Here is a 137,956-nt window from a genome sequence, read left to right as displayed (position 1 = left end):
AGTCTGCCTCTGGCTGGGTTCAACTCCTGAAATTCACCACTGACCTGGAAGTGATTCGCTAAAGGACCCTGATGTGCAGATCCACACGGGAAGACAGAGAAGGAGGGAAGGAAGCAAGGGTGAAATTCTGCATGCAGTTTTGCAGGGCTGCCCTTAAGGGACAACGCAGCGCCCAGGCCAGGGGGCCAAAGGCTTCGTCTCCGGTGTGGGCAAGAGGCAGGTGTGCAGGCTGCAAACCATACACTCCTAGCGTGTAAGCCCATTACGCTCACTTATGTAATGTATAACATTAAGCCCAGATAAGTAGATAATGCTCTATCTATACATGACCGATGAAAGGTTGCAAATTCCGGTTTTAGTTATTTACTTATTTGCCACCGGTCTTACTCTGTGGCCACTCGTGGCAGCTTTCACAATAAACAAGATCCCAGGTTTTGCAGAAATAGCAGCACAGGCAGTCCTCGACTTATGACGACAGCTGAGCCCAAAACTCCCATGGCTAAGTGAGACAGGCGTTCAGTGAGTTTTGCCCCAGATTTAAGAGTTTTCTTGCCACCGTTAAGGGAGTCCCTGCAGTCGTTAAGCTGGTCACGCGGTTGTTAAGTGAATCCGGCTTCCCCCTTGACTTTGCTTGTTGGAAGGTCGCAAAAGGGGATCACGTGACCCTCCGGGACACCTGCAGTCGTCGTAAATACGAGCCCATTGCCAAACGCCTGAATTTTGATCATGTGGCCATGGGGATGCCACAACGGTCGCAAGTGTGAAAAATGGTCATAAGTCAGTTTCTTCAGTGCTGTTGTAACAAACTGTTGTGAGTCTTTTTTTTATTGAAAAGTTTTACAATACGTTTTTTAAAAACATACTCCCTCCCTCCCTGTTGTGACTCTTGAGCAGGGGGTTGGACTAGAAGACCTCCAAGTTCCCTTCCAGCTCTTTCCTTTTTTCTCATTGAATTGAAGTCGAGGACTACCTGTTCCATGGTGCTTTCCTTGGCCCTCCTTCAAGCTGTGGGAATCCTGGCCCCTGTGCTGGGTTTTGCCCTTCTCCAGCTGGGGGCCTTCCATGGATGCACCTCTGGGCAAGGGGGCCTGGCAGCCTCCCTTCCCTCTTTCGGACTCCCAGTGCTTATCAGTTAAGGGGGGAGGACCGCCCACCCCTGGCTGCTGTCCGGAGGAGCCGGCCTGTCTCTTGGGAAAGCTTGCGAGGACACCCCCCCCCCCGCTTCTTCCCCGTTCGGCAGGGCCACTTCGGGGTCTCCCCAAACTCTTCAGATTGAACCTTGTGTCCTCTCCGCCCCCCTGGCCTCTCTGCAAGGCCTCTCCCTGCCAGCCTCTCCGGGCTACCAGGGAAGACCTGGCCTCTTCTGCCGGAGGCCCCCCCCCACGAGGGATGCCATAGGTAAGGAAGGGCGCCCCAGATCCCACCTTCCGCTTCCACCAGCAGAGATGCCAGCAGCGGCCCCGACCTTGTGGGCGTCAGGGACCAGTTGCATGGAGGGCGGTTTTGCTGTGGCCCGGTGTGTGTGTCTGTGTGTGTGTGTGTGTGTGGTGTCTCGCATATGCATGGAGGCGGCTTTGCTGGCTGGCAGGGAGCGGTCCTGGCCTGTGGCCTGGGGGGGGTGGTTGGGGACCCCTGGCACAGAAGATATTCCCTGCTTAGAAGCACAGCTAGACCTCAACAGGACATCTCGGGACTGTTCTAAATTCCACCTGCGCTGAAATAAAAGGGACTAATAACCAGTTTTCACCCAAAGCTGCTTTTTTCCCCCAAGGCAACTGGACTTCCTTGTTTTTCTTTGAAGACGTTTCACTTCTCATCCAAGAAGCTTCTTTAGCTCTGGCTGGACGAACGTGAATCCCCACCACCCAGTCAGAGCCGAAGAAGCTTCTTGGATGAGAAGCGAAACGTCTTCAAAGAAAAACAGCAAATAAAAAAAGGCCTTTGGGACAGCTGTGACCTGGCGACTGAGACTCTCCAGAGACAACCAGTTTTCACCCTTTCGACCACTGCAGCCTCCCCAGGGTCATGTGATGAACATTAGGAAACTTGGAAACTGACTCGTATTTATGACGGTCGCGACATCCCGGGATCACGTGATCCCTTTTTGCAGCCTTCTGACAAGCAAAGTCAATGGGGGGGCGGGGGACAGATTCACTTCACAGCTGTGTTACTAACTGAACAACTGCAGCAATTCACTTAAACAGCTGTGGCACGGAAGGCGTAAAATGGGGCAAAACTCAATGAACAACTGTCTCGCTTAGCAATGGAAATTTTGGGCTAAGCTGGGATTGTAAGTCGAGGACCTGCTGTGTACTTCTTGTGCAAAGAAGACAAATTCAGAATTTAGCTCTCCCATCGTTGCCAAGTCAGAAGGCTACGTGAGCGGGTGGAACCTCGTGGAAACAAGGCAAAAACAGGAAAAAAAATAAAGATTCTGCCCAAACGCCATGCTTTTATTTCTATTCAGGCGGGCTGCTATGTACATTAGTAAAATAAAAATATAAAAATAAATGGCCTGGTGGAGGCCTAATTGGGAAAGGTCAGTCGACGTGCCAGAACCAAGGGGAGGGGGAGGGGCTTAGCCAGATGTGCCAACTCTTGTACAATATCCTTAATTTTGCTCAGGATCAGCCCACACGGATTACAGAGGCTTCCCTGGGAAAGGAGGTGCCAGATGTTCAGGCTGGCTTTAGAAAAGAAGGACAGGCGGCATTAATTGCCGATGCTGCTGGGTGATGGAGGGGCCCAAAAACCCCTCCCCCTAAGGTCCGCAGGGTCTTCCCGGATCAGGGGTTCCCAACCAGCGGGCCCTGCCCTGCTGGCCGCTGGGCCACAGCACAGGCTGGCCAATGCACGCACGTGTGTGCGCACCCCCCCACACACACACTCATGCTAGCACCAAGGCCGTGGGGCGCAAAAACAGGATGCCGCACTGCAGGGCATGAAAATGGGATGCTGCTGCCGGGCGCGGAAACAGGGCACTGTGCCGCACAAAAACAGGGCAGGGCTAGCGAGTATCACACAAGCGCTAGCCCTGCCCCATTTGTGTCAGGCGTGTCCTCGTGGCCCCGTGCCTGCACACACCCACATGTAAAATGCCTCCCCCGCCCTCCCCCTCCCCCTCCGGTCCGCCAGTCGAGAAAGGTGGGTAACCTCCGTCCTAGATGACCCATGAGCCTTCGGTTGCGCTGACCATGTAGAGCCGGGGAAGGTCTTGGAAAGGGGGGTCCTGCCTTCCCACAAAATAGGGGAAACTGACTGGCTCCAGGTCAGTAAAGGTGCCCAGGCAGTCCTCGCCTTATGACCACAATTGAGCCCCAACATTCCTGCTGCTTATTGAGAAAGTTATGTGAGCTCTGCCCCACTTTACGACCTTCCTTGCCACAGTTGTTCGGTGAGTCCAGTTTGCCCACTGACTGGTCAGGTCGCCAGTGGTGGACACGTGATCCCGGGACACAGCAACCGTCATAAGTACATGCCAGTTGACAAGCATCCGGATTTTGATCACGTGACCACGAGGATGCTGCAAGGGCCGCAAGACCCTTTTTTTCAGCACTAATGTAACTTTGAAGGGTCAGAGCAGGGCCGGGGGAGGAGGGCACCCAGGCCGCCATTCTCCCGCCCACCTTTGGCTCCTGAGGGTCGCAACGGAACCGTCTTGCCAGCCTGACGGGGACGCTGCTCTTCTGGGACACCACAGTCGGTGGTTCAGAGGCCAGGCCCAGGACCCCCCTGGTGGTGAAGCAGACCCCAAAGATAACGCCCTCCATGAGATCCAAAGTTGCCAAGGGGCTCCAGAGAGCTGGCGGGAGACCAGCCCTCATGGCCATCCCTTTCCCAGCTTCCACAGGATGGAAGGAGCCGAGCCCGGAAGAAACTGGATCCTGCCTCCTCCAGAGGCCTTTCTCAGGGCAGCCGAGCCCTCTCTGCAGTGGCCGGAAGGCCGACTGCAACGGGCAGGTTTTCTCATCGCTGGCAAAGGCCCCCTTCCGTGACCACCAGCTGGGGGGGGAGGGCTCCCAGCCACCATTAAGGGGGAAGCAACGGCCAGATCGAATCAGCTTTGGCCCAACTTCGGGTGATCCTCATGAAGCCAGGCAGGGTCAGATCAAATGAAGAGCTGGACGAGAGACCACCAGGAAGGTTTGGGGCTAGACGGCTAGTGACCCCACCGCAGTCTGAGCTGGAGGCGGCTCGGCTCAACTGGGCCTTTATTTGCCAGTCCTTGAAGGAGGGTCCCCTCCCGAGTTTTGTCAGGCAAAGGTGCCGGCTCTGCCACTGGATCCACTTCTCTGCGCTTCCTTTTGGCATTTTGAGCGGGAGGTGGCGGCTCCCGGCACACACAGCCGCCCTCCGGTGATTGCCGGGGTCCTCGATCGGCAGCTGATACTGGGGGACACATCCTGTGTAGCAACAGTTGTTCTTTGGGGAAGCAAGTAGCACGGGGGGGGGGGGTGTTACCGGTCAGCATGAAAACCAGGGCTTCAGCACGTGCACCCCACTGCTTGCCCTGCACATCCCATCCTCCCGAGTTGGGGAACGTCATTTAATTCATATCTTGCCTTTACTATTTTTTATTAAAAACTCAAGATGGTTTTGCACGGAGACGTTGCCCTGCAAAGCGTGAGGCTCTCCAGGCACTCAAGTAGCTCTTTTACCCAGGGTGGGTGGGTGGCAGGGAAGGTCATGACCCTTTGCCCTGCTCCTCTCCCAGTGCTTCATGAGGACTGGCCCCAATTCCCCCTTCTTGACTGGCCACGTTTCCACAACCCACTCACAGCCTTCATTTTTCCTTCTCTGTGGTTTAGCCCATTGTGTGAATGCAGCCTCTCAGATGAATTTAGGATTCACCGCAGCAGGCAGGGGAGGGTGCTGGGCGAAGAGGTTTGGCCTCCCCCTCCCGCTCAGCCCACCCACTCTCCAAAGCCCTCCCGGCCACCCTCCCTTCCCAGCCTGGCACCCGTCCCTTCCGCCCTCTCGGCTCCATCCATCCGGAGGGGCACGGGGGACCCAGGCTGTGGTCTGGCCGGGGCAAGGCCTGCACGGGCCCTGCTGCCCGTCTCCTCTGGGATGTGACCTTGCCCCCAGCGAGGAGGGCCGGCCTCTGGCTTGATCAGATAATGGCTGGTAATCCCCACTTGCCCTCTGCTAATGCTGGGACGCAGCTGGAATGGCTGAGCCAGGCAGAGGCCGCAGCTGGCGGTTCCCAGCTCCAGACTGCGGGCAGAGTGAGGGTCTGAGGCCTTTGCCACCTGCCCAGCCCCGCCTCCCCCGGACTGGCTGAAGGTGCCCTTCGGGCGAGGTGACGCTACCCTGTTGAACGCCATCGGGATAACGCCAAAGCTCCTCGTTAAATTCCCAGATTAGCAGTTCTAATCCGACGCAAACTCTGCCAAGTGAACAGGCGGCGTCTGCACCGCCAGAAAGAGGGGCCTGGAGTGGGTGGGGGGTGAGAAGCCCCCCCACAATCAATCATACAAACCAGCAACCACACGTCCACCCCCGGTGGGCCCTTTTTATTCAGCAGTGCATCCACCAGACGGTCCTCAGGCGAGGCTGCCGACTCGAGTCTGGGGCTGGGCGTCCCTCTTCCAGGGGGTCTCTGGGAAGCGGGGCCCCACCTGGCCTGCCAGGTGACCTGCGGGGCAGGCGAGTACGAGCAGCGGCTGAAGCCAGCCGGTTGCAGGAGGTACAATCCGGAGGGAAGGCCAGTCCTCGAGCCGACTGGCTGCCCCCAAGGGTCAAGAAAGTGCGGGCCTCTTCGGGGAGCAACAACGTCCGGTCACTCTGCAAGGGTGATGATGTCGTAGTGGATGCCCGGCTGCAGCTGCTCCGGCCCGGACTCCGTGCCGAAGGGAGTGTGGGCCACGGCCACGTCCGCGACGGCTGCAGAGAGGGGAGGCAGGGAGGGGGGAGTGAGCAGGAGGACGGGGAGGGGTCCCAATCCTGCCTCAATGTCGGAGAGCCGAAAACTCGACTGGCAGCTGGAAGGGAGAAAGCGGAGAGGGCAGGACCAGGACCAGCCTGACGGATGGAGAGGGACTTCTCCTAGGGGCTGAGGTGAAAATGTGGGGGCAGATCTAGGGCAGGCCCAGGGGCTTCCGTGCTCCCCCCGCCAGGCTGTGGATTGACAGGGCAGCCTGGACACCGACGCGCCCAGAAAGGCCCGGCTGCGGCACCTGTGCAGAAGAGGCAACCGGCGTTCTTCCCTTTGCCCAAGCCGGCTGCAGGTCGACCCAGGTTGACAGGCAGAAGCTCCTGCTCTGGGGGGGCCTCCTTGCTGCTCCCGGACCCCCCGATAACTGTCACTGCCGGGTGTGTCGCCGCCGCCTCCAGCTGGGCTTGTGTGACAAGCTGCTGCCCAGGGGACACTGGGACATACTGGATCTGTGGAGCGAAGGCATCCGTAAGACCTCCCCCGCTACAGACCCCCCCAAAAGAGAGCCCATTAACCAGCTCAGCCTCGCCCCCTCCCCCAGCATCCCCGTCCCAGGGCTGCCCCTCGTACCTGGGGCTCCTGCACAAACGGGCCGTCCTCCTCGTACTGGATGTGGGTGATCTGGCCATCCTGCACCTGAAACAGCAGCCGGGCTGTGAGAAATTGGGGGGGGGGCACGGACCCCCGTGTTTGTGGGAGGGGGTAGGCGGCAGCGAAGGCCTCACCTGGATGTGGTGGCCCTCGGGTAGCACCACGTACTCGTGGGGCAGGAGCTGCTGGACGCCCTCCTGGGTAATGATGTACTGCACCTTGGGAAGGGAGGCGGGGGAGGGATTATGGGGGGCCGTCGGTTGGCAGACCCCAAGATCCCCCCCAGGGGCGACCGGCAGCGGGCTCACCTGGTTCTCAGTGGTCACCAGGTGCTGCACCATCTGCCCGTCTGCCGTGGCCATGATCTCCTGGATGTAGGTGGCTTCCTCCTGCAGCAAAATGCCAGCCATTGCACCCTGCCCAGCCTCACCATGGCAGGGAGGGGCCATCGTGCCAGGCAGCGGGCAAAAGACAAACCGGGGGGGGGGGGGGGGAGGGGACGGCGAATGCCGATTCCCCCAACATGCCCCAGGCTGGAGGCTCCCACGCAGGTAGGAAGCGGCGCAAAGACCAGCAGAACTGAGGCCTCCTCATTTGTTTCCCCTCAATCTGAGCATGGGTTGTGTGAATGCAGCGAACGCGTTTTGTCAACCCAGCCAAACTGCCCCTCCGTCCTCTCCTCTGCCCGCTTTTCCCGGCTGTAAGGTCTCCCCTCGGGGGGAAGGGAATTCCCTGAACTGCCTGCTGACCTTGGGCTGCCCCCCCCCACCCCGGTAAAATGGGCGACCCCGAGCTCCCCGCAGCCTGGCCGGCTCCTCACCTCGTTGGGGCCGTCCTCCTCCTGGGTCACGATCATGTGTTCCTGCTCCAGGGCCTGTGGGAGCCTCTCCGGCCCGCACTGCAGGGCCGCTGTGGAACGGAGAAGAGGAGTGGGGCTGCCAGCCGGCCTCTGATCAGCCCCCCCAAGGCTGAAGGCCAGTCGGGCTGGGGGAGGGAGGGAAGCCAAGCTGGAGAGGCTCCTTTTCAAGGATTTGGGGGGGGGGGAAGCCCCATCCCTCCCTCCCTCCCCCCCGCTTACTCTGCAGCGTGGCCAGGGTCTCCTCGTGGCTGTTCAGGATGATGGTCTGGGAGGGGGCCGGGAGGGGCTCGGGGGCCGGCCTTCCCTCGGAGCTGTGCAGCCTCTGCATGTGGAACTTGAGGTGGCCTTTCCGGTTGAACCTGGAGGAGGCGGGGGAGGAGAGCCGCCCTCACTCGGCTGCGAAGACCGGGCGTCCCCTCCCCCCCGCAAAGGAGGGCCCCTCCCCCGCTCACCTCTGGCCGCAGATGTGGCAGGCGAAGGGCTTCTCGTTGGTGTGCGTCAGCGTGTGTCTGCGCAGGTCCTTCTTGTTCTTGGAGGCGAAGCTGCAGTGCTGGCACTTGTGGGGCCGGAGGCTGGCGTGCTGCTCCAGGTGGCTCTGGGGAGGGGGCGGGGAGGGGGGGTGAGAGGGGCTACGGCTGCCCCCGCCCGAGGGGAGGCCCCTGGTCCCAGTGGCCAGCCCTCCCCGCTCCCGGCACCTACCCGGACCTCCGGCCAGGCCGCGGCCGTGAAGGGGCAGTCGGGGCACTTGAAGCCGCTGGGCCCCACGTGGGCCCTCTTGTGGCTCTCCATCTCCGCCCGGCCCGCAAAGGAGGCGCTGCAGATCTTGCAGGAGAACTTCTTGGCCGGGGGGGCCTTGCCCGGGGGGCCTTTCTTGCCCGGGGGGGCCTTGCGCGAGGACTGCTCCGCCAGCACCAGAGGGATCGCGCCGGCCTCCGCCTCCCGCTGCTCCGGGGCCTGCCAGGCCAGACAGCGCACCGCCGGCCACTGGACGGCCGGCAAGGGCTCCCCGCTGACCTGCCGTGGGGAGAGCCATCACGGTCACGGAGGAGCCCGACCAACGCTCGGCTGGGAGCCGCTCCGAGCTCTTCCCTGGGTGGGGGCTGCAGAGGCTTCCGGGGGACGGAGGGGGGGGTCCTTGCTCACCTCCCCAGGAGGCGCTGGGGGCTCCTGCTGCCCCTCTAGGAGTGCAGAGCGCTTCGGGGAGTCCTGGGTCACCGTCTGCCCGGTTTCGCCAGGGGTCTCCTCCTTGCTGCCGAGAGAGAGGGAGGGAGGGAGGATGGGAAATGGGCACAAGAGGGAGGGGGAGGGGGAGGAGCTGAAGGAACTCAGGGAGGCCGTCTCTAACCTCCCCCCCCCCGAGAAAGGCTCACCCGTACAGCGTGCCGGCACCCTCTGCACTGGGGGCGACCAGAGTGTACTGGGAGGCGTCGCAGAAGGGGAGGGCCACGTGCTGGACCTGGGAGGCAGCCGGGCAGGGCTGGAGGGGGGGCTCCCTCTGCTCCGTCCCCTGGGCAGTCAGGAGGCCGGCCTGCAGCTCCTCCGCCTGGCCCTGGGACTCCGAGGGCGGCTTCACCGTCTTCACCACGGCCACCTGCGGGAGCAGCCCAGCCAGGTCAGACTCGAGGCTTCGCCCCTTCCGCCCCCCACCCAGGAGACGGGAAAACCCCCCCCCCACCTCCAGGGCACTGACCGGCAGCTGCCGCTGGCCGCTCATGTTCAGCAGGAGGTCCAAGGCGGTTTGCGTGGCCACCTCTGCGGAGCTCTCCACCTCTGGGGGGGGAGGGGGAGAAGCGGTCAAAGTTAGGCCCTGAACTGCCAGCCCCTCCGAGCTGCTCTCTCAAGTTGAGGATCTCAACGCAGGGAATCACAGGCGCCAGCGGACGCCCCCCGCCCGGCTCTCCCCTCCAGGCCTCCCCAAAAAGAAGGGGGGAGGGTCTCCTTGGCCTCAGAACACAGCCTGCCCCCCCAAGGGGCTTTTCCCTCTCCCAGACTTCTGGGCAGATCAGAGAGTGGGGGAACACCCCCCAGTCCGTACGGCAAGATTTGGTTCCTTCCAACCACTCTCATTATAACTCTGACTGGGGGCTCTGCCTTACTGCCCTCCCCGGGCGGGTACCTGGCTCGAAGAGAAGGATGGCGCTCTGCAAGGGCTCCTGGGAAGGGTCGGGGGGTCCCTGCCCCGGGGGGGAAGCCACCTGAGGGGAAGAGCCGGCTGGTCAGCACGGCGGCCGCAGCAGCAGGAGACCCCCCCCCAGGGCGGGCGCCGGCCACTCACGGGCGGGGCGGGCGGGGGGCCCCCCGTGGGCGGCTGGGCCTGGCCGTGCTGCTGCTTCAGCTCCTCGATCTGCTGCAGGGTGAAGAAGGGGCGCCGCCGGCAGGGCCCCTCCTCTGGGTGCTGCTGCTCCCACTCCTCAAAGCTCTCCGGGTGGCGGCTCTGGACGTGGAGGCGCAGGTTCTTCTTGTGCTTGGTGGAGAAGTGGCAGAGCTGGCAGCCGAAGGGCTTCCCGCCTGCGGAGGAGGAGGAGGGGGGGGCCGTGAGAAGCCGGGCGGCCCCCCTGCCCTCCGCTCCTCCACACCCCCGGCCCCAAGCCCCCTCCCGGCCGAAGCCTCCACAGGGGACGGCCAAAGCGAAGCCCCATGGGGGGCTCCCCGAGACGCGGCTGTGCCCGCTCCTGCGGCACAGAGGGCCCAGAGGCAGCCGAGGGTGCCTCCCTCCGCTCTGGGCTACGAGACGGCGGCTGAACTCCTCACATAGCAGCCCCCCCCCCTTCAGAGCCCTGTGATTGTCTGGGGCACTGTCGCCAGCCCGCCCCCCAGAAAGGTCAAGAGCTCCTGCCCTGCTGGCATTTCGGAGAGCCTTGAAGAGCCGCCTCTTTGCATGGACAACGACCGAGGTCCCCTCGGCCCTTTCAGTGCCCCCCCCTCGACGGACTCTGGTCTGGGGCAACCTTTGCCCTCTGCCCCCTCCTTTGCTCTGAGGCCTTTTGTCCACTATACACTGCCAAGCTGCCGGCAGTCAGAGGGCACACAAACGTATTCTACTTATTGTTATTGGTGCAGCCGAAGCCGCAACAGGCCAGGAAACCAGGTGGGCGTACCCAGGAAGGAGTTTTGGGGGGGCTAGTAAAAAGCTGTGGTCTGAAGGGCCCCCAGTTGGGATACTGGGGGGGGCAGCCCCGCACAAAGCCTCTAGCGGACCCCAAGGCAGCCCAGGTCTCCTCCCGCTGCGCCCCGCCCCCGCCGGCACCTGTGTGCTTGACGGCCACGTGGGAGAGCAGGAAGTCCTCGCGGACGGTGGCGTAGGGGCAGAGGCTGCACCGGAAGGGGCGGTCGTTGATGTGGAGCAGCTGGTGGTTGAGCAGCAGCTTCTTGTCCTCGCACACGTGGTCGCAGAACTCGCACTTGAACCTGCCCGGAGGGGAGCCCGGTGACCAGCGGCCCGGAAGAGCCCGGGGGAGCCGCCCCGAAGGCCCCGCCCGCGACGCTCACCTGTGGTTGGCCACCGCCTGGATGTGGGTCAGCAGGTGCATCTTGAACGTGTAGCGCTTCTTGAAGGACTTTCCGCACTGCGAGAGGGCAGAGGGGTCGGCCGGGGTCACCCACAGGGCCGGGCTTTGTGCCTCCCCCCCCCCGGCAGCCCCATACCCACCTTGTCGCACATGTGGGGCTTTTCGGAGCTGTGCGTCTTCATGTGCTGGGTGAGCCGCTTCTGCATGGGGTAGACTCGGCCACAGACCGGGCAGGGGAAGGAGCTCCGCTTGGGAGCCTGGAGGCGAGAGAGCCCGCTGGGTCAGCCGCTGGGAGGGGGCCGAGGGGGAGGGGCTCTGCAGGAGACCGTCAGCTGCTCCAGGGCTGGCCAGGCGGGACCCCAAAGCCCGGAAACGAGGCCGTTTCCAGAACAGAGCCAAGCTAGTGGCCCCTCCCAGTCAGAGCAGCGTTCAGGAGGCAGGCATCGGGGGGGGGCTGGGGGGGGCGAGGCTCAGGACAGCCTCCTCGCTTACCGGATCAGCTCGCTTTTTCCTATAGGAAAGCAAAGGGGGAAGGGGCTTGGTCAGGAAAGCGGAGCAGGGAAGGAAGGCCCCGCCCAGTTCTGAGGCCACGAGGGGGTCCGGAGAGCCCCCGCCCAGCACTCACTTGTCTCGGTTGTGCACAGCAGAGTGTCGGATGACGTCCTTCTTGTACACACTGGTGTAATCGCACTCCTCGCACTTGTAGGGCTTCCGACCCACGTGGTTGAACATGTGCTCCTGCAGGAGGCCGAGGAGGAGAGGGTTGCGGCTCCCGGAAACGGCCGCTTCCCTGCCGGGAGGGGGCCACCGGGAGGAGGCTCACCTTCAGCGAGGACCAGCGCCGGGAGTGGTAGCTGCACTGCAGGCAGCGGAAGAGCTGGGGGTCCCCGGCTTCGTGGGAGTTCACGTGGAAGCGCAGGTCCTCGTGGGTCAGGAAGCGGGAGCCGCAAATCCGGCACAGGTACGGCCGCATCAACGGCTTGGCGGACTTATAGCAGTACCTGTGGGGAGGCGCGGGGGGTGTCACCTGCAGGGGGCCCAGCCAGAGGCCTCCTTCCGTAGCCACCCCGCCTATCGCCTTCGCCCCATGTACTTGCGGTATTTCTTGCCCAGGAACCGATGGGAGGGCCGGCCTCGTCGGCGGGGAAGCGCTTCAGGCTCGCTGTGGGAGGACGGGTCCCTGTTCTCCGAATCCGACTGGCTCACCGCCACTTCCGCGAGGCGACTGGCACCAGGGGGGGCGGAGCTGGCCACCTCGGAGCTCTGCGGGTCCCCCTGCAGGTCCCATGGCGAGGGGGCGGCTGGCTCCACTTCACCACCTGCCGAGGGGAGAATTCAGCCGTGGGAGTGTGTGGAGAGTCAGGTGTCCCAAGCAGCAGCAGCCGCCAATGACAAGAGAGAAGGCGAAGGGCTGCCGGCAACACCCGGGAAATGCCCACCGGATCCTGTCCTGAACAGGGGGGAGCGGCCGTTCCCCCGGGGGGGGGGATCTCTGCTCGGGCCCCTCCGGGAACAGATGATCAAGAGGACGGCCTGAATTTGAATTTTGAATTTTATTGAATTTATATACCGCCCTTTCCCGTAGGACAGGGTATATAAAACATCGATACAAAAATTAAGAACAATTTAAAAAGATTAAATTAAATCCCTAAAAAATATAAAACCCCAATTAAAACTCAGCCTGGGCCAGAAAGCTCGAAGAGCCAGGTCTTCAGGTCTCAGTGAAATGGTTCCAGAGGGCAGGCGCCCCCACAGAGAAGGCCCTCCCCCTGGGTGTTATCCGCCGGCATTCTTTTACTGGCGGCACCCTGAGAAGACCCTCCCTGTGGGAGCACACTGGACGAAGGGAGCTTGATGCCGGCAGCAGGTGTTCCCTCAGATATCCCGGACCCTCGCCATTTAGGGCTTTATAGGTCATCACCAGCACCTTGAATCTCACCCGGAGGGCAACCGGAAGCCAATGCAGCTCGCGGAGTAGAGGTGTTACATGGGAGTAACGGGAAACCCCCATCACAACTCGCGCGGCTGCATTCTGCACCAGCTGAAGCCTCTGAGTGGTCCTCAAGGGCAGCCCCATGTAGAGCGCATTGCAGTAGTCTAACCGGGAGGTCACGAGCGCATGAGTGACTGTGCGTAGGGCATCTCGGTCCAGATAGGGCCGCAACTGGTGCACCAGGCAAACCTGGGCAAAAGCCCCCCTGGTCACAGCTCCAATATGACCTTCCAGAGAGAGCTGTGAAACCAGGAGGACACCCAAGTTGCGAGCCCTATCAACGGGGGGGGGGGGGTAACACCTCACCCCCCATCGTTAAAGATGGAATAGTCTGGTTAACCCGAGATGCCGGTATGCACAGCCACTCAGTCTTGGCAGGATTGAGACGAAGCCTGTTTCTCCCCATCCAGACCCGGACCGCCTCCAGGCAACGGGACATCACGGCGAGGGCATCGCTGGGTTGGTTCGGGGTGGAGAAAAAAAGCTGGGTATCATCAGCGTACTGATGATACCCCACCCCGAAACCACGAATGATCTTGCCCAGTGGCTTCATATAGATGTTGAACAGGAGGGGAGAGAGAACCGACCCCTGAGGGACTCCACAAACTAGAGGCCTCGGGGTGGATCTCTGCCCTCCCGTCAACACCGACTGTGAGCAGCCCAAGAGGTAGGAGGAGAACCACCGTAAAACAGTGCCCCCCACTCCGAACCCCCTGAGATGCCGCAGTAGGATACCATGGTCGATGATATCAAAAGCCGCTGAGAGATCTATTAGGACTAGGACAGAGGAACAACCCACGTCCCGAGCCCGCCAGAGATCATTCACCAGTGCGACCAATGCCGTCTCTGTGCTGTGCCCGGGCCTGAAACCCGATTGGTACGGGTCCAGATAATCAGCTTCCTCCAGGAACAGAGGGAGCTGATGCGCCACCACACTCTCAACAACCTTCGCCAGAAAGCGAAGGTTGGAGACCGGACGATAGTTGTTTAAAACAGCCAGGTCCAAGGCAGGCTTCTTGAGGAGGGGCCTCACCACCGCCTCCTTCAAGGCAGCGGGGAAGATACCCTCCTTCAAGGAAGCAGTTATCACTGCCTGGAACCAGCCTCGTGTCTCCTCCCAGGCCGCAAAAACCAGCCAGGAGAGGCACGGGTCGAATAAACAGGTGGTGGAGCTCAGCCTCCCCATGATCCTGTCCACATCATCAGGGGCTGCCTGGGGTCAAGAAGGGTCTCCTGAGCTAGCCTGGTGGGTAACATCGAACGACGCGCCAGAAGCGAAGAGAAAGCCGGAGCCGGGAGACCTCCAAGCTCAAGAATTAACTGGCAAAGCCTCCCTACTGGCTAAAGCAATCGGGACAGCAGGAAACGCGCCCACAGATGCACAAAAGACGGGATATGGGCCGAATCCCGCACGGAGGCCCATTTGCAAGCAGCAGAATGTCTTACTTCCGCTGGGAGAATCCCTGGAAACCCGCCAGGCTTTTCTCCCCAAGTGGTGCTGCCTGCAGGAGCCGCTGTCCGGACTCTCAACCGCCCTTCAGCACGGAGGGCAGCCCTGCCCAACGGAGGGAGGCAAGACAGGAGCCCAAAAAGTCCGCTGTGGTCTCCGCTGCCCAGGCCGGAAGCCCCAGGGCATCTCTGCCCCTCGCAAGGACCCTCCCGCCCGCCGGCCCTTCCTCCTCCTCCCCCCCGCGGCCCCTTACCCTCCGTCCGAGGGGCCCCTTCCAGACGAGGGAACTTGCGGGGCCTCCCGGGGCGCCGGCGCAGTCCCTGCTTGGGGCACGGGGGCAGCGGGTGGCCGATCTTGGGCAGGCGCCCGCGGGGCTCGTCCTCCGCTGGGTTGTAGTCGCTGTCACCTGCAGAGGGACACGGGTGAGCACTGGTGTGGCGGCAGCAGCCGCACAAGGCAGGGGAGGGGGCCCCATTGCGTCCGGCCCCCCATTCTCACCTTCGGGATCATCGATAGCGCCGGCATCCACAATGTCCTCCTCCTCCTCCTCCTCCTGTTGATGCTGCTCCCCTTCCTGCTTCTCAGGCACTGCAGCCCCCTTGCGAGGGCGGCCCCTCTTCGGGGCAGGGTCGCCACCTGCTGCAGCCGGAGGAGGAGCCCCTCAGCCGCCAAGGTTAAGGGGCAGCAGACCCCTCCCCCCTGCCTCCCCCCATGTGACAGCAGACCCCTCCCCTCTCCCCCCAGTGCTGAGGGGCAGCAGAGCCCTCCCCCCTGATAAGGGGCAGCAGAGCCCTCCCCCCTGCCTCCCCCCATGTGACAGCAGAGCCCTCCCCTCTCCCCCCATAGCGCCGAGGGGCAGCAGAGCCCTCCCCCCTGATAAGGGGCAGCAGAGCCCTCCCCCCTGCCTCCCCCCATGTGACAGCAGAGCCCTCCCCTCTCCCCCCATAGCGCCGAGGGGCAGCAGAGCCCTCCCCCCTGATAAGGGGCAGCAGACCCCTCCCCCCTGCCTCCCCCCATGTGACAGCAGACCCCTCCCCTCTCCCCCCAGTGCTGAGGGGCAGCAGAGCCCTCCCCCCTGATAAGGGGCAGCAGAGCCCTCCCCCCTGCCTCCCCCCATGTGACAGCAGAGCCCTCCCCTCTCCCCCCAGTGCTGAGGGGCAGCAGAGCCCTCCCCCCTGATAAGGGGCAGCAGAGCCCTCCCCCCTGCCTCCCCCCATGTGACAGCAGAGCCCTCCCCTCCCCGGGCCCACCTGGCTGCAGGTGCCTGCGCTGGACGTGGCGCAGGAGCGTCTGCCGGGCGGCGCTGCGGAAGGGGCACCGCCTGCACTGGAAGCGCCGCACCACCACCTCCTCCACCAGCTCCTCGGCCCTCCACCGCCGCCGCCGGGAGCCTGCGGGAGCCGCGCGTCACTCGCCCGCCCGCCGGAGACCCCCCCGCGCCGCCCCCCGCCCCGCCCGGCCCCGGAGGGGGGGTTGGGGGGAGGGGGCTCACCCGGGGGGGGCTCCTGGGGGGGCGGCCAGCCCGGCGGACCCTCATCCTCGGCCTGGCGGGCTCCCTCCTCCGCCTCCTCCGCCTCCTCCTGCGGGGCCGGGCCTGTCCGGGGGGGGGAGGGGAGGGGGCGGGGTCAGCCGGGGGGCTCCGCGCGGGAGGGGGAGGGGTCTGGGACCCCCGCGCGCAGCCGCCCTCCCTCCCTCCCTCCCTCCGCGGGGCCTGTCCGAGCCGGGCTGCCCCTGGCGCTGCCTGCGCCCCGCTCGCCCGCCGCCATCTTGCCGGGCGCTCCTCGCTCCGCCGCCGGCTGGGAGCCGACGCGGGCACCCGCCGCCCCGTCGCCGCCCCCGCCTCACCGCCGGCCGGTCCGTCGCAGGGCTCCGGGGGCTCCGTCCGCTCCGTCGGCGGCCGCTCTTTCCGTTCCGGCACCCGCGAAGACGCCATGGCCGCTTCTCTCGGCCGGCGGAGGGATTCGGCGCTCGGACCTCCCCGTCGCCGCCGACATCGCTGCCGCCGGAACTACTTCTGTGGGGAACGCGAGAGTGACGCGCTTCTACGCTCGGGTCTACTTTTCGTCGGCTTCCGCGGAAGCGCCAATGGCCTTTGCCGAGCGTGCGTGCGTGCGTGCGTGCGTGCGTGCGTGAGGGGCGCGGCCGCCGCGGAGGAGAAGGGGGCGGAGCCGGCGTCGCTCCCGGAGTTGCGAGTCTGGCCGGGCGGGTGCCGTAAGCCGTGGTTTGTGCCTAACCGTGGTTTAAGGACTGGGGCAAGTTTGCCGCCCGGAGGGAGGGCGAAGCAGACTAAGCCGGCGCAGGGCTCCAAAGCAGGAGAGCCTGTCGCGCCGTCTCGGTCGGGGTGTTTCGCAAACCGCGGTTTGTGTGATGGGGAGGCCAGCAATCGTGGCTTCTTTGAAAAAAAATCGGTTTAGCCAACCGTGGTTAGTCCCGTCAGGCTTCGGGGAGAGGGGAGAGAAGCCTCCGGGTGGAGGATGCCCTTCCCACGGGCGAGGAGCCGTCCCGATGCCCCGCCGCGCCCTCAGCCTCTGATTGAGGGGGGGGCGCGGGGGGGCTCAGCTCCCCCCAGAGCGCCTGGAAGGAGGCTCCGGTTGCAGCTGCGGGGGCTGCGTTGCGGCTGGCCCGGCCAGTCAGGGAGCTGCAAGCCTACTGGGGGAGGGGAGCTGCTTGGGGGGGGAGGGGGGCTGCAGGGTCTCCCCAGAAGTAGAACTGCCCAGGAGGGCTTCTCTTTCTCCCCCTCCCCACCCCCCCCCGCCTGCCTCCCTCCCCCGTCGAGCGTCTTGGGGCTGCTGGGGCTGCTGAGGCCAGGGCGCCCCTGGGCACCCACTTGGGGAAGAGAAAATGGCCCATCGCCCGAAAGGCTCTGCTGCCCACCCCTTGCCCTTCCCGCAGACCCCCCCCACCCCCTGTGCTCCCTCCGTTTGGCCCTCCTTTCTCTGCCCCTCTGCGGAAGACGGCATCCCTGGGGGGCTCCTTGCAGGTGGAAACCCCTGGGGGGGCACCAAAACTGGCAAGGAGCTTTGTGCCCCTCTCCAAGTCAGGGGAGCATTGACGGCAGCCCTGCGCTTCCCCCAGGCTCCCTGTGTGTTTGGGGGGGGGAGTGTTAGTGTGCCGAGCTTTGCCCTTCAGCCCCCCCTCCCTCCAAGCCCGCCGCAGCTTCCGCTTCTCCCAGCCCTTTGGAGCAGTTGCCTTATTAGGAGCCCCCCCCCAAGAAGGTGCCCAGCTGTGCCAATTGGGGCTTGCTCACCAGAGCCTTGCCTCATCCGAGGTTGCACAAAGCTGCCAGGAACGGACACCCCCCCCCCCCCTTGCTTCACACTCTCCAGCCCCTCCTCGAAGGATTGGGGGTGGGGGGCCTGCAAGTGATTTTGCCCCAAGGGGATAGATAGGCTGTCCACCAAGGGGGGAGGGGTTCTGCAGGCCCCATTCCCCCTGAAGCCATTGCCACCCCTGCAGCTTTTAAGGAAAACAGAAGAGGCTAATTGGGTGTCACCCCGGCCTCCAGGAACCCCTCCCCCTTCTTGGACTGAGTGGTTTGTTTGGGACAGGGAGGGGCCCTCCTTGAGCCTGTGGCTGAGTTTTTAATATTTTGGGAACACACAATAAACTGCAGTCTGCACAAAGGAGGAGGGGGGGGGATTGTTTGCTTTGGAAATGGGGGGGGGAGGGAGTTGGAGAAGTTTTCCTGATTGTGCATTTCTCACAAACTTTCCTTCTGCTGGGACTTGCACTCCATGTCGTCCTCGACTGAGAACCACAGAATTTCTGTGGTTAAGTGAGATATTTGTCGAGTGAATTTTGCCCCATTTTACGACTTTTCTTGCCACAGTTGAATCGCTGCAGTTGACAAGCTAGCAACCCGGTTCTTAAGTGAATCTGGCTTCCCCCGTGGACTTTGCTTGTCAGAAGGTCAGCAAAGGGGTTTGCGTGCCTCCGGGACACTGCGACCGTCATAAATATGAGTCGGGACACTGCAGAGGTTGTCAGCGTGAAAAACAGTCCTAAATCATATTTTCCAGTGCCGTTGTAACTTTGAGCGGTGAAGGTCTACTAGAAAAGGCCACGCTATTTCCCAAGGATGGAAAAGGGGGGGGGGGGAGCTGGAGCTCCAGGGGTTGCAAAGAAGGGTTTGGGGGTCCTTCCTGTGGCATCGGATTGCTTCCCTTCGGTGGGAACCCGTGTCACCTGGGGACATTTGAAGGCCACGTGTGGCATCAGCTCCCGGAGGGGGTGGCTAGATGTGCAGGACGCAGAAGGAGCGGAGGAAGGACAGCCGTTTCCCCCAAAGTCTTGGGGAGACCGAAAGCATGCTCTTGGTGTAAAAATCCAGGTTACGAAGCCCCCCCCCAGCGGTTTCCTCCTGGCAGGTCCCCGATCTGAGTGGAGTTGCCTCAGTTTCCCCATCAGGCAGGGAAGATCAGTTTCAATCCCGCCCCCCCTTGGCTGGCTCTGGTCTCCGGCAGAAGAGATGAGGAAGGGGCTCCAGGGTTTCAGGACTGGCCTTGACCTTCCTTGTCCCCAAGAGAGCCTCCCCGCTTCCCTGCTTCTCCACAGCCCCCCTGCGGTTTCTGGCTGCCGGGGCTGATTCATCACTCAGGTTAATTTGCAACACACCTCTGCAAAACAAGCCAGAACCGCAAGGCCAGGCTGGAGCCAGGAAGGCCCCCCCAGCTGGGTTGAGGTGCCCTCTGCAGGCTTGCCAGGAACCCCTGTGGCCAGCTGACCCTGGGGGGGCTGCGGCCCCCACCTTGAAGCAGAGGGCAGGCGTGAGTGGAGGGGGAGCACAGCCAGGCTGGAGGTGGGTGCTGCTGCCAGCTCTGGGGTGCAGTTGCTCCGTGTCTGCCCCATTCCAGGACCAGATCTGGCACAAGGCCAGCTCAGAATGGGACCCTGAACCTGACCCGCGAGTGGGCGGGTATCCTCCTGGGGCAGCCCCAAATTGAACAGCTTAATCAAATCTAATTCAGAATACTCCCCTGCACACCATGCATCACGCAGCAGGTCGAGTACGTACGTTGCAAATTACTAGAGGCGCAAAAAGGAGGAACTTGGAAACCAAATAATTTATTTTTTCTCTTTGTTTTGCCTACTTTTCTGTTTTTCTGTGACGTACACGCAATAAGTAACAGTATAATGGAGATCTTAGCATTAACTAGTAATTCTTAAGATAGAAATGTTTCATTGTACAATTTTGTAGCATATTTATTGATATAACTTGTATTTGTTTATCAACGTTCAGCTTTGGATGAAAAATTAACTTTATGCTTCTTGGCATATTAAATCGCAGTTAATACCGATACAAACTTCTTTGTCTTGGAAGCTTCAGGTTCTGTCAGAGTGTTAACAATCTCTACTCAACACTCTTACCAAAATATTGTGACGACTAAAACAAGGAAGCAAATTCTGAAAGGCTCTAAAAAGCTGCTTCTCACAGGACCAGAAGAACTTCCTTCATTGCTCAATGTACAGCTAGTCCCTCACGACCACAACGGAGCCCAGAATTTGCCCCATTTTACGACCTTTCTTGCCACAGTTGTTAAGCGAATCACTGCAGTTGTTCAGTTAGTAACACAGTTATTAAGCGAATCCAGCTTCCCCATTGACTTGGCTTGACAGAAGGTTGCAAAAAGGGATCAAGTGATCCTGCCCGGGACATCGTGACCGTCACAGATACGGCTTGCCAGGTGCCTGGATTCTGATCAGGTGACGACCACATGGCGTTGCAAGTGTGAAAAACAGTCACAGGTCACTTTCTTCGGTGCCTTTGTAACTTTGAGCAGTCAATAAACGTATTGTTGTAAGATGAGGACCGCCTGACTCTATTTTTCTTCCGGCTGTCCTGGCAGCGCAGGAGAGGCTGACTGTTCCTTGGCGCTATTCCTGGGGTAGCTGTAGAGCCTCTGCCTGCCCCGCCCTCCCCAGAGAGGCACAACTAAGCTGCTGCACCACAACACCCACCCTCCTGGCTCTGGTGCCCGCCCGCCGGGGTTTCCCTTTGGGCTGCTCAGACCGGGCATGGTGGCAAGGGCAGCCGCTGAGGCAGAGGGCAGGTGGGCTGTGGGGATGCTCAGGAGGCCTTGTGGGGCCCATCTGCTCTTGCAGAAGACCCTCCGTCCAGCCCGAACCCCTCGGCTCCTGCCCCTGCCTCCCTCCCTCTCCAGGGAGGCTGCTGGCCCTGCCCCTTTGCTGCTGCTGTCCTGGCTGAGGCCCAGCAGTCACCAGCCTTGGACCTCTCCGCTGCCCCCTCCTCACCAGGACTTTGGGACTCCTCACGGGGGGGGCGCCTGGGGGCTCCGCCTTCTGCTCCCCTGGGAGAGGCACCTTCCCCCCCCTTGGAGATTCCACCGGGGCTCCCTGGCACAAGGTGTGCTTAGCCCATCCAGGAGGAATTAGAGGATTGGGGGCTTGACGCGCTCTGCCGCTCAGGGACCCCCAAAGCGGGACCCGAAGAAAGACGGGGCGGGGGCACAGGAGCTGCCTCCCGTGGGACAGCCTGCCAGCCGCTCTGGGACTCAATACTTTTGTGCGCGCAGCCCTCTGACCCCCCCCCCGCTCCCGACCTGATGGGCTTCTCTCCCTTTACGCCCTTTTCCCTTCCTCCGGGTGGGATCGGAGGGGGCTACTCAGAGTGAGGCCCCTGCCGGCGGGCTCCGTACTGTCCCAGCCCCGGAGGCGTCGCGGAAGCTCCGGCTCAATCCCACCTCCGCTCGCACCTGCGCCCTGATCTCCCACCCACGGGTGTCGGAGAGAGGCTGCCCCACTCGCAAGGGGCCACGAGAAGCGGGCGAAGGATCCGCGTCCCAGGTTGCTGCAGCTGCCAGTCGCGCGGCGGGCGAAGCCACCAGATCCGCCTTCTCCATCCCCGCCCGCCACGCGCGACGCCTCCGGGCAAAACACGGAGGACGGGCCTCGGCGGGAAGCTCCCCTCTGTGCGGCGCCCCAACCCTGCAGCCAAGCCTCAAGGGGGAAACGAGGAGAGGTCCGGGGGTCCCCGGGGCGGTGGTGGGAAGGGCCGCGAGTCCGCCCTGGAGAGGGGACCCTCCCTGGCCTTCTTGTCTGGGCTGGCCGGGTTCAAAGCTGCTCGCTTTTTCACGCGTGGGAGACTTGTGGAAAACCCCACCCCACGTGCGTGGCACGTTTGAAGGCTCACACCTCCAGCCCCGAAAGGCCACCAACCTCTCCAGCAGGCGGCGGGGGAGGGGGGGATAAAACCTAGCTGGACGGACCTCTTTTTATCTCCCGAAGTGCGAGACCTCCTCCCGGCTCTGGGAAAGGATGAATGCCGGGGTCCGTTTCCTGTCTCTGGGTGGCCCTGGGCTAAAGCAGTGGGAGAGGCAGCCGAGGGTGAGACGGTGCCTGAGGCCGGGAGAGCCACCCCAAAGCCCGCTGGAGCGTCTGAGCTTCAGGGAGAGCACCCAAAAGAAAGGGGGTGGGGGGGCAGCTCTTCCAGACCAGCCTTGGGGGGCTCGGGCATGAGGGTCGGTCGGAGCACAGCAGCTCATCTGTATCCCTCCCTCCTTCTGGATGTCCTCCTTGCCCACTGATGGGACCCTGCAGATGGAGAGAGCTCCCTGGGACTGGGGCTTTCTGATCATTTCTGGAAGGGTGTGTGGACTTCAAAAAATGATCAAAGGCCTGGAGACTAAAACATACAGTATGAAAAATGGCTGCAGGACTTGGGTTTGGCTAGCCTAAGAAGAAGAAACAGGGGTGACATGATAGCAGCATTCCAGTATTTAAGGGGCTGCCCCAAAGAAGAGGGGGTCATGTTATTCTCCAAAGCACCAGAGGGCAGGACAAGAAACAATGGTTGGAAACTGACCAAAGAGAGAAGCAACCTGGAATTAAGGAGAAACTTCCTAACAGTGAGGACAATTAACCAGTGGAACAGCCTGCCTCCAGATGTTGTGGGTGCTCCATCACTGGGGATGTTTAAGAAGAGACAGTCACTTGTCTGAAATAGTATAAGTTCTCCTGCTTGAGGGGGGGCTGGACTAGAAGACCTCCAAGGTCCCTTCCAGCTCTATTCTATTCTATTCTATTCTATTCTATTCTATTCTATTCTATTCTATTCTATTCTATTCTATTCTATTCTATTCTATTCCATCCCATAATTCTATTCTATTCTATTCTATTCTATTCTATTCTATTCTATTCTATTCTATTCTATTCTATTCTATTCTACTGTATTCTACTCTACTCTATTCTATTCTATTCTATTCTATTCTATTCTATTCTATTCTATTCTATTTTCTATTCTATTCATTCTCTATTCTATTCTGTTCTATTCTATTCTATCCTTTATTCCTACATTCTATTCTATTCTATTCTATTCTATTCTATTCTATTCTATTCTATTCTATTCTATTCTATTCTATTCTATTCTATTCTATTCTATTCTATTCTATTCTATTCTATTCTATTGTTTGTGTACACAGGCACACCTACATCTACACTAGACTAAGTGAAACACTGGGAAGCAGGCATTTCTCATGCTCTGTGTGAACAAGGCTATCACCCGCACCCAGGACAGGGTTGATTTGTTTAGCAGGTCCCATTAATCCTGCAACAGCTAATGTGTCCCAGGAACCCACTCGTTATTTTCTATAGGTTGAAAAGGAGCTGTCCATCACTGTCACCCACACACACACCGAACTGGCTGGACATGGCAAAGTCCATGATTTTGTTTAGCAGCTTGCAAAGACATCCATCGTCCAGGTTTGCATACCTGAATGCCCAGGGGGGCACCCAGGAGTTCCAGCCCCCCCCCCCCGGCCACAGTCTCTTTGTGCTCTAAGGGCTGCCTTTCAACTCGGTCCTGGCCGGTGCATTTGGTTTCTGCAGGCACCGGGTGCCAGGGGTGCGGAAAGGAGCAAAGCGGGGGAGAGAAACGGGGACTGCATGCTCCTGGGTTGCAAGGAGGCTGCGCTTGTTGGACAGGAGGAGCGCCATTCGACATGCCTTGTGTCAGGCTGACCAGGCTGCACAGCCACACCAGTCTCGGCTGGGGGGCAAAACAGCCCATCTGCTGGCACTGATCCCCACAATCCAAGTTTCCTGCCTTAGATGCGATAGCCGAGCGGGGGACTTTGGGTGAGGCTGGGGAGAAGACGACCAGGGCCGGGGCCCCCACCTGAGCAGCCGAGAAAAGCAGGTGGGCTTCTCCAGGGAGTCACCCCGGAAAGAACCCCCAAGTTTTGTAAATTTAATACTTTATTACCTCTTCTAAAATTAGGTTTCTGGTCATAAGCTGAGGACCACCTTATGTGTAGCTTTGTGTTATCTCACGGGATGACTGTCTTAAGCCAATTGTAACACAAACTGACACCTAAACAATACAGGTGGCCCTCAACAATTGACCACCATTTGGGATCAGGGTTTCTGCTGCTAAGCAAGGCAGTTGTTAAATAATAATAATAATAATTTAATTTTTATACCACCCTTCTCCCGAAGGACTCAGGGCGGTGTACAGGGCAATACAATAAAATACAATATATAAAAATGAAAAGAAATATTAAATACAGTAGCCCAATTAAATAGATTAATACAAAATGTTAAAATACCCCTAAACCCATCAGACCAGGATGAGTCACGCCCGATTTCACAACCTCTTTTGCCACGGTTGTTAAGCAAATCACACAGTCATTAAGCAAATCTAGCTTTCCCCCATTTTGTTTGCTGGAAGCCGGCTGGGAAGATTTGCATACAGCGATCAGACCTGGCAACTGACGTTAGCCGAGTTTCGATCCCGTGACCCTAGGGAAGCTGCTTCGGTCGTTAGGTGTGAGGGCTGCCCGTAGGCCCCTTTTTTCAGTGCGATTGTAGCTTTGAACAGTTGCTGAACGAACGGTTGTGTCGTCACTGCAGGGAGAACATTCCTGTCCCCGACTTGCAACGGTTTGTTTAGGGAAAGTTAGAATGGCACCAAAGTTACAATGGCACCAAAAAAGGGGACTTACGACTGTTATTCAGACTTATGACCTTTGTAGCATCCCCATGGTCACATGATCAAAATTCAGCCGCTTGGCAACTGACTCACATTTACGACGGTTGCCATGTCCCGGGGTGTGTGTCACATGATCTCTTTTTGCATCCTTCTGACAAGCAAAGTCCATGGGGAAGCCGGATTCACTTAACAACCGTATTCCTAGTTTAACAACTTCAATGATTCACTTAACCACCGTGGAAAGAAGAGTCATATAGTGGGGCAAAAGTCACTTAACAAATGTCTCACATTACTACAGAAATTTGGGGCTCCCTTGTGGTGGTAAGCTGAGGACCCCGTCTATTCTTTCTCTCCTTTTTAGCATTTTACTTTTTGTAAAGCATAAACACAAATGCAAAAGAGGTGAGGAGGGGACGTCTGAATGGGATGGCCTGTGAGGAGGGGGTGGCAGAGGGAGAAGGACCCCAACGGTGGCACCTTTATAAGCAGGCTGCCCCTCTGCAGCCATTTTGTGAGAGCACCCACAGCAGTGCATCCACCTGGAGACGGGAGGCCAACCGGGGTCTCCAGGCTGTTCCCAGCGTCCGCGCCCCGCAAGCCCGAGCAGGCCTGTCCTTGCCTGCCCCCAGAAAAGATGCTGCTCTGAGGCGGGGTGGGGGAATCCCCCATGACCACTCGTGTGTCAAAGGCCCAGCCGTGACTCAGGAGCTAGTGGTGGCTTACTTCCCACGGAGCTCTTCCCTTTTTGCCCATGAGAGCCTGCGTACTCACCCAAGGCCGGGGGGGGGGGGAAATGAGGCTGCATCCCTCTTGGGTCACTGGGGACTCCACCACCAATGACCCAGTGGGTGGGCTTCCCACCCCCCACCCCTCTCCGAGAAGGTCTCTCTGGCCCTACCCCGGGCTATGGGCCCCTGCCGGGCAGCCAAATCCTGGGGCCTTCCCAACGGGGGCAAAGAGGCCGTTCCTGGCATTGGTGAGAAACGGTGACCGTGGCTGTTGGGCCCCAGAGGACAGTGAGCTCATCCTGTGTCTCAACAACCAACTGGCAGTGCCCCCCCCATGAAAGTCCCAGATGTTGCCCCACAGAGGAGGAACGTGAGAAGCAGGGGCCAAATCTGGGAGCAGAAGAGAAAGATAGAAGATAGAATGGAAAACCAGGAAAGCAGATCCAAGGGCTCGGGGGGAGCCCAACGGGGTTTCCCCCCCCCCCGAGGCCTAGACCAGGCAGGCCACACGTTGAGCGAATGAGGGCATCCTCTTCAGATACCGTGCGAATATTATCTAAATGTTTTAAATAAATAAGTAGGCCTCGCCCACGGGATCTGTTCTCCTTTGGGCGTGCTGTTTTTGCCATGCAGAGAAGAGCAACAAAGATGACCGGGGGCCAAAGCATATCAAGAGCGGTTGCAGGAATTGGGTGTGAGACAGTTTTGTGAAAAGAAGGACTAGGAGTGACACGATAGCAGCTTTCCAGTGTTTCAGGGGCTGCCACGAAGAGGGAGCCAAATTATTCTCCACAGCACCAGAATGCAAGATAAGAAACAATGGATGAAAACTAATCAAGGAATCTGGAATTAAGGAGAAACTTCCCAACAGTGAGAATAACCAACCAGCGGAACAGCCTGCCTTCCCAGTTGTGGGTGCTCCGTCACTGGAGGTTTTCAAGAAGAGACTGGACAGCCACTTGTCTGGAATGGCCTTGTGTCTCCTACTTGAGCAGGGGGTTGGACTAGAAGACCTCCAAGGTCCCTCCCAACTCTGCTATTCTGTTATCTCGACCATGCTGCTTGGTTAACCTAGATTTAGGGTTAATCCATACCCAACCAGAGTCACCCAGCATGCTCACCTTGAAAAGCTTGTCTGAACGACTCACCGGGGCTACCTTCACATACAACCAGCCCCGAACAAATGCAGGACACCAGACAGACCCTTTGTACAGCGACAAGGGCAAGGCCTGGTTTCTGCCCAGCCCCAAGCAACCCAGAGGAACGGGCCGGGCATCAGGTGGCATGAAAAATCCACCCACATCTCTCCCCCCCCCCCGCTCCATCTGGGGATTTTCCCATGAGACACCTTGGAAGGGAGCAGGGAGACAGGGAGGTCTCGCCCACTCTGTCTGGGAGCAGAGCAGGGAAACTCCAGGTGGGTCACGGGGGGGGGGGGCTCCTGTGGGACAGAGAAGATGGGGAGGGGGGAAGGGGATGGCTTTCCTTCCCCTTCTGACTCACAGGATGATCCCAAGAGGTGCTCAGCTCCTCTGGGGCTCCGCGGGATCTGCAGAATGTGCTTCCCCAGGCAGACAATCAGATTATTTTTTTGGGGGGGTGTCATTTGCTCTCCCTATGTGCTCTCTTTTACAAAGCATTTCCATACAGGAAAGAGCCACACGGGGGTCTTTTCACTTCCCGTGCCCCCTGAGCACGCCCAAAGTGTGTCTGGGGGGCCGTCTTTGTCCCCTTCTGGAGAGGGGGGGAGGAGCGCTGGCCTTGCAGGAGGGCTGAGCGGGGCTGCTGTCAGCAGAGATTGCGGCATGAGTGGCTCCTCCCTGGCGGCTGGACAGGCCGTGCTGTGCTCAGTGGCTCCAGCTCAGCATGATGAAACCACAGGTTGCCGGGGGGGGGGGGGGGGCTCCTCTCCCCCTCCCCCCCACCCTGAGTGCCACATTCACAGAACACAGAAGTTTCAGCCAGCTGCTTGTGCAAGGCCAGGGGGCAGGTTTGTGAAGAGGCTAACGCCCCCCCCCCTCCTCATCCTGTCCTGCCCTCTCTCTGGGATGATGGAGAGCCTGCGAGGCCAGGATGCAGGGCTAAACCGCCCTGAGTCCCTCGGGAGAAAGGCGGTATACAAATATAATAAAATAAATAAATAAAATAAATAAACCACAGCAGTCCCAATCCAGCCAGGATGCCCAATCACTCCCTGGTTTGTCTGTCCTGGCAAGAGTGCCCAGGGTCTCGGGGTCTTCCTCAGAGGCCAGCCGGCTGCCTCAGGTGCCAGGCCCTTCGTACAGGAGAGGGGCACCCACCCCCCTCACGGGCCCTGGGAGTGTCCCAGCCTCCTGGAAGACAGACTGCTCCCCCAGGGCCTGACCCTCCTGGGAGCTGGGCCAGACCAAGGGGAGGCCCTGTGCCAGGAGAATGCCCAGGCGGTGGCCCTTGGATGGAAGCCTGGCTCACAGAGGCTCGGGCAGGCAGCCCCCTGGTGCGGCTAGCAGTCCAAGGCGGCCCCCTCTCCTAGCCCGCCCCAAGCTCCATCCCATCCTGCCCCATCAGAGGCAGGGAGTGACCAGTGGGGCAGCCCCTGAAGGCGTTCTGCTGGCACCGATGCCGCTCTGCCAAGGCCTAGAGGGAGGGGGGGGAGCCAGAGGCGCGTGCTGACCCCTGCCTGCGGCGACGTCCGAGCCCCGTCGAGGCAGACGGCTGCCCTCTTCGAACCGGCGGCGGGTCCCGGCTGCGTTTCACATTTCCTGTTGAGACAAGTCCAGGAAGCGGCAGCGCCCCGCCGGTTCTCCCCCTCAGCTACCGGGGGAGGGACCGCGGCTGACTCAGCCTTTCCCCCCCTTCCCTCTCCCCGCGGACATAAAGGGCCCCGCCGGCAGTCCGGCTGCAGACAGCGGTGCCCGGCTGAGCTGCGCGCCACTTGCAGAACCGGAGAGCAGAGAAGCAGAGACCCTGGCCCGCCTCGCCTTCCCAGCCATGGGCGCCCCCGGCCCGGCCCTCCTGCTGCTCCTGGCGCTCCTGCCGCTGCCCTGCGCTCGGGCCGCCCCCCGGGAAGGGAAGGGCCCCGTGCTCATCCGCTTCCCCGGGGACGCGGTCGGCGGCATGACGGACCGGGAGCTCGCCGCCGTGAGTCTCCGAGCTGCGCGCTCCCGCGGGTCCTTCTCCCCTGGACCGGGGCGCCCCTCCTGCTCCCCCCCCCGCTTTTCGTACTTCGCGAGACCGAGAGCGGCGGGAGGGCGAGAGGGGCGACGCTGGTATCCCTCCGGGTCGCCCTTTGCCTCCAGTCCCCCGCGGGCGCCGTTTGCTTTAGGTGGCGGTGCGCTGCGCTCCTCCGACCCAGGTCAGGTGGCGCGAGTGCGGGGGGTGTTGTGAGAACCCAGCCCCGCCTGTGACTCCTCCCCTCCCCGGCTCTTCCTTTGGTCCCAGGGAATCCCTGTGGACCCCGGGTGATCCAGTCCCGGAATGAGGGTCAGGGTCCAGGTCAAGAGCCTGCCGCCCCCACCGTCTGACCCCGTTCCCCCAGCCCCCTTTGCACATTCCCACATCCCCGCCGGCTCCCGAGCGGCCTCCGCTAGCGCCCTCTTCTCTGTTTGCGCAGCGCTACCTCCAGCGTTACGGGTACTTGACGGCGACCAACCCCGGCGGGCAGGTGAAGCTGGAGACCCCGCTCAGGGCGATGCAGAAGCGGCTGGGCTTGCCGGAAACAGGGGAAGTGGACGCCCCCACCCTGGCGGCCATGCGGGCGCCCCGCTGCGGAGTCCCGGATGTCGGGCACTTCCAGACGTTCCAGGGCGACCTGAAGTGGGACCACACAGACCTCACCTACCGGTGAGTGAGCGGCCCTCCCCGGTGGCTTCACGGCCCCCCTGGCAGACTGCAAAGGGGCGGCACCCCAAGATACCCGGGGGAGGGGCAGCAGATTGGGGAAGGCAGAGGGAGGGGGAGCGAGGAGGGGGCGGGGCGCCTGGCACAGCGGGCAGCCTCTCAGCCTGGGCTCTCCGGCAGGGTGGTCAACTACTCCCCGGACCTGGACCGCTCCGTCATCGAAGACGCCTTTGCCAGAGCCTTCAGGGTGTGGAGCCAGGTGACGCCGCTCACCTTCACCCGCCGGCAGGACGGGGAGGTGGACATTCTCATCCAGTTTGGGACCGGAGGTGAGTCGGAGGGAGGGTGGGGCTTGGGGGACGGCTGGGATCGTGCCCCCCCCATCTTTTCTGGACGCTGGGAGCTTGGAAGAATTCCTGCTCAAATTCTAACCTCTCTTCCCCCCTCTCCCGTGCTGCCCCGCCCTCCCCCCCTCCCCCCGCAGAGCACGGTGACGGCTACCCTTTTGACGGCAAGGATGGGCTTCTGGCCCACGCCTTCCCTCCCGGCAAAGACCGGTTCAGCGGGGATGCCCATTTTGACGACGACGAGTTCTGGACGCTGGGCAAGGGCATCGGTGAGTTGCCCCCTTGCTGGCCGGGTGCCTCCCTGGGTCCCGGAGCCTTCTCCCCCCCCCCTGACGCCTGGCTCCCCTCTTCTCTGACCAGTGGTGAAGACCTACTACGGGAACGCCAACGGGTCCTTCTGCCGCTTCCCCTTCACCTTTGGGGGCAAAAGCTACTCCTCCTGCACGACCGAAGGGCGAGAGGACGGGCTGCCCTGGTGTGCCACCACCGCCAACTTTGACCACGACAAGAAGTACGGCTTCTGCCCCAGTGAACGTGAGTAGCCAGGGCTTGGAAAGCGGGCAGGGAGAATGGAATGGAGTAGAGGTAGGGGTAGCGGGAATAGAATAGAATAGAATAGGAGCCGTGACCAGGGGGGCTTTTGCACAGGTTCGCCTGGTGCGCCAGTTGCGTCCCTATCTGGACCGAGACGCCCTACGCACAGTTACTCATGCGCTTGTTACCTCCCGTCTGGACTACTGTAACGCTCTCTACATGGGGCTGCCCTTGAAGACCACTCGGAGGCTTCAACTGGTGCAGAATGCGGCCGCGCGAGTTGTAATGGGGGTCTCCCGATACTCCCATGTAACACCTCTACTCCGTGAGCTGCATTGGCTTCCGGTTGCCCTCCGGGTGAAATTCAAGGTGCTGGTTATTACCTATAAAGCCCTACATGGCCTGGGTCCGGGCTATTTGAGGGAACACCTGCTGCCGGCATCAAACGCCCTTCGCCCAGTGCGCTCCCACAGGGAGGGTCTGCTCAGGGTGCCGCCGGTGAGAGATTGCCGGCGGGTGACACCCAGGGATAGGGCCTTCTCAGTGGGAGCGCCTGCCCTCTGGAACCAGCTGCCGGTGGAGCTGAGGACTGCCCCCGACCTCCGATCATTCCGCCGGGGCCTGAAGACCTGGCTCTTTGAGCTCTCGGGCCCAGGCTGAGGAGAAATTTTAATTGGGGTTTTAAGTATACAGGGTCAATTTAATATTTTTTAATTTGGTTTTTTAACTTTTGTATGGTGGATTTTTTAATTTCCTGTAAACCGCCCTGAGTCCTCAGGGAATAGGGCGGTATATAAATGTGAATAAATAAATAAATAAATAAATAAATAAATAAATAGAATGTATGGAATGGAATGGAATAGAATAGGTGCTGGAAGGGACCTTGGAGGCCTTCTAGTCCAGCCCCCTGGTCAAGCAGGAGGAAAGTGGCTGTCCAGTCTCTTAATAGTGCTAAACCCCCGAGGGGGCGGAGCCAACCAGCCCCCTACAGAGAATCTAACGGGGGGGGGAGGGGGGAGGGCTTCTCTGAGGCCCCTGCTCCTGGTTTAGCTGTAAACCGTTGGCGCTGCCTCTGGCACGTTGGGCGGCACAGAAGTTGAATAGATGGGCCAACACCGAGGGCAGCCGACCTGCCTCTGCAGGGAAACCCAGCGAGGGAAGTTTGGTTCTCCGGAATTAATGGGCGAATTCCTCTTTCCTGGCTGCTGCGCTAGTCCTCTTCACCTACGACGGGAACAGCAACGGGGACAAGTGTGTTTTCCCCTTTGTCTTCGAGGGCAAATCCTACCAGGGCTGCACCACCGATGGACGCACAGACGGCTACCGCTGGTGCGCGACCACCGCCAACTTTGACCAGGACAAGAAATACGGCTTCTGCCCGAATAGAGGTGCGCTGGGATTGGGGGCATGTGGGGTTCAGGAGGGGTGGGGGTGGTGTGGGGAAGGCACTCTGCATGTGCTCAGGGATACCCTCAGTCTTGGCATTACCGGAGGGGGCTGCAGCTGCAGAGCCCACAGACCAGCCCTGACCGTTCAGCTTCGGGGCTGCCGCCTGGCTCCTACTCTGCCCAAGCGACAGCCGTCTTCGGTCTTCCCGCCCCTCCCGCCTGGCCAGTGGGGGGACTTCTGGGGCTGGGGACCAAGAGTGAATTCTCCCCCCTCCCCCCAGACACGGCTGTGATTGGAGGGAACTCCCAGGGCGACCCCTGCTCCTTCCCCTTCAAGTTCCTGGGCCAGACGTACAGCACCTGCACCTCCGAGGGACGCAGCGACGGGAAGCTCTGGTGCGCCACCACTGGTGACTACGATGCAGACCAGAAGTGGGGCTTTTGCCCTGACCAAGGTATGGGGGTAGCCCCTCTATCTGCCCCGCTGGGAAGCCAGTGGGGAGGCCTTAGCAGTACATGCATGCATGTACCATACACACACACAGGGTACAATAACTCAGCTGCCACCCTGAGCGCCGAGCAACGGGGTAAGCCCCCCGTTCCTTCCTCCAGCTCCTGCCCTTCTAGCAGTTCCAAAGCAGACGAATGTGAGTAGACAAATAGGTACCACTTGGGTGGGAAAGGTAACAGAATTCCATGAGCCTTTGGCGTATAGCCATGCTGGCCCCATGGCCACGGAAAATGTCTTTGGCCAAGAAATGGAGATGAGCAGCGCCCCCCCCAAGTCAGAGAGGGCTGGGCAAGGACTCTCTGCTAACCCAGAGTAATGGGTGCCTTCCTCAGAAGGGGGAAGGGCAGTGAGGGGAGCTGATGGGCCACAGGGATTGAGGGCCCCCGGGCGAGGTCTCCAAAGCAGGGCCCCGGTCCAGCCCCTGTTGCCGCTTTGCACCCCCAGGTTACAGCCTCTTCCTGGTTGCGGCGCACGAGTTCGGTCACTCGCTGGGCCTGGAGCACTCCAGCATCCGGGAAGCCCTGATGTACCCCATGTACACCTACCTGGCCGACTTCCAGCTGCATTCGGACGACGTGGCCGGAATCCAGTATCTCTATGGTGAGCGGGGGGAGGCTGCTGGGGGAGAATCAGAAAGGGAAGCCCTGAAACAGGCAGCAATCTGGCCCTGCCTGGGAAGCTCCCGAAGGAATTGGGGCTCAGGGCTGGGGGGCTGTTCACACACCCCCTCCTGAGTGGCCCTGGTCTGGAGGCCGTTTCCACGAGTAATAGAAGACCCAAATTCCTTTAGAATAATGTGAAAGGACTCCTAAAGCTCCTCTGGTCCACCCCTGCCCAGCAATCCCCATCAGCGGAGAGCCCCCCCCCGTCGTGTCTCCTCTCTAAAGCTGCTTCTGCACTAGGGGTGGGACTTTTCTGACCCCCTCCCACCCCCAAATCAGTGCCTCTGATGCTTGTGCTGCTCCTCCTTCTCTCCCCCCCCCATTAGGTCGAGGATCAGGCCCTCAGCCCACGGTGCCCAGCCCCCCTTCTCAGGCCCCCACAGAAGCTGGGGACTCCTCCACCGTGGGCGATGATGGCTCTTCCGTGACGGAGACCCCCGCGGTGGACGGCCAGAGCAGCGCCTGCCGCGTGGAGCGCTTTGATGCAGTGGGCGAGATTCAGAAGCTGCTGCACTTCTTCAAGGACGGGTGAGGGGGGGGACAGGAAGGGGGCTGGGCAGAGCCGGGGGCCGGGGTCTCCCTACCCCCACGGCTGGCCTGGAAGGGCTCGGTGTTGGGCGCAGTGGGGAAATCGAGGCCAGGCTGAGCTGCCTTTCCTGCTCAGGCAATACTGGCGAAAGTCGGGCACCGGGTCCGGGCCCCTCCAGGGCCCCCTGCGGATCCAGAGCACCTGGCCGGCCCTCCCAGACGTGATTGACACGGTTTTCCAGGACCCTCTGACAAAGAAGCTCTTCTTCTTCTCGGGTGAGGCCCCCTCCCCAGCCAAGGGATTCGTGGCCCTCCGGCCATTGGCCCACAAGGGGGCAGCCCTAGCTTCCCCATCCCCTCTGCCTCTCCCCCTGCCGAGGGACAGGAGGGGCCCCCTGGAGCCCTCGGGGCCGGCTCCTCTGCCCGGGGGGAGGCCCTGCTCCACCACCCACCCTCCCCTTCCTCTTGCAGGCCAGCGCTTCTGGGTCTACCAGGGGCCGCAGGTGGTCGGTCCTCGGAGCCTGGACAAGCTGGGCATCGGGAGAGATGTGGGCCAGATTGCGGGGAGCCTGATCCGGAGGCAAGGCAGAGTCCTGCTCTTCAGCGGAGATCAGTTCTGGAGGTACACGGGCCTGGGGGAGGGGCAGCCCCCTACTTTGGGGGGCCCAAGGCTGGGCTGAGGGGACACGGACTACTCAGCCTCCAGAGACCTCAAGCGGCAGCCAGCCAGGGGCGTCCGGCATTCCCAGACAGACCCCCCCTTGGGCTGAGCTCTCCCCGGCTGCTGTGCTTGGGCCCGGCCTGGCCACTTTGGGCGGGGGGGGGGGAGGCTGCATCCCCAGACAGGCTGGAGCCCCAGGCAGGAGGACGGCAGAGTTGGGACTACCGATCTCGGCAGAGGGAGAGGTGTCCCCAGGGGCATCCAGAGGGCATCTGCAGGGATCTTGCTAACTTTTTCTCCCCCCCTCCCCCGCCCAGGCTGGATGTGAAAAAGGAGCAGGTGGACAAGGGGTTTCCCCGCTACCTGGACAGCCTCTTTCCCGGGGTCCCCATCGACGCTGACCTGGTCTTCCAGTACAAGGGTAAGGAGGGCAGGAGAGGGAACAGCCTCAGGTGGGGTCCAGACAGCCCCCCTCGTGGGTCCTCTGCAGGGGGTCTCTGCTGTGCAAGGGGGGAGCCCCAGCTAGCAGTGGCGGGTGGGCTGGGGCTGCAGGAGACAGATGACCACTGGAGGGCAGCAGTGAGCCAGAGCACCCCTATCGCTGGCTGGCCAGTTCTTCCAGAGCAGGAGGGGGGACACACACACACACACACACACACACACACACGCCCACAGAGAGCTTTACAAAGGTAAGGAGGGCAGGAGGGGGAACAGCCTCAGGTGGGGTGCCGCCCCTGAGCCCCAGGCCTCTCCTCTGCCCCGAGGAGGTGTCCCCCGGGGGTCCCTGCGCCTCCCTCCCTGTGGCCACCCCACAGCGCCCGCTTGCCTTCACCAGCCGCTTCCCTCTTCCAGGCCGGTTCCACTTCTGCCGCCACCCCTTCTGCTGGCAAATGACCCCCCGCTATCAGGTGAACCGGGTGGGCTACTTCAAGCAGGACGTCCTGAAGTGCCCTGAACAATGAGACCAGCTGAGCCCCCCGGACCCCCGCTTCGAAATGCCTCTGGCCATGGGGCCATCGCTGCGCAGCTTTGACCCCTCCCTGGCTGGCCAGCTAACGGGTGCCGCCTCTCTGCTTGGAGGGCCAGATGCTGCCTGGGGCCCCGGGGCCCCCACCGCCTGCAGGAGACTTTCCAAGCGCAGGGAAGGGCTGTGCTGGGGGGGCAATTCTCCCCTGCCCCGGCCCTGATCCACGGAACGGAGTGGGGGGCTCGGCCACCAGCACTCCCCCCGCTAGGCCTTCCCTCCTTTGCTCAGGAAGCAGCCGAGAGAGAAGCCAGTGGAGCCCTTCAGGGAGACTTCATGGGGGGGGGCTACTCTTTGCCGCTTTGGAGCTAATTACGTGTGGTTGGAAGGGAGGGGGGGCTCTCGTCTGCTCCCCACTTTGGCCCCCCTGTCCTGGAATCCAAAGCAGGCTCTGCCTTTCTAAGAGCTGCTTCACGCTGGGGGAGAATTTTGATGCCTGGCTTTGATAGAAAGAGAGCTGCAAGGGACCATGGAGGTCTTCTAGACCAACCCCCTGCTCAAATTGCCCTTGGCTGAACTTACTCCAGAGGAGGAGCCTTAACTGCCCTGTCATGTGGAGGTTTAGCATGCTTTGCCCAGGCAGGCAAGAAGCTTTGATTCCTTCTCTCTGCAGAAGTTGAGCAAACTCTGATTCCAGGCTAAATTCAGGTTTTACTTCTCTTCTCTCGGTTCATTGGGAGCTGATGCCCAACCAGTGCCGTCTGCCTCCCTCCCTGCCTTTTGGGGAGGGCCTTCGGAGTGTTGCCTGGGTTGCTGTGGATTGGGCACCGTGCATCGTATCACGGGTGTCATTTTCTGGAAATAAAAGTTTGGTTTTGTTTTATCTCTTGCACGTTTTCTGTCCATTCGGCTGTAACTGCTTCCTCGGGAGGAACAAAGTCACGCTGGACACTCTCCATTGTATTTCCAATGGCTGTCTCCCAGCTGCTCCAACAGCCCCCTCCCAGCTGGACTGCAGGGCTGCCTCCCTGCGGTGTCCGTGCTGCCTCTGTTCTGTGCCACCTGTTGCCACCTTGCTGACCTACCTGGCCGTCTCTTAGCACACGTAACATCCATCTCTTAGCCCAGGGGTCTTCAAACTTGGCCCTCTTATGACTTGTGGACTTCAACTCCCAGAATTCCTCAGCCAGGCACGTGTACCTGGCTGAGGAATTCTGGGAGTTGAAGTCCACAAGTCATAAAAGGGCCAAGTTTAAAGACCCGTCTTAGCCTGTCCAACGACAGCCTCTCACTTGGGCCGCCCGGCTTCCTTACAGCTGTTCCAATGGCCACCTGTCAGGTCCTCTGATGGCCGCCTCCCAGCTGCTCCTACAGCGGCCTGAGTGACGCCTTCCTCTGTTAAAGAGGGAACTGTCCAAGACCAGGAATCCGAAAGTTTGGGGTTCCTCCTGCGAGAGGGAACTGCTGGCCTGGCCCCCAAGTATCTGCCAGGATCCACGCGTGTCCCAGAGGCACCGGGGCCAAACCATCTGCTTGGATGGGTCTGCCCCCCCCCGGCAAAGCTCTGGACAGGTCATGGAGTTCTCCATGGGGAAAAGGGGAAGGGGGTGCTGCCCTCCCCTTCCAGATCTCCCTGCAAATGGGCACAAACCCACTCTGTAGCCCCCTCCTCCAGTGGGGGAGAGGTCCATCCCTGGCCGCAGGGCAGGAAGTTGCAGCTGCCCATGCCCACCAGGGATAAGGATTCTAATCATGCACGGCTCGAGGTCAATCGGGAGAGGCACTGAACACTGGGGTGGCCCTGCAACCTGCGGAGCAGGATTCTGCAGACAGGAGAGGCGTCTTTGGTCACGTTTAGGAGGCACCAGCCGTGTTTCCTTCTTGGTTCACAGCTGCAGTGTAGCTTACATTTTCCTCTAGGTATTTCAATGCAGACGTTCTTCAGAACGTTGGCAAGATCATTAATTTCAATTTCTGAACAGAAATGGAAACATTCAACGCACAGCACAGCTTCTCCCTGTCTGTTGCTTCTGCTCTTTTTGAAGAAATCATATCTTTTAATGGCTCTATTCCAATCATCCTACCGGGTCTCCTATTACACCCTTTCAAATCGCATTTTCCCTTCCGTCCTGTGCTCGAGAGTCCAAACTGATTGGTTTATTTGTCTGAATAGCTAGATAATAAAAGAACGGATTTTGTGAGGCAGTAGACAGCCCTGCGCCACTGGGTCACCTTGCCAGAGGTGTTCCTTACCTGATTCAATGCGATCCTAGGCTGCATTAACAGTGGGGTAGAATCAAGATCACGTGATGTGTCAGTGCCATTTTATAAGGCAAGACCCCACTTGGAAAACTGCATCCCAGTTTTGGTCACCACAATATAAAAAAAATGTTGAGACTCTGGAAAGAGTGCAGAGAAGAGCATCAAGAATGATTAGGGGCCTGGAGGATAAACTCTACAATGAATGCTTGAAGGAATTGGGCATGTTTAGTTTAAGGAAGAGAAGGACGAGGGGCGACGTGACACCAGCCTTCCACTATTTGAGGGGCTGCCACAACGACGAGGGGGGTCAACCTCTTCTCCAAAGCGCCCGAAGGCGGGAGAAGAAGCAACGGATGGAAACTGATCAAGGAGAGAGGAAGCCACCTGGAACTAAGGAGAAACTTCCTGACAGTGAGGACAAACAACCAGTGGAACTGCCTGCCTCCAGAAGTCGTGGGTGCTCCATCGCTGGAGGTTTGGAAGAAGAGGCTGGACGGCCATTTGTCTGGAGTGGGCCAGGGAATCTTGTTTGAGCAGGCAATTGGATTAGAAGCTCCTTTCTTTCTTTCTTTCTTTCTTTCTTTCTTTCTTTCTTTCTTTCTTTCTTTCTTTCTTTCTTTCTTTCTTTCCTTCCTTCCTTCCTTCCTTCCTTCCTTCCTTCCTTCCTTCCTTCCTTCCTTCCTTCCTTCCTTCCTTCCTTATTTTCTTCTTTCTTTCTTTCTTTCTTTCTTTCTTTCTTTCTTTCTTTCTTTCTTTCTTTCTTTCTTTCTTTCTTTCTTCTTCTTCTTCTTCTTCTTCTTCTTCTTCTTCTTCTTCTTCTTCTTCTCTCTCTCTCTCTCTCTCTCTCTCTCTCTCTCTCTCTCTCTCTCTCTCTCACACACACACACACACACACACACACACACAAATCACAAATAACAGAGTTGGATGGGACCTTGGAGGTCTTCTAGTCCAACCCCCTGCTCAAGCAGAGAACTCATTCCGAACAAAAAGTTGGCCAGTCTCTTCTTGAACACCTCCAGGGATGGAGCACCCAGAACCTCTGGAGGGTTTGGGCCGAACCCGTTCCTGCAACCGTCTTGGTGAAGTCCGCAATGCAGACAGCGGCAACACTGCACCTTTCTGCTCGTTTCCGGTGGTCCTCAGTGGGCTGAGAAGGACCCGGGAGCCTCCTTCTGGCCTGAGGCGGTGGGGCTGCAGCTACCCTTGCAGCCTGTGGGCAGAAAGGGGCCACGGTGTCCGAAGGGGCAGCGTCCTTCATGAGCTGAGGGGTCCAGTCAGCACACATTTGTCTCAGCTGCTCAGAAAACTGAGTCAGGGCCTGGCAGGACTCTCTGCCGCCTCATCCTATGTCCTCTGGGCGTCCCCTGTGACCGTCAGGGATCCACCAGGCTTTTCTCTTCTGCAGGATCTGTTTTCCTTCCTGAGGAGGCTCCGGCCTTCTGTAATATCTTCCCCCAAGTCCCAGCGGTCACCTGATCAGCTACGTCTCCTGCCTCTGGCTTCAGCTTCATCCCTCCCCATCGCTCCCTTCTCCGTCCTCCTTCCCTTATGCCATCGGAATAGAGCGGGAGGGGACCCCGGAGGTCTTCTAGTCCAGCCCGCTGCTCAAGCAGGAGACCCTCCATCATTTCAGAGAAGTGGCTGTCCACTCTCTTCGATTCTTGAAAACCTCCAGTGCTGCAGCACCGACAACTTCCGGAGAGAAACCCTTCCACTGATTAATTGTTCTAACTGTCAGAAAGTTTCTCTTTGGTTCTAGGTTGTTCCTCATCTTGACTTGTTTCTGTCTGTTTCTTCTTCTCCTGCCTTCGGGTGCTTTGGAGAAGAGGTGGACCCCTCCTCTTTCTGGCAGCCCACTCCCCCCAAATACGGAAAGCCTGCTATCGTGTCACCTCTAGCCCTTCTTTTCTCTACCAAACCGAAACCCTGCAACCGTTTCAGTCTCCAGGCCTTTAAATCATCCTAGTTGCTCTTCTCTGCACTTTCTCCAAAGTCTCAACTTCCTTTTTTGTAACCTGGTGGCCAAAACTGGATGCAGGACTCCGGGTGTGGCCTTATGGAGGACTGCTTCCACTTTCTGCCTCTCCTTCCTTTAAACTGATAAATCCCTGTGATCCTCACAATAGGAGCAGGTGATCGCAGGTGGTCCTTGACTTATGAGCCGCAGGGGTCACAGGTCACAGGGGTCATTAAAGTGAAGTGTAAGGCTTTATGACCTTTCCGTCTCTTCTCTCCCCAGTGAACTATTAAAAGGAAAGCGAGGAGGGTCGTCAAGTGGAGCCCCAGGCAACTGAGGGGAGGGGGAGGCCCCTGGAGGCCTAGTGCAGCCCCAGCCCGGCCTGTTCTGGGCCTCCCAAGGGCTCTTCCACCACCCCCACCACCCCAAGGCCCCTGGCGCTCTGCTCCCTGCCCTTCGGGACTCCCCCAGGGCAAGGGCTACTGCCAAACTGGCCCCTGTCACACAAAGGAGCCTGAAGAAGTGACCAGTGCAGGGAGGGCAGTTACAGCTTATAAGCCTCAGGCAACTGCCCAACTGACCACCCAGGACTCCCCACTCAGCAGCTCCAGGGCCCAGCAGCCCCCAACTCCCCTTTCTGCTCTCCGCAGAGGAGCCCGGCTGCAACCTTCAGCTCTTCTTCTAATGGAATAACAGAATCACAGGGCTGGAAGGGGCTCTGGAGGTCTTGCACAAGCAGGAGACCCGCCTAGACCATTCCAGACCATGGGGGAGCAGGTGGAACTTCTTGGGAGACCCTGGTGGGCGGTCTGTGTTCAGGCGTTGGCGGGGCCTCCCTGTGCTGGAAGCTTCTTGAGGCTCCCTTCGGGCACAGACGGAGAGGGAGGAGCACTGCAGCGTCCCTGCCTCCCTGCCGTGGGTCTCCCGGGTGAACAACAGCAGAGAAACTGCAGCGGCCATCAGTATGAAACCAGGTCATAAGTACCATTGTCTGTTGTAACTTCAAACAGTTGTTAAGTGATCAGTCGTAACTTGAGGACTACCTTTGCTTGACCCTCCAGCCTTTGGAGGTTTCTTTCCTGGGCTTTCGTGAGCTGGCCACCTTCAGACTGGAGGAGGGACCCACAACGAGCATCGCACGTCCCCACTGCGGCCTCCTGCCCTTTCGCCTTTCCTTTTTTCCCGGTAGCGGATTGCAGAGACCGGCCGGCCGGGCGAAGGAGTGCCAGAACCGCGAGCAGAACGAAGGAGAGAGTGCAGGCCAGGCCAGGCCCGGGATAGGAAATAAGCCTCTGCTCCCTTGGGTCTGACGGCCCAGAGGGAAACGCTGGCCCTCTTTCGGCACCTGTCCTTGCCCTCCCCGAGAACAGCACAGAGCGAGCGGTTTTTGTGGCCTCCATTTCCCGCCTTGAAGGGCTGCCCTTTCCTCTGCGCCCTCTTCTCTCTTAATTGAGACGTTAAACATTAAAAAGTACAAACTCTGGCAGCAAGTCAAGCTTCTGAGGTGCCCAATCCTATCTCAGCGTGTAGCATCTTCAAAGCTTTACGGGTAGGGAGGCCAGTGGGGCAGAGGGAAGAGGGAGGCCAGTGGGGCAGAGGGTCCCGTGGGGCAAGAGTGGCCGCAGACAAGGCCAGCTTCCCAGCTCCCCTCAGGAGGTGATATTTAGGGGAAGGGGCGAGGAGGGCACCCACCCATTCTGAACCGGTGGGATGGGTAGATGGCCTTGGGAGATGGAATCCCTCAGATCAGCCGGCCCCGTGCTTACGACCACAACTGAGCCCAAAATTTATGTTGCTAAGTGAGACAGTACTTCAGGGAGTATTGCCTTATTTTGCAACCGTTCTTGCCACCGTTGTTAAGTGAATCACTGCAGATGTTAAGTCAAGTAACCTGGTTGTTAAGTGAATCTGGCTTCTCCCGTTGACTTTGCTTATCAGGGGATCACGTCACAACCCCCCCGGGACACTGCGACCGTCGCAAGTACATGCCAGTTGCCAAGCATCCGAATTTCGATCACGTGACCGCAGGGATGCTGCAACGGTCATAAGTGTGAAAAACGGTCATAAGTCATTTTTTTCAGGGAAGTTTGCAACTTTGAATGGTCACTAAATGAACTGTGCTAAGTTGAGGACCACTTAACTTTTGACTCGGAGAACGTGGGGCAAAGTCCCATCAACTCTCCCCATTGGCTCCCGGGGGTCTCCCTGGGGGCCCCGAACAGAAAGCGGTCAGCCCCAAAGGGGCAGCCAGCAGCCCTTGGGGACAGGAACCCCCCAGCTCCTCTGATCCCCCTCCCCCGGCAAAGGGGTCTCACTGCCCGCTGACGGCCCCCCCCTCTCCGCCCTTCGGCGTTCCCATCTGCCCTTCGGAGGACACCTTTCAGCTCCACGGCGGGATTCAGATGACACAGCAGACCTGGCTGAACTGAGCCGCCGGTAATTCCGCAGGTCGCTGGGTGCCAGCTAGAAACTCTTGGTGCTGAGACTTCTGTCCCTGCCGAGGTCTGGAGGCAAAGCCGCTCGGGACCTCCTGGCCGCGGGGAGTCGGTAGCCGAGACCAGCCGGGTTCACACCAGACGCTTCACCGGGTGAGGGAAAGACTGAGTGGCAGCAGGGGCCCAACGCCCCAAATCCTGATTTAGATTTATTTGGGCATCTAGGGCTGCCCACCTTGCCATTTTAGTGACTCTGAACAGCTAACGAGGTTTAAAGCTGAAAACAAACAAACTCATGAACAAAAATATACAGATAACGGCAGCTGGGGACAGCAGTCACAACAGTAGCCGCATTCTCACAATCCAGCAGAGGTGGGGCTGCATGGCTAAGACCCCCTCAGAGGACCCTCCGTGGAAGAGGGGGGCAGAGATGCCCTCCTGCCAGACCTGAGGGGCAGATAAGAGGCAGCGACCAAGATGATCAGGGGACTGGAGGCTAAAACAGAGGAAGAACGGCTGCAGGAACTGGGCATGGCTGGTCTAGGAAGAGAAGGACCAGCGGAGACTTGACAGCGGGGTTCCAATATTGGGGGGGCTGGCACAGAGAGGAGGGGGGGCCAACCTCTTTTCCAAAACGCCTGAAGGCCAGACAAGGAATAAACGGAAGGAAACTGATCAAGGAGAGATTCAATCTGGAAATTAGGAGGGATTTGCTGACAGTGAGAACCATCAAGCGATGGGACAGGAGTTGCCTTCAGAAGTTGTGGGAGCTTCATCACTGGAGGCTTTCAAGAAGAGACCGGACGGCCATCTGTCAGAAATGGTGTAGGGTCTCCTGCTTGGGCAGGGGGCTGGACTAGATGACCTACAAGGTTCCTTCCAACTCCGTTACTCTAATCCTATCCTATCCTATCCTATCCTATCCTATCCTATCCTATCCTGTCCTGTCCTGTCCTGTCCTGTCCTGTCCAGTCCAGTCCTATCCTATTATTCTTTGGGCTTGAGAGCCCCCCCCTCCAGCCTCTTGGTTTGCCCTTGGAAGTACCCTGGGAGCCAGCGTCCCCAAGGAAGCTCACGGAGCAAAGGGGCAACCCTGGTTTGTGTTTTTGTGATGTAGCCAATTATGTAAACACGGGTGGTTAGCTGATGCTTCAGAGTTGGGTGCAAACTCAAGAGCCAACTTGGTGAGCAGACTAAACACACAGTGTGAAGGCAGCAAATATCTGGTGGGGTTTCCAAAGTGGATTAATTCAGTAGGCATGTTAAGCATGGTGTGTGAATGCAGCCGTTATGTTTTAGGAGTAGGCAAAGCGAGCATCTGATGAATGCAAATCTCTCCTGCTATCCCTGAGGAGCACAGCTGGAGCTTTCCTGTTCATCCCGGGGCCAAGCCTAGACCAGAAAACCTGGGGGGGGGGGAGGAGGAAGGGGGGTTGTTCCACTCTGCAAAGAAAATTCTGACGGGATCCTTGCAGCCTGGTGACCAATGCCCCCCAGCAGCAGTAGGTGCACACCAGTGCCGCATGGGGCAACTCCCACCCACCCACCCACCCAAACCTCAGGTCTGCCCTGTCGGGGTCTGGCAGGTCTCCAGCTAACCCTCCTCCTGGGGGGGGACTCAATAAAGAGGCCACCATGTGTGGCAGCTGCTGAAGAGGGGCCGGTCCGAATCCAGCAGCATTGCCCCCCCAAGCGCAGTAGAGCCTGGGGGCTTAGCTCCTCCCCCAGGCCAGGTGAGAACATCTGGGGCTTGGGAAAGGGCTGACGGGGGGGGGGGAATGTGAGCCAGGCACATACATTCATGCATTATCGGGTGAAGGTAGATGTGGAGGTGTTTCTCCCCTCTCCCCCCAGCACATCCTCAACCTGGGGGGGCGGAATTTGTGTGACAAGGCTGAGTGATGGCCACTCCCCGATGGCTTTCGAGAGGCCTGGATAGATCCATGGGGAGAGCAGTCACCCCCAGGCTGGGGGACAGCCTGCTCCACATTCTGGCCCAGGGAGGGAGGGCACTCGTCCCCTGCTTGCAAGTGCCCCTCCCCCAGCATTTGGTGGGTCAGCCGGAGGAGCTAGGGGCCCTGGGGGTGGTCTTTTCCCAGGGCCTCCCCCTTGCAGAGCAGGTGACGGAGGCGGTGATGGGCAGCAGGGCCTAAGGATCCACGGAGGGAAGCGTCCTTGAGCTAGAAATACAGTAAAATTAGACTCAATAACTGGGAGATGTGATGAGTTACAGATTTTTACATGTCTGTGGCTGATTTTTGCCCAGGGGCGTTCTGCTCGCTGCAGATTACAGCAGTAGGAAAGGGCCTGAACCGAGGAGACAAAGCCACCCAGGAGCCAGCTGGGCCCTCAGAGGATGCTGGACTGGCTCTTTCCCCCCCCCCCCCGAGACCCTGGAGGCTGATGACCCACCCCTCAGCACACCTCCCAGGCTGGGGAGGCGCCTTGGGGGTGTTGGGGGTCTTCGCTTCCACTAACCAGGAAGAACCAGTTTGGCTCTTCAAGGTGCTCTTCGCAGGGTTGACCTGCCAGGTGTCAAACTGTAGATCACATCGTGACCCACTCTAAGGCGAGGGCCGGGCCAGTGTCCGACTTTTCCCAAGTAAAGGATGCTGCGCTTCAGTGGTTAGAATGGCCGAATAGAGGCCTTTTTAATATTCATTATTTTATTGTGTTTTTAATTGAGGTGAAATGTAAATATGCCATACTCCCGGGGAGAGGCCGGGGGCTCCCCTGAGGGCAGGGCCTGCCCCCTCCCGAGAAAAGGGCTTAGTCTTCCACGGACGCGGGGCGGGGGGGGGGAATGGGGAGAGCCAAAGCCCCCCCTCTCCGTCCAGGGTGCGGCTCACAGCCTGCGTCGGCCTGCGGGGGCAGTCGGGGACCCCGAATCGGCCACGGGTCACGAGCCTCGGCTCCTTCCTTGCCCCACAGCGGGGGCTTAAGGTGTGCGGAGGGGTCTCCGGGGAAAGAGAAATCCGGCCCTTCGCAGCTGCTCCGGGAGCCCCAGGTCGGAGGCTCGCCGAGTACGAATGTTCCCAATTCGGTCATTTTCAGACGGAGGCAGAAAACGGGGCGATTCAGTTCGGTTCTGGGGTTCAGCATCTGCTGCGCCGCCTTGGCCGCGTTTCCTTCATTGCCGCCTTTAACAGCTGCGTCCTCCTCGGCCCGAAGCCCCCCCGCCTTTGTTCTCCGGCTGCCTCTGTTTCATTGCTGCCCCTTTCCCCGGGGAGGGAGGGAGGGAGGGAGGCGGGGGGCTGCCCTTCCACGCCGTCCCCCCTCGCCCGCGGACGGTGCACCGGTCGCTGAGCCCGGCCGCCGCGGAGCCCGCGCGCGGGGAGTCCCGCCGATTAACGGCGAGCTGTGACGCGCCAAGCCGGGGGGGGGGGCGGGAGGGAGCGCGCGCTCATTCGCTGCCGCCGCCGCCGCGCGTCTCCCTCCCCCTCCCTCCCTCCCTCCGGCAGGTTCGCTGGGCGGCCGCGCGGGCGGGGATCCCGGGCGCCTGCACTGCCCACCAGCCGCCGCCCCGCCAGTCCCCGCTCTGCCGCCGCGCCGGAGCCGGAGCCGCAGCCGGAGCCACTGCCAGCCAGCCAGCCAGCCACGCGAGCGAGCGAGCGAGGGAGGGAGCGCGGAGAGCCTGGCCGGCGAGATGAGCCGCCGCTTCACGGTCACGGCCGGCGAGGAGCCGCGCGCGGGCACAGCGCCGGCCGCAGGAGCCGCCGAAGCCCCGCCGCAGGTGCCGCCGGGCAGCGGGCAAGGTAAGGCGCGCGCGCGAGGCTCGGCTGCCCGCCGGCGGGGCTGCTCGGCCGCCCGCGCCACGCCACGCCGCGCCACGCCCTCCCCGCCGCCCGCCCGGACGCTCGGCCGCCGCTGGCCGCTGGCCGGAGGCCACCCAGGAGGGTCCCCGGCGCGGCGAGCGAGACGCGCGGGGGGGGGGGGGCGGCGGCGGGGCTCGGTTGCCGCGACCGCCCTGAGCTGGGCGGGGGGCGCCGCCACCGCCCCCGACCGCCCCGCCTCCCCCGCTGTGGACCCTTCTGGGACGGAAGGCGGGCAGTCCGGGGCCCTCGCTCGGCCGGAGCCGCGGCGGAGGGACCCCCCCCCCGATTGTCCGGGCTCCAGACTGATCGCCTTTCGGCCGGTCCGGCTCGACCCCCACGCCGGCCCTCCCTGCGCGCGTCCCGGAGGAGCCGTGTCGCTCAGCCCCTCCCGCCTTGACCTTCCTCTCCTCGGAAAGGGCAAGAGGAGGGCGGGGGGGGGGGCGACCGGGAGGGCGGGGGGGGGGCGAGCCGGCGGGTCTCTACTTGCTTGCGGTGCTATGCTCGTTGGGAGCCCCGAGCCCCCCGGGAGCCCCTTAGCTTGTGCAGAGGGTTTTTCTTGTCGTGATGTGCCCATTCCTCAGACGATTAGAGCAAAACCGAGGAAGCCGCAGGTGATCCGTTGCTGGACAGTTGTCCCTTGACCCAATTGTTGGGCAGTCAGATTAGGGCCCAATTCTCAAAGAGCCTGAAGGATGAGGAGGAGGTGCTGGTCCTGCCCCGGTCAGGGGTGAGGGTGATGAAGAATTAGGGGGGGGGGTGAGGAAGGAATCCCTGCAGTCTTTAAACCCTGATTTGTTGAGCAAACCATCATGGCCATCCAGCTGCCTGGAGTTTGCCCTTAATGGCTTTGTGGGGTCCCGTGTGGGTGAACGCAGCTCCAGCTGACTTGGGGCCCTGATTTCAGAGGCTGACGATAACTTTGCGTTCTAAGCCCCTCTGAAAAAAGACCCTCCCTCATTAGGAAACTGCTCCTGGGGGGCAGCAACTGCACTTGAGTGGGCAAGAAGGACGCCCCCCTCCCCGGGGCCCCACATTGCCAGGCCCCTCAGTCGTGGCTTCTAAGCCACAGCCCTTCCTTGGCTGAATGGGGACAAAGGCTGCCGCAGCTGCCTTAGCCTTTGAACATCTGCCTTGGCCTTTGAACATCGCTGCTTCCTCCCAGGCCCTGGAGCCGAGGGGGGGGGGCACAGGCATCTCCTCCCTGGAGGATGTGTAAAGGATTCCCCCCCCCCAGGGCGGAGTGGGAAGCTGAGGCTTTGGGACCATAGTAGCGATCAGCCAGGCGGAGAAATCCATTGAGGGCGCCAAGCTGTTCAGAGGCTTTATCATCTCCCAAGGATCCTCCCTGCCAAGGGAGGGGAGGGGGGAGCAAGCCGGCCAGGGGGCCTTGGGGGGCAGGGGAGGGGGCTGTCGCCACTGCAGCAGAGGCAGACCTTGGGGGGCTGGCAGGGAGGCAGGCGGGAACCCCAGCCAGCTGCTGCGGTGGCCAGGTGGAGAGGCTGGCCAAGGGCTGGAGGAAAAGTGTTACAGCCCTCCCTCCTGGGGGTGTCCCCGTGCCAGGAACGTTGTGCTGCGGGGGGGGGGGGCGTCCTGGAAGGGTGGAGGAAAAGCCACTGGAGGGTTCAGGGCCTGGAGCAGCTTCCCAAGAGCCCCAGCCTTGGGGGGGGGGGAAATGGCTCCCCAAGGGAACCTGCCTGATGGAGGTCAAAAAGGGGGGCATGGAAGGAAAGTGGGGCTCCCCCCAGCAGTGATGAGCCTTGTAAGAGACCAGGGGAGGGGGGGCTCCTTCCTTCCTTCCTTCCTTCCTTCTCCCTCAGGTCTTTCTTCCTTGCTGTGCTTCACCCCCGCCTCGCCTTTACACCTAGTCCTCAACTTACAACGGCTTGTTTAGTGACCATTGGAAGTTACAACAGCACTGAAAAAACTGTTTTTCACACTTGCCATCTTTGCTGCATCCCCGTGTCAGGGGATCAGATGTCACAGGCTTGGCAACTGACTCGTATTTACGACGGTTGGCAACTGACTCGTATTTATGACGGTCACAGTGTCCCCGGGGGATCACATGATCCCCTTTTGCGACCTTCTGACCAGCCAAGTCAACCGGGGGGTGGGGTGGGAGCTGGATTCACTTAACAAGCGAGTGACTGACTTAACAGCTGTAGTGATTCGCTTAACAACCGTGGGAAGAAAAGTCATAAAATGGGGCCAAAGTCACGTAACAAATGTCTCACTTAGCAACAGAACTCGTGGGCTCAGTTGTGGTCGTAAGACGAGGACCCCCTGTGTTTCCTCCCTGTAACCTGTGGAGGTCAGTGGAGCGTGGGGGGAGGGGCAGACCTCAGGGAAGAGGCTGAACAAAGCACCTTCGGCACTTCCACAGTCCTGGGATCTGGGATGTAGCCCGAGGGGCCGGGATTGGAGAAGGTGCTCTGTTCCGGCCAGGCCGCAGCTGAGGTCAGCCACCTGAGATGACCCCAGGAGCTTTGGCTGGCCAGGGATTTGGGCCGCAGGCTCCTTAAGCCCCGTCGTCCCCTGAGCGCTGCCCTCCCCACTTAGCGTGGCTGCCTGATCCTCCACGGCCTCTTCTTGTAAGAGCCGCCTGCCTGGGACTTCCCTTCCGGTCGGCTGCCGGGAAGGGGGGTGTCCTGGTGGGCTTCTCTGGCCTCTCTCCGGCCCCTGTGGGGAGCCCGAGCAGGGTGAGAACCTCCGGCTGGAACGTCTCGACCAGGGAGGTCCAGCCTTGAAGGCCCCGGGCTTCGACTCTCCCAATGCTGGCTATGCCGCCTGGGGAATTCTGGGAGTTGAAGTCCACAGGACTTAAAGTGGCCGAGCTCGGAGACCCCCACGCTAGGCTCTTCCGGTGGGGAAAAAGGCTTGAGGGCTTGGAGGAGCTTCTGGACGGTGGGCATTGGTTGAGCTCTCCCTTGGTGGGGGCTGAAGCCCCCCTGGGTGAGGATCTAACCTGGCAGGCAGGTTGGGGAGGGAGGAGCTGTTGCTTTGCTTTCGTGCCCCCCCGGTGCAAATTCCAAGCCCCCCCTGCGCATTTCCTCCGCCTGATGGTTTTGGCCAGGCGTGACTGCAAGCTGTCACCACCGTAGCTCGTGGGAAGGGGCTCTGCTCCACCCAGCCAGAACGGACCTCCCCCGGAGGAAGCGGCTCTTTCCCACCCTGCAGCGGTGGCAGAAGAGCTTCGGGCTGGAGGGCAGCTCCTTCCCGGAGCCCTTGGCCGGCGCCAGACAGCCCGACACCTAGCTGACATCCAAGCTGCGCAGCCCCTGCTCTGTCAGCGATGCTTCCGCCCACGTTGCGGATCAGCCGAGGGCATCAAATGCCCAAGGGGACAGGCAGAGGCGGGGGGCAGGAGTCTGGAGAGGGGGCACCTGACTTCATACTGCCCTGTGCCCAGTGAAGCCAGCAGCTTGCTCCCCCACTATGCCCTGAGGGCACTGCTGCCTTTGACCGGACACTCTGCTCTCCCCGCCCAGAGGGGAGCCAGCATTGGGGGGCTGCAGACAGAGCCGGCCCCTGAGGAAGAGGACCAGGGGATCCCCTTGTGGGGTTCTCTGGGGAATGTGAGGGCAAGGACCCCACCTGTTTCATGCAGGCCTAAGAAGGGGAGGCGACATTGTTTGAGGACCTCCAAGAAGATATGCAGCAGCTGGCTGACGGGCACATTGGTAGCTGTGGAGAAAAACCAGTGCAGCCAGGACCCTGAGTGCCTGCGGGGGTGGATGGCATGAGGAGGGGGCTGACTTGTTTTAGCTCTGGGTGGGAATCTGGGAAGAAGCCCCCTCCAGCGCCGTTCCTTTACTTACCTCTCTGTTACAACCTGAATGTGCAAAGGCTGCCAGTGGATGGACTGGCCTGCAGGCTCAGGGCTGAACCTCATTTTCTGGGGGTGGGGGGAGAGAAAGAGCCATGGCCCCCTCCTACCTGAGTAGATGCCCACGGGAGCTTTCAGGCTGGTGGGTCCTGCAGTGCCCTGCCATTCCAGCCCCCTGGTGCACCCCAGTTCCTTCGAGAGTCGTCATACAGGTCTTGGCAGGCAAGTGTTGTGCTGGGCTTGTGAATTTGGGCGGGGCTGCATCTGGGGTGCCGTCAGAATCACCATCATTGTTTGTTTCCATGGTGTATTTCCTGCCTCTGTTTGGGTCACGCTTGGCTGTTCAGATCTACAGACCGCTTCTGATATGACAATCGCTATTGCCAGTTAGATCCTTTTGCAACATGGTTTATGAGGGCCTCTGTTTATACAACCCAGGATTGTATTAGCGTTTTTGGTCGCTGCTGCACACTGCTGGCTCATAGTCAAGTGATCGTCTACTAGGACTCCAAGGTCCCTCCCACAGTGGCTGTGTTTGAGCCAGGTTTCACCCAATCTGTACTTGTACCTTTGGTTTTTCCTGCCTAGGTGCAAAACTTTGATTTTCTCCACATTAAACTCATTTTATTAGGCAGGGCCCATTGTTCAAGTTTGTCAAGATCTTTTTGGATCCTGAGTTTGTCTTCTGGGGTCTTGGCTACTCCTGCCAGTTTAGTGTCATCTGCAAATTTGATGAGTTCCCCTTCAATTACTGTATTGCTAAGCACATTGATTTGTGCTTTAGATTGTAAGCCGCCCTGAGTCTTCGGAGAAGGGCGGGATATAAATGGGATTAAAAAAACCACAACCCTCATCTAAGTCATTGATGAAAATATTGAAGAGTGCTGGGCCTAAGATGGAGACTTTTGTGGTGCCCCACTGCTTACTTCCCTCCATGTGGATGTGGTGGCGTTTAGGAGTACTCGTTGAGTGCGGTTTGCCAGCCGGCTCCGGATCCATCTTGTGGTGATGTTGTCTATCCCACAGCATCCCAAACCATCCCAGCTGGTTTTATTGCACCAGGCAAGAAATTAATTCTGAATCTCTGGGCAACTTTTGATTCCGTTATCTTAATATGTGAAAATGTTGGAGGGAGCTGCTTCTGTCTCTCAAGGCTCAGTCAGGAAAGGAAGTTGGGGGGCTTCTTCTGGATTCTTGGGTCCCGTAGATCAGGGACCGGGCATCTCTAGAACTTGCAAGTGTCTTTGGCATGCAGTGATCCAAAGGAGGACAATCAGCTGAAACTCTCTTCACGTCAGGGGCTGGGTCTGAGGGAGGGGCTCGCTCTTGAGAGTGACCCTTTGAGAGCTGAATGCCACAAAATTTCATCTTAATGTGTGCCAATTAGGGTACATTCAAAGTGACAATAAAGTTATTATTCTATTTCTATTTCTATTTTCTAATGGGGACCTCCCCCTCCTCTTAAGGAATCGCTTTGCTGTGCATGGGTCCTCCTGCATTTGAGCCTGGCCCTGGAGGACCATGAAGACTAGACTGTTGCATTGCGCTTTGCCCAGGACATCCCTTGAAGATGGTTGAGCAATTGCAGCTGGCCCAGAGTGGGCAGCCCGATGCTGGGACCGTCTAGGTGGTCCATTTTGGAACACCCAGCTGATTAAGATAACCTTTATTGTCATTTTTTTACTGTGGACACACTGGCACACATTAAAAATGAAATTCTGTTGCCTGCTCTGAAAAGTGTACCCGTCCACGGGACCTGGTGGCCCCCGGTACCTCTTGCACCATTCCAGCCCCCCTCCACTCGCCTAAGTGCTCAGTGGGGGCATATTTTGTAGCTCCTACATTTGTCGGTAACAACCACTTCAGCTCATGGCCTCTTTGGGGAACAAATTGGGATTCCATACGTATTTTATGTTATTGATAGGGCATTTCTTGGCTGTCCCATTCTCACACAAAGCAATTCAGACAATAGGATCATGTTAAAAACCTTTAAACAACGTCCCACACTAGGGTATTAATCACACGAAGCATTAGTACCGCTGTCTAAAACCCCAGTGAGGCCACACCTGGAATACTGCAGCCAGTTTTGGTCACCATACTACAAAAAAAGATGTTGAGACTTGGAAAAAGTTCAGAGAAGAGCAACTAAGAAGATCCAAGGCCTGGAGATCAAAACGTACGAAGAACGGCTGCAGGACTTGGGTTTGGCTAGTGACATACCCAATTCCAGCAACCGTTCCTTGTATGTTTTAGCCTCCAGTCCCCTAATCATCTTTGTTGCTCTTCTCTGCACTCTTTCTAGAGTCTCAACATCTTTTTTACATCGTGGTGACCAAAACTGGTTGCAGGATTCCAAGTGTGGCCTTACCAAGTTGTTGTAAAGTGGTATTAACACATCACGTGATCTTGATTCTCTCCCTCTGTTAATGCAGCCTAGAACTGTGTTGGCTTTTTTGGCAGCTGCAGCACACGGCTGGCTCCTATTTACAGTAAGTGATTGTCCACTAGGACTCCGAGATCCCTCTCACAGTTACTACTATTGAGCAAGGTACCCCCTATACCAGGGATAGGCAACCTCGGCTCTTTTATGACTCATGGACTTCAACTCCCAGAATTCCTGAGTTGAAGTCCATGAGTCATAAAAGAGCCAAGGTTGCCTACCCCTGCCCTATACTATACCTATGCATTTGGTTTTTCCTGCCTAAATGTAGAACCTTACTTTTTTCACCATTGAATTTCATTTTGTTAGATAGCGCCCAGTGTTCAGGTTTAGCTGGCTCAGGAATTCTGGGAGTTGAAGTCCACGAGTCATCAAAGAGCCAAGGTTGCCTGCCTCTGTCCAAGGTGGACCACGAGGGTGGCTGTGCAGGAAGTCCTTGTTTAGTGACCATTCAAAGTTTCGACAGCACTGGAAAAAGGGACTTATAACCCTTTGTCACATTTGCAACCGTTGCAGCCTCCCCACGCTCACATGATCAAAATTTGGATGGTTGGCAACTGACCTGTATTGATGTCTGTGTGTCACATGATCCCCTTTGGCATCCTTCTGAAAGCAAGGTCAATGGGGAAGAGAGATTCATTTAACAACCATGTTATTAACAACTACAGTGATTCAACAACTGTAGGAAGAAAGGTTGTAAAATGGGGCAAAAATGACTTAACAAACATCTCGTTTAGCAGCAGAAATTTTGGACTCAGTTGTCGTAATCAAGGACTACCTGTATTTGTGGGTTCCTAGACACACACACACACACCGCCCCCAGGACACGGGGAAGAGGGCTGGCTCCTGGAAGGGACCGCCCGGCAGGGTAGTACTTCAGGCCCTGGTTTCCCCTCTCTGACTAGGCCCGGCTTCCCAGCCTCCGACGGGTGGGCTGGTCCAGGCGTGGGAGCCTCGGCCCCTCTATGGCCTCTGCTCCCTTTGGCTGCACAGCCCCTTCTCCCTCTCCGCTCTCGGGAGCCCTTGCGCAGCCTTCCAGGCATGGCTCTGCTTTGATCCACATCGGTGTGTGTGTGTGTGTGTGGGGGGGAACGATGCCCCTTTTATGACTTGTGGACTTGTCCACTAGTCACAGAGGGGCCACCGTTCCCCACCTCTGTTCCACAGGGTGACGGTTTGATTTTCCTACATATTCCCTTTATGGAATTTCACAGCAGGCACAGGATCGCAGTCATTCATTTCTGCTCAGATGCGTCATAAGAATAATAGAATAAAAGAGCTGGAAGGGACCTTGGAGGTCATCTAGTCCAACCTCCTGCTCAAGCAGGAGGCCCTCTACCATTCCAGACAAATGGCTGACCAGTATCTTCTTAAAAACTTCCAGTGATGGAGCACCCACAACTTCTGTTCCTCTGATTAATTGTTCTCACGGTCAGGAAATTCCTCATTAGTTCCAGGTTGCTTCTCTCCTTGGTTACTTTCCACACATTGCTTCTTGTCCTGCCCTCGGGGGCTTTGGAGAAGAGGTGGAGCCCCCCTCCATTCTCAGGGGCAGCCCCTCAGATATTGGAAGACGGCCGTCAGGTCACCCCTGCTCCTTCTCTTCTCTAGACTGGCCATACCCAATTCCTGCAATCTTCCAGCAGGTGGACACCGGCAGTCCTCAACTTACAACCATTGTTTTAACAACCCATTCAAAGTTACAACAGTGCAGGAAAAGTGACTTATCAGCCAGTCCTCACAGTTATGACTGTTCCAGCATCTCTGTGGCCACTTGATCAAGATTTGGGTGCCTGGTCACTGGCACGGCTTTGCCACCTGGGCAGCGTCCCCAGGGTCAGCTGGTGGCCATCGGCCACCTGCCCAGCTGGCTTCCAACAAGCAAAGTCAGTGGGGGAAGCGGGATTCACTTAAAGGACGTGGTGATCTGCTTAATGACAATGGCAAATAGATCGTAAAATTAAGATTCAGTTAATGACCACCTGGTTTAGCAAAGGATGTTCTGGTCCCAATTGTGGTTCTGTCGAGGACTGCCTGTGTGTTTGACCAGCCCCCTCATTCTTCACTTGAGAATATATATGGGCATTTTTTAAAATGAAACCTGCCTTTTCCTTTATTGTTTTTATTGTTTAACTCACCAGTGATGAATAACAGAATTTAGAAGCAAATTTTATTTGGTAAATCTTTCCCTTTAGAGATGCAACTGCACGTAATACAATCCACGGAGGTACTAATGGGAATTAGAATATTATGTAATTAAACTGACCTTTTTTAAAGGTATGCTTCACATTAAACTGACAGGAACAAAATTTGGTTTCTTTGCAAAAAGATTAAAAGAAATGTTCTTTTCACAAGCATCTCTTAAAAATCTGGTGCATTTTAAAATCTGTCTTTCCCCGAAGATTTCGTGTCTAATTAATTTCCTAGCAGCTTCTTTTTCCAGACAACCAAAGGGTATAAACCACTGAAGTGTGGAACGCTGCAGAGACCTCGGTGCTCTCTGAGCTTGGCTGCTTCTTTGCAGACCTTCCCTTGTCTGGCTGGGTGACTCCTCCACTGCTGCGTGGGGGATGTTCCCTAGTTGGGGCATGAAAGGTCTGCAAGGAAGCAGCCCAACCCAGAGAGCGCCAAGACTCCGCAGGCCCAGCCTGAGCAACAGAGAGTCTCCTCTGTCGGAGCTCTGGATGTTGACAGCCGTGTAAATCATGACACAGCCGCAGGCCGAGCAGCAACGCGCCCTGCCAGTCTGGTGCAGCGATTAAAGTGCTGGGCAGAAACCAGGGAAGCCTAAGCTCACCCAGTCAGCTCCCTGGGTGACCTTGGGCTCACGGGGGGGGGGGGGAGTGGGAGGAAGCAGCAGTCCCTCTGCCACTTTAGCTCAGTGAGCTAAAGCAGGGCTTTTCAACCTTTTCACCCTGTGCTGCCACCACGTGGCTGTTTTGGAAAATTATACATTATGCTAATGGGCCAGCTAATCCCTCCCTCTTTGTGATGTATTTCCTCTTTTTCTGAGCTAACTTCCTTCTTGTTGGCTCTGTGCCTGATATCCTCCATTAACCAGCAAACATGTGATAACAGCAGACATGTGCTCTAAACTTACATGTGCAGACGCTGGGAGTATTACCATTTTCTGACCTTGGAAATGCTACAGACATCATCTTAACGCACCCCACCTGTTGTATCCTACTCTACAAGCAATAAAGGTATTTTTAGATAATAAAAGGTGTTTCCACGAGTTCAACTATCTGGAGAGAGAGCTGTTAATGGTAATGGCATCTGCTTATATAGACCATAGAAGTCTTAACAAGGGATTAATTACAGTACAACGGCTTTGATCCAGAATAGTCAGAAAATGATATTTGAATTCCCTTTGTCTGCAATCTAAAGCAGGGGTGTCAAACTCAATTTCATTGAGGGCCGCATCAGCATTGCGGTTGCCCTCAGGGGGGCGGGTGGGTATGGCCTGGGTGGGCGTGGCCTACTGGGTGGGCGTGGCTAGAGTGCATATGGCCTACTGGGTGGGCATGGCCAGCTCTACATCGTTCGCATCAAGGGTGCCTATGGGGGCCTGGGCAGGAGTGGGACAGATCTGAGGGTCTCTGGCAGGAGGAGGGTCTCTGGGCCAGGGCCAAGGCAGTGGGGGCCGTTCCCTCACTGTTTCCAGGATGGCTTCGCGGGCCACATGAAACCACTTCGCGGGCCGCATCCGGCCCCCGGGCCTTGTGTTTGACATGTCTGATCTAAAGTAACCGTATTTCTGCAAGCAAGCTTAGTCAGAAAATGGTTATTTGAATTCCTTTTGTCTGCTTCTAAAGTGTGCATGTTTTTCTGCAACCAAAGCTCAGTCAAAAGGCACTTTGATACAGTGCATGCCTGTAATAAAAGAGGAGATGATTTAACTTCCATTCTCCAGCTGAGTCTGCAAGAGGCAGAGTCGTGTCTCTAGGATTTGTGCTTCTGTGAACTCTTGTCTCTCCCTGTCCTTCCGAAGAAACCCGCCAAAAGGCTTGTTAACATCTTACTGCCTCTTTGCCATTGAATTTCCAGCCAGTGTTTGGAGTAATTTAGAGTGACTTTGAAATGCAAATGGGTTTCTGCTCGGATCTGCCTTGAATGTTTAAACGTTTCAAATTGCAAGAGAGACTGTTGTTTGTAAGCTTTGAGTTCTGCAAAATCAAAATGCAGGATTAGAATTTGACTGAGAAGATCAGAGATATCATCCTGTGTTGCTAGCCATTGTGTTCAGAGTTGAATTTTACTCAAAGGGAGAAAAGTTTGTTAGTTTGCAAAACCCTTCCTCTCTGGCCCAGCCATAAAGAGGCTATATAACAATTAATTGTCTTGGTAACCAAGCTTTTGCTTACTGCTCAGTGAAAAAGGCCCCCACCCTTGGAATGCAAGCTAATACAGCAGCCTGCAAGCTTGGATTTATGTTAAAGCAGGCAGTGACCTCAGGTGGCCAAAATGAAATGCTTACACTGTCTGCAAATTTAAACTGCATGTGAAGCTCAGTCTCGCTAGCTCTAAACAAAGGAACAAGGAGCAAATTAAGCTTCGTTAACGGCACAGTTTACAGCCTATGGCTGACACTCTTAATACGGACAGGCAGCTCCTTAAGAGTTCCAGACCGGCTCACAAACTTGTGGTCCTAAGAAGAAACAATTTGGCTGACCTTGTGTCCAAGTGAAGGCTAGGAAAAAATAACAGGCTTGCTTCCAAACAACGACCTCTAGTGGTCAAGGGGTGAACTTCGTTGAAGCACTCACCTACTCAAACAGCACCCCAGTGGTTGCTCAGCAAGTAAAGGGCTTGTCCCCAGGCACGTGTAGAGTGCCCCCTAGTGGTCAAAGGGCAAACTTCCCTGAAGTCACTAACCACACAGAAGGTGCCCCCTAGTGGCCAAAGGGTGAACTTCCCTGAAGTATCTGACCACGCAGAAGGCGCCTCCTGGTGGTCAAAGAGCGAAGTTCATCGAATTTAGTTAAAAATACCTAGGAAGTTTTCCGTACCTATCCTAGCCATGGCGGAGTGTCCCACTGATTCAGAAGAGCTGGTTCGCCCAGACAACCCTGATTTGCACAAAGATCCTGCTGTAAAGCCTAAGCATACAGTAAAACCAACCCAGAAACTCAGAGAAAATTATGAGGCAACTAGAGATGATTTTTCCAGTAATCTGTCAGAGCTATGGGACAAAACTTCACACTGCATCTCAATTTTGCTGAGCCTCAATGGTAATCCTGCTGAATTAAGAGACTCTATAGATCACCTATCTACAGTTTATGAATGTTACCAGCGGCTGTCTGCAAAATACACAGGTTTTTTGAATGACTAATGTAGATGGTTCCTCAGCAGAACTAACCAAGAATGAGGAACTGAACCAACAAAGAGATCTCCTAGTGCAAGATGCAAAGAATAAGGCAAAAATCCGTATTGCTGACCTGCAAGAGACCAGATCTCATAGGTCCACATCAAGTAGACACACAGTACGCTCTGCTAGATCCTCTCATTCCAGGGCTTCAACGATACATGACAAGCTAGTAGAGGCCCGTGCGCTTGCAAAAGAAAAGGACGTGCTTGCTTCCTTTGCCAGGAAGGAAGCTGAAATAGAAGCTCAGAGCAAAGCCCGTCAAGCAGAGGAGGAAGCCCAGAGCAAAGCCCGTCAAGCAGAGGAGGAAGCCCAGAGAAAAGCCCGCCAAGTCTAGAGCACATGTCTGCTGTTATCACATGTTTGCTGGTTAATGGAGGATATGGTTAATGGAGGATATCAGGCACAGAGCCAACAAGAAGAAAGTTAGCTCAGAAAAAGGGGAAATACATCACAAAGAGGGAGGGGTTAGCTGGCCCATTAGCATAATGTATAATTTCCCAAAACAGCCACGTGGTGGCAGCACAACATAATACCACCATATAAAATCATATAACGGTAGTTATACAAATGCAAATACACGTTTGTGGTTTGCTAGTTGTCATAAAACACCTGAGAGATATAAGTAATAAACCTGAGATAGACATAAAACCTGAGAAATATAAAATAAACATGCATACATATGAGACATAAAACCTGAAAGATATAAAAATCAACATGAGATATATAAGACATAAACCCTGAGAGATATAAGAAATAACATGCATACATATTGCAATAATAAGAACTGCCATTACAGGCCTAAAATAGTCTAGATGAAGTTCAAATAACTTTTCTTCTTGGAGTCGGGATCCAACCAGGAAAGCAACGAGTTCAATCTTCAAGGGGCAAAAGCAGGACAAGTTTTTTTTTATTGAAAAGTTTTATTTATTTATTTATTTATTTTAATTCCATTTATATCCCGCCCTTCTCCGAAGACTCAGGGCGGCTTACAAGCTTAGCAGTAGCCTTCATTCTATGTATATGCCTGCATATTAGGGCTTTCACACACACCCCAAGCAGCATTATTACAAATTGTAAAATAAGTTTTACAATACATTTTTAAATACAGAAAACTCCCTCCTCCCCCTCCCCTCTCCCCAAGCCTCCCCTCCCCTCCCCCCTCCCCGACTTCCCAGAGCTGAATACAGGGTATGGTAATACAAACATAAGCTAAAATATGCTAACAACAAAAATAAGACATTAAATTCTATCGCACTTTAACTCTCCATAGTCATAATTATGTTACTAACAAATAACAAATAACTAATAATACATCATATAAAACCACTACTTATTAAAAGCAGGACAAGTTTTGTGATGGGTCTGATGAAGGTTTTTGGTGCCTTTCGATTCTCGAGCTTGATGGTCCTTAAATAGAACAAGGTCTCTGACTTGAAGATTGGGGTGAAGATGAGACCTTTGTGACTGGAGCATGAGCTTGTTGCTCCCCGCCATAATTTGAAGCAGGGTTGGATACAAGTGATTGCTGTGGATTACCTAGAAGTGGAGCAGGATGCATAGCTGTATCGTGCTTGTTGCTATCACATTCTGTGCACTTGACAAAGGCTTTAGCAAAATGGTCATATGATGCACAGCACCTGTAGCATATTCCAAGTTTTTGGAGAACCTCTTCCCGCTCTTGTATAGTCTTAGCTCTAAGCTCACGACATTTTCTAAGAGGGTGAGGTTTTTTGTGAATAGGACACTGATGATTAGGATCTTCATCCCCACCACCTGAATCACTCCATTGAGGAGGAGATGGTACAGGAGGTGAAATGTCTGTCTTTCTTGTAGACACAACTCCACGTGAGCCTCTGTGTTGAGCTGCTATGTTAACATACCTTAATGATGATGATGGAGCAGGCACACTGAATTGAGGGTGGTTGAAACTGGGATTGTTGTTCGTCCAGGCGTGGTGGCTTATGAACATGCAAAAATATGAGAATGGGGGAAAGGAAACATTATGGCGTAGTTTGTAGTCTGAGCCTTGCCGTTTCCAGTCCACCTGCAGGCCACATGGCAGTTTGGACACCAGACGCTGGGACTATTACCATTTTCTGACAATTCTGTATCAAAGCCATTGTATTGTAATTAATCCATTGTTAAGACTTCTATGGTCTATATAAGCAGATGCCATTACCATTAACAGCTCTCTCTCTCCAGATAGTTGAACTTGTGGAAACACCTTTATCATCTAGAAATACCTTTATTGCTTGTAGAATAGCTTTCAGCATGGTGAGGTGCACTCAGATGATGTTTGTCAGTATTTCCAAGGTCAGAAAATGGTAATACTCCCAGCGTCTGCACATGTAAGTCTAGAGCACATGTCTGCTATTATCACATGTTTGCTGGTTAATGGAAGATATCAGGCACAGAGCCAACAAGAAGGAAATTAGCTCAGAAAAAGGGGAAATACATCACAAAGAGGGAGGGGCTAGTTGGCCCATTAGCATAATGTATAATTTCCCAAAACAGCCACGTGGTGGCAGCACACACCCTTTATACCACTTTTAGGATATGGCAACATTCGCTTACCACCAGTCGCCTAGCAAGGTGTTAAAAACTTGATGACCAAAAAAGAAAAAAAGGAAAAAAAGTGATGAAGTACAGGTAGCCCTCAACTTACAACAGTTCACTTAGTGACTGTTCAAAGTTACAATGGCACTGAAAAAAGTACCCCCCAAGCCACAACCAAGCAAGACACCTGCCTGCCCACCCGGTGGCGCTCTTCCTCCTGTTTGAGGTTTTCACTGTTGTGAGCATTTCTGTTAAGAATTGGCAGTGGGGGTGAGGTGTGTGGGGTGTTTGGTTTTTATTCCCCCTGTCTACTGGGTGGTTGCAGAAGGTTTTGGTCGCTTCACATGACCCTGGGACACTGTGACCGTCATAAATATGAATCAGTTGCCAAGCATCTGAATGTAAATCACAAGACCCTGGAGATGCTGCAACATTCCAGCTGATCGATGCTTCTTCTGGGCTCAGCAGAAGTGCCAGGATCAGCGCTGAGCTCCAGCTGGATCCTGGCGCTAATCCTGGCGCTTCCGCTGAGCCCTGAGAGCCCTGCAGCTCCGGCCGTCTCTCACTCTGGCTTGTGCGGTACTGCCACCGGTTCAGCTCATTCCCCTCCCCCACTACCACTTTTCTAGGATAATCGCATACCACCTGCCAGGTGCCTATGTACTACAGGTGGTACCCGTACTACTGGTTGAAAAGCCCTGAGCTAAAGTGTTCCAGTATCTCAGGGGCTGCCCCAAAGAAGAGGAAGTCAGGCTATTCTCCAAAGCTTCTGAAGGCAGGACAAGAAGCAACGGATGGAAACTAGTCAAGGAGAGAAGCAACCTGGAACTAAGGAGAAACTTCTTGACAGTTAGAACAATTAACCAGCAGAACTCCTTGCCTCCAGAAGCTGTGAATGCTCCAACACTGGAAGTCTTTAAGAAGAGACTGGACAGCCATTTGTCTGAAGTGGTATAGGGTTTCCTGCCTGAGCGGTGTGTGTGTGTGTTTGGACTAGATGACCTCCAAGGTCCCTTTCAACATTTTTTATTTTATTTTATTTTATTATATTATTATTATTATTATTATTATTATTATTATTATTATTATTATTATTATTATTCATCACACAGTCAGACAGATGTTCAGCCTGGATTTGGCATTTTTGTCTACCTATCCAGTCCTTACCAAGGACCTGGGATAGGCAGATGTGGATGTTTGATGGTATTACAGATCTCGTCGCAGGATGGAAGCAATTCCTAGTAAGGCTGCCTTTTGCAATTGACTAATGGCGAATTTGTCAATGCCAATGGTGTTCAAGTGGAACTCCAGTTGTTGTTGTTGTTGTTATTAAATGCTCCAGTCAATGTATAACTAACAAAATGTTTCTAAGCCTGCTGCATTGAAGTAGGAGCCTGTGTGGTGTTTTCACAGAGGCCTTCATTTCTTTAGTCACACAACGTGCATGCTGCTTCAATCACCACAGTAGGATGGAGGAAGTCACCAGCCTTGGTCACACCTGGGTCATGCCTGGCATTCCCGCCACCCGAAACGTGGACACATGCTGGTCAGAAGCCACCGAGTGACCAAGGCTTTTGATCTCTTGCAGAAATTTAGCTCGGAAACATCCTTAGATCTCCTTGCTTAAGATTCCCACATGTTTTATTGAAGATGAAGGTTTAGGCACCGTCTTCCCGGTCCACAAAGACTTGACTCTTATTGGAAGGCCCTTTGCAAATGTTCGCCTTGATGAAATAGCCAACCAAGTTCAGTTATGGCACTGAGTGTGGGATTTTGGCTTCTAAGATCTGCTGATACTTGTTAAAGGGCTTAAGGTCTATGGAGGTTCTCGGTCATAGTTATCTCAAAGGTGCTTTTCCAGGAGGCAACTGGATTTTCTTGTTTTTCTTTGAAGTCGTTTTGCTTCTCCTCCAAGAAGCTTCTTCATCTCTTACTGGATGGGTGTGTGTGTGGACTGACCATCCAGTCGGAGCTGAAGAAGCTTCTTGGAGGAGAAGCGAAACGTCTTCAGAGAAAAACAAGAAAGTCCAGTTGCCTCCTGGAAAAGCACCTTTGGGATTTAAAGGGCTTCTTCCTCCCACCATCCCGTCTGGGTCCTTGGTGGCCACCCAGCACGAGAGACATGCTTGATGGGTGGGTGGCACCATCCATCTCCTCTGAAGCCCCCTCCAGTTGTTTGCTGGGCCCCTGGTTCTTCTCTGAAGCCCCACTGAGTTGGGGGGAAGTCATTGCCCAAGCAGGAGGGAGCCACAGCTGAGCCTTTGAAGGTCTTGGCTGGTCTTCCTGCTACTCACCTTCTGGGTTCTCAAAAGCAACTTTAGCTCCAGGGCACCAAGAGCCCACATCCCACTTCTGTTCAGTAGGCAGGTGGCCCTGAGTGGGACGTTCTGGCAGTCTAAGGGTAGCTGCTGGCTTCCTTTTGACTTTCATTGCTAGTTTCTCCTGGCTAGGCTGGCTTATGGGGAAAGGGGCAAGAGGCGGAGGGCCTGGTGGAGCCACTGTATTGTGTAGCCTTAAGACAGGGGCCTTCAAACTTGGCCACTTTAAGACTTGTGGACTTCAACTCCCAGAATTCCTCAGCCAGCCTGCCTGAGGAATTCTGGGAGTTGAAGTCCACAAGTCTTGCCAAGTCTAAGACCCCTGCCTTGAGAGATGGAAGAGAGGCTGAATTTTCACTGCAGGTGAGGAATGGCAGCCATGCGGCTCCCTCTGCTGGTAACCTGTGGTAGTTGCCATATTTTGCATTTCCTGTGAATTGATGGCAATTCCCTGATGGTATGTTGGTAAAAGCCCCCCCCCCCCGGCCAAAAGCGTGAGAGGGGGCCTGGCTTGTTCTCCCCCACCTGACACCTACAATGGCTTCCCCAACTGGAGGGTCAATCAAAGGCTGGCTTAGCAGCTCGGCAATTTCCCTGCCGCCGCTGCCTCTTCTGGTGCAGCCTTCCTGCCGTGCCAGCCCCCCCCCCCCCGCCGCCACCAGGAGCCGCTCTGCTTGGTCATGAGTGGAAGCCGACAGGGAGGGTGGTGGGTGGGCTCTGCCCCCTCTGTCTTCCCTCTCCTGCAGGGAATTATCTCAGGAGCCCTTTGGAGCTGCAGTCCTCTTTGCCAGAATCACAAACTGGCTTGAGAAATAAAAATGCCCCCCAGGGATGATGGATCTCCCCTGTCAAAAATGGGGAGACCAGCAGGAGCCAACCGGCCCTTTGAAGTGGACGGAAGCCTCAAGCGGTCGGTCAGTTTAGGACCCCCGAGAGTAGAATTGCTGCTGCTAAGCAAGGCAGTTGTTAAGTGTGTTGCCCCAATTTTATGACCATTTTGCGCCACGGATGTTAAACAAATCACTGCAGTTGTTAAGTGGATCATGCAGTCATTAAGCAAATCTGGCTACCCCCTCTGACTTTGCTTGCCAGAAGCCAGCTGGAAGGTTGCAGGGGGGATCACGTGACCCCCAGATGCTGCAACAGTCACAAATACGGGCCGGTTGCCAAGCACCGAAATTTGGATTCCGTGACGGGGGTGGGTGGGGGTGGGGCTCCCAGGGCTGCCAGCCATAAGCCCAGCAGTTGGGAGTCTGCCAGTTTCAGCTCATTTCGTTCAGTGCCACTGGGCAGTCACTAAATGAATAACTGTAAGTCAAGGACTGCCTGCAGTGCCCCCAGCATGTTTCACTCATTCGCGCGGGCGCACACACACACACACACACAGCCTCTGCCTTCCTGGACTGATAAAAACATCAGACATTTGAAAAAAATCAGGCAGAACCTCCATAGTTTAATCTAACCTGTTAGCATCAGGTATGCAGGAAACTGGTCCTGCTTAAGCTTATCCTGCAGGCATTAAGCTGTGGTTTAAGTCACAACTGGCTGGCTTCACACCCCACGCCACATCACAAACCCTCACGTCTGAAGCCATCAAACGCATCCCTTCCTGGTGCTGTGGGGAAGTGGGGGGGGGGGGCGCCTGAGGTGCGTCAGGAAGGAAGGCCGCTCCAAAAGGGCCGGCTGGGGGAGTGGAGACCCTGGGGAGAGGCTGGGGGGGGGCTGCACCACAGGCTGGGAGCCGGGTGTGGTTTGTCTGGGAGCCAGGGGCTGCCCGGCCCTAGCTGCGCTCCGAAGCCTGGCTGTCTCGTGCCGGACAAGTGGCTTTCGCTGAGGCTTCCAAGGCTGGGTCCCAAAGTGCCCGCTCCAGATGGGATTCGGGGTGGTGGCTGTGGCCAGAGTGGCCGTTTCAGCAGCGGGGGCCTTTCCCAGTCCTGGCCGGGAATGCCGGGCTGGGGTCTCTGCTGCATGGCTCCCCTGCCGGGGCGATGCCTGCCGGGCCGGGCCAGCTGCTTCCACGGGCGGCCTCAGCCCAGGGACACGGCGGAGCGTCCAGCCAGGGCCGCCCCCTGCAGCCGTAGCCCGACGGGGCTGGGTCGGCGGACCGGTCCGCTTCTCCGCCCCGCAGGCTCCGTCCCGCCCCGGCGCCCGGCGGAGCGGAAGCGGCGGCGGCGGCGGCACGGAGGATGCCGGGCCACCATGGCAACGCCGGAGCGCGCTCCCGGCCGCCCGTCGTCATAGCAACCGGCCACTGCAGGCGGGGGCCCGCGGTTTCCATGGCGACGGGGAGTGCCCCGCGCCTCCCTCCCTCCCTCCGCCCGGCTTGCCGGGAAGGGCGGGGGCGCGCGGGGAGCCTTCTCGGCGGGGTCGGCGGGGCGGCTGTTCTGCCGGGGGCGCTCCGGTCCCGGGGATGCGCGGTCTCCGCGGCCGCTTCTGGCTGCGGTCCTTCGGGCCAAGCGGGGCCTTTCGCGGCGTTTGAGGAGCAGCGGCTGCCTCGAAGTCCCGCGGCGGCCCCCCTTCCCTTTCCCCGTGCAGCCTTTCCCTCCTCCCGGGCCGCTCGCTGCCTCCCTCCGCCGGCCAGCCCTGGCCCGGTTCTCTCTCTCTCTGCGCGGGAGATCCACAGCCACGCACGCTCTGCACGCGCACACGGACACACAGACACACAGACAGACAGAGCCGCTTGTGCAGAAGGGGGTGAGCCGAGGGGAGGGGGCAGAAAGGGTCTCCCCCCTTCCCTGCAGGGAGAGAGAAGCTCTGCCAGGCTCTCCAGAGGCTGCCACTGTGCCTGTCGCAGCAGGGCGTCAAGTGGCCGCTTTTTCCTGACCTGGCCTACCTTGCAGGGCTGGCAGGGCTGCCTAGAGGCGCTCAGGAGCTGCCTTGCTCTGATAGGGACACTGGAGCCGTTACCTTTTGGGGGCAGCTTTCTGAACTGGGGCCCTGCTGGGAGAATGTAAGTGACACCCCCCCACACACCCCCGTGCAACCACTGGCATGGAGCAGGAAGAGGAGGAGGAGGAGGCTGGCGGGTTGCCAGGCCCGGCGGGGTTCTCTTGTTCTCTCCCCCCAGGGACCCCGAGACTGCTTGCTGCCCTGGTCCAGCTGAGAAGCAGAGCAGCTTCACCCAGCGGCTGGCAGGGCTGGGAGACTCATCCTGGGCATGGTGTGGAGGAGGGGAAGGGGGCATTTCCCCCCCCTTTCCATACAAGTGGCCTAGGAATTCTTGGGGGCCCCCGTTACGCTAACACCTGGCTTGATTATGGACTCACCTGACACAAAGCTCCTCCCAGAATTGTTGGTGCATCATCTTCATTTTCAAGAAAAGACTGGACAGCCATTTGTCCAGGGTGGCGTAAGGACTCCTGCTTTGGGTAGGGTGAGGGGGGTTGGACTAGAAGACCTTCAAGGTCCCTTCCAGCACTAGGATTCTGTGAGAAAGCCGCAAGGGATGAATCTGTCATCCATTCTAGCAATCCGTTCAGGCGGCCACTTGCTCCCAGTGGACCTAGGAATGGCCACTGATTTCCAGGACTCTTGGGGATGGGAGGCCCGCAAGGGTGAGAGGGTAGATGGGCATCCCCTCCGTGACCTAAGCAGGACTGACCTGGGGGGGGAAATGAGGCCACCCATGGGGAGGGCCACGGCCAACAGCAGTCGGGCCCTGGTCTGATTGGTCCGTGACCCCTGCCCATCTCTTGGTGGGAGGGGGCTTCCTCTAGTTCAGGGGCAGGCAGCCTTGGCTCTTTTATGGCTTGTGGATTTCAACTCCCAGAATTCCTGAGTCAGCATGGCTGGTTCAGGAATTCTGGGTGTTGAAGTCCACAAGTCATAAAAGAGCCAAGGTTGCCTGCCCCTGCTCTAGTTCAACCCTTCAGCCTAGGGGTTTCCAACTAGTTCCTGGCAATGGATGATGGGCTTCAGCATCTGTGTCTCCTCTCCCCCGCCCCCCCATGATGTGTGCTTTCTCAGTGATCTGGCAATATTATCGCCAGGGCCTCTTCTGATTGGGCAGGGGTTGGACTAGATGACCTACAAGGTCCCTTCCAACTCCAGCCATGCAGGCTCATTTATTGCAAAGGTGTCCCTTGCTCTGATGCTGCATGAGGCAGGGGCAGAAAGGAGGCAGCCGGCCACAGAGCATCCATGGTGACCTCCAGAGACACCACCCCACTTGAGAACAGGGAGTGACTTCCGTGTGTCTGGTTATCCCATTTGACATTAAGAGCCTCCATAGCAGAGGGTAGTCTATCTGCTTGGGGAGAAGCTCGCTCGCAGGCAGGGATCGGGGAGGCCATTGCTCCTTGGGGTCTCCAAGGGTGGGGGCTCTCCATTGGGTTGTGCCTTGCTCACCCGCCCCCGGAGACCCCACCCCAATCGCATTTCCCCTGCGTCTGGCATCTTTGGTCAGCCCAGCCCCCTTTTCTCTCTTTCCCTCCGTTTGTACAGCTGCCCATCTCACAAACGGGGGTGGGGTGGGGTGGCGATGCCATGCAAGCAGGCCATAAACGCGGCTTGAAAAACCCTGATAAAAACGAATTATCTAGAAGGAGCAGGAGAGGAAATCTGACGGCACACTCGGTGCAGCCGCCCCACCAGTTCTCCGATTCCCCAGGTGCCCAGCCAGCCCCCTTTTAAAGGCCTTCCAGAACATTCCCTCGTACCAAACCCCGGAGGTTTCCAATTCCATTTTCTGTCAAGAAACAGAAGAAACGGCATGGAATCAGATCACTTTAGCAGACCTAAACACATTGAAAGCGGAACCAGCCGTGCCACAAACCAAACCCTGGGGCCACCCTGAGCCTGCTCAGTGGCCCAAAGCCACGTGGCCGCTGCCCGCTGGGGCCTGCATCCACCCAGGCAGCCTTAATTGTGGGGCACGTGGAGACCCACTTCGTCCCAGGTGCTCCTGGCTGGCAGCTGCTGCCTTGCCCGGCCCTGATGCTCCCCCCCCACCCCCATGGCCTCAAGCCTCTCAGCCCTTCGTGGCTCCTTGTGCGCAGGACAGGCAGGAACCCCCCCCCCCACACACACACACAGCCTGCTCCTCTCCAGCAGCTGCCTCTGAGCGGCCAACTGGATTTGCCCAGCCAGCCAGAAGGGTCCTTCCTGCCCAGTGGCTCTTCTGCAGGGTCCCTTTTAGGCAATGCTGATTCCCCCCCCAAGCCCCAGCTAAAAACCCCAATTACACAGTAGCCTCCGAGGGAATTTCTCCCTGCTCCCTTCTGCGCCTTTTCCACTCTGCCCCCCTCTTTTATTTTTCAGCCAAGCAGACCCAAACCTTGGACTGGCCTAACGCTGGAATGCTTTTGCCTGCGTTACCCTTAAAGCTGGCCATCTTTCCCCCCTGAATCCACGTTTGGGTTAAGCCCCCTGGCTCTTTTCCTCAGCGGGCATGGCTTTCCTCACCCTGAGCCAGGAAGGCTTTGTGTTGGGTGGCCTGTTCCATGATGGCTTCTCTGTCATGCCCCCCACCGCCTCCCTCCCTTCCAGGCTGGAGAGGGCCCTGGTGGGCTTTGTTTGCTGGAGCGGCAACAGAGGCGCTTACTGCCTTCCCAGGCAGCTGAAGGCAGAATAACAGAAAAACAGAACAACAGAGTTGGGAGGGACCTTGGAGATCTTGTAGTCCAGCCCCCTGCTCGAATAGGAGACCCTATACTGGGGGGGGGGAAACTTTGGCTCTTTTATGACTTGTGGACTTCAACTCCCAGAATTCCTGAGCCAGGAATCATAAAAGAGCCGAGGTTCCCCACCCCTGCCCTATACCATTCCAGACAAGTGGCTGTCCAGTCTCTCCTTGAAAGCCACCAGTGTTGGAGCACCCACAACTTCTGGAGGCAGGTTGTTCCACTGATTGATTGTTCTGACCGTCAGGAAGTTTCTCCTTAGTTCAAAGTTGCTTCTCTCCTTCAATTAGTTTCCCTCCGTTGCTTCTTGTCCAGCCTTCGGGGGCTTCGGAGAACAGCTTGACTCCCTCTTCTTTGGGGCAGCCCCTGAGATACTGGAAGGCTGCTATCCTGTCTCCCCCAGTGCTTCTCTTCACTAGACTAGACCTGCCCAATTCCTGCAATCGTTCTTCATATGTTTCAGCCTCCAGCCCCTCATCATCTTTCTTCCTCTTTCCGGAGTCTCAAAGTCTATTTCATATTGTGGCGACCAAACCTGGATGCAGGATTCCAAGTGAGGCGCTTGGGGAAAAGATGCTCCCTTTTTCTGAGCACTGCCATTTTTTTATCTTCGGCTTGTTATGCAACCGGCTGCCACGTCACACGAAAGGCTTCATGACCAGGAAAGTCACCTGGGGAAGCAGAGGCTGCCTCTCCTCACCCAGGATATGCTACAGTCTTCTGCATGTTGCAGCCAGTTGGGCTCCCCCCCTTTCTCTCTCTTTTTAAATATAAACGGCTCTGGAGGGGGAAAGATGGTTAAAATGTCTTTGGGTGAGTGAGAAAGCCACCTGAACTCTTCCCCCCCCCTTCTGAAGCATCTTTGTAAGCAGCTCGGCCACCTGTACCTGTCGGCTTTCTGGAGCTCCATTGAAAGAACCATCTGGAGTCTTATTTCGCAGGAAGGGTGATTCTCTGCATCGGATCTTTTATAGGCTTTTGCTTTCCAGCAGTTTATCCCAGAAACACACGGAGAAAACATTAAACAGAGAGAGGCTGTTTGGTCCAGCGCAGGGCTCTTCAAACCTGGCGACTTTAGGATGGTGGATTCCAGAATGCTGGCTGGGGAATTCTGGGGGTCCCCTGGGCTAGTGATTAAGGCAGCAGGCTATCGAGGGGGAGACCATGAGTTCAGGTCCTGCCGTATCCACGAAAGCCTGCTGGGTGATTTTGAGCCAGCCGCGCGCTCTCTCTCTCTCAGCCCAACTCACGGGGTTGGTGCTGTGGGGAAAACAGGAGAAGGAAGGAAGGCAGCCAGCACCAAGGCTGTTCCCGTGAAACAGCTGCATGAAAACCACCAGGCTCAGAGAGGCACCCAGGATCCCCCCCCCTTCAATCCTGAGCTACGTATTTTGTCCTTTATTGGAAGGAAAGCGCTTTGGATATGTTCACCCCCTTGTTTGTAGAAAATAATAAAAGCAGATTACAAATAAATAAACATGAAATAAATGCTTCCTCGTTTGTTTATTTGCTGCTTGGATTTGGGCCCACCCTTCAGTCTGGTGGCTGCTCAAGGCAGCTCACATCTGACACAGGACAAAATTTAAAGTGCAAAATAGAGCTGAAAGTCGGTACTGGATTAAAATCACCTGACTAAAGTCTATCCGATGCAAAGAGAGTGGTTCTCGGGGGGGGGGCAGTTCAAAAGCCCCTCAAAAGCCAGGCTTCTTCAGTCCTGTCCAGCAGACCCTAGTGACCGATGCGGTCACTCAAGATGGACAGCAGATGGAGGGCTGGACCTTGCAGTGGCTAAAAGCCACCTTCACCAAGGAGAGCTTCGGGATGGTTTTCAAGAGTAGCTTCACCTGAAGATCCTTGCGGAGATCAAGGCTGTTGAAACGAAGGCCCAGGTGAAGCGTTACTGCCATAAGCTCAGCCTCTCTGAGGTGCTTCGATTGGGGTGATTATGGAGACCCAATGTGCCTCCCCCAACCCGTTCCTTGCTCTAATGTTTTATGGCAGAGAATCTTCCTTCCTCCAGACCCGTTCCTGGCAGCATCCAAAGCTCTGGAGAAATTGGCTGGAGAGGGGAGGTCACACCCTACGCTCTCCCCTTGGGTCACCTGTCCAAATGGGCCCCCTCTCCCTTGGGGTGTGGGCTTCAGTGGGATCCTGTGCAGATCTTCTTGTAGTCTTGCTGAAAGAGTAGCACATTCAACTTAGAAGTTTTGAGGAACGGTTTGGTTAGGCCAGGGGTGGGGAACCTTGGCTCTTTAATGACTCGTGGACTTCAACTCCCAGAATTCCTGAGCCAGCATGGGGGAATCTATGGCCCCTTCATGACTTGTGGACTTCAACTCCCAGAATTCCTGAGCCAGCATGGGGGAATCTATGGCCCCTTCATGACTTGTGGACTTCAACTCCCAGAATTCCTGAGCCAGCATGGCTCAGCTTGGAAACCTCTCCCTTTCCCCTCAGCATGGCTGGCTCAGGAATTCTGGGAGTTGAAGTCCACAAGTCATAAAAGAGCCGAGGTTGCCTACCCCTGGATTAGGCCCTTTCTTTAAAAAATCAGCTGGTATGCCTGCTCAACCTAATCAGTACTGAAGATGGACACCACTTCGGAATTCAGCTATTACTCTAGAATCTCTTGACCGTTCATCAGACTGAAGTGGTGTAGGAATCCAGAAACTGCTTTACCTCTTTTCCTAGTGATTCATGGAATAACAGGGTTGGAAGGGACCTTGGAGATCTTCCAGTCAAACCCCCTGCTCAAGCGGGAGATCCTCTCCCGTTCTGGTCAAGTGGCTGTCCAGTCTCTTCTGGAAAACCTCAGTGATGGAGCACCCACAACTTCTGGAGGCAAGGAGTTCCACTGGTTAATTGTCCTCACTGTCAGGAAATTCTGCCTTAATTCCAGGCTGCTTCTTCCTCGATTAGTTTTCATCTGTTGCTTCTTGTCCTGCCTTCAGGTGCTTTGGAGAACAGGTTAGAATAGAATAGAATAGAATAGAATAGAATAGAATAGAATAGAATAGAATAGAATAGAATAGAATAGAATAGAATAGAATAGAATAGAATAGAATAGAATAGAATAGAATAGAATAGAATCTGGAAGGGACCTTGGAGGTCTTCTAGTCCAAGCCCCTGCTCAAGCAGGAGAACCTATATGATCTCAGACAAGTGGCTGTCCAGTCTCTGCTTAAAAACCTCCAGGGATGGAACGTGCACGGTTTCTGGAGGCAGGCTGTTCCACTGGTTAATTGTCCTTCCTGTCAGGAAGTTTCTCCTTAATTCCCAGTGGCCCCTGAGAAACTGGAAGGCCAATCTCATATCACCCCCAGTCCTTCTTTCCAGAGTTGGCTTCCTATTTCTAAGGTAACTTGGAGGCAATATTGGTCATAGTTACTCCTGGACAGCGGCCCCCAACCTTTTGGGCACCAGGGACTGGTTCCGTGGAGAGAAATTTTTTCCACGGACTAGAAGGGGTGTGGTATTTTGTGCTGCCTGCATTCTACGGATGGGGTTTCACTTGTTTGCGTGGCCTGGTTACTGACATGCCGTGGACTGGTGCCGGTCCACAGACCGGGGATTGGGGACTCCTGCTGTTGTGGGCTCAACAAGCTGGGGGGACTCAGATGTTGTCTTAGCGTGTTGTGTGGACTGGGCCATAATATGGACGATTATCTTGAGGTGAGATGTTATTACTGTGACATTGATAAGGCTGCCTGGTTTCACTGTGACCGGGCGGTGTGGCACGTGTGGATGCTGCCCTGCGTGGGGAGTCGTTTGGCCCAGCCTCCCCGTCTGCCTTCCACGGAAGTTGGGGAGAGGAGAGGAGGCAGCAGGCGGTGGAGGCAAAGAGTGTCCGGTGTGGGAAAAGAAGGTAGAAATTAAGAGGCCGCGATTGAGGGAGGAGATGCTGGATGAAGTATGTGTGGAAGGTTACAGGTTTAACATCTGGAACCTCTGGAGCTGTGGAGGGCCAGGTCAACCGGACCTTGAAAACTTGGCAGAGTTCCTGTTTGTCCAATCACCAAAGGTGCTTTTCCAAAAGGCAACTGGACTTTCCTCTTTTTTTTTCTTTGAAAACATTTAGCATCTTCTCATCCAGGAAGAACTGAAGAAGCTTCTTGGATGAGAAGCAAAATGTTTTCAAAGAAAACAACAACAACAAGAAAGTCCGGTTGCCTTTTGAAAAAGCAGTTTTGAGACAGCCGTGACCTGGACGATGGAGGATCCCCACAGACATTTGCCCCGTCATGCAACAAACACAATCAAGGTGGGTTTATTCTGAGTTTCAACCTCACAGTTCTCCGTTTCTTGGGGCTGAGTAGTCTTTCCTGGAAGTCCCTCCTTGCCCCTCCCTCTCCCTCCCCCAGGGCCATTCCTTCCAAGACGGCATCCTTGCTTACAACCGGAATATAGCCAGACCAGGTTGCCGTCTCCACAGGAGGGGCTGGGTTTCCACAAAACCCACTCAGGACCAAGACCTCATGGTGGCATTCACACAATGTGGAATGGCTGGTTTGGATTAAGGTTGCAGTCCCCTGTTGGTTACTTTATGAAGAAATGTCTGGTAGAAACCCCAAAAATACTTCAGTTCAATCGCCAGATGAGACCGGTTGTGTGAAAAGGGGATGTGAGAAGATTTTGGTGTGAAATTGTGGGTCAAATGACTTTCTTTCCAACGCACCACCCATTTCCCAGCTCTTCTGGGTGGGCCAGCTGGAATAAGTCACAGTTGCCGCCTTTGAAGCCCTCCCGGAAGCGGCTCCTTGATGGACCGGCATCTCTCGGAGACGTTTGCCAACTCACGAAGGTCGTCCAGTGGAGACCCCCAGGAGGTGGGCCAGACTGGCAGCCCCCTTTTTCATTAGCCCCAAATACGGCTGAGCTTCAGGGCATCTTCACCCGGCGTGCAACGCCTGGTCCTTGACTTAGTCAATTTTCTGGGTGCTGCGGATTTGCTGAGCTACAAGGAATTCTGAACAGGACTAAGGCCAAGCCAGTTTCACACACTTCTCTGTGGCTGATGTCATTGTTGGAGGGGGGACCACAAGCACCATGTGCCCCAGCCTCTTTCTAGGGTCTGAATCTAGCCTGGCTGGTCAGCAAGGAGCGAGATCTCTCTCTTTTTTTCCTTTTTTGAAGGGGGGGGACCCCATTTGCTCTTCTCCAATCTGCTGGCGCTCCTGAGGGATGATTGACAGCCCCACAGCTCTTCCACCAGTCCCTTCAGCTTTCTATACAGGTAATCCTCTACTTAGGACCACAAATGACCCCAAAATTCCTGTGGCTAAGAGAGACAGTTGTTAAGTGAGCTTTACTACTTTCTTGTCAGAGTTAAGAGAATCCCTGCAATTGTCAATCTGGTTGTTAAGTGAATCTGGCTTCTCCCCATGGACTTTGCTTGTCAGAAGGTCGCAAAAGGGGATCACGTCTCTCTCTCACACACACACACACACACACACACAGGGACGCTGCAACGGTCATAAGTATGAACCAGTTGCCCAGCATCCTGAGTTTTGGTCACATAAGCGTGGGGATGCTGCAATGGTCGTAAGTGTGAAAAACCGTTGTAAGTCACTTTTTCAGTGCTATTGTAACTTTGAACAGTCACTAAATGAACTGTTGTAAGTCGAGGACTGCCTGTGTTTCATCAGAGCCAAAGACTAGAAGCGTCTTTTTACTGCATCTCTGCTGACCAGGACCCTCCCCTGCTCTACGTGTGCCCAACCCCCTCCCCACCTTTTCCTCTGAGGGGGGCAGAATAAGAGTTGAGTCCCTCTGGGTTTTTCTGCCTCATTTGTCAAGATTTCTCCATGTGGGGTAAGCAGCAAACAACCCCCCCCCGCCCCCCTGCCTTCCCTCTGCTTCCCCAGGCCATTAAGGGATTATTTTTAAACAATGCTTCACTTTTATTATAATGTGTTATCGCTGCTAGCCTGAAGTGTTAAATTGTACTTTCCTCTTTTTTTACTGTATTTATGACATGTTATGGCCTCATGGGGGTTATGTTTCTTCTCCTGAAAGTCATGGATGTTCATAAGGTTAGGAAGTCTCCCGTTTTGATGGACTCTCGCTTAATTGCGGGGGTGGGGGGGCATCTGTGGCCTGAGCCTCCCACTGATTGGATGTGTATGTCTTAATACCCGTTCATTTTGCAAAATTGTAGACAATTTATTGGAAAAGTTTTGAAAATAGAGGAAAAATGGAAACCTCTAGTGTTGCGCCTAAAGTGGGAATGAAAATTTCAGATAGGACATAGAATCACAGAGTTGGAAGGGACTTTGAAGGTCTTCTAGTCCAGCCCCCAGCTCCAGCAGGAGACCCTCTGCCATTTCAGACAAAATGTTATCCAGTCTCTCCTTAAAAAACCCCAGTGATGGAGGCACCAACGACTTCTGGAAGAAAACTGTTCAGACTTGGAAGGGATCTTGGAGGTCTTCTAGTCCACCCCCCTACTCAAGCAGCAGACCCTATACCAGATGGGCATTTAGTATTTATAGTCCCCTATAATCAGATTACTTAGACCTGTTTATACCTATTTGTGGAAAACTTTCACAAATGGGACCAGGCTCCTGCAGGAGGGGTTGTTGTCATCCGAATTGCAGAAGTGACCCCTGGCAGATAGCGGGTGGCCATAATTAAGCCAGTCTGTGGAACTTCACTTGGCCTGTGTGGGGGCAGTTGCCCTCAGAGGAAAGCAGAGGAGTCTGCTGTGAGTCTCCTTGTCCCTTGAGCTCCCCTTGAAGGGAGTGGAGGGCCAGCCTGGCCTGATGCCCCCCCAGCCCTATGGCAGTTCCGCCCCTCCTTTGCCAAGCCACTGGGCAGGCTGAGCCCGACTCATCCAGAGAGGGGCACAGAGGGCATGGCCATGCTACAGGGCAGGCAGAAGAGGGGCTGGCAGTGAAGCCGAGCGGCTGCCAGGGCCCAGAAAAAGCCAGCCTATAATTACAGCCCTCCAGGAGTAATGAGGGCTTGCCATGATTGGCGCTGGGATCCCAGGCGGAGCTGAGGCTTCATCCCTTCCCCACTTGGCCTGCTTGCTCACATAGGGTCAAGGCTGACTGGATCCCAGTCTCGGCCCAGACACACACACACACACACACACACACACACACACACACACACTGTGGGCCAGAGCAGGCGGCTGGGAGGAGGGTCCAGCTGGAAACCAGGCATGGAGCTCCTGGACAGCCAGCAAAGGCAGTGACCCCTGTGTGGGGCTGTGGCTGGCTGGTGGGCAGCTCCTTCAGGCAGCTGCTGAGTTTCCAGCAGGAGGTGGCTGGCATTTTGTGTGTGTGTGTGTGTGTGTGTGTGTGTGCGCGCACAGACATGTGGTTCCTAAGGAGAATCAGGGCAACTGAGACTGCGGGGACCAGCTTGTCACAGAACAGGGGCTGGGCTGCATTACCTCCTCAGCCAACCCCCCTCGTTCTGTGCCTCAGCCTTGGCATTGGAAGCAAGCGACTCTCCAGGCCGCGTCCTCAGGGCCTCTGCCTCCTTAGGAGCCCAGCCACTGCGGGTGGCATGCAGCCCCTCCAAGGCTGGTTTTCGGGGCCTCCTCCTGGCTGTGGGGGATGGATGGCGCCCCCTCTGCAGCCAATTCAGCAGGAGCAGATGGGGGGCAAGCCTTGGGCTCCTGGCAGTTTTCTTGCAGTCGCCCTTGCTGGGAGTCGTGAGCACGAAGCCCAGGCCCTCCATCCCGCCCAAAAGTTTGGCTTGGGCCAGGAGGGGGAGCAAAGCAGCCTGGCTCTATTCACTGCCAAAGCCAGCTCTGCCCTGCCCGGGCAAGGCGTGGACCTTGTGGTCACTTGGTCTGCCTGCTACAAGAAGAGCATTCTTGGGGGCCCTGGAGAGGTGCCCCCTCCACCAAGTCGGGTCCTTACCTGGCAGGTCCCGTTTTGCACCAGTCCTGTCTGCTGGGGCGGCTGGACCCAGAGACAGGGGTGTCCAGGACTGTCTGCGTGTCCAGAGAGAGGAAGGGGTAGCGTTGGTCCCCAGCTCTCTTCCCCCAAATTCCACTCCACTGTGGGGGGGGGGGGTGAAGGAGGGGAGGGGAGGAGCAGGCGGCCCCAGACGAGACTGCATCAGCGCAGGCGGATTGCGGGGGAGAGCCGCAGTGCCAGCCCCCAGATGCCCTAATTCTTCTGCCGCTGGCTCAGAGCTGCGCTGCCCTCGGAGGTGGCGCGGGGCTTCGTGGACGCTCCTCGCCCCTCCTCGGCCGGCTCGCTTGCACCGCTGCGCCCCCCATCTGCCTCCCCTCCCCAACCTGCGGAGAGATGTCTCCTGAATGCACGATGAAGTGAAGGGGGCTGAGCAGCAGCAGCGGCGGCGGCGGCGGAGGGGACGGCTCTGCTCTGCACTGCAGCGGAGCACGAGGAGACGCGGAGAAGCCTCGGACCGGCAGCCGGGAGCTGAGGCGAGCCGAGCTGCGCCATGCTCAACAACCTGACGGACTGCGAGGACGGCGAGGGGGGGGCGAGCCCAGGTAAGAGCGCGCGGCCAGCCCGGCTCTGCGCCCCGCTTGCCTCGCCCGCGCCGGCCAGGTGCGGCGGCGGCGGCGGCGGCGGGAAGAGCCGGCCGGAGAGCGGAGCCCGAGGGCGGCGCGGCTATTTTTACCAGCGGAGCGCGCGGCCTCTGCCGCTGTCCAGGGTGCTGGAATGCGGCCGCCGTCCAGGCTGGCATCTTCCGAGCTTCGCGCCGCCCGCCCGCCCGCCCGCCGGAAAATGGTGGCAACTGGCGAGGGAGCGGCGGGGACCCCCGCCTGGGCTGCCCCGGAGCCGCCGTGGCCCCGCGAGGGTGGCCGGGCGGGCGCTGCCGCGGACCCCCGCTCCGCGCAAAGCCCCCGCGGCCCTCGGGAAGGCGCCGCCCACGTTGCGGATGCGCCGGGCGCCCTTCGCTGACGGGCGCTGAACTTCCGCGGTGGGCGAGATGCCGGGGGTCGCTTCTGCGCCACGGAGGGACCCCCCCCCCAACTCGCCGGCCCAGAATGCGGCGCTCCTTCTCTCGCGGCCTTTCAGCCTGCGCAGCTGCCTCGCCGAGAGGCCGAGGGCGCCGGGCAGTGGCGGAAGGGCTCCCCTCTTCCTGCCCGCCGTTGCCTTCAGGGACGGATCCTTTGCTGCAGACCCAGCGCAGCGCCAGTTGAGCTGCGCCGTCCAGAAGCAAAACACTTGAACCCAGATCCCTGCTGCAGCCCGCCCCCCCCCCCGGCCGCCCTGGCAATGGCACCCCTGGGAGAAGGGCAGCCAATTGTGCAGCTGCCCTCTGGATGGCTGGGCTTTGGACGACCGGGCCTCTGCCTGGTGCCAGCCCAGCTGAGTGGAGAGAAAAATTCAGTGATGGGCCGGGGCACCAGTGATCCTGGGCCCTGTGTGTCTACAGGGAATGTGTGGGATGGCATGAGCCAAGGCAGATGCCATCTGATTGGAGCAGGCACCTCCAACTCTCTTTTCCCCCCCCCGTTCCCCTGGCAGTTGGGGGGTTGGTGTGGCTCTTCTGTCTCCCTCAAGGACTACCCCCCCCCTTGCAGAGGTGAAGGGGCTGCTGGCCGTGGATCTGGGGGAGGAAGCGCTGCAGGAGCCCAGCGTTGCGCAGGAGTCTCTTGCCTTGCTGGCTGGAGGCTCCCCCTCCCTCCCATATCTTGTTCAGAATCAACCAGGTGCCCCCCCCAGTCACTGCTGAAATGGGGCTGGCCTGTCCAGTTGGGGTCTTGCTGCCCCCTGGCTCCTGCCCAGCAGCTGTGCCCGGCTAGATTTGTTGGGAGGGTATTGGGCAGCCCTGGTGCAAGGGCTCTGCAGCCGAGGTCCAGCTCTCTTGGCAAGGGACGTCCTGGAACTGGCAGTGCTGTGAGCAAAGGGTGGGGGTGCCCCAGTAGGAGCCAGGCATTGCTCCAGACCGTGATGCCCAGTGCCCCACAGTCACTGTGGGAGGCTGGCAATGGGGGCCAGGAGGTGGAACTCCAAGGGCACATGCATTGTGCATGGGTCACAGCCCCCCCCCAGGAGGAGCATATTCTGGAGAACTGAGGTACTGGGGCCTTCTTCTGCAGAAGTCTTTGCCATCCCGGAAGTGTGCCCAGCATCTTTTGCCAGGTGAGACCTGGGATGTTTGGTCCAGCTGAGCAGCGGGACTGACTGGGTCCCCCACGCAGGATCCCCCCAACCCAAAGCTCCTCAGAGCATCCCTGAGGGCCGAGGACACCTGTGGAACCCACATTTGCAGTCTGGTGCGGCAGTGCCATGGAGAAGTGAAATGGGATAAAGCACTTTAGATTACTATAATCAGGTTTATTAAGAGACGTATTTAATTCATCTAAAATATGAGATACAATTACTGGAGAACCGTGTCGAGCTCTGGTGAATGTAGGTCAGATGCCTCCAAGATGGAGACCAGGTGATTGCGGGGGTGGTGGTGGTGGTGAGGTGGGTTTCTTGGTACCTTGGACAGGGGATCCCAAAAGGAAGCAGAGGCTTCTGTGCCCGGGGTCTCTCACCTTCCCCAAAGGTGCAAGAAGAGGGAGCCACAGGTGTGCTGGAAGCCAAACCACAGCTGACCCCTTGGCACGATGGCCCCTGGCAAGGCGGGGCCAGGTCGGGGGCAAGAGAGCGCCGTTTCCATGTCCTCGTGTCCTGGCACAGTCGCCACATTAGAAAAGCAGAGTCCGGGGAAGATGGGTGTACGGAGCAGGCGGGCGAAGGCTGGGAGAGCAATTATGGGCTTGGGGATCCCTGAGCTGTCAGCACTGCACGGCTTTACCGGGTGGGGGCTGCAGTTCCACCCATGACGCTGAAGTTTCTGTGACACCCAGGCTGGTGATTTTCATTGCTGCTTTGGGTTTTTTTACTAAATCAAAAACAATGAACATATAAAATATGACAGATCTGGTTGGGAAATGAAGTGATGACTAAAGAGCTGCTAGGAAATATAATTCACCCGCCCACAAAGCCTGCTGCTCCTCAGAGTGGGGGTCTCTGCAGACCCTGCTCTGCTTGGCGGGTGGTGCAAGGCAAGGCCTGAAGGGGAAGGAAAACCTGCAGCTTGGCAGGCCGGCCGTCTCCTCCCCCCAGCGCCAGGCAGGTGCCCGCCAGTGGGCAGGACGGCAGCCTGGCTTTGAAGGAGCAGCACCTTCACTCTGCAGTGCTGGCTCCCTTCAGCTCTGCCCCACAGCAGGACCCATCTCCACAGGACTCTACCAGGCCCTACCCTCCCCCCCCGCCTTCCCCTGCCCTTTCAGGACCAGGGAACTTTTCTTTGCAGGGGGGGGGGCGGTGGCTGCACAGAGACAGCCAGGTTCTGGCCCGACTCCATCCCTGGGCCACACGTGACCACAACCGACAGGCAAGGGACTCCCTGCTTCCCACACCCGGCTCCCTTCATCCACGGCATCTGCTCCTGGATCAGGGTTCTAGGATGCTGGGGGGGGGGGGTGAGGCATCTCAGAGCATGCGTGATGAGATCTGGGATCTTGGGGGTGGGGAGTGGGGGGAGATCCTTTGCTGACCCTGCAGGTGCCTGAGCAGGAGGCCGACAGAATAAGGGATGTTTGAGTCCTCTAGCCCAACCCCCCAACCAGAAACTATTTGGGGCAATTCTCTTCTTGAAAACCCCCAGTGATGGAGCACCCATAACTTCTGGAGAGAATCCGTCCCATTCATTAATTGTCTTCACTGTCAGGAAGTTTCTCCTGAGTTCTAGGTTGCTTCTCTCCTTGATTGGTTTCCGTCCGTTGCTTCTTGTCCTGCCTTCAGGGGCTTTGGAGAAGAGCTTGACTGCCTCTTCTTTGGGGCAGCCACTGAGATACTGGAACACTGCTATCATGTCAACCCTCATCCTTCTATTCATTAAATCAGACATACCCAATTCCAGCAACCGTTCCTTGTATGTTTTAGCCTCCAGTCCCCTGATCATCTTTGTTGCTCTTCTCTGCACTCTTTCCAGAGTCTCAACATCTTTTTTATACTTTGGTGACCAAAACTGGATGCAATTTGTTTATGAAGATCCTCAGCCATCCAGGTCCTGCTTGTCCCAAAGGTGCCTTTTCACGAGGCAAGTGGACTTCCTTGTTTTTCTTTGAAGACGTTCCGCTTCTCATCCAAGAAGCTTCTTCAGCTCTGAAGAAACGTCTTCAAAGAAAAACAAGGAAGTCCACTTGCCTGGTGAAAAGGCACCTTTGGGACAAGCAGGACCTGGATGGCTGAGGATCTCCACGGACATTTAGCCACGCACTTTGGGACAACAGGATGCAATATTCCCAGTACAATCTTAGCAAGGCATTAGCAAGTGCTACTAACACTTCCTCTGATTCTGTCCCTCTGTTGATGCAGACTAGGACTGTGTTGGCCTTTGGGGCGGCTACAGCACACTGCTGGCTCCCTATGTTTTAGCCTCCAGGCCCCCTCCTGGCTGGTCCCCTGTGCCTGGCCAGGCCAGGTTGGGGGGCTTGCTTCCTAGGTCAAATGCTGGGGGGAAGCCCGCCCACCCTGACCTGCATGTGCTCTGACCTAGTCCTTAGTCCACCTAGTCCCCCTGGCTTCCAAGAGCAGCAAGGGAGGGGGGGTTAGGGTTAGGGGGGAGGGAGCCGAGCAGGTGTCTTCTGGGTGGGTGGGGGGTGCCATTCCTCCTGTGGAGCCAGAGACAGGGCTGGCAGCTGCTCCAGCTATCGACGCTGCCCTCCCTCCTCCCTCCTGGTGTGGGGATGCTCGGATCTCCTCCTCTGCGCTGGGGCTGCTCTTTCCTGCCAGCAGCCCATGGGCGGCCTTGCCAGCCACCGCAGAAAATTAAAAGGCCGGTTCTTGTTGAGTGATCCCAGGGGAGGGAGGGAGGGAGGGGGTGGGAACTCTCCCAGAACCTGAAGCGAAGAGACGCTCAAGGCTGCAGCTGAGAGATGCCCGGCCTGCTGGCTCCATGCCCCCCTCCCCTGTCTCAATTTGCTGCCCATCCCTGGCGCCCATTGCAGACATGCAAGGCACCTGCTGCTGTTGCCCTGGGCCCCCTTTGGCTCCTGACCTCCACCGTGGTCAACCGGGCCAAGGATCTGAGGGGAAATGGGGAGTCGGGGGAGGATAGGCCACGGGGCCTCCAGGGAGGATGGCCAGAGGGAGAAGGCTGGTCAAGGGAGGGCAGACAGACGTGGGATCTCCTGCTTTGGGGCGCTTTCTCATGCTCAGCTCTTGCAGGTCTGCCTCTCCGACACCCACCCCCCACCCCCGCTGCAATAAGAGGCCCAACTCCTGGGGGAACCTGCTCTGCCCCCTCTGCAGCCAGAGCTGGCCTTCCTCTGGTGGGGGGGGGAAGGAGGGTGAGCCCCTCCCCCCGGGGGGGAGAGCTACAAGAGCAGCCGGCTGCAGGGAGAGCAAGGGATGACTCACAACGGGAGGGAGGAGGGGTACGTAAGGAAATGTGAAACCTTGACAGGTTTCAGAGCGGGGGAGGGGAAAGGCAAGGAGGGGGAACTGGCAGGTTCTGCAGGGGGGCTGGGAAAAGGAAGGTGCAAGGGGGAAACTGGCTGGGAAGGGTGGGGGGGGGCTCTGCAGGGCTGCCCCACCAGGAGAAGGAGCAGCATTGGCCTCTCTTGTCCCAGAAGGCAGGGTCAGAGTTTCAGGCACGTCAGCCCTTCGAGGTAGGCCAGGCTGTGGCAGGCAGCTGACTCGGCCCTATGGACCTGGGCTGTAATAGCCAAATCATGCAGGTCAGTTGGGAGCCAGGGAGGCCCACTAGAGCCGCTTCTCCCCGGAACGAAGGGAGACTGTGGACCCCTTGGCGTAGCCTCTGGGCACCTGGCAGCCCTCTCGCAACACCTGGTTTCTCTGCCTGTATGTGAACGGGAGAGAGGCGGACCTGTTTTCCCACCAGGACACCCGGATGTCTGGGGAATTCTGGGAAAGGAAATCTACCTCTCTGGAAATAGTTGGGGAACCAGCCCCAAAGTTCCAGATGCCCATGTGGTGCCAGTTCACTCCGCCCAGGGCGGGCGCAAAGGGCATCCTATTCTTGCAATGGCCTCCTTCCTGGGGGGGGCGGGGGGAGTGGGGCAAAGACTGGCCCGCTCCGCCTGGGGCCACCTGGAAGGCGCTCCAGCCAGATGACCAGCTGCAGGCTCAGGTTGACCAGAAGCAGATCCTCACTGCTGATGCCCTGGGATGTGCCACGTCCTGGATGTGTTCTGAATAACAGAATAACAGAGTTGGGAGGGACCTTGGAGGTCTTCTAGTCTAGCCCCCTGCTCAAGCAGGAAACCCTATATCAAGGTCCCTTCCAGCTCTTATTCTATTCTATTCTATTCTATTCTATTCTATTCTATTCTATTCTATTCTATTCTATTCTATTCTATTCTATTCTATTCTATTCTATTCTATTCTATTCTATTCTATTCTATTCCTGTTCTGTTCTATTCTGTTCTGTTCCATATTTCTATTCTATTCTATTCTATTCTATTCTATTCTATTCTATTCTATTCTATTCTATTCTATTCTATTCTATTCTATTCTATTCTATTCCTGTTCTGTTCTGTTCTATTCTATTCCTGTTCTGTTCTATTCTGTTCTGTTCCATATTTCTATTCTATTCTATTCTATTCTATTCTATTCTATTCTATTCTATTCTATTCTATTCTATTCTATTCTATTCTATTCTATTCTATTCTATTCTATTCTATTCTATTCCTGTTCTGTTCTATTCTGTTCTGTTCCATATTTCTATTCTATTCTATTCTATTCTATTCTATTCCTGTTCTGTTCTATTCTGTTCTGTTCCATATTTCTATTCTATTCTATTCTATTCTATTCTATTCTATTCTATTCTATTCTATTCTATTCTATTCTATTCTATTCTATTCTATTCTATTCTATTCTATTCTATTCTATTCTATTCTATTCTATTCTATTCTATTCTATTCTATTCTATTCTATTCTATTCTATTCCTGTTCTGTTCTATTCTGTTCTGTTCCATATTTCTATTCTATTCTATTCTATTCTATTCTATTCTATTCTATTCTATTCTATTCTATTCTATTCTATTCTATTCTATTCTATTCCATATTTCTATTCTATTCTATTCTATTCTATTCTATTCTATTCTATTCTATTCTATTCCTGTTCTATTCTATTCTATTCTATTCTATTCTATTCTATTCTATTCTATTCTATTCTATTCTATTCTATTCTATTCTATTCTATTCCTGTTCTGTTCTATTCTGTTCTGTTCCATATTTCTATTCTATTCTATTCTATTCTATTCTATTCTATTCTATTCTATTCTATTCTATTCTATTCTATTCTATTCTATTCTATTCTATTCTATTCTATTCTATTCTATTCCTGTTCTGTTCTATTCTGTTCTGTTCCATATTTCTATTCTATTCTATTCTATTCTATTCTATTCTATTGTATTCTATTCTATTCTATTCTATTCTATTCTATTCTATTCTATTCCATATTTCTATTCTATTCTATTCTATTCTATTCTATTCTATTCTATTCTATTCTATTCTATTCTATTCTATTCTATTCTATTCTATTCTATTCTATTCTATTCTATTCTATTCTATTCTATTCTATTCCTGTTCTATTCTATTCTATTCTATTCTATTCTATTCTATTCTATTCTATTCTATTCTATTCTATTCTATTCTATTCTATTCTATTCTATTCTATTCTATTCTATTCTATTCCTGTTCTGTTCTGTTCTATTCCTGTTCTGTTCTGTTTCTATTCTGTTTCTATTATATTCCTATCCTATCCTATCCTATCCTATCCTATCCTATCCTATCCTATCCTATCCTATCCTATCCTATCCTATCCATTCTGGACAAATTCTGGTTTTCCAGCCCTCCAACACCACATCTCCCTTAGCACAGGGACCCCCATCACGACCCTTGAGCCTTACGGCTGGCACGGAGTGTTTTCAGGCTGGAAATTTAACCGGAGCTGTTCCCGGCTTAGTTTGGGGGGGCCCTCGCACAACTCCTGCAGAGTGCTTCTTCGGGACCTGCCCCCAGCGCCCCTTGGTGTGGGGCAGGGCATCTTGGCATTGTCTTGCTTGCAGTCCTCCCTGCCTCCTTTCTCCCTGGAAGGCAGCAGGCAGGAATTCAAGCTGCTGGGAGCTGCCCCCAGGAGCCCTTCCCGCCCCTGCTCAGCTGGGTTCAGGTGAAGCTCCTGAAGGGGAAGGGGCTGGGCCCAAGAGATACCCTCGCAGACCCCTCTTGCCCCAGGCAGCTGACCCTTGGATTGCCCCCCCCCGGCTGCACCTGATGGGGCTTTCAGAGGAGGGGCAGCAGCTGAGTCTGGAGGAACATGGAGGGGGGCTTTACATGGAGATGCTGGTCCCCTCGCTTAGAGACGGGGCCACTGGACCTCCGCTTGGCACGGGGGCCTTGCTAGGGGACAGTCACACGTTGTCATTGTTTTACTTGTTTGTCAAATTTATTAGCGGCCCATAGAATAGAATAGAATAGAATAGAATAGAATAGAATAGAATAGAATAGAATAGAATAGAATAGAATAGAATAGAATAGAATGTAGGAATAAAGAATAGAATAGAATAGAATAGAATAGAATAGAATAGAATAGAATAGAATAGAATAGAATAGAATAGAATAGAATAGAATAGAATAGAATAGAATAGAATAGAATAGAATAGAATCTGGAAGGGACCTTGGAGGTCTTCTAGTCCAGCCCCCTGCCCAAGCAGGAGAACCCATAAATTATAATAATGTAAACACAATACTATAAAGTAGGTCAGGCCAAAATGCTCCCTACCTTGAGCCCGTCGGGGCAGCCAGGCAATCGAGCAGATTCGAAGCGGCCCCTTGGTCAGCCCTGGGCTGGGGTGCAGTTTTGTCTGAATCCCTGCCAGCCAGGTTCGTTGAAAGCAGCGGAGCTTGAAATATTCAGGGGAGAGAAAGAGAGAGAGAGATTGACCACACAGGCAGCCTTGATTTGCAAACACAATTGTTTTGCAGTTGTTAAGCAAATCACATGGTCATTAAGAGAGTCTGGCTTCCCCCATTGATTTTGCTGACTGGGAAGCCAACTGGACATGGTGACTGCGTGGCCCCAGGACATGGAAGCTGTCATAAATGCAGGCTGATGGCCAAGTGTGAGGACCCGTAAATCACGTTGTTCAGTGACACTGTAACTGAATGGTCACTAGTCAGGTGATTGTGAAGTCGAGGGCTGTCTGCACTCTCTCTCTCTCTCTCTCTCTCTCTCTCTCTCTCTCTCTCTCTCTCTCTCTCTCTCTCGCCTGCCCTCTGTCTCTTGTGAGCGGCTTCCACGTGTGCAATCCCGGGCAGGGGCTTGGAAACGGGAAGGGAGGGAGCCGGAGGGGCTCCCAAGGGGATGCTCTCTGGGGGCGGCCGTGCTGCAGGGTCTCTAGGGCTGCGGGGGGCTGCGGAGGGCGGGCGGGCGGGGGGCTTTCGGCGCGGGGGAGGGGGAGGCGGCGGCTTACATAAGCCTTGCTGGGCTCCGGGCTGGGTTGCCAGGGAAACCGACCAAGGGGCGAGGGGGGGCAGCGCGGCCTTCTGGGCTCCGCGCCCCCCGCACGCCAAGCGAGCCTGTTCCGCTGGGTCCGGCCAGAGCGAGGGCGAGCCGAGAGGGCGGCCGAGGTGCCGCATCCCGCCCGGCCCCGCGGGGGCTTCTCTCCCCAGGGCGGCCTGCGCGCGGGGCTCCCGGCCCGGCCGGCTCTCCCTCCGCCGGGCAGCTCCGGCCCGTGAGCGGCTCCCCCGGCCCTCCTTCCCCCGCAGGCCGGTCGTGCGAGCGAGGCGGCGCCTGGGCTCCTCGCTCTCCATCGCGGGGTCGCCAAGCGCCTCTGGCCGGGGAAAACGGGGGAGCCCTGGAAGGCGGGGGAGGAGGAAGGCGGGCGGGCGGGGGGCAGCGGCTGCCGCTGATGGTTGCTGTCAAGACCCGCGTCCGGGGCTCCTTTATCGGGGTGGGGGGGCTTCCTTAGGCTGGGGCGGTGGATCTTTGACAGAGGAGCGCGCGCGTGTATGTCCGTGCGCGTGTGCGTACATTTTCTGGATGGTCTCCTTTCTGGCGGGGGTCCTGGGCCCCCACCCGTCTTCTGGCAGCTTTCTGAGGCCCTCCGCTGAGCTGGGAAGCGAGTTCGATTTCCAGAAGCGATGCTGCAGTGTTGTTGCGCCAGCAGGCCGAGATGTGGGGCACCTCAAGGGGCCAGCCGGCCTGCAAGGATGGGCAGCCAACTGGGGGCCCTGCCCGCCCTGCTGTCCGGCTGCTCGGGCGGCACCCGGGGCGGCCTGCGGCTGAAGGCCTCTGCCATGGGGTGCTCCGGGCTGGGGGAGAGCTCCTGCCTCTGGCCAGCTGTCAGCCTCGCCGGAAGCCTCCTTCTTGACCCAGGTGGCCATTCCTGTGGTCTGTGAATGGGCAAGTTCTCTCCTGCTGCAGCCATTTTGTGAGCACACCCACAAGCCTCTACAAGTGCCACATCGGCCACTCCAAACCGACGTGTCTTAGGCAGATCTGCCTAGGGAGGTTCTCAGTCACCTGGTTGTCCCAGAGGTGCTTTTCCAGGAGGCAACTGGACTTGTTTTTCTTTCAAAAAAGAAAGAAGCTTCCTCAGGTTCTGACTGAATGGTGGAGAGGGGAAGGATTTATACTCCTTGCAGACAGCCGGTCCTTGGCCTCCTTGTAGACAGGGGTCGTTCAGGCCACCTGGAGGTTTACCGGTGTCCTCGGGGTCACCTGAGTGGTGCAAAGGGGTGTGGAGCCTCCTTGTCTGCAGGATGTCTTCTGCCCTGGGTCCCTTGCGCAGGATGATGGGGATGAGTCTGAGTTATCTGCATCTCCAGCTGAAGCGCAGATGGTTCCTAGAGTCGGCAATGTTTTCTGGAAATCCATTCCTGCTCTCGCACCATTCGAAGGGTGTCCCACCCCAAGTGCATGGCTAACCGTCTGTGGAGGTTCTCTGTCCTCCAGGTCCTGGTTGTCCCCCCAAAGGTGCTTTTTCAGGAGGCAACTGGACTTTCTTTGTTTTTCTTTGAAGACGTTCTGCTTCTCATCCAAGAAGCTTCTTCAGCTCTGACCCTGAGGACACAGGTAAACCTCCAGGTGGCCTCAACAACTCTCTTGAAGATTGCAAATGACCGGCTGTCTGCAAGGAATGAAAAAATCCTCCCATTCCTCACCATCCAGTCAGAGCTGAAGAAGCTTCTTGGAGAATCTCCATACAGACATTTAGGTGGGCGGGAGCTGAGGCACGTAATGGGAGCTCCCCCGATTGTGTGGTGCTGGGTCTTGCACCCGATCTGTCAGCTTTCCAGCTGAGCAGCCCAACGTCTTCAACCTGTGAGCCGTCAGGCTCCCCTCTACAGACTATTGCAGGCCATATAAAGGGAGTGGTCGATTGATTGATTGATTGATTGATTGATTGATTGATTGGTATTGATGTTTTGCATGATTACCTGTCCCAACCTGCCCCTTATGCTCTCCCAAGAGCCCCCATCACCTGTAACTGAGCCCCCCCACCCTCCACAGCTGGCCATCCCCTTCCCTTCCCTTCCCCTTCCCTTCCCCTTCCCTTCCCCTTCCCTTCCCTCCCCACCCCTCCCCTTCCCTTCCCTTCCCCTCCCCTTCCCCTTCCCTTCCCCTTCTCTTTCCCTTCCATTCCCTTCCCTCCCCTCCCCTCCCCTTCCCTTCCCTTCCCCTTCCCTTCCCTTCCCCTCCCTTCCCTTCCCTTCCCTTCCCCTTCCCTTCCCTTCCCCTTCCCTCCCCTCCCCTTCTCTTCCCTTCCCTTCCCTTCCCCTCCCTTCCCTTCCCTTCCTTTCCTTTCCCTTCCCTTCCCTTCCCTTCCCCCTTTCCAGCCTTCAGGTTTCGTCCAGAGGACCAAGTTTCGCATCAGGTGTCTGAAGTGGGATTATTGGGGCCTTTATACCCAAGTGAGAACTGTGTGTTGATTTATTCAGTGATCCACTTGTTCGTTTTCTTGGCTGCCCATGACGTGAATGCTTACTTTCAACCTGACTAAAATAAGACACATTTTAAAATCAAATGCTTGTATCTGCATCCAGCATGTGCATATTTCTCCTTTGGGGTAAACAAGGTTATGCAGACTGCAGAAGAAAAAGGAAACAGTGGGCCCCCCAAATTAAAGGCGCGAGATAAGGATTTCAGCTAACACGAATCCCTCCCTCGGGGTCACTCTCTGGGCTTAAACCACCGGTTGCCTGTTATTCCGTCCAAAGTGCCTCCGACTCCTTGCCAATATCCCGTGCAACGGCGTTGTTGTGACTCAGGGCCAGCCTGTGGGTCCGACAGCCGGCTCCGATGTATCGGAGGACTCAGATGTGGGGGAGGAGGGAAACGAACCGGCTGATGATGATTTAGAGGCTTTGCAGAGTCCTCAGCCGGGGACCTCTTCTCAGCTGTGTGAGCCCGAGAGTGCGGAGGATGATGACCCACAGCTGGCCCTGTTCAAGGACGCCCGACGCAGGAGGCAGACGAGCAGGGACAAACAAAGAAAGACTATGGGACTCCTCGGGAGGAGGCACAGGGAGACCACGCCCTGAGCTCTCTATAAAAGAAGTGTTTGGGGAGGGGCTGGTTGCTGAAAGCAACCTTTTCCGCTTGAGAAGACAAGCTCTTGTGTTTTTGTTAACTGCGTAATTAAATCTTGGCAGAAGCCTTTTAGCCTTGGACGCTTTCCAGACTCTTCTTTTGATTAGGGGTGCGAGAAGAGGGCTGGTTCAGAACAGGCGTGTGTTTTTTCTGTCCACATTATGCAGTGGCTTTCTCCCATTCCTGGTTTCTGCAGCAATCCGTTTCTGACCCGCATGCTTCATCCGGAGCTGCTTTGCTCATCTCTTCACCAAGAGCCCTCCATTCTGTCCCCCGTTATCATAACCACGCGATGCCCCTGTGACTCCTCTGTAGTTGCCCCGGGCGGTTCTATGTCCTCTTAGCTCCACCTCCTTCACAGGGAGAACTCGTAGGAGACGTACTTCCTTTTCTGACAGTCATTCTACATTCCCTCTTTCCTTCCATGTTCCTCTGATCCCAGTCACTAATCCCCTCAGCCTTTCATTGGAAACAGTCAGATTAATCACGCGTTCAGATTTACAGCCTCCCTACGCCTTGCGCACACAAGAATGGCCTGGTGCATCAGAAACAGACCTTTTTCCTCGGAGATGCCCATCATCCACGGCCTTCTCGCGAATTCCTGGGTCTCCGAAGGGCTCCATTGCTTTTTTGGCCTCCTCTCCCCTCCTGCCCACCCAGCGATGTGCCAGAAGGGACACACACACACACACACACACACACACACCGAATCTCATTCAGAACATTTCAGAGCTTCCTTCAGACTCTCATTTCTGGCTCTCCATTGTCACCACTCAGTTGTGGGTAATGCGCAACCATCACCAGCCCCTGGATTCCTTCTGACTTTGATACGCACCCATGGCAACCCACCATTCCCTCCTTCTGACGTAGGTTTTAGCCCTTTCGCTCCCAGCCCAACCTGCCCCTTCGCTTCCCAAATACACGTGCCAACTCTGTTCCCGAGAGAGGCCGGCTCCGCTCGGATCGATTGTCCCTTTTGTCACAGACCATTTATTGACATGTACTCAGGCTGCCTAAAGTAAGATCCTAATTAAATGAAGGCCCACAGAGATAGAGAGTTAAAACTCAGCAAAGCAAAATCATTAACTAGAACAGCAGTACGACGTGAAGTGTGTTTAACGTAAGCCAACTTAAAATCATTTTCCTATTTTTATCTCATCTTGCTGTTTTTACTATTCTGATTAGTGCGGTCTGGCTTTGTAACGAAGCCAGGAGAGGACAGAAAATCCGTCTCTTGTTTAATAGCCTGCTCTACCTGGTGAACTTCCCTAGGCGCTGCTCAACCGGTGCCAGCTTCCTGGAGGAAGGAATCCAGCTGCGAAGGAATCTCTGGCCTTATGCCTGTGATTTATAGGCCAGGAGGCCCATTAGACAGCCCGCACCAGGCAGCCCTCCCCAGCTGGAAGAGGGACATCCTTCGCCAGCCCTCCTTCAGGCTTCTGTGGGTCCTGCTCCCTCTTTGCAGCCCTCCTGGAGCTGGGAAAAGGGTCCGGACGCCCAGGATGGGGAAGCGCATTGGGCAAGTCCAGGCTGAACACAGTTTAATCTTGGGGTGGGAAAACGAGGAAGCGTGTGTGCATTGCCACCGTGAAAATCTAGTCAGTCATAAATCCGATTGAGACAGACTCCTCCGAGTTCTTTTGCAGCTTCTGAAGAAATAGGTCAGGCTTTCTGGAGGGGGGGTGGGGGGGTGATTTCATAAATAGATGCTGCCGTAAAGCAAAGGGGAGCGTAGGAATATTCAGCTATCAGCAGCCGTCCTAACCCTAACCCCCTGGCTGAAAAAATGCTTCAGGATCAGTCAGCATCCAGGATCAGGGGTGTTTTTTTCTGAGCCTTGTTTACTTTGGAAACAACCACTCAGTTCAGGCATTATCCACCTGAGAGTACTAGAAAATACTTGGTATAAAACCATTTTCATGTTGGGTTTGTTTTTTTAATGACATCCATCCTGGAATGATAGGCCAGTGATATTATTGTCTGTTCTGGGTAAATATAGAATGTATCTAAGGCCTATTTTTCCCCATAACAAGAACCTTCCAGAGGAGGTTGAGCGAAAGAGCGGGATAGCTGGGGATCATCCAGGTGTCTCCGTGGCTGTGGGTGGCCGTGGTCCTCACCAGACGGTTGCTTAGAGTGTTACTGGCCTGATGTCACCCAGGACCCTCTGCGGCCGAGAGGGGTCTGGAACCCCAGTCTGAAAGACCCACCCCTCAGCCAGGACATCAGACGGACTCTCGGTCAAAACAACCATGCCAGCCTCTTTCTTACCTGGCCAAAGGGGAGGGGGGTGCCTTCAGCTATGGTAGACCCTGAGCCACGTGCCACAGTTTGCTCAGACCACTGACAATCACACGCGGAGTACAGTGCGAACTTTAGAAAGGATTTAAAGCAGTGGTTCTAAACTTGTGGTCAGCAGACCCCTGGGGGGCCCGTCATATCATCACAGGGGGTCCACAAACGCTTGAAGAAATGTTGATTTAAATTTTGTTAAGTCTTGAGGGGGGTCCGTGGCCGTGGTCTGTGGCCACAAAAAGTATTCAAAGGAGATCCGTGCTGACAGAAAGGTTGAGAACCACTAAAGTGAGGAAATGCACTCTCCCCAAAGGCTCCAAGGCAGAGGTGGCACCCGTGGAAGACGCTGCCCTCTTAGGAAGCAGGAGACGGTCAGCTTCACGTTTGCAGAAGGGCTCGGGGCTTCGGTGAGGCTGGCAGCCCCAGCAGCAGACAGGGAGAATCACCCTGTCCAGCAAGGAGGGAAGCTGAGAGGGGTCAGTTGCAGGGGGGCTGTGTGGGCAGGAGGGAAGCTGACCCACAAAGGGGAGAACCAAGCCAGGGGCAAGTAGTGGTGGCCCCGTGGCTGGACACTTGTGCAATGGGGCGCCCGTGGCTGAGAAACCCCCTGGTGGGAAGGCCTTCCTCTCCTCCTTGGAGGAGGAGAGATCTGGGTAGGTCTGGAGGGAGGTCAAGCCAGCCCGAGGCCACCAGGAATCTGGTCACCGATGGCACTGGCACCGGCATCAAAGCGGGAGCTCCCTGGGGTCCAGAAGGGAAGAGGCGTGGATCGAGGAGAACTGGGAAGGAAGCGGCCGGAATTGATGGTTTGGATTGGGCCACCAAATTCAAACGATGACTTGATGGGCTGACCGTATTGGAAAGGTCATTGCTGAATACGGTTCCGCTGTAATCCAACAAATGATAGGGCTGTATTTATCGGCCTGGGTCTCTTAAAGGGGCCGCAGAGGCTCTGGGGGTGCCAACGGGCTTCTGTAAACAACCGGCTGTGGCTTTTCCTGGGATCACAGCAAAGCTGCTTCAAGGAGTGGCCGACAGATTTAATTTAATTTAATTTAATAATATTTCTATACCGCCCTTCTCCCGAAGGACTCAGGGCGGTGAACAGGGCAAGAATAAAAATACAGATTACAAAAGTTAAAACAAGATTAAATAAATGCCCACATACTAAAATACATCTTTAAAACCCAATAAAATAACAATAACAAACCCCCCCCCCAATCCCCTCATCAGGCCAGGCCAGCTTGTTCAAAAAAGTATGTTTTTAGCTCGCGGCGAAAGGAGCGAAGGTCGGGCGCCATCCGGAGCTCAACCGGTAGCTGATTCCATAGCTCCGGGGCGCCCACAGAGAAGGATCTCCCCCTGGGGGCCACCAATCGACATTCTCTGACCGGTGGCACCCTGAGGAGGCCCTCTCTGTGGGAACGCACAGGGCGGAGGGAAGTCGATGCCGGCAGCAGGTGTTCCCTCAGGTACTCCGGACCCCTGCCATGTAGGGCTTTGAACACCATTACTAGTACCTTGAATCTCACCCGGAAGGCAACCGGTAACCAATGCAGCTCACGGAGCAAAGGTGTAACGTGGGAGTATCGGGATACTCCCAACACAACTCTCGCGGCTGCATTCTGTACCAGTTGGAGCTTCCGGGTGGTCCTCAAGGGCAGCCCCATGTAGAGAGCGTTGCAGTAGTCTAGTCGAGAGGTCACGAGCGCATGAGTGACTGTGCATAGATCATCCCGGCTTAGATAGGGCCGCAACTGGCGCACCAGGCGAACCTGGGCGAAAGCCCCCCTAGTCACAGCTCCTATGTGGTCTTCCAGGGTGAGCCGTGAATCTAGGAGGACTCCCAAGTTGCGAGCCCTATCTACGGGGGGTAATAGTTCGCCCCCCATAGCGAGAGGTGGAATGTCCGAATAAACCCGGGATGAAGGTATGCAAAGCCACTCAGTCTTGTCGGGGTTGAGTTGAAGTCTGTTCCTCCCCATCCAGACCCGAACCGCCTCCAGGCAACGGGACATCACGTTGAGGGCATCACTGGGGTGGTTTGGGGTCGAAAGGAAAAGCTGGGTATCATCAGATGTGCTTCAGTGCAAAAATACTTTAGCTCAGAAAGGCTGCGTGGCCCCAACATCTGTCAGAATTAGTGGGCATCGACCCTCGTTGTTCGTGTGCCGCATTCCTGCCAACAATGTCCAGACCGGTCAGTTTGCGTGTATTTTGGCCACCGCGTCACGAGAGTAATCCCAAACCCTAACCCCCTCGCCTGGCTTTATTCAAGCCGAGATTGCCTCCGAAGACCCAGGTTGCGTGTCAGTGTACAGGTAGTCCTCGGGTTACGACTGTAACTGAGCCTAAAATTTATGTTGCTAAGTGAAACATTTGTTAAGCGAGTTTGCCCCATTTTACGACTTTTCTTGCCATAGTTATTAAGTGAATCACTGCAGCTGTTCAGTTAGTGACACGGTTGTTAAGTGAATCTGGCTTCCCATTGACGGCTTGTCAGAAGGGGATCCCGTGACCCTGTGATGCTGCGCAACTGTCGTAAGTACAAGTCAGTTGCCAAGCGACGTGGGGATGCAGCAACAGTCGTACGTGTGAAAAACGGTCACAAGTCACTTTTTTCAGTGCCGTCGTAACTTGAACGGTCACTGAATGAACCAGCTGTCCTGTTGCCTGCCTTCCTGTAACTTGGGTGACCGACGATCCTGAGGGTGTGAGGAAGAAAATGTATCGTCCACCGACAGGTCCGGATGATAAACCGTGTGATAAAATGAAAGAGCCCGAATGACGGGACGGGCTTCGCAACAACGAGCTTTGCTGGCTGGACGTAGCCAATGCGGAGCCCGATGGCTGCGAAGCTTTGGAGTAGCTGAGTGCTGAGCAAATGCTCCGATCGTAGGCGAGGAGAGGGATGGGATCCCCTCAGTCCTTTAATCTGTTTGTGGGCAGATGCATGGGGGATGTTTGCGGTGAGGCTAGCAGCCCCTCGGACAGGAACACAAAATGCGCACGTACCTCTGTCGCTCCTAGGAAAGAAAGAGCCTCCACTCCCATTTGTGCGCAAGGTATTCTTTTACTAGAAGCCAAGTGTGCAGGTAATGCCGGGACGTTCACGGAGACTGGGAAAGTTTTGCAGCCAACGATAGAACATGTGGTGCAGCAAATAATATGGGTTTGAAAATTAACACATCAAAGACTCAGATAATCACTGCTTGATGAGGAAAAATGGGCAAACACTTGCAAGGTATGTGCAGGTAGCTAATCACTAGAACAAGCACAGACAGGCAGTTGTGTTCTGGTTTAAGTTCTGAGCCAGAAACTGGGAGATGCTGGGTTCTGGTCCTGCCTTAGGCACAAAGCCAGCTGGGGGCCAGCCACTATCTCTCAGCCCTAGGCAGGAGGCAATGGCAAACCACTTCCGAAAAACCTTCCCAAAAGAACTGCAGGAACTTCTTCAGTCACCAATCAAGACTGACGTGAAGGCATTTAAGAAAAAAACAAGTAGGAGACTGTTCTAAAGATGAGAAATTGGTTGAAGGAATTTACGCGCACGCGCACACACATACACACACACACACACACATCCTGGTAGAGGATCTATAGGTCTCATGAGGCCTGATGCAAGGAGTGACTATTACTTGTGAGAAGCCAGACGCCTGCAGATCTCTGCTGTTTTGCCCCATGGAAGGGAAATCATGGCTGTGGGGATGCCCCCCCACAATCCCACCCTTGACTCACCAGCTTGGCAGCTGCTTCCCAAGTCTGGCCACGGACATCAAGGAACAGGGGCCCCCCTCAAAAAAAACGCCCCCTGCTATTGCACCTTGCAAAAGCTTTCTTGTCAAATCAAGCAGAGGTTGCCAGAAAAATTCAAGCTTTAGCTTCTCCCCTGGACTTTGCTGGGAAAATTAATTCCCAGACAATGACTGAAACAAAAGGGAATTAGATTTTGGGCCTGTTATTTCTGAGCATTTTCCCCGTGTTTTGCATAAGACTCCAAAAGAGAAAGAGAGAGACTGGCTTGGGGTAGGGAGGCGGTGGCGTACATGTCAGGCGAACAGCCATGTTGCACAGATGTCTTGTCCTTCCTTCAAGGCATTGATGGAGAACAAGCGAAGAGTGCGGGAAGGTTGCTGGGACATAAACGTCTGACATAAAGGCTGGCAGGGCGAAGCTGAAATCACGGGGAGACTGGGGGTGGGGGTGACTATCGTAATGCGGGAGGGTTTTGTCCGGAGAATTCTCCTTCCCTGCCAGCTCCTGCCTCAAGCAACGTCGCCGACACACAGACCCTGCACCCGTCTTCACTACACACACAACCACGAACTCAAACGGGCTGCATCACAGGGAGGCAGCTTTGCCGGCCAGGAGGGGATCTTTAAATCGGTTTGACTGGATTCCTATAGCCTCCCATCCCGATCAATGACCCTGGGTGGCTCACAGTTCAAAAGGGATTGCGGGTTTGGTCGGAAATTGGGGGGTATCCACCAACCGCTATTCAGGCCAGGCCTGGGACAGATCACGGTGGGATGGGGCCTGGGCTGGGTGCCTCCGGGGCCCTGGAGCGGGGTGTGGCATTATCTATCCCCACGACGTTAGGGAATGGCAGCAGGCGATCGAACAGAGGGCCGTATCGATACCCGGGAGTGCGTCCCCGCTGCCTTCAAGCGGTGATGCGCTCCGACTCTCTGGTTTCAACCTGTGGTTCTGGGAACGAGGATGAGCAGCCACCTGAGCTTAGGCTTGTGTATTTTAACACCAGGTCCGTAGTTAATAAGGCTCCTCTCATCCGAGATTTGGTTGAGGAGGAGCGTGCGGACCTGGCTTGCATTACGGAGACCTGGTTGGGCCCAGAGGGTGGTGTCCCTCTGATTGATCTCTGCCCACCAGGTTTCCAGGTGCTTTACCGGCCTCGGGCTCAGGGTAGGGGCGGGGGTGTGGCGGTAGTTGTGAGGGAGACCTTATGTCCGCGGGAGGCCACCGTTGTCCAAATATCCGGGTGTGAGTCCCTCCTCCTGAGATGTGGCCCTAGGGCGCAGTTGGGCTTGCTGCTGGTGTACCTTTCGCCTAGTTGCGTAGCAGCAGCCCTGCCTGAGCTTCTCGATATCCTCTTGGGGTTGGTGATTGAGTTCCCCAAACTTATGATTTTGGGGGACTTCAATCTGCCGTCCCTGGGGGGATCATCAGAGTTGGCTCGGGGGTTCATGGCTTCCATGACGGCCATGGACCTGATGCAAGTAATTCAGGGCCCGACTCATGGGGGGGGGTCACACGCTCGATTTTGTTTTTCTATCTGGACGATGGTTAGATGATCTGGGTGGGGGTTCTACAATTATTATGCCCCTGTCATGGACCGATCATCATCTCCTGCGGCTTGTCTTCCATTTCGCCACTCCCCGTCGTGGGGTTACGGAACCAACAAGATGGTTCCGCCCTAGGCGCTTAATGGACCCTGAGCGGTTCGAGACGGCGCTCGGGTCCCCACCTGCCGCCTTTGCTCACAGCTTGGCTGATGCCCTGGTGGAAGCCTGGGAAATGGCAGCCACGGAGGCACTCGACCGAGTTGTACCCATGCGGCCCCTGACCCGGCGCAGATCCCAGTGGGCTCCATGGTTCTCCGTGGAGCTCCGGGAGATGAAGTGTCAGAGACGGGGCCTAGAGAGCTGTTGGAGATCCAGCCGGTCTGAATCCGACCGATTGTGACTAAGGTCCTCTATGAGGTCTTATCTCGCGGCGATGAGGACTGCAAGGTCTAATTCCTTTGCTACCCTTATCGCGTCCGCAGATAATCGCCCGGCCGCCCTGTTTAGGGTGACACGCTCCCTCCTTAATCAGGAGGTGAGGGAGGAGCCCTTGCAGGGTCATGCTGAGGAGTTTAGCCAACATCTGTCAGACAAAATCCGGACCGGTCTGGACTCTGACTGGGCAGAGTCTGACGGTGGTGACATGGGCGGTCTTGGAGATGTTATCTGGGAAGAGTTCGATCCTGTGTCTCCGGAAGATGTGGACAGGATCATCGGGAGGCTGAGCTCCACCATGTGTTTATTGGACCTGTGCCCCTCCTGGCTGGTTTATGCGGCTCGGGAGGGGACACGAGGCTGGCTCCAGGCAGTGATAACTGCTTCTTTGAGTGAGGGTAGCTTTCCCGCCACCTTGAAGAAGGCGGTGGTGAGACCCCTCCTCAAGAAGCCTGCCTTGGACCCGGCTGTTTTAAACAACTATCGTCCGGTCTCCAACCTTCGCTTTCTTGCGAAGGTTGTTGAGAGCGTGGTGGCGCATCAGCTCCCTCTGTTCCTGGAGGAAGCGGATTATCTGGACCCTTACCAATCGGGCTTGAGGCCCGGGTACAGCACGGAGACGGCATTGCTCGCGCTGGTGAATGATCTCTGGCGGGCTCGGGACAGGGGTTGCTCCTCTGTCCTAGTCCTATTAGACCTCTCAGTGGCTTTTGATACCATCGACCATGGTATCCTGCTGCAGCGTCTTAGGGGACTGGGAGTGGGAGGCACGGTTCTTCAGTGGTTCTCCTCCTATCTCCTGGGACGTTCGCAGTCGGTGTTGACGGGAGGGCAGAGATCCACCCCGAGGCCTCTTGCTTGTGGAGTCCCTCAGGGGTCGGTTCTCTCTCCCCTCCTGTTCAACATCTATATGAAGCCACTGGGCGAGATCATTCGTGGTTTTGGGGTCGGGTATCATCAGTATGCTGATGATACCCAGCTTTTCATCTCCACCCCAAACCAACCCAGTGATGCCCTCTCCGTGATGTCCCGTTGCCTGGAGGCGGTTTGGGTCTGGATGGGGAGGAACAGGCTTCGGCTCAATCCCGACAAGACTGAGTGGTTGTACGTGCCGGCATCTCAGGAAATTCAGGTCATTCCATCTTTAACCATGGGGGGTGAGGTATTACCCCCCGTAGATAGGGCTCGAAACTTGGGTGTCCTCCTGGATTCACAGCTCTCTCTGGAAGATCATATAGGAGCGGTGACTAGGGGGGCCTTTGCCCAGGTTCGCCTGGTGCGCCAGTTGCGACCCTATCTGGACCGGGATGTCTTGCGTACAGTCACTCATGCGCTCGTGACCTCTCATTTAGACTACTGCAATGCTCTGTACATGGGGCTGCCCTTGAGGACCACTCGGAGGCTTCAACTGGTGCAGAATGCAGCCGTGCGAGTTGTGTTGGGGGTCTCCCGATACTCCCATGTAACACCTCTACTCCGCGAGCTGCACTGGCTTCCAGTTGTCCTCTGGGTGAGATTCAAGGTGCTGGTGATGACCTATAAAGCCCTGAATGGCATGGGTTCGGGTTACTTACGGGAGCACCTGCTGCCGGCATCAACTTCCCTCTGTCCAGTGCACTCCCACAGAGAGGGCCTCCTCAGGGTGCCGTCGGTCAGAGAATGTCGGCTGGCGGCCCCCAGGGGGAGGGCGTTCTCTGTGGGCGCCCCGGATTTATGGAATCAGTTGCCGGTCGAGCTCCAGATGGTGCCCGACCTTCGCTCCTTCCGCCGTGACCTGAAAACTCACCCATTTGAACAAGCCGGCCTGGTCTGATGGGTTTGGGGTATTTTAATTGTAATTTTAATTAACTTTTACTGTAATTGGGCTATTCTATTTAATTTTTATCGTAACTTTTGTATATTGTATTTTTATTGCGTTTTATTGCCCTGTACACCGCCCTGAGTCCTTCGGGAGAAGGGCGGTATAGAAATTATTTTTTTTTAAAAAATACACTACCATTAAAAGAACAAAAACATTTTAAAACCATAAAAAACAACCAAAATAAAGACACACAACAGCAGAGATACTGGCCGCTTAGCAATAAAACCAGGAAGGACGGGGTGGGTGGGCTCCCACATTCAGTGCCCCCAGGCTCAGAGCACAGCGCTGCTGTAATCTTGTATCCTTGGACAACGGGACCCGGGGGGGCCGCTGGGCAGCCGGAACATCAGGCCAGCACAGGGGACCGTTCGTGTTCACCTAACATGTCCTCGACTTATGCCCACAATGGGACCAGAATTTCCATTACTAAGCAAGGCAGCTGTAAGTGAGTCACGCCCAATTTTATGACTGTTTCTACTATGATTGTTAGGCAAATCATTGCAGTTATTAAGTGAACTGCTTGGTCGTTAAGTGAATACAGGTTCCCCCATTGGGCCGACTTAATAATAAAGTTGGAAGGGACATTGGAGGTCATCTAGTTCAACCCCCTGCTTAGGCAGGAAACCCTATACCATTTCAGACAAATGGCTGTCCAATCTCTTCTTAAAAACTTCCAGTGTTGGAGCATTCACAGTTTCTGGAGGCAGGTGGTTCCGCTGATTAATTGTTCTAACTGTCAGGAAGTTTCTCCTTAGTTCCAGGTTGCTTCTCTCCTTGATTGGTTTCCATCCGTTGCTTCTTGTCCTGCCTTCAGGCGCTTTGGAGAATAGCTTGACTCCCTCTTCTTTGGGGCAGCCCCTGAGATATTGGAAGACGGCTATCATGTCCCCCCTGGTCCTTCTCTTCATTAAACTACACATACCCAATTCCAGCAACCATTCCCTATATGTTTTAGCCTCCAGTCCCCCAATCATCTTTGTTGCTCTTCTCTGTACCCTTTCTAGAGTCTCAACATCTTTTTTACATCGTGGTGATCAAAACTGGATGCAGGATTCCAGGTGTGGCCTTACCAAGGCCTTGTAAAGTGGTATTAGTACTTCACGTGATCTTGATTCCATCCCTCTGTTAATGCAGCCTAGCATTGTGTTGGCCTTTGTCAGCTGCAGCACACTGCTGGCTCCTATTGAAGGGATTGTCCACTAGGACTCTGAGATCCCTCTCACAGTTGTTGCTATTGAGCAACTTACCCCCATACTATACCTGTGCATTTGGTTTTTCTTGCCTAAATGTAGAACCTTACTTTTTTCACCACTGAATTTCCTTTTGTTAGATAGCGCCCAGTGTTCAGGTCTGTCCAGATCCTCCTGTATCTTAAGCCTGTCTTCTGGAGTATTGGCTACTCCTGCCAGCTTGTCAGACGCCGGCAGGGAAAGTCACAAACGGCGACCGGATGACCATTTTTTAAGGTGTTGTAACTTTGTACAGTCACTAAATGAAGGGAAGATAGAATAACAGGGTTGGCCGGGACCCTGGAGGTCTTCCAGTCCAGCCCCCTGTTCAAGCAGGAGACCCTCCACCCTTCTGGAGAAATAGCTGTCCGGAGGTGAGCCCTTCCTCTTGCCTCTGGAGGGTGCTCCATCACTGGAGGCGTTCAGGAAGAGACCGGACAGTCACTTGTCTGAAATGGTCTAGGACTAGGGTTCTCCTGCGTGGGCAGGGGGCTGGACTAGAAGACCTCCAAGGTCCCTTCCAGCTCTATTCTATTCCACCATTTCTACTGGTTTGAGGACTACTCAACAGCCCCCCAGCAGTCATCTTCGGAGGCAGCCCCCCGTGACTCAGTTTCCTGGGGAGGGACGGCTGAGTCTCATCCTTGCTGCTGGGGGAACCCGACCTCGCCTCCCCTCGGCTCTTGGCCCCCCTGTGGACGCCGAGTGCGGGGAAGCCATGAAGCCCCCCAGCCTGATATACTAACCTGGCAAGATTGCGTGAGGGGTGGTCCTTCCTGCTTCTGCCCACATACCAACCTGAGTGTGTGTGTGTGGAGGGGGGCAATGTTATTTTCCCCATGGAGAGTCGAGTGGGGTTTTGGATAAGAGGAACTACTCCGTGGCCTCTACAAAGGCCTGGATCTTTGGAGGGTCCCTGTAGGATTAATATTCAGAGGAGAGTAATGTTTCTTTTACAATTTTGGCAGGTTACTCGACTCTTTTTGCTATCTCTGCACAGGGCAGAGCAAAAATCAAGAGGTGAGGACTGCACCCAATTCCTGGAAAGCTTCTTCGATGCCCACAATTGGGGGGCTGGAAAAGCCTCCTCCGGAAGAGGGGTCCTGGCCAGGCAGGCCTTGGGGGGGGAAAGAAACCTCAGAGTCCAGTTATCCCTGAAGACCTTCCCCTCCCCCGGGGGTGGGATTCTCAGGGTCCTCTCCAGGTATTGTGGCCTGGGGGCAGGATGAGTTTTGGCCAGGCGGTCCTAACTGGAGTACCTCACGGGCCCGCAACGAGCAGCTTTTGGAGCTGAGCATCCAGTGCAGCAGCCTCAGGCTGGGGGTGGTTATGCCGGTGGCCTGGTCCAGCTGGAGCGTCCACATTCACGGGCAGCCCCAGGCAGTTGGCCGTTTTGGGAATCGGTGCCGATGGGGGCCTGGGATGCTCTGGGCAGAGAGGAACCATCCCTGGCTGAGTAAAGGCTGCCCTGCCCGAGGTCCCCTGCACCTCCTTTTCCACCCAGAGGGCCCCGGGCGAGCACCGCCCCATCCTGAGCAGCTGCTGAGCCAAAATGCTCCCTTCCATCTTGGCACGATTAAACCTTCTTTCTTCCCATCCACTCTGCGACTCTTCTAGCTTCCAGTTCAGGACTTCCAGGGCATGCCCACTCTGGCTCGGGATGGCAATCTGTCATTGGGTGCCCTCTGCCAACTGAGGGCAGCCCACTGCAAGGCAGCAGATGGCCTTACCCTGCCATTCACGGGGGGGGGGGGAACCCAGCCCCACGCTCCTCCACGGTGGAAGAGTCAAGGGTTCGATGACATAGCTCTCCCCCCCCCCATTGACTGGAGATAAGGAGGAGAGGAACCAGCAGCTGGCCCAGAAGGCTTCTGCCCAAGGAGAAAAACTACAACAGGCAACTTTAACACTTGTGGACTACAACTCCCAGAATTGCTCAGCCAGCATGGGAGTTGAGGTCCACAAGCCTTAAAGTTTGCAAGATTGGGGATCCCTAATGTACAACATACAGTGTGTAAAGACTATAACCGGCACTATAGGGTAGAGAGGCAGAAAGTGGCAGAAAAAATATCTACAGTATAAACACGAGGTAGCAGTCAGAAGATTTGATGGAAATTCCTTAATCTGACCGCACATATTGACAGTCTCAGCCACATTTTTCCCCCAGGGAAGAAGCATCCTAGACCAAGCCAAATCCAAAAATGCCAGGGAATTCCCGGAAACTTGGCATTTAGTGAAATCAGTCATCACTAGATAATGTAGAGATAAAGCAGATTAATACATCAGAGACAATAGGCTAAGAAGGAAACAAAAGACCAGAAGACATACTTTGCAGCAGCCAGCACCCCAATAAGCAGGGATTAACACCAGACAAGCACGCAGAAAACAATAATCAAGGGATCACCAAGGAGAAACCTACACACACACACACACCCAACACTAGCAGGGCAAGCTACTGTACATAAACCAGGAGAAAACCCCACACTCACTGACACTGATGGTATTACTTAGCTGGGCCATGAAACGTCTGGAAGGAAACCAAGTTGAGAGAGCGTCAAGGACACCACAGTTCAGCCCTGAGTGACAGAGACGGTCACGCATAAGAAATAGCTTTTGAAAAAGGGGTCATCCAGCTCCAAAGCGAATCATCGCCAGAATGGCGAGGGGGTGCTTGTCCCTCAAACTGTGAGGGATAGGAGAGCTTAAGGGGGCGGGGGTGGACTTCAATGTCTTTATGACCTCAGAGCTGTTGCTTTTCAGAGTGTTTATAAGTAGAGCTGACTGGCCCGGAACATGGCTGGCTGCTCTGGGTCTGGTGGCAGAGCGGAAACTTGCTGAGCTGGTGCCGGGCAGCCTGGCCAACTCTGCCATCTGTCACTGGAGGCCAGTGGACCAGAGCCTCTGAGCGGAGGGTGCTGGAGCTGATTAGCAGCGGCCCAGAGAGCATCTCGGTGGCAGCCTGAGAGGGCAAAGAGGTGCCCGGGAAGCTGCTGGGCTGTGCGAGGGGCACGTGGCAGGAAGCGTCTCTGGGTATTGGGGGTGGAAGGTCAGCCTTAAAGGGTTCAGATTTGTCTATATGAAACCAGTGGAAGGGGACATCCAGCAGTCTGGGGCGCAATTCCATCCGTCTGCTGATGAAACCAGCTCTATCACCAGCATAGGGATGGTATGGTTGGCACCTATTCTGTATTGGACGTTGTGGGTACTGACTGGAGGATTTTAGGAAGAGGCTGGGCAGCCATTTGTCTGAATTGGAATAGGGTCCTCTGCTTGAGCAGGGGGTTGGACTAGGAGACCTCCAAGGTCCCTTCCAGCTCTGTTACTCTGATGCAGTCCAAGTCTCCTCCAAGGGCCCGGAGGCTGTTGGGGTCTGGAAGGAGCAACATGGAGGCAGATAACTCCAAGGACGGACGTGAGGAATGGCTCCTGCGTTCATCAAAGGGGGAAGGGCAGGTCTGGGCGTGGGCAGAGGGCTTCTGGGCTTCTCCTGGACATCTGGGGGGAAAGGCAAGGCCTGCAAGGCACAGCTGGAGGAGACGAACAGGACGAACAGGACGTTCTCCCATTGGCCGCCCGACGGTCAGGAGAGGAGGGGGCGGGGTGGCCCCTGTTGCTGTTGGGAGAAGGAAGAGAACCTGCAGTGAAGCAGTTTCCAATAAATCTCGGAGTGAATGAAGGCGAATCTACATGTCCCGGGATCACGTTGCAGGATCCAATCTGGGTCACCGGGACCAGAGGTGTTTGTCTTTCGAGCTTTCGGACTGGTGCTGGGGCCCATCCTCGGGGAGAAGTGCCCTCCAGCAGAGGCTGTGCTCCTTCTGTGCTCTCCTTCCGAGCACTCTGCTGGAGAGAGGTTCTCCCCGAGGACGGGCCCCAGCACGCGTCCGAAAGCTCGGAAGACTAAACCTCTGCTCCTGGTGACCGGTGACCCAAACTGGATCTGGCAACTTTCAGGATATTCTTTCGGGATGACCAGCATTCAGCACTGTCTGTGATCAGCCCGTCCTCCTTTTCCGGAAGTGGCAGAATCTGAGAACGTAGGGATGGGAAGGGCACTGGAGACTAGTCCAGCGCATTTCCACATGCAGGGGTCTCCTACAATGGTCTCCCCAACCAACAGCCTTTGTTGAGTGAAGGAGGAACCGCCACCTCTGAGGCAGTCTGTTAAACAATTTTTTCCTGTCCGGTCGCAAAATCTGCTTTCTTCTAACTTCAACCCACACTTTCTTATTTTGCTTTTGGAAACAATTCCGGACAATTCCATCCTGTTCTCTCCACTGCAGCCCTCCAGACCCTCGAGGAAAGCGATCGTGGCTTCTTCCAGGCTCCTTGGCCTCCCAGTTACTCTCCTCTGGGCAGGCTTCAGCCCGTCGGTGTCCTGTCTAAAATGCAGCGCCCAGAAGTGGACACTGCATCCTAGCTAAGGCTTGGCCGGTGCAGGATAGAGAGGAATTAGGGCCTCTTTTCATCTTTACATTGTTACACCCCCTGGGATTTCCCTTCTTGCAGCTGCATCATCCTGTTGGGCCACTGTGTGACCATCAAGCCTCCTAGGTCTCTTCCGCGTGCATTTCTGCCTAGAACAGTCCCTCCCCTTCCATACTCAGGCCTTTGGTAGGTAGGACTGGAGTTTCTGACCTTCACTTTGCTGACTTCTGCCCATTGTTCTACCTGGTCAAGATCCTCCTGTCTGTCACCACCGCCTAAGTGTGACAGACCCCAATGTTTACATCATCTCTGAGTGTAACAGTTGTATTTTTGTGGGGTCCCTGAGTTTGTTGGTTTTCTTGCAAATGTTTCGTTACCCAACTATCATCAGCACTGATGATGTTCCCTAGTTGGGTCATGAAACATCAGCAAGAAAATCACCCAGCTCAGAGAGCACAAGGGAAACCACACTCCTCCTCATCTTCATCATCATCATCCTCTTCCTCCTCCCCCTCCCCCTCCTTTCTAGCACTGATGAGATTAGCTAGTTGTGTAATGAAGTCTGCAAAAGACAGCTTAGAGAGCACCAAGGTCCCCACGGTCCTCCTCCTCCTCCTCCACAATCCCCCTCCCTTCTAGCACTGAGGACGTCACCTAGTTGGGTCATGAAACGTCTGCAAGAAAGCAACCCAGCTCAGAGAGCACCAAGGGCCCCACAGTTCAACCCTGAGCTACAAATATCCTCTTCTATCAGTTGTATTTTTTAATCCCGCTTGTTAGTGATTTGTAAAGATGATGGTCACCACAGGGGACCAATCAGAGCCCAGGATGTCCCAGTGAACTCTCCTCGCAGCCTGATCTCTGCCCAGCTCTGTACAGTACAGCACGTTACTTGTCTAATGGTGGTTTGTCCAGCCCACACTCGTTCTCTTTTCCACTAGAACCTCAGGAAGACTTTGTCCCATGTTTTGCCAAAGTCTAGGTATTTATGTCCACTGCACTGCATTCCCCGTGTCAACTAAAGTGGTCGCTCTCACAAAAATAAGACGGGACTTGTTTGTCATGATTTATTCTCGCTAAACTCAGGCTAAAGGATTTGCTAAATGCTCAGAAATCGACTCTTCTGAACTTTTCTCCGGTGTTTGTTGATGTCCGGCTGAGAGGCCTGCAGTTGTCGGCGTTCTCTTTCCCCGTTTCTGAGGACAGGAAATCGTTTGCCCTTCTCGAGCCCTCTGGCACCTCTCCTGTCCTCCGTGATTCGCCAAAGATCCAGCCAGGAGCCCCCCGGGTGAGCCTTGCTGGCTCTTTCAAGACTGGCAGACGCACCCGGCCTGTTCTGGGGACATTACAGAAGCCGGACATGCCTTGGTTGGGAAACGGGCTGCAGACCCTGCGTCGCAAGGACTTCCCAGGCATCCGACACTGGAGGTTTTGAAGAAGAGACTGGACAGCCATTTGTCTGAAATGGTATCGGGTTTCCTGCCTGAGCAGGGGGTTGGACTAGATGACCTCCAAGGTCCCTTCCAACTTTACTATTATGATTATTATCTGGGATCCCTCCAGATCCTTCCAACTTTGCTTATCCGCCTGTGTAGCTGATTTCTCCGAGTGTCCTGGATGGAAAGCAGGATTTGGGCCAGGCTGGCTGGCATGTTGAGTTACCCCATCAGAGCTCAGATGTTTGGCAAAGCAAAGCCCCCTGGGGTTTCAGCTTCGGCCTGGAGCTTTTGGGGGGATCGGCACCCCCTGTGAGGAAGCCCTGCAGAGATTGGAGCAGGGGGTCGGTCTCTCTGCATCCGGTCCCTGGCCAGGAAGGGCCTCCAGGAAGAGGCGGGGGAGGGGCTGTCCGGAGCCGAGGGTCCAAGCGGAGGGCAGCAAGGCTGGGCAGCTCCTTTGGACCTGGCAGAGTGGGGGCCACCAGGGAAGCTCAGCTGGCCCCTCCCTGGAGCCCAGCAAGAAAGTCCTGGAAAAAGCGATACTTGTTTTGCTTCTCAGCTGGCTGGCGGTACAAGGTGTGAATCTGTCAGTCTGATGGATTAAACCTTGGTTTTGCTCCAAGTCGGAAGCCGCCTTCCCCCACCACTCACAGGCCGCTGTTCTCCAGGGCTCTTCTGAAGGCCTCGGAGACCGGCTGGTTCGCGGGATCTGCTGGGATCCTCAGGGATCTGCTGCCAAATCCTTGCTTCCGAGGCAAGGCCGCCCTTTTCCCAAGTGGCAGTCCTGCCATCGGCCTTCCCGTTTCATTGGCAGCCGTCGTGCTTCCTAACATGGAATCCCAGCAGGCGCTAATGGGGGCGACCGTGGGGTGCAGCTGGTCCCTGGCAGGTCGCATAGTAACGGTTCAAAGCTACGACGGTGCTGAAAAAAGTGACATGACCATTTTTTACAGTTGCAGCCTTTGCAGCATCCCGACAGTCAGGTGATCAAAATTCAGGCGCTTGGCAGCTGGTTCATACTTACGACGCTTGCAGTGTCCCAGGGTCATGTGACTGCCCCCCTTTTGCGACCTCCTGTCAAGCAAAGTCAAAGGGGAAGCCAGATGCACTTAGCAACCGGGTTACTAACTTATCAACTGCAGCGATTCACTTAACAACTATGGCAAGGAGGGTCGTAAAATGGGGCAAACTCGCTTAACAAATGAACCGCCCATCTGGTGGGGGGAATGAGTCCTGTGAGGCTTTCTCGGGAGAGCCAATATCCAGGTCCCTCAGAAAGTCTCCCCGGCAGGCAGGAAGAGCCGCTGATCGTGGGCACAAGGGTAGATCGGTCGCCTCGCCACAAGTGATGGTGCCCATCGGGACCCCCCATCCCAATGGCTGCCCAGCTCTTTTGTGGCAGCTCCCGTTTCTGGGCGCCTCGTCTCCAAGGAGGAGTCCTCTGCCTCTCAGGTCACCTCCCGGGTCAAACCCTTCCGGGTCAGGCAGCTGTGCAGGTTCTCCGGTTCACGGCTGGACTTAGAAACCTGACCTAGAAAGGTGATGTGGCCCCCACAGGTGTGCCCAAGCAAAGGGCCCCCCAGCCAGTCTGGCCTGACCTTCTGGGTGGCTTCTGGGGAATGGGCTGACAGGGCTGCTGGCCAGGCTCGGACCCGCGAAGCGGCTGAAAGAAAACGGGGGGCAGCCCAGCGGGCATTCAGCATGGCGGTCTCAGCGCCCTCTCTTCCCTCCAGGTGATGGAAACCCCAAAGAAAGCAGCCCGTTCATCAACAGCACCGACCCGGAGAAGGGGAAGGAATACGACGGGAAGAACATGGCGCTCTTTGAGGTCAGCAGGGTGGGGGGGAGGGACCCCACCCAGGGGCCGCAGAAGCTTCCTCCTCTCGCCCGAAAAGGCCCCTGGAGTGCCAGAGCGGCCCACCCAGGGCTCCGCCAGGGGCATCTGGCTGGGCAGGGGAAGCTTCAGCCCCAGGAAACTGGAGGATCGGGCTGGCAGGGTGGGAGGGGCAAGGGGCTTCCCCAGGAGCAGCCCCCAGCCCTCCCCTCCCTCTGCTCCCTTAACTAACAGGAGGAGATGGACACCAGCCCCATGGTCTCCTCCCTGCTCAGCGGCCTGGCCAACTACACAAACCTGCCCCAGGGCAGCCGGGAGCACGAAGAGGCGGAGAACAACGAGGGGGCCAAGAAGAAGCCCGTCAAGGTGAGGGCAGCCAGGCAGGAGCAGAAGAGCCGCATCCACCCACTCCCCTCTCCTTCCTCCAGGCCTCAGATCTGGGCTGCAGGGCCTGGATGACCAGGAGGGGGCACCTGAGCACAGCCTTCCCTCTTGTTCTCCACACTGCCCTCCAGTGGCGCTGTGGGGTTTTGCAGCCCAGCCCAATTCTTTCTCTACTGGTAAGAGGATGCCCAGCTTGGGGGTCCTCTCCGGTTGCCTGGGGAATCTACAGGGCTGAGGCAGGAAGGCCTCTGGTGAGGGAAGGGAGGGAGCCCGCCACCCACCCACCCACCCACCCACCTTGCTTGGGCCCAGCCTCACGCCCCGCGCTCTTCCTGCAGGCCACACGGATGGGCACCTTCATGGGCGTCTACCTGCCCTGTCTGCAGAACATCTTTGGCGTGATCCTCTTCCTCCGCCTCACCTGGGTGGTGGGCATCTCGGGCATCATGGAGTCCTTCTGCATGGTTATCCTCTGCTGCTCCTGTGTGAGTCCCCCTCCGGGCGGGGGCTGCTGGCCGGGCAAGGGAGGGTCTGGGCAGATGTGCCCCTCCTGCTTGAGCCCCTGAGCAAGGTGTCCAGCCCATAGCCCAGCCTGCAACCGTGATAAAGGGTTGCCCCCCCACTGGCCCACAGGCATCGGTGGGAGGGAGGTGGGCAGCCCAGTCAGACCTGGAAGGGCAGCCGTGCTTGGGCCGGGCTCGGAGGCAGCTGCCTGGGTGGACGAGCGTACCAGGAGCTGAGTCCTGATGGGCCATTTCCCCGGCTTCCATCCTACCCCCCCCCCCGAGAGCTCCCTCCCTCTTGGGCAGCCAGGCCTGGCTAGCTGCTTCTCCCCCAGAGCTCTGGGTGCAAATCCCCGTGACCTCTGCAGCCCTCAGCCTGCTCGCTGCTCATGGCTGGCCAAGGGATGCAGCTAGGGGACCCTGGCTGAGGGGGTGCTGTCTGAGGGTGTGCTTGAGCCTGGCTGTGGGGATCCCCACCCCGCCTCTGGGCTCCCAGGGAAGGTGCTCCTCCCAATGAGCGCCTGGCAGGGGGCTTCTGGGTCCTGCAGTTGGAGGCGTGACTAGCGAGCACCCCCCTCCCCCCACTTCTTTGGCTGGAGAATTGGTTCAAGAATTCTTTAGGCCTCAACCCCCCCCCGTGCCTTCTGTGTCTCTCTTTGCTCTGGGGGCGAATCAAATCATGCCCCCCAGCCCCCGCCATACACACACGGTCCCAGGGGCTGCTGGGCTCCCCCCCCTCCTGCCACACTGGGCCCACACGGCTGCCTCTCTCCCCACAGACCATGCTGACGGCCATCTCCATGAGCGCCATCGCCACCAACGGAGTGGTGCCAGGTGGGTAGCAGGGAGGGGCGGTGGGTGCCTGCCTGGGAGACCCTCCTGCCCCCCCAAAGGGAGGGATTTGGGAGGACTGCCCGAAGCCGTGCACAAGCGAGGATTGGGGCTGGCACAGAAGCCCCCCTTCTTTTGTGTAAAGGTCATCTTGGATGCAAGCTCCCTCTGCATGCGACCCCCTCCTTCTTTGGCAGCATTAATGGGGTGCACAAAGTGAGGGACTCTCGGGTGCTTGTGGGACCTACCTGGGCTCCAGATGGGGGGAGGGAGGCTGCCCCAAGCGGGGTGGGTGGGTTTCCATCTCGGGGCAGTGGCTTTGCCTCCCTCCCCCTCCTGCCGCTTCCTTGCCACGTGGGGAGGGGGCGCAGCCAGGGGGTGCGCTAGCGGCCTCTGGGAGGGTCAGTGCAGGGGTCACTCCGGGTAATGGTTCCCCCCCTTCCTCTCTCCAGCTGGTGGTTCCTACTACATGATCTCACGTTCGCTGGGCCCGGAGTTCGGAGGAGCCGTGGGGCTCTGCTTTTACCTGGGCACCACCTTTGCGGGTGCCATGTACATCCTGGGCACCATAGAGATTCTGCTGGTGAGTGGAGGGAGGGGGCTGGCAGGGCAGAGGTTCTGCCAGGGAGGGCACTGGCCTCCTGACACAGGAAGGGAACGTGGGGAAGGTGCCCTGGGTGCCCCTGCTGGGCAGGAAGCTGGCACGCAAACATTTGCCCCACAGCTGCCAACGAAACGGGAGAGCCAAATGCACTCACCTCCTGGAGGCTGAGGCTGTTCACACAACACGGCCAACTCCATTCCCAAGTAGGCAGTTTTCAGGTTGCCTCGAGTATCCCAGAGCTGGGCTGCATTCCAGCAGCCAGGGTGAGCCCCTGGTGAGACACGGAGCCCACCCCCCACACCGAGCTCTTCTGCTCACCGGTTGAGCGATTTGTGCCGGCGACAGGCGTGCATGGGTGGCCGCTCTCGGCACTCCAGCCCTGGCGTGGGGAGCCAGGGGACCCTCCGAACCGTCTGGGCACCGTTCCTTCTCCACGCAAGGATTCTCAAAGCAGGATGAAGCAGAAATGGGGGGATGTCAACTTTGTTTATTCATTTGCACGTCATGCTTGAAAGCCCCCCCCCTTGGGTAGGAGAAAGCCCACGCCCTAACCCAGGGTCTGCACAGAAGTGCCGGGGGCCAGGAGGGAGGCGCCAGGGGATTTTTCCCAGTAGGATGCGAGCTAATTCCCCCAAAATGTTTTGGATACCTGATGGATACCTTTTTTATCGGGGAAAGGAGCAAAATAGCAGAGTTGGTAATGATAGCAGCCAGTACAGTCGCTCTTACATGTTGTATAACTCTGTAATTTGAGAGCGGATAAAAGCTTCAGCTTTCCCAGATGCCGCCCCTCCCTCCCTCCCTCTCGCTGTAGGGGAGAGGCAAGGCGAGCCGCTGGCCCCCTCTGTCTTGCCAGGCTCCCAGGGGCAGACGGGGCTTGGCTTGGGCAGCCCGAGCAGGCGCTTTCCTGGCTGGCACCGTCTCTGGGGTTGCGCCGAAAGGGAAGCGGCAGAGCCCAGAGGGAGCTGGCCAGGCGCTTGAGCTGACCAGTGCTCCTCCTTCCCCCCCCCCATCTCTTTTTTTTATTGAAAAGTTTTAAAATACATTTTGGATACAAAGAAAACCCCCCTCCTCCCCCCCTCTCCCCAACCCCCCTCCCCTTCCCTCCCCCTCCCCAACTTCCCAGAGCTGAATACAGGGTATAAAAATACAAATAAACATAATCTAAAATATGCTAACAACAATAAAACATTAAATTCTATCGCACTTTAACTCTCCATCGTCCGAATAATAATAAAATAACTACAAACTAATTATACATCATATAGATCCACTACTTATTCAAATGCTAAATGAAACTTTTTACGTTTACGTTTACGTTTTATTATTATTAAATTTTTATACCGCCCTTCTCCCGAAGGACTCAGGGCGGTGAACAGGGCATATAATAAAAATACAAAAATACAAAAGTTAAAATAGAATTAAATTAATGCCCAAAATAAAACAATAAAATATACAAATATTTAAAACCCTAAATTAACTCCCCATCAGGCCAGGCCAGCTTGTTCGAATAAGTGGGTCTTTAACCCGCGCCGGAAGGAGCGGAGATCCGGTGCCATCCGGAGCTCAACCGGCAGTTGATTCCACAGAGAAGGCCCTCCCCCTGGGGGCCACCAGCCGGCATTCTCTGACCGGAGGCACCCTGAGGAGGCCCTCTCTGTGGGAACGCACAGGGCGGAGGGGAGTTGACTCCGGCAGCAGGTGATCCCCGAGGTATTCTGGACCCATGCCATGTAAGGACTTAAAAACCATCACTAAGACCTTGAACCTCACCCGGAAGACAACTGGTAACCAATGCAGCTCGCGGAGCAAAGGTGTAACATGGGAGTACCGGGAAACTCCCAAGACAACTCTCGCGGCCGCATTCTGTACCAGTTGGAGCCTCCGAGTGGTCTTCAAGGGAAGCCCCATGTAGAGAGCATTGCAATAGTCAAGACGAGAGGTCACGAGCGCATGAGTGACCGTACACAGGGCATCCCGGTCCAGATAGGGCCGCAACTGGCGCACCAGGCGAACCTGGGCAAAAGCCCCCCTAGTCACGGCTACTATATGGTCTTCCAGGGTAAGTCATGAATCTAGGAGGACTCCCAAGTTGCGAGCCCTATCCACGGGGGGTAAGAACTCACCCCCCCATAGAAAGAGATGGAACATTTTGAATGTCCCGGGATGCCAGAATGCACAGCCACTCAGTCTTGTCAGGGTTGAGTTGAAGTCTGTTCCTCCCCATCCAGACCCGAACCGCCTCCAGGCAACGGGACATCACAGCGAGGGCATCACTGGGGTGGTTTGGGGTCGAAATAAAAAGTTGGGTATCATCAGCATATTGATGATACCCAACTCCAAAACCACGAATGATCTCACCCAGCGGTTTCATGTAGATGTTGAACAGGAGAGGCGAGAGAACCGACCCCTGAGGAACTCCACAAACGAGAGACCTAGGGGCCGATCTCTGCCCCCCTGCCAACACCGACTGCGAACGTCCCAGGAGATAGGAGGAGAACCACCGAAGAACCGTGCCTCCCACTCCCAATCCCCTGAGACGCCGCAGCAGGATACCATAGTCGATGGTATCGAAAGCCGCTGAGAGGTCTAATAGGACTAGGACAGAGGAACATCCCCTATCCCGAGCCCTCCAGAGATCATTCACCAGAGCGACCAATGCCGTCTCCGTGCTGTACCCGGGCCTGAAACCCGATTGGTACGGATCCAGATAATCCGCTTCATCCAGGACCAGAGGGAGCTGATGCGCCACCACACTCTCAACAACCTTCGCAAGAAAGCGAAGGTTGGAGACTGGACGAAAGTTGTTCAACACAGCTGGGTCCAAGGCTGGCTTCTTGAGGAGGGGTCTCACCACCGCCTCCTTCAAGACGGTGGGGAAATTACCCTCACTCAAAGAAGCAGATATAACCGCCTGGAACCAGCCTCGTGTCCTCTCCCTAGCTGCATAAACCAGCCAGGAAGGGCACGGGTCCAATAAACATGTGGTGGAGCTCAACCTCCCCATAATCCTGTCCACTTCATCAGGGGTCACAGAATCAAACTCCTGCCAGATAACATTGACAAGACCGCCCGTGTCCTGATCGTCAGACTCTGCCCAGCTGGAGTCCAGACCGGTCCAAATCCAAGCGATTTTATCCGACAGATGCTGACCAAACTCCTCGGCACGACCCTGCAAGGGATCCCCCCTCACCTCCTGATTAAGAAGTGAGCGAGTCACCCTGAACAGGGCGGCCGGGCGATTATCTGCGGACGCGATGAGGGCGGAGAAGTAATTACACCTCGCCGCCCTCATCGCTGCGAGATAAGACCTAATATAGGTTCTTAACCACAACCGGTCGGATTCGGATCGGCTGGACCTCCAGCAGCTCTCTAGGCCCCGTTTCCGACGCTTCATCTCCCGGAGCTCCGCGGAAAACCATGGAGCTCGTTGGGATCTGCACTGGATAAGGGGCCGCAAGGGTACAACTCGGTCCAGTGCCTCAGTGGCTGCCCTTTCCCAGGCTTCCACTAAGGCATCCGCCGAGTTGTGAGCGACAGAGGCAGGTGGGGATCCCAGCGCTGCCCGGAACCCGTCAGGGTCCATTAAGCGCCTGGGGCGGTACCATCTAATTGGTTCCGCATCCCCACGGCGGGGGGTGGTAAAACGGAAGACCAGCCGCAGGAGGTGATGATCGGTCCATGACAGGGGCATAATAAATGGAGAGCCCCCACCAAGATCATCCAACCATCGTCCAGATAAAAAAACCAGGTCAAGGGTCCCATATTTGTTCTGAATATATTCAATCCATCTCCTCCATTCCACAATATATCTCTGTTGCGATTGGTCTTTCAAATACACTGAGATCTTCGCCATTTCCGCCAAGTTAGAAACTTTTAAAGTCCACTCTTCTATAGTCGGCAGTTCTTCCTTCTTCCAATATTGCGCTACTAAAAGTCTCACTGCCGTAATTAAATTCAACATCAACTTAGTATCTATAACAGTAGTATCTGTGATAATACCCAATAAAAACAATTGCGGAGAAAACTTTATCTCTCGAGAAAGGTGGCACAAGCTAACCTCTACGGGCTGCCGGCTGCCAGGACAGAAGTAGCCATCCTATCCGAAATAAGAGGACGTAAGAGAAGAGCAAAGTCAGGGATGAATGAATTAACAGGAAGCCAAATATCTGACTTTAACTTTTCACATCTGCGAATCGCCCGTCTCCATCCCTCCCTCGTAAAAATCCAGAAAGCAGGAAGCTTCGTGTTTACTGGGACCCACAGCCGTTGGGGGTGGCGCCTCGGCTGCTCCTGGGATGGGGGGGCTTCTGCCAAGCCCTGCTGCTGCTCCCCAGGCTGGGGACCGGGATTCCTTTGCTGGCCCCCTCTGGCTCATGTTGCCCCCAGCAGTACAAAGCCTCACGGGGGGAGGGGCAAAGGTGAATGTAACGCCCCCCCTCTCCTCTCAGAGAGATCCAGGGGCCCTTCCAATAGAGCCCCTCCCGTGGGGACAGTGGTCCCGCAGGGCTGGAGGCACAATCCTTTCGCCTTCTTTTCCCAATGTCTTGTTGAGGCTTTCAGTTGATCCAAAGTCCCCCCCTACCAGAACTGCCCCTCCCCCCATGTTTTGCCACCAGACCACCCAGCCACATTTCCCTTCAGGCCTTTTCGAGGTAGCAGAGAATTAGAACCACAGTTTGACATCAGAGTCCCCCCCCCTGCAGGAAGCTATTTCCTCTGCAGGAAGCCCACCAGAGCCTCTTCAGGGGACAGGAAGGACCCCCCAACAGCAGAGATGCCTCCCTGGGCAGCCCTGAGGACTCCTGCCCTGAGCAGGAGGTTGGACTAGATGACCTCCCGGACCCCTCCCAGGCCTAGGATTCTAAGGCAGCCGTGGCCTGTCCCTTCCAGAGAAGCTCCCTCAGGACGTCCCCAGTGGACAAATCTGCTTCCTTGCCAGCCTCGCCACAGGGAGCCTCTCTGGACGGGGAGCAGGGGGGCCATTAGGCCCCTCGGGCAAGTGCTGGGCAGGCAGCCCCCAAAGGGGCTTCTGCCCAGACCAGCCAGCCCTCCCTTCCCCCGGGCAGCCCCCCAATCCTACTGGCCTCCCAGTTCAAAGCGCCCCCTCCCATCCATGGGGGGCAGCGAGGCTTAGGAATAATCTGCGGGGGGGGGGGCAAAGTCCTCCATACTCCTCAGTCAGTGCAAATATAGAAGTTAGCTGTCTCTCGCGCTGGCAATTTATAACTGCTTGAGAAAGCCACAATATTACATGTCGGGTGGGAGAACACCAGCACAGAAAGATCCGTTGTGACAAGCAGCAGCCACCTGGCATTTAATGCCCCCCCCAAATAAGTATTCATGCTGAGCAAAGATGCAGCCCCTCTTCACGCAAGTGCTGAAAACCTGCCTGTGGGCGGAGGTGTCCTTTGAAGGGCTGCCTCCCCTGAGTGGCCTCAATGCCGGCTTGGATACGAGCCAGAAGAGCTGGCAAGTCTTGTGGGGAGCCTGGCGGGGCAAGAGGGAAGGGCCTGGGGAGCCCCCCCCCGAGGCCCTCCGCTGGGGAAGGAGGGGCCCTCAGACCCGCTTCCTGCCTCCCTCAGGCCTACATCTTCCCCCCGATGGCCATCTTCAAGGCCGAGGACGCCAGTGGGGAAGCAGCCGCCCTGCTGAACAACATGAGGGTCTACGGGACGTGTGTCCTCACCTGCATGGCCACCGTGGTCTTCGTGGGCGTCAAGTACGTGAACAAGTTTGCCCTGGTCTTCCTGGGCTGCGTCATCCTGTCCATCCTGGCCATCTACGCGGGGGTCATCAAGTCTGCCTTCGACGCCCCCTCCTTTCCGTAAGTGCCTGGCTGGTCAGGGGGGAGGGGGGCTGGGGTCTCTTAGCTCTCTCCTGGGGTGGTTGCAAAGGCCGGAGACGGGTGGACCGTCTGCCTGGCGGTTTGACCAGGAGGACTTTGTCTTCTTCCGCCCTCCTTGCCTTCGTCTCGGTCACTGCTGCCCGTCGCCCGGCTTCCCCGTGTCCTGCGAGGTGCCCGAGGGGAGGCCGGAGCCCAGCGACTGGCATCTGCAGCAGGCACCGGCTGGTGGGGGCGTGGCTGCACCCCCAGAGGTTTGAAAATGCCTCCAGCTGCTTCCTGTGAGATTCCTTCGCCCTTCCTTCTTCAAAGAGTAGGGCAGCTGTGCCCAGGGGGCTCTGAGGGGCAGGCCCTGGCGACAGGAGCTGGAGGCGGTCCAGCGGTGGCCTTCCCCAGAAGGGCAACGTTCGACCTGGCCCGTTAGGTGAAAGTTGGTCTCTGGGCACATTCGGCTTTAATTTGCCCAAAGCGAAAGTCTCTCTCGGTAAGGAAAGAGGAGGAAATGCTACGCAAACCCCACTCTGGGGAATCAGCGGTAGGACTAGGTAGAGGGGTAGGCCGCCTCGGCTCTTTTAGGACTGCTGGACTTCAACTCCCAGAATTCCTGAGCCAGCTGTGCTGAGGGGAAAGGGAGAGGTTTCCATGCTGAGCCAGGCTGGCTCAGGGATTCTGGGAGTTGAAGTCCACGAGTCGTCAAAGAGCCAAGGTTGCCTACCCCTGGACTAGGAAGAAGGGCCTCGTAACCATCGCTAGCTGGTGCTTCCGGTGGCTGCAGTTCAAGGCTCTTCCCCCCCCCCCCCGTGGACACCTGGAAAGGCGGGGGGGGGCAGGGACAGTGTGCAGGGCCGGCCTTTTGAGCCCTTTTCACGTTAGACGAGAACGGCAGGCAGGTGACTGAGCATGGAAAGTCACATGGACCACGTCCTGTTTTAATGCCACAGATGTGCAGTAAATGGACAAAGAGGCAGAAAGGAGGGGGGCGCTGGGTGAAGTGCCCGTGTCCAGGGATGGGGGAGCAGTGCCTGAGGACAGAGCAGAACTGCCCAAAGGGAGGACCGGCCAGTGGCCCCCTTGCAGAGGATGCCGCCAGAGAGAGCGAGGACTGGCTAAGATCAGAGAGAATGCAGGGAAAATGCAGGGCAGCGTTGATGGAAATGAAAGGTGGCACAGAATTAGAGCACAAGGCGCCTCCGGTGAAGAGCATGGAATTAAAAATAAAAGGGGGGGATGAAACGGAAGTGAGGGAGGCGTTAGTTGGAGATTTTGGGAACCGGAGTGAAAGCGGTAGTGCAGACGGGAATCAAAGTGACTGTTCCAAAACTAGAGTGCTGCCTAAAGGGGGAAAAAAATTGAGGAAGTCAGAAGTTGTGCCAGAATGCTAAAAAAAATGTAAGATAAAGGTGGTGTAACTGGAAAAATGCTAATTATGGGTGTGCTTGGCTTAGGTAAGGAGGCTGAATTGGAAGGAGGCCGTTATTGCTCCCGTTCCTGCAATAAAGGAAATGGGGCAAGGGGGGATTCGGGGTCGGTAGGGCAACAGCTGGCTCAGGGAGGGTCTGCAAAGCCCCCCCCCCACAGTTCACCCTGAACAGGCTCAAAAGGCAGCAATTAGCAACTCTGGGGAAGTGGGGAGAGTGCGCAGACCATGTTTTTGCTCCTTAGCACGTCATTAAGGAATGCAGCGACGTGGGAGGGAAAGTTTACTGCAGGTTTATTAATTCTAGAAAAAGGGTGCAGTTGGAGCCAATAGGCCTGACTTAGAAAATGTTAAAGATGAATGGTTAATAACTGATGGCTGAATGCATCCAGCAGAATGGAAGTAAAATTGAGTGAGAAGATGGGATGCTTAGCTGAAGGTTCAGCACCGAGTAAGAACCAGACAAGGATGTGTGATGCCCCAGTTTAATCTTTTATGAATGGACGCAGAAGAAACTTCTGACATTAAAGATCCCGCCCACCCGCCAAGCCATCTCTCCACTGGGCTGTTGTGGGGGGGGGGGCAGAGAGGCCTGCTGGGAGAAGCAGACTGCAACGCACCCCTTAGATCCTGAGGCCCCAGCTGCCTGCCTGGAAAGGCCCCATTGCAAAGGCTGTCCCTGCCTGAGATGGGGGGGAAAGGGGGGAAACCGGGGGGGGGCTTGCCCGGCCACGTTGAGGAGCCGACAAGCAGCCCTCAGCCTCCCTTCGGCTCCTGTCTTTTGGCCAGGATTTGCCTCTTGGGCAACCGGACTCTGTCCCGCCACGGCTTTGATGTGTGTGCCAAGGTGGTCCAGGTGGGCAACGAGACGATGGGCTCCGAGCTGTGGGCGCTCTTCTGCTCCTCCCGCTTGCTGAACGCCACGTGCGACGAGTATTTCAGCCAGAACAACGTCTCGGAGATTCAGGGCATCCCTGGAGCAGCTTCCGGTCTCATCCAAGGTAGAAGGAGCCTCTTGTGGGGGGGGGAACCCTCGTGGGCTGGGGTCTCCTGATTCATGGGGGGAGGGGAATGCCAGCTGGGCCCCCTTATTGAGGGCAGTGGGGCGGGGGGGGGAGAGAGCCACCGTCCAGAGGGGCTCGCTAGATCTGGTGGAGGATGTTGGGGCAGGATGCTCCACTTGATCTGCAAAGTCGCCACCGTCCCGGAGGGGGTGTTGTTTGTCCAGGGGAGGAATCCTATTTTGGGGGTGGGAGAGGAAGGTATGGTGAGGAGGACCCCAGCAGGGGAGGATGGGTCCTGGAGCTGCGTCATCCTCTCTTCACAGAAAACCTCTGGAGCACCTACTTGCCGAAGGGGGTGATTATCGAGCGGGCGGGGATGACTTCTGTGCCCCCCTCCGAGGGGGCGCTGGACCTGGACCAGCCCTACGTCTTCAGCGACATGACTTCCTATTTCACCCTCCTGGTCGGCATCTACTTCCCTTCCGTCACCGGTGAGAGGCTTTCCTAGGAAGGGCTGGGAACCCCGCCCCCCCCTTTTCTGGAGCAGACGTCCAGCGCTTGGCCCCCAGCTCAAAGGGGGGCACCCGAGTGGGGGGCTCCTGGGAAGGTGGCTGGCTGGAGGCCCTTCTGCTCCCTGCAATGCCTGGAACAGGGAAGAGGGGCTTCCAGACATGCAAGATTGGCCTCAGCCCTTTGGGGTGGTGCAGTGCGAGATCTTCCCTTGATCTGAGGCTCTTCCTCCGCCTGCCCTGGCCCAGCCCAGCCCCTGGCCAGGAGTCCAGCAGCATCGGGCCTTGGCCGTTCTCACACACACACACACACACAGACACAGACACAGTGTGTGTGAGAGAGAGAGACACACAGGGCCTGCAGCTTTTCCCTCTGGTCCTTCTGCCGCCTCCTCCTCCTCCTGCCTAGATTGGGGGGGGGGCTTCTGATGCAGGGCCCCCTCCCTAACCGGAGGACCAGCACCAGCAGACCTTGAACCCCCAGCTCCTCTCTGCAGGGATCATGGCTGGCTCCAACCGGTCTGGGGATCTCCGGGATGCTCAAAAGTCGATCCCTACGGGCACCATCCTCGCCATCGCCACCACCTCGGCTGTCTGTATCCTTGGCTGGCACGGGCAGAGGCTGGCACGGGGCAGCCGCCGGGCGAAGGGAGCTGCCTTTTTCCAGCTCGCCTCGAGATCCCTTGGTGTGGGCTGCAGAGTGATGGGGCATCTCTGGACAGGCACCCCCAAAGGCTCTGTGGGGTGTGCATCGGGCCCTAGGCCAGGCCCTGGTGCTGCGGGCAGAGCCTCTCTTGGGGGGGGGCTGGCATCCCTTGCCAGGTCCTCTCACAAAAGCTGAGCCTACGTGGGGAGAGGGAGGGAGGAGGGCTGGGGGCTGCCCTAACCCCTTGGGGCAGCCAGCGTTCTCTGGGTACTGTGAGTGAGAGGGGGGTCCTGGACACCGTGGCACAGCTCCTGCCTTCCTTGCTTCCTTCATGCCCCCACAGACATCAGCTCCGTGGTGCTGTTTGGCGCCTGCATTGAGGGTGTGGTGCTCCGGGACAAGTGAGTGCCTGCCCCCCCCAGGAAGGGCCCCCTCCTCCCACCAGCATACCCTCCACACTGCCTCTCGGGGGGGGGACCCAGGTCTGCCTCAAGGCCCCCTCCAGGTGGCATAACCAGCTTTCAGGGCTGAGGGCGACTGGAGGGGGGAAGCTTTCTCCCTCATGGCACCAGCCGGGTCTGAAAAAGGCACTCTGCAGTTGCGCAGGGGAAGCCTTCTCAGGCCAAGGCGAGGACGGCTCTCTGGTCCCTGGGAGGCTGGAGAAAGGGGGCTTCACCCCCCTCTTCCCTTTCAGGTTCGGCGAGGCTGTCAGTGGGAACCTGGTGGTGGGCACGCTGGCCTGGCCCTCCCCCTGGGTGATCGTCTTCGGCTCCTTCTTCTCCACCTGCGGAGCCGGGCTGCAGAGCCTCACGGGGGCCCCTCGCCTGCTGCAAGCCATCTCGCGGGACGGCATCGTGCCTTTCCTCCGGGTAGGTGGGGTGAGCGGGCGCAGGTGGGCCAGGCCAGGGCCCACAAGGCAGGCTCCCTGGGGGCAAGACCAGACATTTAGGGAGAAAAAGCCTTCGACTTACTAAGGCCAAGCAGGTAGAAGGGGTAGGAAAAAGCTAGAACTGGGTTTGTGAGCAAAAACTGCCTTCTTACTTTCCTCTTTCCTGGGTCCTTCCCCCCCCCCACCCCCAACTGCATTCAGATTGTTTTGGTAACAGTTCTGGTGCTTGGTGGGCTCCGTGGCGGCCTGCATTCCATCCCGTGCCTGTGGCCCTCAGGTCAGTGGCCGAGGTCTCTGCCGGGCAGTTGGAGCGGTTTTGAATTCTAGTCTTCCCCCTCCCCCCCCTTGGCTCCCTACACACACACACACACACACACACAGACACACAGGGTTCATGGCAGTCTGGCATCAGTGAAGCAGCAGTGGGGCCAAGCAGGCTGGCAGCACCGACACGTGCCACCTCCGGGAAAAGGCTGGTGGGCAGTTCTCTGCACCCCAGAAAGTGGTTCAGGGCCACCAATTCCGAGGGCCACACGCGATCCCCCAGGAGCTAAGCTCCTGCTGTGAATGGATGAGGCCTGTGCCGGGCCTGTGCTGGGCAGGCACGGAGGGGCCGCTGCTGCCTGTCCAGGGAAGCTGCCCTCCACAAAGCCAGAGCCACGGTCCCCCTCCTCCAGTCAACCGGAGTGCACCTCGCCTGCCACCTCCGTCTGGAGACAGGGTAGCCTCCGGTTGATGTAAGGAGACATCCGTCCTCTCGTCCTCTCACCCCCTTCACACAGAGACACCGAGGGGGGAGGGAGGATCACCCTTCCCCCCCCACCCCGCCACCCCGCATTCAACCAGGGAGCGGCTGGCTTGAATCGCTGCTCCTGCAAAGGAGCTATTTGCAAATGATGCCTCCCTCAAAGCACTGCTAGAAGCCTTGTGGGAGGTAACCCAGCCTCTTGGCCGAAACCTGCCCCCTCTCCAGGCAGGTACCTTATAGGTTATCTAGTCCAGCCCTTGGCAAGATAGGAATCTGCTACTGCAGCATCCCTGATCATCAGGCACCCAGTCCCAGTTTCCTAGAATTGCAAGAGACCCCAGAGGTCATCTAGTCCAGATGTCCGCAACCTTTTGGGCTCCAGGGACCGGTTCCATGGAGAAAGGTTTTTCCACGGACCGGAGAGTGCATGGTTTTGTGTGCTGCCTGCCTCCCACGGATGAGGCTTGGCTTGTTTGTGTGGACCAGGATGGAGTGTAACCAATGAAACCTCCCTCACCGATTCCCTACAGTGCTTTGGGACTCTCCACGCCTCACTCGTGTTTTTAAGGGTCTAATCAGCTCCATTCAGCTACAACTTCCTTGCTCTTGAGCCTTCAGCATCCTCTCGTTTCCTCGTCTTCGCTGAATAGCTTCGTTTTCTCCTCTCTTGACCACCCACCCCCCAACCATCTGGATAGTTTTTCAATCCTGACGTTCACTGTAGATTCATTCATTACTGGTTCATTCTTGGCTCTCAGGCACTTTTTGATAAAGTTGCACAGGTATCCATATTTTGGGGTGGGAAGATGTGTAGATGGTCTGTTTCCCTTTTCTGGTGTTCTGGCTTGCTGCGGTGTCCAGACATCCAGATAAGCAGGGATTGTCACCAGACAAACAGTCAAGCAGAAAGCAATACCTTAATCAAGGAACTGCCAAGAAGAAACCACATACCAGCAGCCTTGGTAGAGCAAACCCCTGGGCACACACAGGGGGCAGACCGCACACTCAGTCAGGCGGACGCTGTGACCTTGTACCAACAAGCTCAGAGAGCACCAAGGACTGCACAAACAGTCATTCTTCATAACAATCACGTATAATCTGCTAAGCTTGTAAGCCGCCCTGAGTCTTCGGAGAAGGACGGGATATAAATGGAATTAAAATAAAAATAAATAACTAATAATCTATCAACATTTGCCCCTCTTAAAATTTCTACTTTAGTAAATATTCTACCTACGTTTGTAAATCCATTTACCTGCTGTACATTTTCATCTTTTATTTGATTTTCCTGGTCAAATACAGCAACTTCTGTCTGATATATTAATTTTCAGGTCCTCTGTGGGATCTACTTAATATTCCCAGCAAACCATTTGCTTCCTTAGCCAACAACATGGCATTGTTTGTGTACAAAAGACACTTGCATTCACCTCCATCACCAGAGTACCCTTAACAGCGCAGCAAGGTGTCTATGGAGATTCTCAGGCATCCAGGTCATAATTGTCCCAAGCCACTTTTTCAAAAATCAACTGGACTTTTTTTGTTTTTTCCTTGAAGATGTTTCACTTCTCATCCCAAAAGCTTCTTCGGTTCTGACTGAATGGTGGAGGATGGAAAGATTTATATTCCTTGCAGTCATATGGTCATTTGCACTCTTTCTGGGAGTCACTGAGGCCCCTCGGAGGTTTATCTGTGCCCTTAGGGTCACCTGAATAGTGCAAAGGGGTGTGGAGCCTCCTTGGAACTGTAGAAGCTGCCCCTCCTGCCTTCTCCCTTCGGCTCCCCACCCACAGCCCACTGCCAGACACTGTGCCCACCCCGTCTTCCCCATTCTTCCTTATGCCGCCCCCTGCCCTCCACCCCCAGGCCCTCTCGGCAGGCAACTTTTACCTCTTTTACCGGTCTACCATAGAGAGCGTCCTCTCGTATGGTATTGTGGTTTGGTATGCTGGTCTGACAGCCGCGGATAGGAAAGCATTGCAGAGGGTGGTGAGCACAGCACAAGACATTGTGGGCTGTTCCCTGACACCACTGGATGACCTCGCCAGGGCTCGTTGCCTTGGAAGAGTGAGGAAAATTCTCAGGGACGACTCACACCCTGGACGGTATCTCTTTACTCTTCTACCATCCGGTAGGAGATATAGGAATATAGCCAGCCGTACCAACAGGCTGAAAAATAGCTTTTATCCGTGGGCTGTTAGGCTTTTAAATGGGACATAATCTTATGCAGAATTGACTTGGGAGGCCGGTGTGTGGTGTAGTGGGTTCACATGGTGTGGTGGGATGGAGGGTTTGTTGTCACTGTGTGTTGGGGGGAGGGAGCACGGGGGGAGGCTCAGCTAATCTCAATGTACACATGTTGTACTACAACAGCTGCTGCCCCCCCTTCCAAAGATCTGGGTGTGCTTGGAGCTGCAAGGAGGAATTCGGTCTGAGGGGAGGAAAGTGGGGGCAGCAGCTGGGGGTGGTCTGGCTCACCTAGCCCTTACCCTAACCCTCCCTCGGCGCTTTCTCCGCAGATCTTCGGCCACGGCAAGGCGAATGGGGAGCCCACCTGGGCCCTCCTGCTCACGGCCTGCATCTGCGAGATTGGCATCCTGATCGCCTCCCTGGACGATGTGGCCCCCATCCTCTCCATGTACGCCCCCCCAACTGGGCCCCTCCGGAGCCGGCAGGGGAGCTAAAGGCGGCCTGGGCTCCCCCTTGCAAGCCAGGGGAGGGGGCTTCTCTGTCCCCCAAACGCTGAACAACCCTCCCCCCCAGGTTCTTCCTGATGTGCTACATGTTTGTCAACCTGGCCTGTGCGGTTCAGACGCTGCTGAGGACCCCCAACTGGCGCCCACGCTTCCGCTACTACCACTGGTGGGTGCCCTCCTTCTCCTGGGGGGGGGCGGGGAGAGGCACTTTGGGTCCTGCAGCCCTGGGGAAGACCACTGGGAGGGGAGGGGGCAGAGGTGCGTGACCTCTCGACTCTTGCAGGACCCTCTCCTTCCTGGGCATGAGCCTCTGCCTGGCACTGATGTTCATCTGCTCCTGGTACTATGCCCTGGTCGCCATGCTGATCGCGGGACTCATCTACAAGTACATCGAGTACCGAGGGTAAGTGCCCCTCCCTGCCCCCCCCCCGGCATACTTGCCAGGTGGGCACAATGTTCTGTCTCCTATTTGGGGGCGAGGGAGGGAGGGGTGGCGCTGTGGCTAAGTGGTGGCCGGCTGGGCCTTGGCCCCTTCTTGGGGAGGGGATGTCTCCCCCTCCGGAGGGACGCTGGGGGGGTACATGGGGCAAAGCTCACACAGCCCCCTCCCCGCTTGCTCTTCCAGGGCAGAGAAGGAGTGGGGGGATGGCATCCGGGGCCTCTCGCTCAGCGCAGCTCGTTACGCCCTGCTGCGGTTGGAGGAGGGGCCGCCCCACACCAAGAACTGGAGGTGAGCCGACTGGTGCTGGCCCTGAGCTGGGGGTCTAGAGGGAGGGCAGCCTCGGAGGGAGGGAGGGAGGGAGGGAGGGAGGGAGGGAACTGTTGTTGTCATTTTGTACTGTGGGCACAAGGGCACAATCAACCAGTGGGACCGAAGTTGCCTCCAGAAATCATGGGCGCTCCATGACGGGAGGTTTTTAAGAAGAGACCGGACAGTCACTTGTCTGAGATGGTAGAGGTTCTCCTGTTTGAACAGGGGGCTGGACTAGAAGACCTCCAAGGTCCCTTCCAGCTCTGTTCTATTCAAACATTAAAGATGAAATTTAGTTGCTTGCTCTCAAAGTGTACACATACACAACACATATTTAAACATACTATATGCAACATATGTACATACCTACACCCTTACATACAAGCAACATACAAATATTTCGCCCTGCTGGGCCAGCCTTGGCATCTCTGCAGCAGCTGCCCCCTTTCCTAGGGCGGCACGTGGAGCCCAGCAAGTGGGCTGGCACAGCGTAAAGGGCTGTTGTGGCCCTGAGGAGCAAAGTCGGAGCTCCCTCCTGGCTCCAGATCAGGCAGCCAAGATCCGATCCAAAGAGGAGCTTGTTGTGTGCAGAGTGGCCTGGAGGGATCTGGCACAGATCTGCTCTTCCTGGGGTTCTGCAGAGGGAAAGAGCTGGAGATGAAAAAGAAGAGATGGAGGAATTGGGGGGGGGCTATTCCGGCAACTGGCACAGCTGGTGATCCAGGGCAGGAGGAGGCCGGAACACCCTCAGCCGTAGAGGCGGAGAGAGCGGGGGTGGGGGGGCCCGGCTAAAGGCCTTCCCTCTCCCCAGGCCGCAGCTGCTGGTGCTCGTCCGGGTGGATCAGGACCAGAACGTCGCTCACCCGCAGCTGCTCTCCCTGACCAACCAGCTCAAGGCGGGCAAGGGGCTGACCATCGTGGGCTCCGTGCTGGAGGGCGCCTTCCTGGACAACCACCTGCAGCTCCAGCGTGCCGAGGAGGTGAGCGCGGTAAAATGGCCGCAGGAGACCTTCCCCTCTGCCCAAAGAGCCCCGGGCTCCTCGGGAGAAGGGCTGCCCCGGATGCGAGGCCGTGACCCCCCCCCGCTCTCTGCTCCCCCTGCCCAGTCCATCCAGCGGCTGATGGAGGCCGAGAAGGTCAAGGGCTTCTGCCAGGTGGTGACCTCTAGCAACGTCCGGGACGGCATGTCGCACCTCATTCAGTCCAGCGGCCTGGGAGGCCTGCAGCACAACACAGTGCTGGTCGGCTGGCCACGCAGCTGGCGCAGCAAGGAGGACCACCAGACCTGGAGGAACTTCATTGGTGAGAGAAGAGCAGGGGCCCCCGGGGGCCGCAGGGGGAAAGCAGCCGCCCTCTAGTCGGGGAAGGGTCCCCTTGTCTGACACCTCAAGGGGCCTTGTCTGGCCAAGGGAGGGGCGTCCTAGGGGCTCCCTGACCCCCCCCCCCCCGTCCTCCTGGCAGCATCTCCAGCCTCCCTGCTGCTTTCAGCCGTTGGGAGACCCGCCCTCTGCATGGAGCGCCTGCTCCTTCCTTGGTTCCCCCTGCGGCATTGCGGCCCTTCTGGGGGGGGGCTTGCCCGGGTCTGGCATTCCTCTAGGATTTCCTCCCTTCCTGGGCATCTTGGCAAGTACTCCTCTTTGCTTGTTCCACCCAGAGTTGGTGCGAGAAACCACGGCTGGCCACATGGCCTTGCTGGTGGCCAAAAACGTGGCCATGTTCCCGGCCAACACAGAGCGCTTCTCGGAGGGCCACATCGACGTCTGGTGGATCGTGCACGACGGGGGGATGCTGATGCTCCTGCCCTTCCTTCTGCGCCAGCACAAGGTGCCCCCGAGGGGGGGAGCTGGCGTGGCAGGGCAGTCTCGGGGGGCCCCCCTTCCCTTGGCACCACCAACATCTGGGGCCCGGACGCCCAGGCAGGGAGGGGCCCTCCTTGCCGGGGACCCAGCTGTCAAGCAATAACATTCGCCGGAGGTGGGGGAGTGGCCCGAGTGGGGGTCCACGTGGCTGAGCTGGCCGGGATGTGTCTCCGTGCAGGTCTGGCGCAAGTGCAAGATGCGCATCTTCACGGTGGCCCAGATGGACGACAACAGCATCCAGATGAAGAAGGACTTGACCACCTTCCTGTACCACCTGCGCATCACGGCCGAGGTGGAGGTGGTGGAGATGGTGAGGCGGGGCGGGGGGGCTGCAGCCCAGCCCTGCTCTTTGAGTTCCTCTTGTCCGTGCCTGCCCCCGTGGTTTCCCACCCCAGGCCCTACTATCCCCCCGACGTGCCTGTAGCCCAGGGCCGCCCCCCCCAGCTTCCCCTTCTCAGCCCGTTGTCTCTTGGCCAGTCTGGTTACGAGTTCAGGTTTTCCCACCTCTGTCATAAAGTGGGTTAGAGGCTCTGGTGGGCCTCTGCCAAGGGAGACCCCCTGCCGGTGCCCATCAAATCCAGCCCTGCTGAAAGCGGACACTGCTCCCTCTGGCCCCACAGCATGAGAGCGACATCTCAGCCTACACCTACGAGAAGACCCTGGTGATGGAGCAGAGGTCGCTGATCCTCAAGCAGATGCACCTGACCAAGACGGAGCGGGAACGTGAGGTACGGACCCCCCCCTGCTCGCCCCCTGGCACGTCGGGAAAGAGGCTGGCCTGGCACAGGATGCCAGCAGAGGAAATCCTGATTTTCATTGGCTGGTCCAGAGTACTGGCCAAGGCTGCTGCCAACGCCCCCGACTGCCTTGCCACGCGCTGGCCCCCCGGTGCCCATCTCTGCCCTCTGGACGCATCTCGGTGGGATTGGGCCAGACATCCTCCAAAGGGCGCAGAAGCACCCAGCAACTTCTGGGTCGTGTGTTTTTACTGGAGGGGCCACTTGTGTGTAAGAAAGTTCCCTGGGGTGGAACGTTTGTGCAGGAAAGAAACTGCATGCGCTGGGGTGACCGGCGTCTTCCCCCGCTCTGCTCTCTGCCGCAGATCCAGAGCATCACGGACGAATCCCGGGGCTCCATCCGGCGCAAAAACCCCCCCAACACCCACCTGAGCCTCCCGGACGAGCAGGTGGGCGACAGCGAGGAGAAGCCAGAAGAAGAGGTAAGATGGCCAGGCAGGGGGGGGGGGCGATCAGAGATGGCAACGGCAAGAGGGTGGCTCGTAAGGCTGGGGGGAGGAACTTCACCCTGGGGGTGGGTGGAACGAATGGCGGTCATGGAGGGTCAGGGTTGGAAGGACCTGGGACCCCCCCCTTCCCCAGCTGTGCCACTGCCACACGAAATAGGGTCTCCTGCTTGAGCAGGGGGTTGGACTAGAAGACCTCCAAGGTCCCTTCCGGCTCTTTTATGCTTCATTCTCCGTTCTGCTTCTGCATCCAAAGAGCTCCTGCGTGGAGGCACCACGGTCCCCCCTCAGGCCTTCCCTGGCACTCCCTCTCTTGTAAAGGAGCCGCTGGTTAGTTGCCCGTCTCCTCACCCCTCCACAGCCTCTCCCGTGGGGCAGCTGCCCAGCCTCCCCCCAGGCACCCAGAGCAGCTCAGATCCCCCCCCCAAGCTGAGGAGGGGCTTCTTTGGCCTCCTCTGGATGGGCTCCAGGGTCTCCCTCCCCTTCCAGGAGCCCATGTGCCATTTTGTAGGGCGGCCAGCACACTCTGGAAAAAGACCCGGGGGGGGGGAGGCTCATGCTTTCCAGATGAACTCCAGCCTGTGTGGGGAATGCCCCCCACCTCAGACACCCACCGCATTTGGCCTGGGCCTCTGGGCTGACCACACATCCAATGCCTCCCCCAGGGGGGCTTCCCCCGTTTCCCCCTCGAGCTGCATCCCAAGGGTGGCTCCTCCCCAAAGAGGAAAGATTGGGGTGGGCCAGCCTGACCTCCCCCCCCATCCCTCTGGGGCTCCCCGTCATCCTCCCAGCCAGGCTGACCCACCACAGTTCAAGGTGACACACAAAGCTAAAATATTCGCTCTGCTGAGTAAACCGTGGTTCAGCTACGCCTGGGCTTGCGTACTGTCTGAAGGGTGGCTTCCCTGGGGGGGGTGTCCTGAGCACCTCCTCCCCAGCACTGGGGCCAGGCCTGCCCTCCCACAGCTGCCCTCCCCACGGTGCTCCATCTCCCGAGCTTTTCCTGGCCGCTGGCCGCCCGGCTCCCTCCCCCTGCGTGGCTGCCTGCCTTGCCCAGAAGGGTCCCTGCCTGGGAGCTGCCGACGCTGCAGAGGAGGCCGCAGGCGGAAGGGGTGAAGGCGCTGCTCGGCCACTCAACAGGTGCAGCTGATCCACGACAAGAACACCACCAGCTTCTCCGGCAGCTTGCAGTCCCCGGGGGAGGAGGCCGAGGCCGAGCCCCCCCCCGAGAAGGTGCACCTCACCTGGACGAAGGAGAAGGAGGCCGAGAAGCTCAAGGCCAAGAGTCCCGTCAGCTCAGAGAGCATCAAGGACTTCTTCAACATGAAGCCGTGAGCCCCCTCCCCCCACCGCTGGCCTCCGGGCGGGGCAGAGACTCAGGGGTGCGGGGACAGTGAGGGAGGTGGGGGTGTCAGGTGGAATACCACCCCCCCAGGCAATGACACAATCTCCTTCTTTCCTCTCCCGCTGCTCCTGCCACCGTTCTTGCTGCCAGGGAGTGGGAAAATCTGTAAGTGCCCCTTTGGCCACTCTGCAATGCTTGGGGAGGGGGTCCCCCTCTCGCCGTCCCCCCTCCTGGAAGGCCGTGCCCAAGAGGGGCAGAGGCCGAGGGGCCAGGTAGCCCCTGCCGGCCGCCCACCGGCCCGTCTTCTCCCTCAGGAACCAGTCCAACGTCCGGCGGATGCACACGGCCATCCGGCTGAACGAGGCCATCGTGCGGAAGTCACAGGAGGCGAAGCTGGTGCTGCTCAACATGCCGGGCCCCCCCCGGAACCGCAAGGGGGATGAGAACTGTATCCTTCTGGGGCTCAGCCAGCAGGGAGGGCAGTCGGGGGGGCTGGCGAGGGGTTGGGGGGTTCTGGATGATGGCAGCTTCCCTTCCTCAGGGGAACTCCGTCCTCGGAGAGTCACGCTGGGCTTCTGCCCTGGGCCTCCGGTCAGAAGGAGGGTCCCGGCCAAAGCCACCCCCAGGGACGGGGCAGCCCCTTTTGAATCGGAACTGCAGAGTTGCAAACCACCTGAGGGGCCATCTCTGGCCCACCCCTCCCCTCTGCTCGGGGCGGGAGCCGCCAAAGTGGTTCAAAGCCTCCGAAGGCAGGAGAGCTTTCAACTGAAGGAGTGGCGGACTGTTCCGCTGGCTTTCCTGCCGGCCGGCCCTGGAGCCACAGCGCAACGTCTTGGCCCCCCCTCCCTTGGTCTCTTCTGCAGCGCCCCCAAAACCTGCCGGGGTCCCAGAACTGCTCCTTGTGGGGCTGGGCATCCAGCGTCCCTTCAGCCTTCCGGAGCGGCCCCCTCCTGCAGCTTCGGCTGTGCTTCTCCGGGCTGCCCTGTGGGGGAAAGTCTGGACGGGGGGCCCCTGCCGAAGGACCGCGGGGGGGGGCTCTGCTGCACAGACAAGCCTTGACCCTCCCCCCAGATATGGAGTTCCTGGAGGTGCTGACGGAACATCTGGACAGGGTGCTGCTAGTCCGTGGGGGTGGCCGGGAGGTCATCACCATCTACTCCTGAGTAGCCAGCCGAGGCCCTTCCTTGCCCAAAGGTTTGTGCCCCAAGAGCCTTGCCCCCCCTTTGCACCCACCGCACCCAGCTGTGGCCAGCCCCACTCGGCCTGTGTCTCGGGGTGGGAGGATGGATCCCAGGCGCAGCTCAGCGGGACCCCCAGATCTGCCGAAGGGGGCGTGGACGGGTGGGTGGGCAGAGGCTTTCTACTGCTGCTCCTCCACCCGGCTCCCCGGTGGGGAGAGGGTGCCAGCCGAGGCCACCAGCATGCTTCCCTTGCCAACGCTGGCCTCTCCCCCCCACCCCGGCCCCCACCTCCTGTGCCAGGCCCCTCTGCAGGGAAAGCACCCACTCAGGGCCCTCCCCCTTTCTTTGGACTCAATGTGTGGGGGCTCTTTGGGGGAGGAGCTGACATTCGCCCTCCCCATGCAAGCTAGGAGTGGGGGGGAAGAGTTCTCCCCAGCTGGGCCAGGGGGCCCTTGGCACCCACTGGGCCAGCTGACCCTTTGTTTAGTTGACCAGCCCCTCTCCCAGCCTGACCCCCAACTCCACCAGACCCCCTCATGGAGGCTGGGGAGGGAAAAAGGGCTCCACCCAGCTTTGCAACCCCCAACCCTTCTGGTTTGTACATGTCTTTGGGCCCTGCGCTCTCTCTCTCTCTCTCTCTCTCTCTCTCTCACTCTCTCTCTCTCTCTCTCTCTCACACACACACACACACACACACACACGTGTGTGTGTGTGTGTGTGTGTGTGTGTAAGGGGATCTCTGCCACTGCTCAACCCTGTTGCACTTTAGGGTCTTCCAGCCAGGGGATCCCTTCAAGCCAGGATCAAAATGAACCCTGGAAAGCTGCAGGGCTGGGGGCCGAGAGAGCCCCCCCAAAGCTCTGCATTACCCCAGAGCCCCCCAGGGATAACAAAAGGGAGCACAGCTGCCCCCTCAGATGACAAGTTTTCCTCCCCCTCCCTCTAGGAAGGAAGGGGTGGGCTCTGCTTCTGTCCCCCCCCATTTCTGGTGCCTCACCTTATACCAAAACACGTGCATTGGACCCCTGGGGGCAGCCCCCTCCCCCAGAAGAGGAAAACTGTGGAGCTTTTAACCAATGTGAATAGTTCTCCAAAAGCAGAACGCTGCCCCCCCCATCTGGGGAGGCTGTAAATATATAATATATGTATTCTGTACATAGCACAGGACCAGTATTTTTAAAGTCGTCCTATTTAGATGAGAAGAACCGAGAGGAAGCTGGGGGGGGGGGGGGCTGGGGAAGCACCAGGGCTCTCTAGCATCTTCATGGGCTGGGTGGGGGGCTCCCCCCAGGTGGGTCTGGGGCGAGAGCAAAGCCCCTGATCCGCCATCAGGGGAGACGCGCAGAGACGTCCTCTGGATGCTGCGGCCAAAGGGCAGGGTCTCTCCCTGGCACGCAGAAACAATGCTTCTTCTCAGGGCAAATGTGGCCCCCTCCCCATCTTGCAGAGCTGACCTTTCACCTCGGTCCAGCCTCCGCTGGCTTTGGCCACCCTCCTCCCCAGCAATTAGCAACCCCACAGCTGAGGGTGAAGGGGGGGGTGAGTTTGAAGAACGCTTCATGTATGGAGAGATGCTCTCTCTCACACACGTGCGTGCGCACCCTTCCCTCTGAGACCCCCCCCATTCAGACCCCTGGCCAGCACTTTCCAAGGGACCCACCACCGGCACCCCCGTGGAAGGAAGATGGGCCGGCCTCTCTCGCTTGCTGGCAGATGCTCAGCCTACCTCTGGCAGTCCCAGGGCCGGGGAAGGGGCCAGGTTGTCTCCTGGCCATTGCTGCCCCTCTGTCGTCCCCCCCCCCCCAGCATCCTCCCAGCCTCCCGTTCCAGAGAGGCCCAAAGCAGAGCGTTGCATGCTATTTTAAACATGCTAGTTTACACTCCCCCACCACCACTCCTGACCCTGCATGTTTGGCCCCGGCGTGTCCTGCTGCCCTGGGGCGTGTCCTTCAGCCGGCCCGCCTGGGCACCCAGGCACCCTGACCAAAGCCGGAGGAGGGACCGCAGCCCTGCAGGGAAGACGTCCAGGCCGCCTCGGTGCTCTGGGAAAGCTGGCAGGGGCAGCTTCGGACACCCCCTCCCTGGACAGATCCAGACCGCCGCCCACTGTACTGTTGCTGCACCCCTGGGCTTCCACGCTCCCCGCCCCCGTCTCCGGAGGGCTGGTGAGGGCCACCCCGCCCGGCTGGAGCTCATGAGGCGAGGGATGAGCAAGGCGGCCCCACGGCTGGGTCGGCTACACACTCTTCTTTCCGTGCTCACGTGCAATATCTTTGTTATGAATGTGACACCAGTCAGCTCGTGGAGTACCTTTATAATCGGTCACTGTAGCTCCTGTGTTTTCTGTCCACCCGAGTGACTTTGATTCCAGCGCAATCTTGCAATAGCTGTTGTGAGCTTTTTCATAGGCCTTGTGTTCTAGGGAACACTTGTGCAGCGCAACGCCGCCGACCCATTTGCTCTCTGTAAATAACCTCAGTGGTCAACCCAAAGGAAGGTGCGTTGGGCTTGCGTTTACTTTCCGCAAGTGTGTTTGCGTGGCCGGCCGGTGCTGTTAGGTATCCATGGGGCCACGGCCCCTCTTTGCTTGTGTTGAGGCTTATACCGTATATTTTGTTTTCTAGACTTCTGTCTGCACAAAATGCAATAAAAGGATTTTATTACACCCTTCATGTGCTGGTCCTGGCAACTGTTGTCCTCGAGGGTGCCCCAACGAACCCCCCCGCCCCCATCACCTCTAGGGTTCTGGGTTTTCCCACCATGTGTTTTCTCAGGACCCTAAAACCGGACTGGCACCTACAAAAAGAGGTGTGTGTGTGTGTGTGATGACTCAATACTGGTTGTGCAGCATTGCTCTGTGGGCTATTGTGGGTGCCTTGTGTCCCTGGCCCGCTCTGGCTGTCCACATGGATGTCGTGTGCAGATAGTCTTCAGAAGCAACATCTCCCTTGCAAAGTCAGGATCAGGGCCAAGACCCTCTGAAGAGACCCCGGGGGGGGCACCCTCCACAGGACATAAGGCAAACGGGATGCGGTGCAGGATGCAAATCCTGCAGGGCCAGTGAGGAGCCGGGCTCTCATGCAGCCTTAGGCCGTCCCTGGGGCACTGCTGGGAAGTCCCTCTGATTGTGAGGGGGGGGGGTCCGTCTGCCAGGGGAGGGTCTGGAGGAAAAGAGCCAAGAGAGCAGTGTGGCTTTCCAGTACAAAGCGGCCCCTGAGCTTGCTTTCTTGCAGACCTTCATGGCCCAAACTAGGGAACACCCTCCATGCTGGTGATTGCGGACGCCGAATAATGTTCCCTAGTTGTGTGATGAAACATCTGCAAGAAAACAAGCCCAGAGAGCACAAAGGAGTCACAAATACTCTCCTTTATTGGGTTTCTAATACAAAGGGGGGCACAAGGGAGGGCAGAACATGTGAATGAGGAAAACAGAAATGGAGCTGAGGACGAAAGAGGGCAGGAAGAAAACCAGCCAGGAAGGGAAGCTGGGGACAAAAAAAATTCCCACCAGACTGGAAAGAAACGGGCGACTTTCTCGGCGGGGGGGGGGGGAGGCAAACCCCACAGGGAGCTGCCTCGCATCAGGGACGGCGTCCGGTCCCCCAAAAGGCCTCTCAGGTGGGGGGGGGGAGCAGGGAAGCGGCTCAGCTTGCAGGCCAGCCGGGAAAGATCCGTCCTGGCTGGTGAGAAGCGAGCAGCGGAGAGCTCCGTCAAGAGGTCACCGTGTCGACTGTGCCCAAGAGGGGCTGGCTTGAATCTGCCAGCATCGCCCCCCCCAGGGCACAAGAGGCCACCCCCCCCAGACCAGGCAAGAACAGCTGGGCCTTGGAAAATAGGCAACGGGGGGGAGGGGGAATGTGAGCCCCGGACATCCTCAACTGGGGGGGGGTTCATTGTGACAAGGCTGCTCCCCAGTGGCTTCCGAGGGGCCTGGAGAGCTCCACGGGGGAGAGCGGCCCCCTCGAGGCCAGTGGGAGAAGTGGGGGGGAGGGTCCCAAGAGCCTGGGTCTTCTGCTCACGCAGAGAGCAGGAAACATTCACTGACCGGGCAGATACCAGGCACGGCTCTCCCTGTTCCCAGGACCTTTTCCACTTCCCTTCTACTGTATTCCGGTCTGCCGGTATTTGAGGGGCTGCCAGAAAGAAAAGGGGGGCAGCGTATTTCCCAAAGCACCAAAAGGCATCACAAGAAGTAACCGTCACCGGAGGTTCTTCAAGGAGAGATTGGGGTCCCTTGCTCGAGCAGGGGGATAGACTAGAAGAGCTGAGAGGTCCCTCCCAGCTCTCTTATTCCGTATCCTGCTCCGCCTTCCTTGCCGGGGCTGTTCCGCCAGCTTTGGCCAGGGCCGAGTTGGGCCAGGCACCTCAGGTGAGTCGGGGGCCTGAAACTCTCCTCTTCCAGGCAGCCTCCGGATGGCGCTGCCGTCTGCTCTTCCACAGGCTCTCAGCTTCCCAGGAACGGCCGCCAGGACCAGCACATAAGAGCCTAGTGGTGTTCTGTACCAGCCTGCTACCGGCCCTGCAGAAAAGGCAACCCCTTTACAAACGGCAAGAGGCTGGAATTACGTCTGCCAAATTATTTACTACAAAAACAAACAAGACAGGAACCAAGATACAGGAGCTTTGAAACACTATCTGAGCGGTTGCTTTCAGCAAACCAGCCCTCCCCACACATTCCCTTTATAAAGAGTTCAGGGCGTGGCTTCTCTCTGCCTTCTTCCGAGAAGCCCCATTGCCTTCCTCTGTTTACTCCTACTTGACAGCCTCCTGCGTCGGGCGTCCTTGAACAGGGCCAGCTGTGGGTCATCTTCATCCACACTGTCAGGCTCACACAGCTGGGTCTCCGTGGTGACCAAGTGGGAGGGGCCTGCCTGATGGCTATCATCAGCAAGATCTTCAACCCCCTCAGCAAGGTCTTCAACACCCCCCTCCTCCTCTGAGTCGTCCGACCCAACTGCCGAACCCACAGGCTGACCCTGAATCACAACAAGTGGGCACAAAGGGGCCGCTGCTCCGCTTTCCCCCACCGCAGCCCCCTCCCAGGCTCCTTACAGGGCAGGGCAGGTTTGATCGAAGGGAAAGTAGACACCGCCGATCGCCCTGGGCTCATTGCTCTGGGCAACATTGACTTTCTCCCTGCTGTCTCAGGACACCGTAGCCCATCAGCTTTCATCCCTGCAGTCCCCACCACTGCCGATGCCCAGCGCCCACCTACCCACTTGGCCCACCTGCTCTGCCCCCTGGCTGGGGCCCCCTTGGCTCCCGGGTCCTTCTGCCCAGAGGGAACCAGCCCGCTTCCTTCTGCCCCCCCCCCCGGCTCGGCTCCCGAGGCCCGGCCAGGGCCTGTTCTGCGACGGTGCAGCTCCTGTTCTGACATCGCTGCAGCTGGGCCCTTTTCGAACTGCGCTTCCTTTTCCTTCTTCCTGCTCCCCCCCCCTTCTTTTGACCACTACACCTGCCCAGTTGTTTGTTGTTATTCTGGACCGAAAACCACCCTGGCCAGCCATCTGAAAGAAAGCGATGTGTAAATAAAGAAAAACTCAAGAGTGACTATTCTAAAATGGTTGTTAAGAGATGCTGTGACCTATTGGGGGGGGGGGGGAAACCAGAGGAGGAAATTTTGTTTGGGCTCTTCCAGGTCAAATTATTCTAGCAACATCGTGGCTTGAATCTGGCGTAAATGTGTGGCATATCACAGGGTGCTCAGAGAGAGATTTCTGCTCTTGCTTTCGCTTCCCTCGTTTTCAAAAACCGGGGCGTTTTCTTTAACAGCCACGAGGGAAACAAGGCTGTGCTCGCCCATCCCCAGCCCTCCTGGGACACTCAGAGGGCAGATTTACACACACACACACACACACACACACACACACACCCAGGAAAACCGGCCCTCTGGGCAGATAACAATTCCACAGGGAATTGACTAGAAGGGCAATATTTAACAGACTGCACTAATTTTTTTTAAAAAAACACCAAGCCAGCCTAAAATTAAGCCCCCTGCAGAAGGCGGCTCAGTGCAGGACTGGGAGACCCCAAGGGCTCCGAATCAAGAGGCTGCAAGGAAAGCAGTCCCCTCCCCTCCGTTGACCCTGCAGGCCGGCATCTTCAGGTCGGGCAAGAGCAGATCCTAAAAAAAAAGGGGGGGGGGCATTTGGGATTATTAAAGGCAGATTGGAGATTCCCAATCAGCCCAAAGGCCCTGGTTGTCCCAAAGGTGCTTTTCAAAAGGCAGCTGAGTCTTCTTGCTTCGTCTTTTAAATCGCTTCACTTCTCATCCAAGAACTGAAAAAGCTTCAAGGAGGAACGAAGAACTCCAGTTGATTTTTGAAAAGCACCTTTAGGGTAAAGGCAGAAAACCCACTTCTGAGCCGGGGGGGGGGGGGGGGGAATGGCTAAGTGGCACCAGATGATTCCTGACGTGGGCACAGTGGCAGGGCGCCTGGCAGCTGATCCGTGGCACAACCCCCCCCAGACTTTCCAGAAGGAGCGGCAGCAGTCTGAAATAACTGAAAATGCCACCATCTTTAATATATACAGGGGTGTGTATATACATATGTAAATTTTATTAAAAAGTTATGTCTCCTGCTAACAGGAGAGAGCAGGTCTCTACGTAACCGAACCATCAAAGAAGAGAACATCTACAGCTCCAGGCACCGATCTCTGCCAAGAGCCATTTGGAAAAGGAACTGGCATCTGAGGTCCCCCAAAACATAACTTTCAAATTCTACAACATTAACTCAAAGTGTGCGTGTGTGTGTCACAGGCCAAAGGACAGCCAGAAAAACTGACCCACTGGGAGAAAGACAGGCCGAGTCCCGCAGCAGCCACACGCTCAGATCAGCCCTTAAGCCCACTGCCCCCTCTGCAAGCTCCAGACTGCTCCCCGTTGTTCAGGAGAGCGTACCCCTTCTTGGCCCCCTTCCCAGCTGAAGAGGCAGGGGCAGGCCGTGTGTGTGTGGGGGGGGGTCCAGCGGCAGAGGCTGCCTGAGGCAAGGGGGGAGGGCCTCGCTGCCTTCCCCAGCCCCAGTCTGCCCAGGGTGGAGAGGGGAGACATGCACCATCCAGAACATTCAGCAGCGGGCAGCCGAAAGCCCGCTGGGCATCAGTAATGCCGTTGGTAGGAGCCCAAGGCCTGCTGGGCTGGGGGCACCGCCCGGGCCTGGCCCACCGTCTGGTTCACCAGGTGGGAGAGGGCGGGGCCGCTCTGGATCAGGGTGTCCAAGGCCTTCTGCACGCTGGGGTTGTCGAAGTTGATCCCCAGCGACAGTGCCGGTCGCGAGGCGGCCACGCTGTTGGGTGCGGGGGGGCGGCTCTGGTAAAGGGGCTGGGACGGTGGTGGGGGAGCCGAAGCCCGGGGACCGGCCACCCTGGCGGAACCCGGATGGTTGGGGAACTGGGCGGCCTGGGAGGGAGCTCGCTGCTGCGACTGGGAGACACCAGTCACACCCAGCTGGGGGCCCCGGCCGGGCGTGCTAGGCCCAGAAGCAAACCCTGGATTCGGAGATACCCCCACGCCCGAGCTGCCGCCAGACACGTTCACTGCGGCGCTGGATACCCCGCTGTTGAAGAGGCTGAGGATTTTGGCTTGCAGCTCCTGCTGAGGGTTGGAGGCCCCGGTGGCTGCGGCAGAGGCCGGCAGAGGCTGGACGTTCTGGTGCCCCTGGGAAGTGGGTACCAAGGCTCCCGAGGCGGCTCCCATCGTCTGCCTGCCTGGAAGCGAAGCTGCGAGGAGGGAAGCCGGCAAGCTGTGAGTCCTGCCCCACAGCCTTCTGGGTATCAACTTCTCCTCCCCTTAGCATCCGGGGGGGGGTAAAATGGGGCCGGGACTTACCAGGAAGGGGCTCGGTGGTGGCACGTAGCTGCCGTTCCTTGCGCTCCCGCAGGTAGTTGATTATCTTGTCCGTCTCCTCCCCGGTCAGGTAGCGGTTGTCCGCCAGTAGGTTCAGGAGGCCCTGCATGGCTGGGGGGTGGGCCCCGCGGAGACCCTCCTCGGCCGGCAGGGGGCGTTCCCGCTCCTGCAAGATGGTCTCATCGGCCATCTTGGCTGCCCGCCTGGCAATTTCCTCTCGCTCCTTCTCGCGGACCTCAGACTTGTAGCGCTCGTAGTTCTTGGCCACCAGCACCATGGCGTCCGCCTGGGGCATGTTCCGGTGCTCTGTGCAGGAGGAGGAGGAGGAGGAGGAGGAGGAGTGGGCTGTGAATCGCCCCGGTGTCCAATTCGCCCCAGGCAGCTTACAATTAAAAGGACACTAGACCACCGCAGATCCTGCCTGTTCTTTATGCTGAGGGCTTTTGTGAATGCCTGACTGATCTTTCCTGGGGGCGGTCTTCTGGCCAAGATCCCCAAGTCAGTCTTCCTCCTCAAATTTTGCAACAAAAAATTTCTAAATTAAGCAGCTGAATGACCCAATCTTGGCTCCAATTCTGAGGACTATGAAGGGCGGGATCCACTCGGGATCCGCATCCAGAATGCCAAAGACGGCACAACTCGTGCAGCACCTTGAGCTTTCTGCCAAACACAAACTGCAACTCCCACACCCCGGGCAGCTTGCACGAGGCCAACTGCGCTCTGCTTAATCAAACCCCTGAACCGGTCGCAATAGCCGCAGGGCCGACAGAGGAGCCCCCTACCTTGCGGGGTGCCGAACATGATGTTGACGGTACAGGAGTGGTGGACCTGGTGCTGGGGGGTGATGACGATGGCAAAGGCGGAGCCCCCCTGGCTTACGTCGTCCAGGGCTTGCTGCAAAGACATCTCCGAGTTGAGGAAGATGAGGTCCACCATCATGCCCAGGTCGCGCACCTTGCGCCCCACCGACTCGGCGTAATCCCTGCGCCAGGCAAAAACCCAGAAAACAGCGTCTGCCCAGGGCGTCCGACCACCGGAGTCCCCCCCCCCAAATCTGGGAAAGGAGCCCCCAGCCAGCCCTGGCCGACCGATGGCCACAGCCCGCCAGCCCCTCCCCCGTACTTGGTCTGCTTGTTGACCACGATGACTGAGCAATCCACTGGCCGCTCGGTGTCTATGCGCTTCTTGATATCCTCAAAGAACTGCCGGTAAAGCTCCTCCCGGCGCCTCTCCTCTCTCTTCATGCGCTCTGCAGGGA

At 57.0% G+C, this 137,956-nt stretch overlaps 4 protein-coding genes across 11 annotated transcripts in view; 2 read left to right on the top strand and 2 right to left on the bottom strand.

The window, feature by feature from the left end:
- Positions 1-5,489: 5,489 nt before the first annotated feature.
- ZNF335 (zinc finger protein 335) lies at positions 5,490-16,343 on the bottom strand. 5 transcript variants are annotated; one of them, XM_081323361.1, is made up of 25 exons: positions 16,186-16,343; positions 15,591-15,731; positions 14,839-14,979; positions 14,594-14,746; positions 11,991-12,216; positions 11,721-11,898; positions 11,523-11,635; positions 11,390-11,408; positions 11,038-11,154; positions 10,878-10,954; positions 10,636-10,796; positions 9,664-9,896; positions 9,505-9,583; positions 9,064-9,158; positions 8,759-8,979; positions 8,532-8,637; positions 8,088-8,402; positions 7,841-7,983; positions 7,608-7,747; positions 7,350-7,513; positions 6,868-6,918; positions 6,664-6,747; positions 6,509-6,574; positions 6,180-6,387; positions 5,490-5,886 (listed from the first exon to the last, which is right to left on the bottom strand). In XM_081323361.1, exons 1-25 carry the CDS (start codon positions 16,271-16,273, stop codon positions 5,783-5,785), a joined length of 3,423 nt encoding a protein of 1,140 aa, XP_081179487.1. In that variant the 5' UTR covers positions 16,274-16,343; the 3' UTR covers positions 5,490-5,782. The 5 variants fall into 5 exon arrangements, with proteins under 5 accessions (XP_081179487.1, XP_081179484.1, XP_081179486.1 ...); XM_081323358.1 differs by having other exon boundaries at positions 6,838-6,918; positions 16,186-16,339; XM_081323360.1 differs by having other exon boundaries at positions 6,838-6,918; positions 9,079-9,158; positions 16,186-16,339.
- Positions 16,344-27,912: 11,569 nt separating this feature from the next.
- MMP9 (matrix metallopeptidase 9) lies at positions 27,913-35,311 on the top strand. The gene is made up of 13 exons (XM_081325655.1): positions 27,913-28,134; positions 28,607-28,836; positions 29,014-29,162; positions 29,318-29,449; positions 29,541-29,714; positions 30,929-31,102; positions 31,384-31,557; positions 32,058-32,213; positions 32,602-32,803; positions 32,940-33,079; positions 33,275-33,425; positions 33,782-33,885; positions 34,317-35,311. Exons 1-13 carry the CDS (start codon positions 27,985-27,987, stop codon positions 34,424-34,426), a joined length of 2,046 nt encoding a protein of 681 aa, XP_081181781.1. The 5' UTR covers positions 27,913-27,984; the 3' UTR covers positions 34,427-35,311.
- A 9,420-nt stretch (positions 35,312-44,731) lies between these two features.
- On the top strand, positions 44,732-128,834 carry SLC12A5 (solute carrier family 12 member 5; the record flags this gene model as incomplete). 2 transcript variants are annotated; one of them, XM_081322747.1, is made up of 26 exons in its annotated part: positions 44,732-44,840; positions 106,303-106,397; positions 106,638-106,769; positions 107,126-107,272; positions 108,070-108,124; positions 108,574-108,704; positions 114,311-114,552; positions 116,777-116,988; positions 117,315-117,482; positions 117,998-118,096; positions 118,490-118,547; positions 118,841-119,015; positions 122,297-122,415; positions 122,541-122,639; positions 122,757-122,876; positions 123,099-123,203; positions 124,036-124,204; positions 124,331-124,526; positions 124,879-125,048; positions 125,262-125,393; positions 125,704-125,811; positions 126,186-126,302; positions 127,467-127,657; positions 127,822-127,836; positions 127,986-128,119; positions 128,743-128,834. In XM_081322747.1, the coding sequence occupies 26 exons, from the start codon at positions 44,732-44,734 to the stop codon at positions 128,832-128,834; spliced, it is 3,390 nt and encodes a 1,129-aa protein (XP_081178873.1). The 2 variants fall into 2 exon arrangements, with proteins under 2 accessions (XP_081178873.1, XP_081178874.1); XM_081322748.1 differs by lacking the exon at positions 44,732-44,840 and adding an exon at positions 75,451-75,502.
- Positions 128,835-133,414: 4,580 nt separating this feature from the next.
- The window catches only part of NCOA5 (nuclear receptor coactivator 5), an 11,071-nt gene continuing 6,529 nt past the window's right edge, over positions 133,415-137,956 (bottom strand). For all 3 annotated transcript variants that reach the window (XM_081323721.1, XM_081323722.1, XM_081323720.1), the window contains 4 exons: positions 137,821-137,947; positions 137,481-137,680; positions 136,681-137,004; positions 133,415-136,571 (listed from right to left, as the gene is read on the bottom strand). In XM_081323721.1, coding sequence (XP_081179847.1) covers positions 135,952-136,571; positions 136,681-137,004; positions 137,481-137,680; positions 137,821-137,947 — 1,271 coding nt within the window. In that variant the 3' untranslated portion in view covers positions 133,415-135,951. The remainder of the gene's footprint in view (positions 136,572-136,680; positions 137,005-137,480; positions 137,681-137,820; positions 137,948-137,956) is intronic.

The sequence above is a fragment of the Vipera berus genome (assembly GCF_964194415.1).
Source record: "Vipera berus genome assembly, chromosome: 3".
Taxonomy (NCBI): Eukaryota; Metazoa; Chordata; class Lepidosauria; order Squamata; family Viperidae; genus Vipera; species Vipera berus.
The sequence above is the reverse complement of the archived record's forward strand: the minus strand, read 5'-3'. Positions and strand labels throughout refer to the sequence as shown.

Bases quoted from the DNA above. Each gene is read 5' to 3' on its own strand.
- ZNF335 (XM_081323358.1), bottom strand. From the start codon at position 16,273: ATGGCGTCTTCGCGGGTGCCGGAACGGAAAGAGCGGCCGCCGACGGAG. The intron at 15,732-16,185 runs GTGAGGCGGGGG...CGGCTCCCGCAG, and splicing joins CTGCGACGGACCGGCCGGCG to GCTCCCGGCGGCGGCGGTGG. The intron at 7,748-7,840 runs GTGAGCGGGGGA...CGCCTCCTCCAG, and splicing joins TGCCACATCTGCGGCCAGAG to GTTCAACCGGAAAGGCCACC.
- MMP9 (XM_081325655.1), top strand. From the start codon at position 27,985: ATGGGCGCCCCCGGCCCGGCCCTCCTGCTGCTCCTGGCGCTCCTGCCG. The intron at 28,135-28,606 runs GTGAGTCTCCGA...CTGTTTGCGCAG, and splicing joins CGGACCGGGAGCTCGCCGCC to CGCTACCTCCAGCGTTACGG. The intron at 28,837-29,013 runs GTGAGTGAGCGG...GCTCTCCGGCAG, and splicing joins CACACAGACCTCACCTACCG to GGTGGTCAACTACTCCCCGG.